This window comes from Vulpes lagopus, chromosome 8 (assembly GCF_018345385.1).
Source record: "Vulpes lagopus strain Blue_001 chromosome 8, ASM1834538v1, whole genome shotgun sequence".
In the NCBI taxonomy this organism is placed as follows: Eukaryota; Metazoa; Chordata; class Mammalia; order Carnivora; family Canidae; genus Vulpes; species Vulpes lagopus.
This window is the reverse complement of record NC_054831.1, coordinates 52,467,703-52,589,598: the sequence shown is the minus strand read 5'-3', so window position 1 is coordinate 52,589,598 and position 121,896 is coordinate 52,467,703. Positions and strand designations below refer to the sequence as shown.

General features: G+C 38.0%; 2 protein-coding genes across 2 annotated transcripts; one reads left to right on the top strand and one right to left on the bottom strand.

Annotated features, from left to right (window-relative positions):
- Window positions 1-2,722: 2,722 nt before the first annotated feature.
- KIF5B (kinesin family member 5B) lies at window positions 2,723-47,434 on the bottom strand. Its single transcript, XM_041766543.1, has 26 exons — window positions 46,859-47,434; window positions 40,021-40,108; window positions 31,289-31,362; window positions 30,273-30,377; window positions 29,738-29,786; window positions 29,125-29,180; window positions 28,936-29,023; window positions 28,651-28,775; window positions 27,435-27,539; window positions 26,882-27,027; window positions 25,891-26,039; window positions 25,266-25,459; window positions 24,139-24,207; window positions 22,251-22,457; window positions 19,733-19,876; window positions 15,324-15,512; window positions 14,632-14,749; window positions 14,050-14,111; window positions 13,845-13,954; window positions 13,043-13,144; window positions 11,532-11,592; window positions 11,348-11,419; window positions 11,065-11,169; window positions 9,941-10,157; window positions 9,258-9,408; window positions 2,723-5,563 (listed from the first exon to the last, which is right to left on the bottom strand). Exons 1-25 carry the CDS (start codon window positions 46,982-46,984, stop codon window positions 9,278-9,280), a joined length of 2,892 nt encoding a protein of 963 aa, XP_041622477.1. The 5' UTR covers window positions 46,985-47,434; the 3' UTR covers window positions 2,723-5,563; window positions 9,258-9,277.
- Window positions 47,435-47,442: 8 nt separating this feature from the next.
- On the top strand, window positions 47,443-84,177 carry LOC121497723 (phosphate carrier protein, mitochondrial-like). Its single transcript, XM_041767462.1, has 2 exons — window positions 47,443-47,672; window positions 83,327-84,177. The coding sequence occupies exons 1-2, from the start codon at window positions 47,443-47,445 to the stop codon at window positions 83,979-83,981; spliced, it is 885 nt and encodes a 294-aa protein (XP_041623396.1). The 3' UTR covers window positions 83,982-84,177.
- The last annotated feature ends 37,719 nt before the right edge of the window (window positions 84,178-121,896 follow it).

Sequence of the window (121,896 nt, the reverse complement as noted above, 5' to 3'; positions counted from 1 at the left end):
ACTCATAATGGATTAAGGACCTAAATGTGAGACATGAAACCATAAAAACTGTAGAAGAGAGCAGCCAGTTTTTCTTTTGACATTGGCAGCAACATCTTTCTAATTAAGTGTTTTAAGGCAAGGGAAATAAAAGAAAAAAATAAGCTTTTGGCAGTACATCAAAATAAAAAACTTCTGCACAGGAAACAGTTAACAAAACTAGAAGCACAATGAATGGGAGACAAGTGACATCTAATAAAGGGTTAGCATCCAAAATATAAAGAACTAAAAAAAAAAAAAAAAAGAACTGATATGGGGTACCTGGGTACCTCAGCTGAGTGCCTGACTCTTGATTTTAGCTCAGATGATGATCTCAGGACGTGGGAACACTGCATCAGACTCTGCACTCATTGGGGAATCTGCTTGAGATTCTTTCCCTCTGCCCCTCCCCTAACTTGCCCATTTTCTTTCTAAAAATAAGTCTTAAAAAAAAAGATACAACCCAACACTTAAAAAATAATCCAATTAAAAAATATGCAGAAGACAATTCTCCAAAGACATACAGATGGCCAACAGACACATAAAAAGATGCTCAACATCACTCATTGTCAGGGAAATAAAAATCAAAACCACAATGAAGGATCACCTCACACCTATCAGAATGGCTAAATTCAACACAAGAAAACAGGTATTGGTCAGGGTGTGGAGAAAAGGAACCCTCTTGAACTATAGGTAGGGATGCAAACTGGTGCAGTCACTATAGAAGGAAGTACGGAGGTTCCTCAAAAAATTAAAAATAGAACTATCCTATGACCCAGTAACTGTACTAACAAATGAGTAGTTACCCACAAAATACAAACACATTAATTCAAAGGGACACATGCACCCCTGTTTACTGCAGCACTATTTACAATGGCCAAACTATGAAAACATCCCACGTCCAATGATAGATGAATGGGTAAAGATGTAGTGTGTGTGTACATATGCATATATATAAAAAATAGAACATTACTTATCCATAGAAAAGAATGAAATGTTGCCATATGCAACATGGATGGAGCTAGGGAGTGTAAGTTAAGCAAAGTCAGAAAAAGACAAATACCATAGGATTTCACTTATCTGTGTTACTTAAGAAAATGAACCAAGGAAATATGAGTGAGACCAACCAAGAAATACTCAACTATATAGAACTGATGGTTACCAGAGGGGAGGTGGGTGAAAAGGGGTGATGGGGATTTAAGAGTACACTTATCATGATGAGCAATGTATAAAATAGTTTTTTAAAAATTGCATATGTTCTGCAGACTCATGAGTCATTTCCCTGCCCTGCATGTGTAACTAGAATTGACATACTTAGTGGCAGGACTCCATCCATGCTACTTTGGCCTGTGGGATACAGGCTATGCCAGTGGCCAAACAGAAGCCTCTGAAACTACTGTGCCCTCCCTTCGCACAACTTCCAGCCAAATCAATATATAATGTGTTCCTTTCAGATTCCAAGAGGACCAAGAACAGCGTACATTTACATGTAGCAGACAACATGCATGTACAACTTTGCTCCAGAGCCAGGTAAACTCTCTTACCCTTGGTCCTAAGTCTGAAGAGCTCTGAATGTCTGCTCACTCCACAGAACATCACATTGACTGTTAAGCTTACTGAGTTAGATGAGACAGAAGTGGCTAGCACACTGGAGGCCTGGATAAGAGAGACTGCACCAGGGTCCAGTGTGTCTGTTTCCACTTAAATCTCTCCAAAAAAGGCTGGTGGTGGGGGGAGCAGAAACGACTTGTCATGGAGCACACTTAAGGATAATAACCAAATAACATACAAAAACAAGGAAAAAATGCACAACTGGTCACCATTGGAAGAGGATAATGAAATGAAAATTTTGAAACTTGCAAGTAAAGGGGAAAAGAATCATTTATTCTGATTTTCCTACACAAACTATACCACTGGGTAACCAAATAGTAGATGAGGGCCAAGTTCTCTATCCCAACTAGCAAATGAAGGAATTATCAAATTAGAATATTGCTATTCTGTAACCCCTAATAAATTGATGGATAAAGGGACTGATCATCAATGGCAGCTAATAATCCAGTAAGAGACTCAACATTATGTGCCACCTGATGGAAGAATACCACCACCTATGAATTAATGCTGCCCCCTCCCAACAAAGCAAAAACCTGAATCTGATGAAGTATTTGGATTCAGAACAAATTGACAGGAAATACAAGAGACAGAGGAGTTAATATCAAAGGAATGCAATCAGCAAAAATTGGGATTCTACAGGTTGAATAACTTGTTTTCCTCATTTGAAAAAAATGAGAAAGAAATGGAGGGGACACTACTGTAATACATGGATTTTAACTGGATCTTTTTTTTTTTTTTATTTTAACTGGATCTTGATTCAGTTTATAAACGTTGAAATTTTTTTTTGTGTGATAATGGTATGTTTTTTTTTATGTTTTAAGGAGAATGTATTTTAATATATATGCTGAAATACTTATGAATAAAATGCAAATGGTATCTAGGATTGCTTCAAAATAATGGGGAAGGGGACACATAAGTGGGGTTATAGATCAAACAATATTAGCCACGAGCTGATTAATTGTTGAAATGGAGTGGTAGGTACTTGAATCTTCACTTATCACATACTTTTATATATGATTAAACATTTCTATAATTAAGAATTTAAGATTACCCTCCCGCCCTGCCCCAACAAAAAGCCAAATCACCACTAGAATTCATGAACAATCTTTCTTTAGTTTTCTCCAGCTAGGCCCGAATGACCATTCAGGACCACTGAGTAAGTACTGAAAAACAAACACTTCTTATAAAGGTGAATAACAATCAAGCTCAGGTGAACAGAATCGTGTAGCAGGGAGGCTACACTAAAATAATGTAGGTGAGACAGAGGATTCATTTCTGGCTCTTAATTTTCAGCCTACATATTTAATACCCACTGTCCAAAGAATAAGCAATACATCAGGAAACAAAATAACACATGAATATAACAACTTATTAAGTCACTATCTGCAAGACAAGAGGCCATTTAGTCATATAAAATCAACCTAATACTTCATCAAATAAGTTTTAAGAAAGTTATTACATTTCAAAAAATTTTTCCACTTTATTTAAACATGAAACACATTTACAGCATGCAGGTTAACTTAAAAATTATATGGCGTCTTCCCAAACCAATTAGCTTTGAGTGTATCTTCAAGCACTGGAAATAAACCAATATATTCCACAGGTATACTCAGATTCTTTTCTGTCACATCATGTCAAATGGAAAAGTTATGAACAGTAGCTTGCTTAAGTTAGGCAAATAATTTAATTGATCACCATGAATAAATATTACTTTTATTTCACTGAGTTTCTCTTCTGAACCATTTATCAATACCATTCAGAGGAACGTTAATAGTCAAAAAAAAAAAAAAAGACTGCAAATTGAAATAAGCATCAATGTTCTAGATGATCAGAAATTTTCATTTCTAAGAGTAAATGCTGTGTTTAATGACCTACCATAGCAAAAAGAGCAGTTCACTGAAAACTAATTTATGAAATTCTCTGTACACTTGTGAAAGTTTGAAATTATAAATAGAAAAGAACCATTTCGATATTTAAAAAACCCTAACAATGTGTATTCTGAACCACATGCTAATTACATTTGTTTGTTACACAGCACCAATACCCGTGATACATCTTACAACAATGAAACTACCATATTCAGATAAAAGAGAAAAAAAATTCTGCTTCATTTAAGAATACTGCCAAAGAAGCAAGCTTTCTTTTGAAAACAAAATATAAATGTCTATGTGAATTGCAGCCCAGTATTTCTCCATTTAGAAAACTATCCCCATAAATAGGCTATAGCACTTTTTTTATTTTTTTAAGTTAACTGTATTACTTCAATCTTGCTGCATACCAAGGTTTCATCTCAATTTCTGGAGTGTTTCTTTTTGACCAATCCTAAAAGCAACACAATCATTTTAAAGGTCGCAGACTGCAACAGCAAGGATTTTTGACTGTTAAAAAAATAAATAAATAAATTTATCTTTTAAATCAAAACTATTATAAAAGTGGAAATTACAATAGTTAAATAGAAAAATAAGCCAATTATGATCTGAGTCTTCTGACTATGGCTCCAAATTTAATACAAATATCTGTGTATAAAACTTTTTCAAAAAGTTAATTCTGCCAGCCAGATCCTAACACAGAACTTTCCAACTTTCTCTACTGAATCACCTTAAATCATCATTCTCTGCAAATTTCTGCTCATATAGGTGCAGTCACCCCACACACAGATAAAGCAAATATTGAAATCTATCTCCCTATTACGTTTAGAGCTTTCGAAAATAAACTTTTGACGTCATTTAATCAGCTGAGGAAGTAGTGGCAAAAACAGGTACACCTAGTACGAATTACAAAATTATGGGTATAGCCAACAAAATTTCTTTGAAGATAATTAATCAGTGACTTGCAATTTGCTATTTCTAGACTAAACAAGCATAAATTATAGTGTATGACTTAGTGTAGCAGGTTAAAAACACCTCAGGGATTTCAGACCAAAATTCACCCATAGATTCTTAAGTTCACTGTTAAGTTCTTCCACACTTTTCTCAATTTCCATAGGCTATCAATTTAAATCAACCAATACAGTACTAACAATATAAATGCTGTTTAATGCTGTAGTATCTTAATTCATTTCACCATATTAAGATGACAAATAAACATCTGTCCAACTCTTATATTAATTAACAGGCTCACCAGGATGAAGCAGAGTATTTTCATTCCATCACACCATTTTGATTATAGAATTGGGAAGAGAAATGGAAGTCCTTCTCCAAACCCTTTCTTAGACAGATTTGCTTGTGACATTATAAAATATTTCTATTCAAGATAATTCGGCAACAGGCATTTCATGAAGAAAATTAAGTAGCCGTGCTCAGTCTCAAACGCCTCGTTATGCAGTTTTAAGGTTTCAGTGCTCAAACAGTAGTTTTCAGAAGCAAACTTTAGACACAATACAAATAATTTTAACTCTGAAATCATTTCAAGGGATTTTTAAAGTACAGTACGGACCTGATATATTTGTGGGCATGTAGTGTTGTAAGTGGTGAAATTTAAGATTTAATCTAAATGTTCCATTTTCCCTAAAGTAAGGAAGACATTTTACTAAGAAAAGAAAAACATGCAGTAGCAGCTAGGTAACTTAAACTGAGATTAAAAAATAAACACAAACAGACAAAAAGTACAAAAAGCACAATCCTATATGGTACAGTTAGCTTGGCACAGTGAAGACTAAATTTAAGACACGAAAGACAAACTGTGTAATAAATAGGACCACAGTTGTAAACTGTCATTTTCCCCCCTCCTAAGACGCCAAAATTGCACTCTAGTTGTGTTTGGAAGCAGCAGAGTTTACAAGAAGAGTGGGTAGGAAACGGCTGTACAGGCCAGGTATAATTTATACATTTAAAAAAAGTTATAATTCTACAATTCTCAAGGGGGTAGAGGTTATAGTCACTGAATGACTCTGCTTGATATTACATCCTCTTCATACTTCAATTATTTTCAATGCCTGAAAATAGGTGAAACAGAGAAAATATTTTTATACAAAACTGGTTTGAAATAATCATGAGAATAAAACAAATATACCAATATATTTAGAGACACTTTAGCCAACAGCTTAAGCCACTTCTCTCAAATTAAAAAGATGACAATATTAAATGATTTGATCCCTTTTCCTTATACTTAGCTTCTGAGTATAGTTATGAACAGTACAATGCTTAAAACGTCAGTCCTTTGTTTTTATTCTCCCCAGGAGAGTTACGAGTGAGCCTATGTAGGAATTACATTTTTCTTTTCTTTTCTTTTTAAGATTTTATTCATTTATGAGACCCAGAGAGAGAGAGAGAGAGAGAGAGAGGCAGAGACACAGGCAGAGGGAGAAGCAGGCTCCCTGCAGGGAGCCCGACATGGGACTCGATCCCGAGTCTCCAGGATCACGGTGTGAGCCAAAGGCAGACGCTCAACTGCTCAGCCACCCAGGCATCCCTACATTTTGTTTAAAAAAAAAAAAAAAAAGACGGTTAATAAAATGAAAGTCAACAGTCAGTGACATTCTTAAGCCAAAGACCATGATCTAGCAATGTTATATTCCTGATAGCTGTAAAAAACAAAAGTCGGGGGTGGGGGAGGGGGAGAGGGATAGTATAAATAAGAGATACATGTAGTAAGAAAAGTAACAGTGAAATAAACAATTCCAGCTCTTGTTACCCAGGGGCAACCTTGTATTAAACTATTTACCTATGTGTGTTTAGGAAAACTCAACTTGTCAAGGTATTATGCAAGCCAGAAGACCAGCCATATAAAACTGGGTTCTAAAAGAATCAGTATTATTCATACATTTTCATCTTTCCCAGAAACAAACCCAGTGTTTTGAAATGTTTTGCTTGATAATTAAAAAATAATTTAAAAGTTTCTCTACATATTATTTAATTTTCCAACAACTTATAACTAATGAGGCTTATAAACTCCTCAATCATGGTTTAAGACTGACTGATGTAAGGCTTTAAAAACTAAAAACCACTATCCTTTGGATCAGCAATGAAACAAACCTGTAATTAATTATACTTTTATAGTTAATTACTTCAAGTCTTAAAAACCTAGTCTGGCTAGGTTAGCTATCTCCCTCATGTGCTGAACAGCTGTCACTACACTGGGATCAGTGAAATGCTACAACTTAAGTTATATTTAACAAAAGGCCCTGGTCTATCCTCTCTGCAAATGAGATAGGAGTTCAAAGTTTACACATGAATCCCCCCCCCCCCTTTTTAGATTTTATTTGAGAGAGAGAGAGAGAAAGAGAGAGCGCACACACAAGTAAAGTGGAGGGAGCAGGAGAGGGAGAGAAAGAATTTCAATCTGACTCTGTACTGAGCATGAAGCCTAATGTGGGGCTTAATCTCATGACCCTGAGATCATGACAATGAGCTGAAATCAAGAATTGGATGCTTAGCCAAATGAGCCATCCAGGTGCCCCCACACATGAATTCTAATGTGAGGTGAGGACAATACCCCAAAAGAATAAACTTTTATCTGTACCTATATTTATGCTTTAAAAATCCCTTTGCTCACTTACACTTCCAGAAAAGACAGCTTGCCTCTACTGAACACCTGCTCTGTCCTAGGTAACAACATTTTAGCTTGTATAATTCTCAAGAGTAACTTTTATTTCACAAACAAAGGGGCTCAACAAGCCATTACTTCAAATGGGGAAAAAAAGAGGCCATCTCTAATTGGCAGGAAAACTATCTACTATATGTAACACAAGATTAAACACCTATTACTTTGATAGTCTTGTTAAAAATGATATGCTCCATCTAATAAATGCTTTCCTTATATGGGAAACAGAAGAACAAGGCTACCACACAACACACATCCAGAGGAAGCACATGCTCAAGATAACTGGCCTAGTCTCTTCAGTAAGTCAATGTCATTAAAAAGGGGAATTTTTCTAAGTTAAAAGAGACCTAGGAGATCTAACAGAATGTAAACAGTGGTTGCGGATTATACGCTGGTTTTAGGTAAACCAGCTGTTAAGGACTGGGAGGGAAAAATTAGAGAAATCTGAGTATGTATTGTTAAGATAATACTAATTATCTAATTAGATAAAATATTATTACAATATCAGGTACAATACTGTTATTGTGGTTATGGAAAAAAAGTTGTTTTATAGAAATTATTAGTTTTAGACCATAAATAGATAATTTGTTTTCATGCTTAATTTAAAAGGAGTCAAAACAAGAAAGAAATTAAATACTAAAAAAGTAACTTGCTGGAGGTAGAAAAGTTAGGATTCAAACTTAGATGGAACTCCAGTGTCTGTATTCTTTTCACAATGTCACTCTCTTTTAAAATCCTATGCTGTGTGGACAAAAAATTTCAGGAGATTGTTGGGAAATGTGATTCCTTCAGAATATTGCTTAATTCTCTACTCAAACTTAGAGCCAATATGTCAAAGTAAAAAAAAGTCAGTTTATTTGCATCTTGCTTTAGTATTTGTCTGAAACAGTTAACCATCATAATTATTTTAGTATTTTTAGTATCCAAAGAACAGTATCTGGGACTTTTCTAAACCACAAAAACCAGAGTTTCTGCTCTATGATGAAATACTAGGCAGCTTATTAATTAACTAGTTGTCCTGCTTAAGAAAATGTTCAGAACATACAAGCAGGCTAGGGATGTCTGGGTGGCTTAGTGGTTGAGTGTCTGCCTTTTTGGTTTAAAGACTGATCCTGGGATCTGAGATCGAGTTCTGCATTGGGCTCCTTGTGAGGAGCCTGCTTCTCCCTCTGCCTATGTCTCTGCCTCTTTCTCTGTGTCTCTCATGAATAAATAAATCTTTAAGAAAATACATAAAAATTAAAAAGCAGGCTACAAAGAAACATATGTACTAAAATAGTATATTATTAGAGTATTCAATAATTTAAGATTAATTTAAAAATCATAATATGCAAAGAAAGCACCTGAAAGATACACATAATATATTGGGTGGTATTTCTGGATGATATATATCTCATACTTTGTGGTAAGTTTTTTGAAAAAAAAAAATTCAAGTTCTTATTAATAAATCAAAGAGATACTTATTTTGGACCATTAAAACAGAAGCTTAAGAACTAACAATCAATATTAATTGCTGGCAATGATACAATAAAAATGGACAGTATCCTTGTCTAAGAGGCAATCTGTCCTAGTCTTTCTGGAAAGCAGTGTATTAACATGTATCAAGAGCCTTAGAAATGTTCATGCTTTCTTGTAATTTCACTTCTGGGAATCTAAAAATAACATAAAAGGTAAGGGGACACAAAGATATTTCACACTTGAAATTTTCCAAACTGAAATTTCCATATATGAAATTTGAAATGTGAGACATTTTATATTAAGTAGAGAAAAAATTGACATAAATTAACCCTATGTCTAATAAAAGGGAATAATTATCCATGGTGTATATCTATTAGATTAACTATAAGAGCTCTGAAAAATAATCCAGTAGATTAGTTTACAAATGTTAACATAAATTTGAAAATAGAATATGATCTGAACTATGAAAAAAGACCAAAAGAAATCATGCCAAGTTATTTTTATAATCACATACATTAAAAAAGAACCCAATTAATATGAGAATCCAAAAAAAAAGTAGTATTTAACAACCAATGGCTGAACATTTCCATGTAGAACTATGATTCAAAAGCCAGATATAAACTACGAACCTGTGGGTAACGTGTAAAGATTATACTTGTTTGCCTCCTCCACCTCGAACTGCTACTGGCTGGCTATTCTGGACAAATGCGCCTCCTCCACGAATTGCACTTGGATGAGTTGGAGAAGCTGCTGGATGTTGCCCGGGACGAATAGGTTTAGCTAACATGAAGAACAAAAAGTGACTTTAGGATAAATCTTAACACATGATTGTAGTGATGTTTTAGGACACGTCTCTTCTCTTGATTCACAAGAATTCCCAAATGTGGTTTTTCTTTGCTTTCCTGTTACTAAGTCTTCTCTTTTCTGTTGTATCTTTTTCTCCAGGACCTATATAATCCCTATTCTCTTAAAACATTATTCCTGTATGAATGATTTATTCTGAAGCATGTCATATTACTGCTGGCAACTTATTTTCTTGCAAGTCAGTCTTTAAGAATACTCTCTCTATAGTTTCACCTCTTCTGATCACTCTTGCATGCTTGTCTAGTTCTTACTTATCTTCTTGTCCTGTAAATGTGGCTATTCCTCATTTTGCTCTTTATTCGCAACAATGCCACTCTTTGGTAAGTTAGAAATAAAGACAGACAAATACCACCTTGACAACACATAATCAACCAATTAGATTGTTTTCAAGTAAGTAAAAACATTCAAACCAAGCAAAGTTTAAATGGTTTTAAGGTATTCTACTAACCAATTTGTGCAGAATGTCCTCTTCTGGCCATATTCTTTGACCTGACTGCTTCCTTTATACGATCTACTTCTTGCTGATAGCGTTTGCGATCACGAGATGCATTTTCTTTGGCTTCCTTCAGTGCTGACTCCAAAGCTTTCACTCTTTCAGCTGTAGCTCTAAGTCGCTTTTCCAACTTAGGAAGTTCACAGCGAAGATCTGCATTATCACGTACCAACTAAAGGTACATTAAGACAATAAGGATTTTAGCTTTAACAGGATGATTTGAAAAAATATGAACATTTCATAATTTCTCTTTAGTAAAAAAGTAAAACTACATTTAATATTAACATTTACCATTTAGTGAATTTAACTTAGGCAGCAACATGCAAAGAGTACATACATCCATATATGTTTCTCACAAAGATATAATTTCACTCAATTTTTGGGGGGTCTAGGGGAAGATTATTTGGTCTCTCCATTAGGCAATGACAATAAGCTATAACACAGTGTTAGATCTCTTCAATAAGGTACTAATCTGATAAGTATCATTTTAAGTGTTAAAATAAGTCTAGAAAGCAAAAAGGCCTAAAATTCCCTTTATTCTTTACTCTAGTGCAAACATCGTATTTACAATTACAAAAGATGTACAACTGAATATGCTGAGAAACATTAAAAATAATCAAATCATATATCAAGCCACAAAAAAGCAAAACAACAAAAACAAAGATCCACACAGTAAGCACAATTTTTTTAAAAAACAAACTGCCTCATTATTTTATACATTTCATACAAATACACATTCCGGGGCAATGAATGACAAAAGAAAAAAGATTGTACTTTAACTGCAAAGTCCTATCTACTGAAGATTTAAAAATCGCCATGAATAAAAAATGAGAAAAACTGACAAACTGGAAATCCTAGGAAATAAATAATAACACCCATTTTCATTGACTTCTTGATAAAAGGATTGTTAAAATATTAACTGTCCTAAAAGCTGCTAGTGATTTATTTTATATTTATTTATATTAATAGAACGGCTCAGGGTATGAAAAAACCTTAGACCTCTGAAATCTTCAAACACTTCCTATTCCTCAATTTTTTGTCTTAATGTTGCAGCTACCATAAAATAGACTCTTTATTACCTGTTTGTGCACTTTAGTGAGTTGTTCAAGGTTATTTTCAAGAAAAGAGATCTTCTGCTTTTGAGCAGCACTGCCTCCAGTGTCATCAGAATCAATCTCGGCACTCTAAGAAAAGTAAGTCAATAAATACTAAGAAAACATTTAAAGATTAAAAAAAAAAAATCTAACCTTAACTACACAAAAATCATTGTGACAATGTAAAATTACTTCTACTACAGATATAAGCAATTAAACATAGTAAGCACCATTTATGTAAGTAACCTCTTCAGTATTATTTTATTACCTTCTTAACTCTGGTGGCCAGGTCCTGAACAAAGAGCTTCCGCAGGTTGTGTAAAGTTTGAAGTTCTTTGGCCTTAAATAAGAACAGCAATGTTTTTGAAACGTAGTCTTTAAAGTATTTAATGTAACCAAGGGGAAACCCATTCAACATCCCACTATCTTATTTATTTTCAAGTTTTTCTTACCACCGTCTCTTCCAAACCCTTCAAGTCTTGTCTTGCTTGTTCTCGTCTATCTTGCATGACCCTAAACAGAATATACATCTATTTTGAATTCTAATAATCTTATTCTAGATCTATAGTTTATTAGGGAAAAAAAAACTCCTATTATAGCAGTGGATGAGATGGAATAAAATGTAGCAAAATTCAAAGAACAAGAAATAGTTCTTAGAATATGCCATACAGCAGAACACATTACTATTTATCCAAAATAATTCTGATTAACTGAGAATTATAAATTATTGAAGACTAAAACACTTTATTTTAATTAAAATTATTCTAAATAGAACTTTGGTATTTAGCAGATTCAGCAGAGTTTGTATAAAATCAACTATAAGCTGATCCTGACATGTGACCATCCTAATAGTAGCAGTTTAATTTATAAATCCTATCTCATGGGACGCCCTGGGTGGCTCAGTGTTTGAGCATCTGTCTTCTGGTCAGGGCATGATCCCATGGTCCTAGGACTGAGTCCTGCCTCAGGTTCCCCATGGGGAGCCTGCTTCTCCCTCTGCCTGTGTCTCTCATGAATAAATTAAAAATCTTAAAAATTTTTTTAAAATCATAACTCATAAATTCACGATGTGAAAAGTTATAATCATGAGTTTTCTACCTGCTCAGATTCTAGAAAACTGAGTACTGACTAAACTGTCAGTATGTTAGGAAAAGTAAATGGTTGAAAGTTTCTGTTCAAAAGACAAGGCTGGAACAATAATGTTCTTTTATCCAAGATCAAAGGTGACAAAAAAGTCAGTCTGTACGGCAGATCCCAAAACCTTCTAAATAACTTAGTGTCATGTAAAGTATATTTTTATAGTGAATCTTGAAATATTATGGTGGCAGAGAAATAGCAAGCAGGTTAATACTCAGAAATCCGAATCTCAACCATCAGTAAAAAATACAGGATCCTGCTTTTGCTAAAGTACAATATACTGCAAATTTTAAGGTATATATTAAATCAACTCAGAAGGCTTAAGAAAAATACACTTCAGCCTATACAAACTTAAAAATACGTCTACTGAATACAAACAAGAGCAATGCCTACAATCCTCTAGTTTTTATTTTAATTTATTTATTCATATGAGAGAGAGAGAGAGAGAGAGAGAGGCAGAGACACAGGCAGAGGGAGAAGCAGGCTCCATGCGCGGAGCCAGACGTGGGATTCGATCCCAGGTCTCTAGGATCATGCCCTGAGCCAAAGGCAGACGCTAAACCGCTGAGCCACCCAGGTGTCCCAGTTTTTACTTTTATTTTAGATTTTATTTGAGAGAGACAGTATGCACACATGCACGCACAAGCAGCAGCACGAGACAGAGAGAGGGAGAAGCAGGCTCCCTGCTGAGTAAGAAGCCTAATGTGGGGCTCAATCTCAGGACCCTGGAATCATGACCTCAGCTGAAGGCAGATATTCAACTGACTGAAGCCACCCAGGCACCTTTAATTTTTATTTTTAAACTTGAATTAAAACATTTACTCACGTAAGTTCATGTAGTTTTCTGCTCTTTTCCTGATCTGTAGCTTTCAACTTCTCATGCTCTACTCTCAGACGTTCCTGCTCTAACATCATTTTCTGGTTTTGGCTGACAAAAGAAAAAAACATAATATCAATGTCATTTTCTGAATGGCACCATTAAAATTTTTTCAGATCCTTAAATTCTGTAATTTCACTACTGAAATACTGAGGATGACTTGTTATCCTGTCTCCATAAGGGGATAAAAGAAAGGAAGAAGATCTGGCTACTTCTGGTCATACATAGTGTTTTTCATACTTTGGTTTGAAACCATGAATCTCATTCTGTATCATTAAGGTATTAAGACCCATATACCACAATTTGTCATCATTTTTTGTTACTCTCCTCTGGTTCCTACTCAAATCATGATTAGTTATAGACCTCCAATTTCTATAAATTCTAGGCTATGTATGCATATGGCTATGGAAATTGCGAAAGTCTTTCAGAAAAACTAAGACAAATATTAAAAAAATAAAAAATCTCGAATTAAAAAAAATCTCAACCTTTTAAACTCCATAATTTCTAGTAATGTTTTTCTCTGTTAAGAAATTTCTAAAAAGGAAATTAACTTTAAAAATTTCATCTGGAACTTAGAGGTTTTGCTAATAAATGAAAATATTCTTTACATTCAAGTCAAAATAGTAATTTCAATGAAAAATGCATGTTTCTAGTAAGAATATATTATCCGTCAGTAATCTATTATTTCTTCTTATTAAATCTTTCTGAATTAGCTTCTAATAACTTAAGAGTGAAGAAAAAGTATACTTACTCTTGAAGATCAGTGATAAGTTTTTCTTTTGCCTCAACTTCATCTCTCAAACTACTTATTTGTTTTTGATGTGTTTCTCTGTGGCTTTGGATCTGCTGTTCAACCGCTTGCTAAAGTTATTGGGGGGAAAAGGATTTAAGTCAAGTAACCAAGATTAAGAATAATGGGCTTAAGTCATTAGTAGCCAATGTTACATGAAACTTGCCTTAACTTCATTTGCAGTCTGAACCTTATTTAAGTGCTCCTTTTCCATTTCATGCACTTTCTCTGTTTGGGTAGAGAGAAAAAAACAGAAGAAATAAGCCTTAACGTTCTTCCAATAAACCAAGGAGCAAATAGGTTTTATGAGGGATCTGTCTCTTAATAGTACTTGACTTTAAATTATCTAAATGCTACATAGTAAATCTTGCTCTCAGCTCATGTTGACTAATAATATAGCTATATCCTTTGTATTGCTATTATGGTTGCCTTTATTTTCTTTGCCTAATCCTGGAACAGATGGGTTAGGGCATGGTAGGGACTGAAATAGCTTTCTACATCCCCTATGTTAAGATTTATACACACATGCACACACCCCCTGATAACTTTGTGGGAAATTTCTAGATTGGCCACTTCCATATTCAAACACAATTTCAAAAGTGGGTTTCAAATCCAACGTTAAAATGTATTATTTGTTTACATTCTAATTTATCCATATTCTTATTCTCTATCAGTGTGAATATAAGGTTACTACAATTATACTAAAAAAATTAATATAGGTAGAACTCAAAAATTCAAAAGCTAATACCTTGTGCTCGAAGCTGGACTAGCTCTTCACTGAGGGAATCGACAGATTCCTCTAGCTGTCTTTTCTTTTGTTCCACATTTTGAAGGTATTCAGTCAATGATTTGATTTTGGCTTCATGCTTTTGGGAAAAACACATTAATATGAAGTACAAAAAAAAACTCATGCACAAATTTTATTGTTAAGGATAACTTGAAAGTAAGCAAGTTTTCTCTATATATTTAAATATATAATATTACAATGATAAAGTATTTGATTAATGAAACAATCCACTGGATAGCCTATAACACTTGCAAAACTAAGGCAATGAAGGCTGAAGTATGATGTATTCTTACTATTCTAATGTTTCTTTCTTTCGCTACTACAACTCCTACCTTGGTGAATGGCCTCATCCATTCAGTTGGCAAAGCCAGAAAACTGGTCCTGCAGTTGTCTACCCTAGAATTCATCTAGATTTTTAATAGCCAAATCAGTCATCTTTCTAAGTAAATTTCTACATGTAACATTTTAAGTAAATATAACCCAGTTAAATTCATTTGTCTCATAGCACAAAGTAGGAAAATTAACTTTTTTAGATCAACTAACCTTTTAATTGTTACCCAAAATAACATATAGAAAAGTCATTTCTCTTAAAATTTTTACAATTTACACATGGCTATTCAAACAACAAAGGAATTTTGTTCTGTAACACATACTTGAGAGATACGAAGCTGGCATGCTGCTAACTCCTTTTCATTTTCTTCCATTTTTTTGTTGCTCTCAGTTTGTGTGCTTTCTAACTGTTTGCAGCGTTTTACCATTGTTTTTACTTCTGACTTCATTTTGCTAATGTAGAGCCTTGCAACAGTGAACTCTTCGTCTATCATGCCAGTTCCCTCAGGTTGCTATAAGAAAAAAGTAAAATAAAAAGTTAAAAATGCCCAGTTTGTGGTTACTGGTATCTTTTAAACAAATAAATATTACTTGATATTCATAAAAAGTACGGAGTTTTCTTTCATTAAACATTATTTTTAATAAAACTTAATTTTTGCTTTTCTTATTTTCTAAAACTTGAATACATGCTTACAAGGGAAACAAATGCAGCTTAAACAAAAGCAAAACTGATGGCATCTGCCTCTTTCAATTTCTGGATTTTCTCTTCATATGCAAGCTAATCATATGCAAGCTCAGTTTAAACTTAACATATAATGTTTAGGGAGAGGGAAAGGACAACTTTCAAGCTTGACAAGGAAAAATATCATGGTGACTGTACATTCCTTAAGTTTCATGGATTTCATTACAAAATTCCAGTACAATATTCAGTGTCAAAATTAAGGGGAGCTTGAGAAGAAATAAGACTGTCTTTGTTTGCAGAAGATACGATTGTTTAAGAAAACAAACTCCTAGAATAAGCCATCAAAGTTAACACTGCAGAATTTAAGATTAACATAAAAAAGTAACAGTCCTATATCCCAGCAACAAACAAGGGAAAGTGAAATTTAAAACCCAATGGCACAGACATTAGAATGAAAAGAAAAAAGAAATACTTAGGCATAAATGTAATAAAAATAGGTATAAAATCAATATGACAAACCAATGAAGAACTAAATAAATGGGAGATATTCTACATGCATGAAGAAAGACTCCATATTAAGGTCTCAGTTCTTCCCAACGTGATCTACAAATTTAAATATAATCTTAATTAAAATCCCTGCAAATTTATTTTATGGATATCAACAAAACTGACTCTAAAGTTTAAATGGAGAGGCAAAAGACTTTCAATAGCCAAACACTACTAAGCAATAACAAAGTCAGAGACTTCAAGACTTTCTCTAAAGCTACAGTAATCAAGATGGTGTGATACTGGCAAAAGAACAGACAGGTAACTGGAACAGAACAGAGAGCCCAGGTACTGACACATACACAGACAACTGACCTCTGACAAGAGGGCAAAGGCAATTCAATGGATAAAGATAGTTTTTTCAATAAGCTGTAATAGAAAAACTATCCATCCACAAGTAAAATAATGAAGCTTGACAGACCTTCTACCTTGCAGAAAAATTAACTTCAAATGAATCATAGACCTAAATGTAAATATAAAACCAACAACCTCCAAAATAAAGGAGAAAATCTAGGTGACCTTGTGTTTGATCATGAGTTTTTAGATACAATGCCAAAAACGCAATCCTGAGAGAAAAAATCTGTAAGTTGAACTTCATTAAAATTTAAAGACCTCTGCTCTGTACAAGTACAATGTTGAGAATGATAAGATAGGCCACAAATTGGGAGGAATATTTGTAAAACATGTATCTGATAAAGGATGCTACCTAAAACAGACAAAGACTTCTTTAAAACTCTAGATAAGAAAAATCCACTGCAAATTAAAATGAGACAATGCTATACAACGCACCCCCCCCCCCCAAAAAAAAAACCACAAACAACTGATGACATTAAATACTTGTGAGGATGTGGAGTAACAAGGGTTCTTGAACTCATCGTTAGATTGCTGGAATACAAAGTGCTATTGCCACCTCGGGGGGTTTCTTACAAAGCTAACTCTTAACATATGATCTAGCAATCATGCTCCTAAGTATTTTTTCCACTAACTGAATTGAAAAGTTATGTCCACAAGAAAATTCGCCCATGAATGTTTACAGTGGTTTTATGTATAATTGCCAAAGATTGTAAGGAACCAAAATGGTCCTTGATAGATGAACAGATAAACAAACTGGTACATCTATACAGTAGAGTATTTGGTGGGGAAAAAAAAAAGAGCAATCAAGTCACAAAATGACTTAAATGTTGCTAAGAAAAAGAAGCCAGTTTGAAAAGGACATACACTATATGATTCCAACTATATGATATTTTGGAAAAGGCAAAACTATACAAATATTCAAAAGACCACGGCTGCTGTTCAGGGGAGAGGGATGAACAGAACAAAAAGCAAGAAGGATTTTTTAGGGATTCTGGGTGGCTCATCAGTTTGGTGCCTTCCTTCGGCCCAGGGCATGATCCTGGAGTCCCAGTATCGAGTCCTGCATCGGGCTCCCTTTGCCTGTGTTTCTGCCTCTCTCTCTCTCTCTCTCTCTCTGTCTCTCATGAATAAATAAAATCTTATTTTATTTACTTAAACAAAGGTGAAACTATTTTAGATATGTAACTATACTGTAAGGGTGGATCTATATAAATGCATTTGTCAAAATGCATGAAATCATACAATATAGAATGAACCATAATGTAAAAAAAAAAAAGTTAATAAAACTCAAGCAGTGCTTAATGATGATGTTAAGAGGAAAGAATTACATACAAATGACAAAATATCGAGAATCCAGTTTTGGTGTTTTGTTTTTTTGTTTTTTTTTTTAAACCTATTTGTAAGGCCGATTTGTTCTCAAAACGCTCTAATGGTAAAGTGAAAAAACCAATAATAAGAGTCAAGGAACCTGCATTCTATCACTGGTTCTTGCCACTGAACATAAGCATAAGCCATTTCTACTCTTTTCTCTATCTTTACCACTTTTCCCTTAAATTAAGGCTAGTTGAACATAAAATGGAAAAGATTTTTCTAAAAAGAAAGTGCAAATCTACAAAGTAAATTTTGAACACCTCTTTAGTGTTTAATGCTATGAAGTAAATTTACTTTTCCATCCCCCAAAGAAAACCCCACACATATCTATCACATTAGTTTACTCTCAACAGAATAGGGCAGAATGTACAGATGGAACATTCTGAAGAGAGAAGAGACTGAAGAGAGAACAGGTCGAGTCACCCAGTATTTAACATTTTTCCTTTGTCTCAATGGCATGAGCCAACATTAAGAAATGACGTATGAGGAAAATGAATCCTTGCTGCCATCAACACACAGCAGCTTTGAATAAGTGACAGAAGGAATGCATGCTCTGTATTGAAAATTTGATTTCATATCTTGTTAAACTGGGCTTCTCATTCTTTGTAGACTGTCAACTATAAACCCTAGTATAGGGGCAACCTGGGTGGCTCAGTGGTTGAGCATTTGCTTTTGGCTCAGGTCGTAATCCCGGGGTCCTGGGATCAAGTCCCCCATCAGGGTTCCTGCATGGAGCCTGCTTCTCCCTCTGCCTATGTCTCTGCCTCTGTGTATGTATGTGTGTCTCTGATGAATAAATAAAATCTTAAAAAAAAAAAAAAAGCCTAGTATAAGTTTGTTCTCATTATTACCTAACTAAGCTTTAATAAAGAAGATAGATAGGGCAGCCCCGGTGGCCCAGCGGTTTAGGGTCGCCTACAGCCCGGGTGTGATCTTGGAGACCTGGGATTGAGTCCCATGTCAGGCTCCTTGCTTAGAGGCTACTTCTCCCTCTGCCTGTGTCTCTGCCTCTCTCTCTCTCTCTGTGTCATGAATAAATAAATAAAATCTTAAAAAAAAAAAGAAAAAAAAAGAAGATAAAGTCCACACAAACACCTACTCTGACATACAATCTTTCATGTTACGTACATATGCTTGCAATTGAGAGTCTTAGTTTGCTTTTTTTGGTCTAAGTTTTCATTTAATTTACCAGGTCACTATCTTTTCTTTTTATCACATGCCCAATGTTAAAATAACCAATGTTAGTATTCTAAAAAAGATTGAGAAGAAAAACAGGCACAGTTAAAACAGGTATAGCAAAATATTGACTACTAACTCTTTCATGCTATTATTCTACTGTTTTGTGTCTGAAATTTTTCATAATAAAACTTTAAAAAAAATTAACAAGCAGTGCTCATCTTTCATCTTTTCAAACATTTAAAGGCAACCAGACCCGTTCATTCATGATTTTACTCCCTGAGCTAATCTCTGCTGTTGTCCCAGTTATACACTTTCATGTACAGTAATTTATTAACATAACCTCTAAATGTAAAATCTTTACATGTTGGAGAAAAGAACCAAACATGGGATCCAGATAAATGATATTTATTGATTATGCCTTTTGAGTGCCTCTTTTGTTCTTTCCTCCCTGATTTAAAATGAAGTTAAATACCATTTACAACACATTGCTGTTGTGAATGAGATAATGGATGTGAAAAGAACTTTGTAAAAAGTAAGCAGTAAACAGAAGTATGAGTTGTCTACTGATAATTATACATAGCATCTGGCTATTTTATTTACCTTTACATCATTATTTCCTACGGCAATTCCTATTTCTGCAAGGTCTTTTAGTAAAGATGCCATCATCTCAGCTGCTCGTTTTTTCTGGTGGTTGGTCATTTCCTTAAGTTTCTGAAGTTCAGCATCTATACTTGCTAAAGTTGCCTAATAGAATCCAAAACAAAAGATACAGTTAAACCTATTAAATGAAAGATTACTTTGAATATTGACAGGTATTTCAGTTCACCTAGGACTCAAAAAAATGCATTATTTTCTACTTTCAGTTTCTGAACTATCTCATCTACAGAGTTCCGGGATAGCTCTAGCTCAAACTTAGAAAATATTTTAGATCTAAGAGAGTCTGTAAAGTAGCTGTATTATGCTCTATGAAGAGCATGTCGTTTGTACCATTTCCCTAATATTTGAGACTGGGTAATGTTTCCTGCCTAGAAGGGAGAAACTTCTAAGGTAATTAGCCTGAATTTTCTTTCATTACCATAGTATGGTTTATCTTTTGAAACGGAGTCCAAACAAAATAATGTTAGAATAGTAATGAACTTTCTAGATGGTTTGTATGTTTTATCTCCTTTCTATATACATAGTCATTAAAAATAGTCTACCTGATAATTAGTACTACTTTGATACTATGATATAAAAGCAATTATTTAGGAGATAGTGATGAAGTAGTGTTATTGAGTGTAACTACTCTAAGTTTATAATAATAGCTAATTGACCAGCAACAAAGTCACCACAATTTTGAGAAGTCCAACCCAATTTGGCCACATTAAAACTTACCATTAGGGCAGCCTGGGTGGCTCAGCAGTTTGGCACCTGCCTTCAGCCCAGGGCATGATCCTGCAGACCCAGGATCAAGTCCCATGTTGGGCTCCCTGCATGGAGCCTGCTTCTCCCTCTGCCCGAGTCTCTGCCTCTCTCTCTCTCTCTCTGTGTGTGTGTGTGTGTGTGTGTGTGTGTGTGTCTCATAAATAAATAAATAAAATAAAATTTAAAAAAAAACTTAAAAAAATAAGTAAATAAAATAAAACTTACCATTATAACACAGTCAGATACTAAAAGTCAGGAAGTTGTATTAAGAATACAGTAGTTTTTTGTAAAGATATCATTTCAGTTTATTGTTTCTTCTGGTCATTTCCCTAAGTTTCTGAATATTAGTTGTATGCTTACCCAGTTTAATCTAAAATACCAGATATCTTTCAAGTCCCTGAAGATAGCATGCTTTAAAGTCTAAATCATTATGTGTTTTCTCTAACAAGTGAGTAACAATATTGTACACATATAAAAAGATGCAGAATGCTGTAAGGTTTTCCCAACGTCTATTACCAATGTAGTGTTGACAGACTCAGCTTCATAACTGGGACACACCCACAACCGTCTTAAAGACTAAAATCGGTGACATCTTAAAGACTGAAATCGGTGACTGAAGACCAACTTACAGCTTGTGGAGTTTTAAAAAACTCCTATTGTTCTCCAAATAGCAATTAGGTTTGCTAATACAACTCAATAATTCTTAATAGTAAGAATTATAAAGGCACATTGATCTCCATGCTATTAAACTGTACCTTTGGAGATTAAAAGAGGAAAATGAATTTCGCATCAGGGGCATGAAACCTTTAAAAATAGTTCTTGACTGCTTTCCTTTAGATAGGTGAACATGGATAGGGAAATAGTAGTGAACACGGATCCTGAGTCCAACTCTAGATGCAATTTCTGGACAAGAAGTTGGTACTGACAATAATAAAACATTAATAATAAGACAGCTCATCTGTGGTGATGCTGCAAGTATAGCAATCACAACCCCACAGTTAGATACTACCTTTGGCATCATTCTAGAAAGGTGGCAAATCCTGCTTTATAGCAATAACAAATAAAGATCCTTATCTATGGCAGAATTACAAGAAGAGCCTTCTATATTGTGCTAGGTAGGCTTTGCTCCAGGAGCTAGGAATGTAACAGAGAACAAAAACCAAATTATAGGGCAGCCTGGGTGGCTCAACGGTTTAACACCACCTTCAGCTCAGGCCATGATTCTGGAGACCCAGGATCGAGTCCCACATCGGGCTCCCTGCATGGAGCCTGCTTCTCCCTCTGCCTGTGTCTCTGCCTCTCTCTCTCTTTTTGTGTCTCTCATGAATAAATAAAGTATTTTAAAAAATTATATGAGCTTATATATCCTCTTATTTTTATGTGCACATTTCTTAATTTACCGTTTGAACAATCATCTAATAATTTTATTGAGTAACTAGGAGCTAACTTATTTTCTCTTTAACTTTAGAATATTAAGAATAGCCAACAAGTCTTCAAATGGCATTTTAATTACCTTTTAACAGACCGTCAGGACCTAGAAGGATAACCTTCTTCCTTCACCTCTAAGGATTTATATAAAGGAGAAACTGAATTTGAGGCTTGGAAATGCTTAAGAATGGATACTATCAGCATTGAGCTTAGATAAAAAGAAATTACTTAATTTCAATGAAGAATATTTGTACTAAAGTATTAAGAAAACAGAATTCTATCCTACCGATTTCTGATTTAGTTCATCACTAAGCAATTCATACTCCTTAGTTTTATCTTCCACTTCCTGAGACTTCTGATCATAATTGACAGCAAGTTCCTCTAAGGCTTGTAAAACTTCTTTTACTTCTTCTTTAGAGGCATCGTTTTCTGCTTGCAGGCGATTCAGTTCAGCTTGCATATTATCTTGATCCCTTCTGGTAGAGGCCAAAAGCTACATACAAGAATAGAAGTATACAGAGGTTTTAAAAAGGTATACAGGCTTAAAAAATCTATTTGCTTCACCATGTGCTAAACAAAAAGGGAATAAAATGTGGATGCTATTAACTGTGTGAACGTTTATTCATTCAATAGACTATCTACTATGTGCGGGCACCATGGAAGACAGCAAAAAAATAAAAAATAAAAAAAATAAAGACTTTGCTTTGAGGACTCTAGTAGAAGAAACAAAGACACATAAGTAAATGTAATCCAGGATGGAATGTTAACTAAGAGCCAAAAAGGAGGGACAGGACATGACAAACTGCTTGGTAATATTTAAAACAAGAGAGTTTTTCATGAAGAAGGCTAGAATTGGTAGATTTTTAGTTATGTGCAAATTCATGTATTAGAAAACAAAATGCATACTAGGTTCATGAACAGTGAGTACAGAACAAAAAAATTAGTAGCTGTCTAGAAGACATGCTTAAAAGTTCAGATCTTCTTTGGTCAACAAAGGATGGCACCTGACCTATGCCTCAGGAAAACTCAGTATCAACATATATAATTTGACTGCAGAGAAGCCAACAGACTAGTTAGGAGAAGAGGGTCAGTGGCTGTCAAGTAGGGGCATCTGGAAATTTGTAGGAATATTTCTAATGGGGCAGAATGCTAATGACACCTAGAAGCAGGGGCCATGGATGCTAAAGGTCCTGTATGTAACACACAGCACAGAATAATATAATGAAGGATTGTGTAAATGTTACTAGTGCTCCCTTTGAGAAAACATGCTATAATTGAAGTACAAAGGTGATGTGACCAGGATCATGTTGACTGATGGTGGCTATCTCTTCCTTATTGAAGCTGTGTAACCTTTGCCTCCATATCCAAACCAAACCTTAAATGAAGTATCATTTTTAAATTATCCCTCTGTTCTGCCAGGTAAGAAAAATTGAGGGTCCTAAACCAGGTGACAAACTAGAGAACTTGAAAGAACTAAGATGAAAGTAAAGAAGGCAAAAATCAGCTGGTTCGATGAGGGCAGACATGGTAAAAGAGGAGTAAAAAAGATTTCATTCACTGACATCCTCATTCCCACAGTAGGTCATACCTCAAATTATATAATTATTAAAGATAGGTCAAAGCAATTCAGTTATTTTTTCTTCAATCATCCCTTGAAACCTGTTTCTGTGTGTTTAAGTGAACAAGTAACAATAAAACACTGTTTTTTACATTTCTTCATTTCCATGTGGAAATACTCTTCATAAAGGAACTGACAGTTTAAAAGTAAAGTCCATCTCAAGGATTAGTAAGACATGTTTTGGGGAGAATAAGGAGATAAAACAGCACTATATATAAGGCAAGGAGAGTAGAAGACAATTAAAAAGTGCACTAGAACTGTATTAAAGAATAGTACTGAAAAGTTATCCTCTCCTCTCCAGTTAAATAGAACTCAAACTTAAAAAAAGAAAAACCTTAAGAGGAAGTCAATCTTTGCTTCACTCATATGATGCATCATATCCACAGTGAAGCATGGGCATATTAAAAGGTACTCCCATATTGCAAATGTACTCCAGGATATTCTGAGCTCTCTGTTGGTTCATCTTTTATGTTTATTTTTTCCCATCTCTTATGTTTAAACAGTCATGACAAACTGTAAGCTTTTCTGACAGCAAAATGTAAAATATTCACCTTACCTCTTCTTGATCCAACATTTGTGTCTTCAGTTTCTCTACCAATTGGCTCTGTTGATTGATTTCTTCATCCTAGAATTTTAAAGTAACAAGTCATTGTAAGATTACTATTTCCCTGACCAAAATATTTCAAAACTGTTTCTCCAAATTAAACATAGCTTATTTCAATCTCCTAAAAAAATGCTGAAGGCTAGTCATTTGTTTAAATGCTAAGAAATAATAAACATGTTTATTTTTTTTTAAACATGTTTAAATTTATTATTGAAAATAATGGCGATGCAGTTACTTCAAACCTGCCATATTTGCTTAAAATACACATAAAACACCACCTAAAATAAAAACAAAACAAGAACTATTTACTTCTAGTCTCTTTACTGCTCTCGTTTTTCCCTTTCCTGATTCATAATTTGTTATTTTTCATAATAAAGCTGATATAATTAAAGCAGGAAAACATTATTTCCACTTTATTTTGTTCCTTAATCTCCTGCATCACCTTTATTATTGAGTCTAAGATCCCTGATTCTTAGAGAAATCATTTCATTAAGATTCTCCAATGACCCAATGTCTAATTCTCTTTCGAAAATTCTTTTAAAGAAGAGAAGAAAACACAATTATGTCTCATACACAGTTCCTGCACAGAAACAGAAACTGTGATTTTGTATTTTTTATTAATACCATGACCCTTTTAAAAATGTGAGAGTTAGGGGTGCTAACCGCCCCCACCATGGAGTTGAAGATCCACATATATATAACCTCTGACTTCCCAAAAACTTAACTGTTGCTAGCCTGCTGCTGAATGGAAGGCTTACCAATAAAGATAATTAACACATATTAGCACACATTTTTACGTTACTGTGTTACATAAGGCATTTTTACAAGTACAGTAAGCTAGAGAAAAAATGTTATTAAAATCCTAAGGAAAGTATGTTTATATTATTGTACTATATTTGTTTTAAAAATTTACCCATGCAGTTCAAACCAGTGTATCTGAGGGTCAACCTAACAATCACTTTCAAAAGAAACTAAGGTAGATATATATAGGTTCCCTGGATCCATAACATTAAAATTAAAAATAAAAATACCTATGTCATAACATTCCAAAACAAAACAAAACATGAACAACAAGCTACCTTGTCATCAAGTTGTTTGTACAATTTCGCAATTTCTTCTTCACACTTTCTTCTTTCAGCATCAGTAAAGTTTCCAGTAACTCCAATTGTGGCTGCTGGTTTATCATTGGTAATAGTAACATCCTTATCTACTGCAAAAGCTTCCAAGTTGGCTTTCTCTTTGTCAAACTGTTCATCAACAGGCACTGTCTCTCCTAAAATAAGGCAATAACGTAGTTAATAAACATCTACCTGTCTAAAACAAATTATAATTTTATTCAATTTCAGGAGCTCTCGTCAACTTTATCTGCTAAGTCTGAGATTTGAGAAGCTACAATTACTTTTGACGCATCCCTATCTTCTAAATCCAGTCACCAAATCTTGTAAATTTTATTGCTTTCACCCCACTGTGGAACCTTTCCATCTTGATTTTTATAGCTTCTAAGATGGCCTCTGTGCCTCTATTTATTATGTCAGGTAAAATCAGAATTTAAAAGATTTTCATCATTTTTAATTGATGATCCTTAATGCTTAAAAAGTAAAAACGGATATAGTTTATTTATATTCATAACAGAGTCTCAAATTTGTAAAATAGCTTTATATTCATACTCAACAAACTCAAAATGACACATTCATAAATTATTACCATTACGCCATCGGTTGAGTTCATTTTCAAGCCACTGAATGGTGTTCCGCAGGGTCTTATTTTTTTCCTTTTCTCTTTCATATTTCTTTTTCCACTGTTCTGCAGTTAATTCTACATTTACACAAACTGTGTTCTTAATTGTTTTAGCCCTAAGAGAAGTAATTGCAGAAAAAAATTTTTACTAAAATGAATTATTTTCAATTGATACCTACAGATCTCTGTTATATATACACACATATGGCATTTTCGGCTAAGTAATTTAACTTGACTATTCTTGTTAAATTATCTCTATGACTAAATACAAAGAACCATAATTACTATAGTGCTTATTCACAAGCTTAATAAATTTGGGTCAGTCACAAATTGGTGAATATCTTAAAATTTAAAAATCAACCTGATAAGGATAAAGAACAAGGGCCCATATTTCCCCAATTCATTTGGAAGGCTAAATTAATATAAAAAAAATTACTGTTGAAGGTCAAAAATAAAATCATCTTTGACTCTCCTAGGTTAACCAATTCATATATGGTTATCTCATTATATGAACCTGTTACATATGTCAACAGACTAATACAGAATTATATTTGTCAAGTTTTTATTATCTGATGCAAATGCTTATTTTCTTTAATGCTAAATTAAAGCTTCTCAAATAAATTTGACTAAAGTTAACATTTGACTTTCATAATTCAAATCTAAGCACCTTTAAAAATGGACCTTGTTTGTATTATCTCTCAATTAAAAAGTTGTGTCTGGCATACTAACAATCTGCACTGATTTGAATATCTACCTACTTTTCCTAGACTTAATAAACAAAAGACCTATCTATCATTTAAACTTTTTTTTTTTTTTAAAGATTTTATTTGAGAAAGACAGAAGCACAGAGACAGAAGGAAACTCCCCGCTGAGCAGGAAGCCTGACTCAATCTCAGGATCCAGAGATCATGACCTGAGCCACCCTGGCGCCCCTAGACTTTGTATTCTCTTAACAAACCTTTGACCAAACAGGAGTGTAGATTTTGTTTCAGATTCATTGTATGATGATGGAGAACAGCAAATTACAATAGTGGTTCTACAGTTTCCACCTAATGAGTCTTGAAGGATTCTCGTCATCTTACTATCTCGATATGGAACATATGTCTATGAAAAAAAAAAAAAGACCAATGGGTTTCTATGCAATAAAATTTGTTATATATGGGTGACGGGCACTGAGGGGTGCACTTTGATGGGATGAGCACTGGGTGTTATCCTATATGTTGGCAAACTGAACACCAATAAAAAAATAAATTTATATATAAAAATTTGTTATATAAATATGTTGGACTTTAAGTTACAAAGGAATTTTGGTTATTTTAACTGATTAATATTAAAATGGGAACTAAAATCTACATACAAATACTATAAATTCCCAAAAGACAACTAATTCACATATACTGATTGAAACACACCAAATCTTTCACTCAAACATCCATGCATACACATATGTTGATATTTAAATAATCCCCCATAAGATAACAATAGGGAAAGAGAAGACATGTAATACTTACACTTCCCTCAGCCAAAGCAGAAATGACATTGCCAAGAGCAGAAAGTGACTTGTTGATGTTCTTAGCTTCATCTAGTACAGCACCTTCAGCTCCAGTTTTACTAACCTACATACACATTAAGATTCCAAAAGAATGAAACAGAATTTTAAGTTTAAATGATTTTCTAAAAAAAGTTCAGAGGTCACCAATAACCAGCAAACAATAAAATGAAAAGCTTCATGATTTTATTCGCCAATTATTTACTCTATCACTATTTCCTAAGTATTAATTGTCTGAGAACTTGGTCAAGTAACTAGGTGCATGAGAGAATGTGATTAAGGAGATACCAAATTTTATTTTTAGTTTATGTTCCTGAAAATAATAAGTTTACGTATACATTTACAATATACTATTTGTTAACCTCCTCTGCTTCATTAAGAGAGGAACCTTTTAAAATTTGCTAAAGCTTAATCTTGATATTTTAACTGTTATTGATTTTAAAATACATAAGCAAATTCACTTCTTTTAAAAATGTGAAATATATGTATTAAAAATAGGATAAAGTAATATGTTAGCAATGTTGACTGAAGAAACAGCCTCTCAGAATTCACAAAATTAAAGACAGGCTTTGAAGGATATGTTTAAGACTTAAGTAAAAGGGAATGGATATGTTACTTCAATCGGAAGAAACAAAATTAGCAAAACAGCAAAAATAGTTACAGAGATCAACATTAAAACATTTGAACTTATTTTGATTTTCACATAAACTAGAATCAGATTAGTTTACTGTATAGTCTATGATAATTAAATAATCATTGAAAGGAAAAGAAGTAGGTACAACCAAACCAGAAGACTAATGGATAGTTACCAGTTTTCAAAGGGAGCCCCACTGTCAGTATGGTAAAATAGATATCAAAAATTAGGAAGACGGTACCTAATACAATTTATAACTACATATACTGAACAAAAGTCTCAATAAAAACACACTTGAAGTCAAAGGTAACACCTATTGGGGTTGAACTGGATTATGGCACAAATAACAGTAATTTGGAACCAGTTTTTCAGTTTAAGTAAGCCAGTTTTCAGTTTGATGCACTGGCATCAAAGCTTTTCTTTTTTATTAATCTCTCAAATCTGATTTAATAGTTTTTAACATGTTAACAACAATGCTGAAGTCCAAATTCAAACTAAAGTTTATAAAAATGCTTAAGTATCTACTAGAATATAAAGATTTTACCTTTTCACTACCAGCTAAATCAACCAGATAAAGTTTTCCACTCAGCTTTTGTTCCGTTTGCGTGTTCTCTTGTTTTACATTAATAAGAAATATACTGTGGCTCCTAGAGCTATGTTCATTCATATCTGCAATGAAATTACACAAACAACTATAAACAAACACGGCCTTCCCTTACTTAATTTCTAAAGCGTTATTTACATAAAAATCCAATATAATTAATCAAGTTGATAAAGGTATTTTAAGGCAGTTTTGTGCCTAACTAGTGTTAATAGACATTTTACTTACTTGTAACTGCTACATGTCTGTTGGATTTTCCTTCGTCAATGGTATCCATAACTTCATCTGGACTACATACAAAACGCTCTGTGCACCCCTATAAAATAATTTTTTAAAGTATGTCAACAGCCATATTGACAATTGCCAATTTATTACACGGCTTTTTTAAACAAGCATTCTGTATTATTTTATAAGTACCTTTACATAGGGAACTCGATTTTTATCTTCATGAACTGAAAGGTTGGTCTTTGAAACTGAAAAAAAAAAAAAAGTATCAGTAACATTCTCCTAAACTCTAAAACTAGTTATGAAAGAGCTAATTGTTGATTGTTTCCCTTCCCAAGTGGCCTAATAACAATAGGTAAAATTTTAAAATGACACATCACTATTAAAGAAAAGACTCTGTAGAAACAGTAGGAGATTTAAACAGAAATTAATGCAGCAATATAAAATTTGAGGTCCAGGGTAACCTATATTACCTACATTTTGAAAATAACATTATACCAGAGTAGTTTAATAGTTTCCCAGGGCAATGAATCTAACTGACAGCTGCTGAGAGAAGACGAGGACTCAGGACTTCTAATTATAATCCAATTCTCTACTTACTACTTAAACACAAACAACCATAAATATGTGCTTTTTAAAGAAGTTATTCAGCATGTCAAAGGCATTCAACTAACTTTAAAAGGACTTTAAAATACACCTGTTTCTTATAATTTAAGTCCATTTCATTTGGTTACTTAAAAATGGCCTTATATCTGTTTTTAAAAAAGTAATATGCTTTTTAAAATGATAAAAGAATTTAACTTACCATCTAACAGGTCCCTTATCTTATCCAAATAAATTTCAAAATATGAAACCTGAAGGGCAAAGAAATAAAGGGAAAAAGAATCAATTAAAATTTTAAATTCATTCATTTGTTCATTAAATTTATTGGGGTCTGAGGGCTAAACACGATCTAGACAAGAAGGCAGAGTTATCAACAACTCAGTCACAGCTTATGTTCTAATGGCATGATCTGAATTATCTAAACTGCTCATGTAACTAAAAGCAATTTCCATTACGTATCCTCATCTAAAATGAATTAGACTCATGAGAAGATTAAGAACCTTTGAGTTCAGTAATAAACTCCTTCATTTTATAGAGAAGGAGGCTAAGACAAAAGAGAGTTTGTGATCTTGTTTAAGGTCATCTAAGGGCAGAAGAACCCCAGTTTACTAATTCTAATGATTTTTCTACTATAATTTCCATAAAATAATTTTTAAAAAGGAAGAGCATTTATTATTTCTTGGAATAAAATTATTCTAGGTATAAAACAAAATGCAATCTTTCCCCAAGGATTCTACCTTAATATGAAATTCCAAATTTTCATCCATGGAGTAAATGTAATTAAAAATATCTTGCACTATTCTTGGAATAATCCCCATGCCTTCTGGATCATGAAGCTTACCCTAAACAGAAAACAAAATGAGACTTTAAGAAGTATGAATTAAAAGTAAAAACTTCCAACCTATAATTTGTAGTCAATAGAGAATAGTAATTGTAATTGTTGCCATTTTTTGGTGAAAACAACTCTACAAGGTATCTAAAAAAATCCAATTCAACTATTATGTATTAGTAAGTTACACATAAACACTGCAGGTCAACAAGGGTTATCAACTGATCTTAGCCTTTTATTTAATCACTAGATTTAGATTATCCATGCTTGTGCAATGAACATATTTTTGAAAGGTTTGTTTCTTCTCATGTAAGTCTTTATTGTTCCTTCAAGTCAAATCCACGTAAATACAAGAAATGTTTTTGTTCTCTGTAACTTTATGGAAATGAGTAATATGAATTTATTACACTAAAATAAGCATAGAATGCTCAGATAAATGATAAAGATGTTTTGTAGCAACAGCATAAGATAATAAATATGCTGTTTTCTAGATGCAAAGTTTGGACAGGTTCACATCTTATTAATAGCAGCACTGATAACTGTGGAGACATTCATATTAAAGAAGAGTAGTAGGTATTTGAAGAGAATTAATTGCTCTGAATAGAAATGAAAACATTAAAACATTCAAAATTTCAAATTCCTCATTATTATAAGGTAGTAGAAAATTCCCTGCTAATTCTAAAATGCTATATATTGTGGTTATGTTGATAAAACAAAGCTAAATATGATTTCAAGTATATAACTTCATTATTCAAACTCCAGAACTGATTAAATTCCAATAGTGATGTTACCTGTATATTATTTGTACTGGAGAAAGTAATAAAGAGTAAATAAAGATGTTTAAGCATGGTAAAATCATTTACCAAATAATGACTGAATATACTATTTTGCAAACCACATGCAAGTATAGTTATGAAATGTTACCTCCATTGTGTGTGTCTTCCCAGAGGATGTTTGTCCATATGCAAATATTGTTCCATTGTATCCCTCAAGTACATCTATGACAGAATAAGAAATTTTATACCTCAGGGGATTTCTTTTCCTTAAGCGAGATATATAAGAAATTACTTAAGAATGTTAGAAAACATTCTGAAAAAATTAATATAGATATTAACCCTGTTCCTCATCCAGACATAATCAAATCTGCAAAACAAAATATTTGTGGGAAGAATGGTGAGGAAGATGGACTTTTTTTACACTAATATGAAAGATTCCATCAAAGTCGAAGTTCAATTCATGAAAGATTTATTATAAAGATACTGAAGAAAAAAAATAAGAATACATCAGTATTAATTTTCTTAGTGATGATCCACCTGAGCAATTATTTTCTCTCCAGCCCAGATTACTTTCTGTGGTCATTAAAACACAAATTTTACATTCCATTGTTTATAACCTCTTATGGAAGTGTAGATCTCAAATGCCTTTACACCTGTATTCCAAACCTTTATGTGACCTGAAAGAAAAAATTTTCTGCAAATTTACATACAGATATGAATTCACTTTTATAAACAGGACTAGTGATTAGTGGTTAAGTGGTGGTTAAAGCTTACAAATCCAAAGAACAGTCCTCAGTATAACAAGCCCAGTTGTACCTCAAAAATAAATTCTCAAATTCTCTGTGAAATTAAAAATAAATCTTTTTTCTAGCTTTGTGTATACTGCAAGATTTATCTTTTTTCTACTATTTATTCTAAAAGGAAGCCAAAGTAAAAAGAGAAGCCAAAGTAAAAAGAGAAGCCAAAAAAAAGAGAAATAGTAGAAGCTAAGTAAATGAAAAAGCAGGACAATCCTGGTTCTTTTTCTTAAATTGATTTTTAAAAAAGAATAAGAACAATCCCAACACTGGGTACTAGATATTAACAGATTTCCTACAGAAGCATTTATTAATGGGAAAAAGAAGGTACTTAAGTTTTAAGAGCTCTCAAATCACATTTAAAACAGATGGCACTGGAGGCACCTGGGTGGCTCTTGATTCAACATCTTGATTTAGGCTCAGGATCATGATCTTGGGTGGTGAGATCAAGCCCCACATTGGCTTTAGATTCTATCTTTCCCGCTGTCCCCTTCACCACCTTCAAAAATACAGATGGCATTGCAGTATTTCTGAACAAGAAATCATCTTGAGAAAAAAGTACTGGATCTTTTCCAATTCACTTCTTTTACATATAATTGTTCTGAGTATACCTATATCATACCTTCTGCTTAAGATCTTTTAATCAGTCAAGTAAAACCTAGGGATAAAATCCAAGGTTTGCTATAGCTATAAATATTGGTAAGTGAATTAACACATGACTTTCTCAAGATCACATTAAGTAGCATATGTCTATAGGGAATTACAGAATATTTGTGGTTATGTGAAACTGTATTATAACATGAGGGGACTCAGGATAATAAACATATGCAATACATTTGTTTTGGAGACTTCAAGTGTAACTTTAAAAATTTCGTATGAAAAAAAAAATTTCGTATGATTACAGAGATTACAGAATATACAACATTCAAATATTTACTGAGCACCTGCTATGATCTATCCTCTGCACCTGGTGCAAGGGATAGTAACAATAACTGATTAGGTGTTTTCTAGACATGCCACATTATCACTGAAGTAGTTTAATAAACGTTTTTAGCAATTAGGAAAGTAATTTTGCCTACTTTCAAATCCAGCCCTGCCTCTGCTTTCTATAGTGACTTATCCCCAACAAATCTAAATATACAAATAAAGATAATACATTTTATAATGAACACCCTATAACCATCACCACGATTCTATCTTAACATTTTGTAATTTTAATGTTTAATCATGTATATATCCATACATCTGTTTTAATGCATTGCAAAGTAGACTGCAGACTTCAACACACTTTCACCTAAATACTTCACCATATATGTGTCGTTAATTAGGATTCATTTTTTAGTTTTATTCCTGAGTTAAAATTTATATACAATGAAATGTCTTTATCGTAAGCATGGATATTTAAAAAAACAAAAGCAGGGGCAGCCCGAGTGGCTCAGTGGTTTAGTGCAGCCTTTGGCCCGGGGCGTAATCCTGGAGAGCAGGGATTGAGTCCCACATTGGGCTCCGTGCATGGAGGAGCCTGCTTCTCCCTCTGCCTGTGTCTCTCCCTCTCTCTCTCTCTTCTCTGCGTGTGCCTCTCATGAATAAATAAATAAATAAAATCTTTAAAATAAAATAAAAAACAAAAGCAACACTCATCTATTTGAAAATCCTAGAAAGCATACACCTGTAATGAGAAAAAATCTGGCATTTTTCGACCTGGCTCTTGTTTGCTTTCTCAGCTCTACCTTCCACCACCCTTCCTCTCATACTGCTGTTCTGTGTCAATCAAAATGATCAAATCTGACAATTTCAGATGGTTCAATTTCAGTCACACCATAATGTATGTTGTTCCCCACATTGTGACACTCTTCTCATGTGGGTATGTCTTGGCACATGTACCATCTCTGCCTGGAAGGGATCCCTCCTCCTTCCTACTCTTTGTGCATCCTTTAAGACTAGCTTAGGCTTTACTTTTTTTTCTCAAACCCAACTATACATATATATATATATGTATAAATTTGGAGGAGTCTCATCCTATGTGTTCTTGTAACATCTACATTTAAACATTATACATATCACTGCATATTACAACTGCCAATAGATTTATATGCCGTCTTTAGCAACTTTTAAACTCCTTGAGGCCAGGACTGTGCTCAACTCCTTACAGTGCCTGGCACTCACTTAGTAAGAACTCAAATGCTTACTGAATGATTATTACCATTACTAACACACAGCATTTTTCTAAAGCCTCCCTCCTTCTATAAAACATACATTTGCTGTTCTTGTGAGAAACAGAGAACAACTATGGACAAGTATCACTTCTCTCATACTCTGTAAAAAAGAAAAACATTATTTAGTATGTCTAAAAGTCACTTATCTCTTTGAACTTCAGTTCCTCACTGGCAAAGGGGAAGGCTTAGAAGAAGGCTACAAGAATTGAAAGTCCTCATATGGAATTATTATTGCTAACATATGAGAGTATACAATGTGCCAGGCTATAATAATTTTTCATATACTAATATATAATCCTCACAAAAACCCTGTGAAAGGTACTTTTAGTCCCACTACACTGAAACTAAGAACAAAGAGATTAATTTGCCTCTACTTCCACAGCTGGCAAGATGGAGCTGGGATGCAAACCCAGACAGTCTTGGTTCTAAAGACATACTCTTAACCACTGCACTGTATTATATGAAACACAGAAATTAAAATAAATACATGGCAAGCCACATCTGCAAAAATTGTAAGTTAATATAGTGGCAGACAGTTCAGGTCAGGAAGCTATGGTAGGAAATCTATGAATGCCTGGTATGATGCATAGCATATAGCAAGTATTGAATAAATGCCAACTACTTCATACAGGGAAGTGAAAAGACATCACTCAGATTTGGAATTCACTAGAGAATACAAGTGGGTAAGCCTCGTTCAAAATAAAGAAAACCTAAAAAAATAAAAAATAAAAAAATAAAGAAAACCTATCTAATGATCTACAGAAAGGGGAAATAGCTTTGTACAAAATCAAGTTTTTATATATATATATATATATTTTATATATATATAGTTTTATATATAGTTTATATAAAACTATATATAGTTTTATATATATATATATATATAAACTCGTATAGAAATTTATGAAACAGGGATGCCTGCCTGGGTGGCTCAGCAGTTGAGCATCTGCCTTTGGCTCAGGGCGTGGTCCCGGAGTCCCAGGATTGAGTCCTACATTGGGCTCCCTGCAGGGAATCTGCTTCTCCCTCTGCCTATGTCTTTGCCTCTTTCTGTGTCTCTCATGAATGAATGAAACAGTACTTTAGCCAACTGTCAGGAGGAGCCCAGAGAATACTAGCTGCTTCAGGTCATCCTTGGCAGCCTGCTCTTCAAATCTGTTTCAGAAGAAATACCAACTCACCCATCATTTTGCTAATTGTTGCCTACCAGAAGTTTCTAACTATGGCCTTCCACTGGATGTGTTTGCCAGTGACTGTCCCAAGTATACCCTGTGATGTATTTAATTGGTTTTCTGTCCTATCTCACCAAGCACCCACGACCTATCCCCACCTCATCTCTTTCCTTAAATCTATGTATTTAATGGTAACTCCTCCACATTCATAATCTTCTCCAGGACAACTCTCATTACCTACTATATCTAGTCTCCTCCAAAGGGGTAGAGAGCATTTGGGTAAAGATAAAAGGAGTAAGTCATAGCCAGGTGATACTTTTCTTACATAAATTATAAATCTAGCAAAGAAGCTGGAAAGACACATTGATAGAACTTCCCATTGTAATAGTTGCTTGAAGCCTAATTTTGTAGTGAAAATACTATAGGCTATGAATTATCCCAAGCACAACATGGTTGATTAAATCAAGAGAAAAATTAATTTTCTTAGAAGAGAGGAAACAAACAGCAATTGATAACTGTTGTGTGCTTGCTTCTCTATACCAGGCCCTGGGTGAAAGTTCTTTTTCATGAATCACCTTTTAAAATCTTCATAGCACCTTTATCTTACAAAACAAGAAACAGATGTAGAAAGGTTAGGTAATTTGCCAAAAGTCACACAGCTAAAAGTGGCAGGGTCTAAGTTTCAATCTAGGTTTGTCTGACTCAAAGCCCACGTTCTTATCCACACTGAAGATAAAAGAACTGCTATTCAGAATTCAGTTCCAAACAGTAAAGCAGGAATTTGCTGCGAAATCTAAGGGACCTAAGTTTTGAGAAGAGAAGGGAAATTTCACTAAAAGAATGATGTCATCTTAAAACTGTAAACAGTAATGAAACAGAACAGAAGGTAATAGAAACATGACCTTAACACTTCAGGACAATAGATTTCAAAGAGTTCTGAGAAAGACAGGTGTGAGATTATTATTAAGAGCCTATGGGGGGATCCCTGGGTGGCGCAGCGGTTTGGCGCCTGCCTTTGGCCCAGGGCGCAATCCTGGAGACCCGGGATCAAATCCCACGTCGGGCTCCCAGTGCATGGAGCCTGCTTCTCCCTCTGCCTGTGTCTCTGCCTCTCTCTCTCTCTCTCTCTCTCTCTCTCTGTGACTATCATAAATAAATAAAAATTAAAAAAAAAAAAAAAAAAAAGAGCCTATGGGGCGCCTGGGAAGTTCAGTGAATTAAGCAACCAACTCCAGTTTTTGGCTCAGGATGATTTCATGGTTGTGGGATCAGGTCCCACATCAGGCTCTATACTCAGCACACACAGTCTGCTTCAGATTCTCTCCCTCCCTCCCTCCCACTTATGCATATTCTCTCTTTCTCTCTCTCTCTCTCATAAATAAATAAACAAACAAACAAACAAATAAATAAATAAAATCTTTAAAAAAAGAAAAAGAAAAAGAAAACCCACTATATGGCCAAGGATGTGTGAGATAAAAATCCCTAGAATAGTATGAGAAAAACGAAAGCCCAGATTAAGTAAGTCTAACCAAAACAAAACAAAAACTAAGCCCCTAAAAAGAGCTTTTAAAATATTCAGAAAAAGACTAATGTCTGACTAGACTTGCACTGCCCAGAAAATAAAATGTTAATAAATAATATAAGACAAAGCTATTATCATTTTATTACCACCTTCTATGATATTATCCTCAAAATGGAACATAATACCCTTATCAAGAGAGACTTTAAGATTGAGGTGGGTAAGAGCAAAAGAACAATTTTAAATGAGCTCAAGTTTGTAGTCACAAGAGAATCACATTCCATGGATAAAAATTTCACAGCTGGGATCCCTGGGTGGCGCAGCGGTTTAGTGCCTGCCTTTGGCCCAGGGCACGATCCTGGAGACCCCGGATCGAATCCCACGTTGGGCTCCCGGTGCATGGAGCCTGCTTCTCCCTCTGCCTGTGTCTCTGCCTCTCTCTTTCTCTGTGTGACTATCATAAATAAATAAAAATTAAAAAAAAAAAATTTCACAGCTACCACAGCTGATTTTTAAAAGCCATGGAGAACAAAAACAATAGAAAAATGACTAACTTGGTAAATGTTATACTCACTTTCAAAAAGGAAAAATGATAAGGTAATTTTCGGTCACCAAAATTTCACTAAAAAAAAAAAAGCTATGGTTGAACTAACCTCATTTCTTGCTTGGATAGGGTCACCCAACTAATACTTAGGGGAAACACCAGCCTGGTGTATCATGACTTCATAAAAAGATCCAAGTTTTCCATCATATCCTTGTTCATATGTTGACAAACTAAAAACTAGGTAACTGCATAAGAGAATATGAAGTCAGCTGAATACCTCGTGTGACTTAATTAACAGCCAAAAACCTTATTCAGTTTTTAGAAGACCAGGCTAAGGACCACCCCATTAAGCATTTTATAAATGATGTGAAGTAATAGTTTTCAAATAACAACGTCTATAAATAAAGAGTTTAACAGAATTTCAAAGTCCTTGACACCATATTAGGTGTAATCAAATACACTGATAGCCAACATACATATCTAAAAAGATAACTGTAAAAACAAAACTCAAAATATAATCAAGAGCTAAAATGAGTAAGATGGAACCCACACTTAAAAGCTTATAGTCAAATTAAAAAACTCCAATATTTAAGTGTGGAATGGGGTTTAATGCTGGCTACAGCAGATGAGAAAAATACCTACCTGTACACTTAAATTGCCGATGAGTTCATGAATCAATACCTTAATATTATTTAAAAAACTAATGTAAAATCTTAGGTTGAACTGATGAAAAAAGTATGCCAAAATCAAAGAATATAATTACGTTCTAGAACAGATCCACTTGGAAAACTATTTGATGCCTACAAACAAAGGTGACATTCCCTGTTCCTCTTTGTTACAATCATTTATAGAATCAAGTTAATTTTCCATCACCTTCCATGACTATTTCAGTATCCAGTCCACGGTCTCTCACTAATACCACTCATTTTGTAATTCTTGGTGGTTGCAAAGTCCATGTAGTAGACAATCCTACTAAAATACCCTGGTCTCTCAGTTCCTGGACCCAGCTATCTCCATGATCTTGTCCTTTACTCTTTCAGATGCCAACTCCATAATCATACTCTAGACCTTTTCATTACTACTGACACTGCCTCCCTAATGTCAATTATGTACTACCTCCTATTATTCCTTCTAGTACCCAGAATCCAACAAACCTTTGATCCCACTCAGACTGTAACACACTAATCTTACTTCTTTTTACTGTCCCTCAAACCCACTCCCCCCACCTATATTCTCTCCTTCCCCTCATTCACCTTAGATTCTATGGTTCACTTGTACCATCATTCTCTTGACACCATCCTCAATTGTCTTGCCCTTCTCTCCCTCTTTTGTAACCGCCTAGCAAAACCCCAAGTAGGTAAATTTGACTCTTCTGGCAGCTAACCTCAAAATGGATCCTTGGCAATGTTGCCAGGCAATACTGCCACATTTCCCTAATTCACTCACTTCTACTGTCAGACAACTTCATTCTTTTTCCTAGAACCCCCTATCCCATCCTCATGCTGGAGTAACTTTGCACCCTGTATCATAGATAAAACAAAATTAGTATGAAGAGAACATCTACATTTTCTTCCATCACACTTAGAGATTTAGTGCATTCAAAATCTCTACCTTTTCTCCACTTACTGGATGAACCGTTTATGCTCCTACTTAACCCTAACCTGTCCACCTTTATACTGAATCCCATCCCCTCTACCCTAGTGAATGCTGTAAGAAGACAGGCTTTAGGGATCCCTGGGTGGCGCAGCGGTTTGGCGCCTGCCTTTGGCCCAGGGCGCGATCCTGGAGACCCGGGATCGAATCCCACATCAGGCTCCCGGTGCATGGAGCCTGCTTCTCCCTCTGCCTATGTCTCTGCCTCTCTCTCTTTCTCTCTGTATGACTATCATAAAAAAAAAAAAAAAAAAAAAAAAGAAGACAGGCTTTAGCCTCAATCTAAGAAGTACTTTTTAACAATTAGAGCTGACCAGAGGTAGAGTAAATTATATCACAAAGTAATTGCTATTTAACTGTAAGATCCTTTTGACAAAAGGGATTTCTGTAGTAACTCGAAGTCCAGAAAATCACTCATACCCTCTCAGCTCTAGGGTTCTACGGTTTTGGAAAATATAAACCCAGAAAAATGTTAATATAAATTAATAGTATTAACTGGAATGTACACACTTTTCTCACCCTTGGTAACCTCTAGTAAATTCCTCAAGTGTTTTACTGTTGAACACAAGAGGAGTCTTTGGAGAAGAACAATGGAAATGGAAGAATGATAGACTGCTACTATTTTCTACTATTTAGAAACCCGCCTAACCGTTTTGTATTCATTCTCATGCTGGTGTATTTCCAGAACTGCTAATCTCCTGGGAATATCTAATAAAACTGCATCTTCCAAGAACAAATATGTAACACTAACATTCTTATAATAGCCTTCACTAGGTACTGTATATAAATTAGATCATGGAATCTGAGCAATAATGTATTTACTAATTAGATTTGATCTTTGTATTACTTAAACTGTCTTCTACAATTAACTAAAAAGAGGGGGCATTAAAATGAAAAAAAAAAAAAAAAGTGCAAATGGCAAAGATCCCAAACAAAACTTCACTTATTGTTGAGACTACAACAGGTTAAGTATCCTTACCTTTAACAATCTTCTTTGCACAGTCATTATACACTTGTTCTTGAGAGGTGTTTGACTGGAACACTCGGTCAAATGCGTAAGGCTTGGACTGAAAAACAGAAATAAAGGGTTTCAACTACAGAAATTAAAGGTGAATGGACACTTCTTGAAAGTTCCTTTAAAGATGTCATCATATATTTAACTTTCTAAATAGGGTACCTTCTATGCATTACTTCATGTCATAGAATCTTGTGGAAAGGACCGTAGGGATCACCAAATATAAATCCACTAGAATAAACTCCACAAAATCAAAAATGTCTGTTTTAGTCTTTGTTATATTTCCAGGGCCTAGGACTATTACAACAGGCACTCAAATATTGCTGAATGAATTTTTATTTAATGAGTGTCTACTCTGGCAAGTACTTAAGACTCTAATTTCAATAATATCATCTTGCAGATAAGAAAACTAGAATCCTGAAAGGTACAAAAGGTGTTAATGACAAAATTAAAATTTAAATTCAAATCTCCTGTCAGTTCAGAGCTCCTTCGACTATTCTCATTAAGCTTTCCATCTTACACCAAATTTTTCAATCATTTCATTCATTTAACAAATATTTATGGAATGTATGATATACTAGATATACATCTTGCTAGAATGATGACCAAGACAGACATACTCCCTGCTTTAGTGGAAGGTAATAGTGGGGCAAACATCAAATAATTAAACGACTAGAATTCTGACTCATGCGACAGAGTGCCATGGGAGCATATAAGAGAAGAACCTGCATCTGGGAGAAGGCAGAAGAATGCCAGGGAACCACTCTGGAGAAGGGATGTTTAAGAAGTGAAAAAGAGTAGCACCTAGGGATCCCTGGGTGGCGCAGTGGTTTAGCGCCTGACTTTGGCCCAGGGCGCGATCCTGGAGACCTGGGATCGAATCCCACGTCGGCTCTTGGTGCACAGAGCTTGCTTCTCCCTCTCTGCCTGTGTCTCTGCCTCTCTCTCTCTCTCTGTGACTATCATAAATAAATAAAATTAAAAAAAAAAAAAAAAAAAAGAGTAGCACCTAACTCGCTGCCTGTCTCTTCAATACCAGTCATGGAAGGGTGAGTGCAGGAAGTAGCTTAGGTATTGGACACCTAAAGATTCTAAGACAGAAAGGAACCTGCAGGATGCAAGAAAGCAACATAAGTTGAAAGTAAAAGGAGCAAAGATTCAACGCAAATGATAACACAGTGAAAAGATAAACAATATCTTAGTGTTATTTTGAAAAGTTTTGACCTTGTGAGTCCCCTTTTCAGAGGGATCTTGAGGACTCATTTAGAAAAATAACATAGTCTGAAGAATGAACCAGAGGAATGGAATGAAAAAAAAAAAATCAGTGTACAGTGTCCATGCAAGTGAAGGAAAAATTATCAAGGAGGGAGTGATTGTGTCACATTGAGCTGTGAGGTCAAGGCAAAACTGAAAGACATCCAATGACAAAGTAGAGCAGAAATGTGGCTGTGGGTCTAAAGAGGTTTTTTTTGTTGTTTATTTATTTAAACCACTATTGTCTACCCTCTGCAGCTGAAAGGATTCCTAAAGAATATACTATAACTTTACTTTAGCATCAATTAAAAGGAGGCATCTTTTTTTTTTTTTTAAGATTTTATTTATTTACTCATGAGAGACCCACACAGAGAGAGAGAGGCAGAGACACAGGCAGAGGGAGAAGCATGCTCCATGCAAGGAGCCAGACGTGGGACTCAGTCTTGGGTCTCCAGGATCATACACTGGGCCGAAGGCAGCACTAAACCACTGGGCCACCGGGGCTGCCCAAAAGGAGGCTTCTTAATGTCTGATTATTCTTTGACTATGGGATACATAAAAGTGTCCTTTTGCTAAGATTCTACAAAGACATTAACATTCAATTTTACAGGTACAACTAAAAAAGAGACAATCTTTTACTGATTGTACAAGATGTATTTGTGACAACTTTGAAAACACAAGTACAATCAAATAACAATCACCAGCCAAAGATAAACCACACTATTTTTTCTACATGCAAAGTAAATTTTCCTCTTCATGTATCCAGCAAACATGTATTATCTGTAAGGTACCAGGTATTATAAATGAGTAAAAGAATTTTAAAAATGAAAAAAAAAAAAGAATTTTAAAAATGTTATTTAATTTATACCAACTGTAGGGTTCAAAGAACAGAGAATAAGGCTGGGTAGAATCTTGAAACAAAACTAAGAAACTGTATGCTAGGATCTAATATAAATGGTCAAGTAATATTCACTGAATTGAAATGGAGACAATCTCTAGCATTAAGGAACTCCTAAGTTGGTAAAAGAGTCAAGAACAGACTGAAAGTAGCTAAAATATACATTTAATAAAAAATGTATAAAAGTACTATGAAAGCAAAAATTAAATAATGATTAATGCAAATTTTGCTTGCATGAAACAAAGTAACCAATAGAAGATAGGTAATATTATGAAGACCACTGCATCCCTCCAAAAGAATAAAATTTTGTTAAAATAAACATTTAAAAATATAAAGAACAATACTGAGCTTTATAGAAGTCACTGCCATTTTTAAGTCATCAATAAAAAGTTTGTTATAAACCATTTAGATAATAGATATACCAAAAACAGTGGATGATAGTAAAACCTGCCTAAAAAGTACTTTTATGCAGCTGTTTACTATAGCATTCCTTATGGCAAATATGCAAACTAAAAAATAAGCTGGATTCAGAGATTTTTTTTTAGATGTTACATCATTGCTAAATCAAAAATTAACTTAAGCATCAAGTTGACAAAAATCTTACTTTAATTCCAAAACTAAATAATTCTGTTAAGTAAGGTAAATGTTTTAATTAGAGATCTAACCAAGAAGTTACTAACTGATCATGACTCCCTGGAATGAAAAACAAGACCCGTGAAACGTAACTACTACTTCTAATGGTCTACAATGAAGGGCCATCTCTTAACTTAAAAATCTTCCAAATAAAATAAGCAAAGGAAAATTCATGATCTGGATGTCCTTATCTTAAAAACCTGGTTCTTGGCCTTGAAATGTACATTATATAGTCTTATTTCTATGAGACTTCAAAGATACTCCAAGTCATAAGATGCATTCACATCTGACTCAGGCTTCAAGGAGACAAAACCAAATCCAAATAAGCTTATATTTGAACTGTAACTATAACTTAAATTTTTCTTTAAGATTTTATTTTTAATAATCTCTGTACCCAATGTAGGGCTGGAATTCACAACCCTAAGTTCACGAGTCCCAGGATCCATTCCATTGACTGAGCCAGCCAGGCAATTCATCCATTAGATTTCTTAAGTGAAATGGTTCCTGTTTATATCTGCAGAGACTGGACCAAACACCAAATCTGGTTATAAAGGACACTCTCTTAGCAGGAATATATCTTTCTCTGGAATACTGAATACAATGATCATTAGATCACATCAGATTTTCCTTAGTTTGACTATGATTGTTAGCTAACATTCCACAATTGTACAGATAGGAGAGCTGCTGCTTCTCTCTTTTTAAAATATTTGAGAGAGAGAGAGAGAGAGAGAGAGCGAGCACCCACGTGCTTGTGTGCAAGGTGCTCACCTGGGCGGGCAAGGGTCATAGGGAGAGAATCTTCAAGCAGACTTCCCACTGAGCCTGAGGCAGGGCTCACTCTCCGGACCCATGAGATCATGACCTGAACCAAAAACAACCACCCAGGCACCCTCGCTTCTTCTTTTAATTTTCACTCTTAAGGTAATCAGGATCAAACACTGTATCATAATTCATTTGAAAAGAGAAATTGTATTGAGCTGTAGGCAAGGAACTGGACAAGATGATTTAATTAGATTTTACTTTCCTCCAATTTCAATTAACTACAACAGCCTGTTCTGACAACTTCTACAGTATACCATATAAGGAAGGATGATTAGTTAAGACACTTAGCAATACAAAAAGGCATGTTTCACTTTTATGATGCAAAAAAGTAATTTTTTTCTATTGATTTTTTTTCTGGAGTTTTCAGCAGGCTTATTTCAACTACATAAGGTGTTTCTCTTGTCCTCCTGTGGATAAATTATTTTATTTAAAGCAAATTCTATCTTTATCAAGTCAAGGTTTTCCTTTAGTAATCCATTTATTTCATTCAATATATGATATTTATACCTCTTCAACAAGCACTTTATTACCCAAAAAATCTTTATAAAAGGCTGTACACACAGAGAAACACTATAGGATTACAAGATTTGCCGGCCATGGGATCATATTATATTAAAACCACTGACATAACAGGAAAAAAAAGCTTGGACAAAATACTGGAAACTGAACTTAGATGAAAATAAGAATCCTTAAAAATTATTTTCTATAGGAGCACAGATTATATCTCTTATTCAGTAACATTATAAGCTAAAATAGCTGTCCTTTAATTTAACCAGAAGATCGTGTACAAGTGTTTTAAAAACATGTTTAAAATAATTTAGTTTTAAATGCCGCATTGCAGCAATTCCTTCTTAAAACTGTTGATTTTGAATCAGGATTTAGTAAAATGAACAAAACAAACCAAGACATGACTTTATCTAAAAATTTTCAAATTTCATTCTCCCAGCTATCCCTTATAAATTTTCAAACAGCCTTTAAAAAATTCATTAAAAAAATTGACTTCAGAGTAATCAATGACTTTGTATATCAAAAGACCAGTTCTTGAAAATATGAACTAAACATGGCCCCTTTAGGGCCATGTGACTTCGTTGTATTTCTGCTTAAACTTAAAAAAGAAAAAAAAGACTAAAAATGCTTACCAGTTTACCTAAAGGCCAAGTGTGTATTACTGATTCACAATTCAATCACCTATCCTTTATTTCTATTATCATTTACATTTATTTACATTGTTAAGAAACTTAAATAAGGAACTTTTAAGAACTTTATCCAAAGGAAATAACCTAGTATACAAGTGTGCTTCCTGTGGTAATTAATTTTTTTCTTTTAACTCCTCATATGTCGCATTTGGGCAGAAAGTTGCTTTCTCAACATAGTTTGTGAATCCTAAATCTTATCATTCCAACAAATGAATCTTGAATAATACTTATAGATTTGTTTGAACACCCACGCAAATCTGCAAAAAATAATACATTCTTAATACAAGTCTTAAAGGAAAATTGTTTTGTGTCAATTACTGCCATAGCTCAATAATCACAAAAATTCTATGAGAAACTAGTATCCAGTTTGTCAACTAACCCAGCCCTTGCAAGCTTCCTGATTCCACGTCAGAGAGCATTCTAAAGCAAAAGGTGACTACTTCTGTGCTTCTGAGTGTTAACATGTCATTTATAGTTTCTCCCAAGAACTTGTTAACAAAAAACCAGCCCCACAGTCTTCACACAGTAGCTGGCAGTTGTTCGTATGCAATTTAATGACTTGTTGCCAAAAGCCTACCCAGCAACAAAGAGCTATAACATTCATTTTTCTAAAGCTGAACTTTGCAAACTGTCACATAAAAACTTTTAAAGAACTTCAGTCTTGTCTTATAGATCAATGCTTTTAATTATCAAAGTCCCTTCTCCTGTGACCTTCTTTGTCCTATTTCCAAACTAAACTGTGCAAACAATATGCTAAATATGGAATGCCATGGGAGAAAAAAAAAAATTAACATTTAGATTTTGTACCAGAATAGCCATGTGGAAAAAAGCTCTGCCACAATGGCATTACCAAGAAATATACATTTAATTTTTAGTCACAATTCAGTATTCTGTAGGCAGTGTCCTACAACCCATTTTATCTTGAACTAGGAATGCAAAATATTTTCAGAGACCTTTCAATACCAGATATCAAACCTCAAAAAAAAAAAAAAAAACCAATAAAAATAAAAAATAAACCATACATCTGGGTTTCCCTGACAACAATCAGCCAGCTCTGGTTATGTTTTATACTCCAAAGGACACTGTTTCTCCATCCTCGAGATTATCAAAATCAATTTCTCTTCAGGATAGAACTAGGGATCGAATACTAAACAAGAAATCCAGTTTACTGATTAAATTTTATTTTTTTAAAAGCCTGGTTTATGGTACTTTGATACACACACAATAAGTTAACCGTCTTCGCTATACTGTTACCCCGTAAGAGCCACTAAGAGATTATAATTCTGGGCACTTACTTGACCCAATCTGAGTTGGCTAGATCTGCTAGGAACCTGAACAAAACTGCTCACTCCCATTTCACAAGAAAACTCAGGTCTTTTAACAGTCCTCGATTCGCCGCTTGTAGTACTTCATAGAACGTTCATTCATCGCTCAAAGGGCAGGTGGGTGAACTCAGGATATACATGCATATTTGTATTTGTTTGATAATTTTCCTCCTCCCGAGAGGCAAATACAGTCCATAAGCAGCTGATCTTTCATTTCCATACAACTAAGTATCTTTACACACAGAGATTTACACAGAGAGATTTTTGCCGATCATCAAAGCTCAGCATTCCTAGCTGAACTCCCATCTTGCACGTGTTACAAATAGTAAACTTGGAGGTAGTCCAAAGCAACAGCAACAGTAACCGCGCACACACGCAAACACAGGCAAACGTGCACTCCACTCACTCCCCGGACGGTTCCTGCAGCGCCCCAGGTGGGGGAGTGTCCAGACGGGGACCGGGAGCCTCCCTTCCCCCGGCACTTGGGGCCGGGGTGGGGGCGATCCAGGAGCACCTCCCTCCCCACCGCCCTCTGAGCCGGCAAATGCTGCCGGGGGGCGGGCTGCGGATACCCCCGTCCGCTCTCCATGTTACACCCCGCCACCCACTCTTCGCACCCCGCGTCCTGCCAGGCCCAGAGGAGCTGGACGGAGGGGCGGGCCGGGGGCACTCACCGCGATCATGACCGTGTCTTCGCCCTGAAACTTGGCGATGTACTTATCGCCGCGGTTGACCTCAGACTCGTTGAGCGGTCTGAAGCGACACATCACTTTGATGTTGCACTCGGCCGGGTCCGCCATCTTCCTCACTGCCGGGGCGGGAGGCCGGGAGCCACTCCCCGCCGCTCAGTCTGGAAGGGAGCGGGCCCGCGCTGACGGGAAGGGTCGCGGAGGCCGAGAGAGACCGGGGTCTCCGCGTCGTGCTTCGCCCGGCGGCAGCTGCCGGGGAGCCCGGACTGGGAGCGCCGGCGCCGGTAGCCGTCGCCCGGAGGCTCACTTCCGATCCATCATGGCAGCTATGGCGGCGGCGGCGGCGGCGGCGGCGCGGCGGGGAGAGTCGGCGGCTCCTCGGCTTCTCCCTCTCGGCTTGGGCCCGCTGCTGTGGCTCGAAGGGAGTCTAGAGCACGGGGAAATCGCTCCCTCCTTCCTCGGAGAAGGCAGGCCGGGCACGCCGTTCGCCCGCCCGGCAGTGCACTCGCCGGCTCGCCGGCAGCCGCCCGACCACTCCTGAGGCCGTAGACCGGCGACCGGGCGGCGGGATGGGCGGTGCGCGAGGAGCAGGGCGCACGCGCGACGGTCGGGGCCGGTGCCGACCAATCCGCGCCCGTCTGCCGCGCAGCCGCCTTGCCGCCGCTCTCCGCCCGGAGCCGCCGACCCGAGTTTTACCCGCGGCTCCTTACGGACGTGACTTAGGCTCCACCGGCTGCGCGGTGTCTCGGAGCCGGAGCACACGCGCTTGGCTTTCCTTTCTACAGGGCGCACGGGATTTGTGAGAACTACCTTATGTTGTAGTCAACCTAAATGCAGTGCTGTATTCCTAATAAGGAAGTGTTTGGTCTGCAGATAAAATTGGTCCCTAGTTTTTAGGGCGCTTTGCCAGAGAAGGGAAGATTTGAACCCAGGGCGAGGCATGGCTCTGCGGTCGAAGCTGTCATTCCAAGTGCGTGGGAAGGGGATCAAGAAAGATAAAGGAACTTTCTGTTAAGGAATGAAGAAGATTGAGCGCATGGGTGGCTCAGTGCTTGAGTGTCTGCGTTTGTTTTGTATATATATATATATTTTTTATTGGAGTTCAATTTGCCAACACATAGTATAACACCCAGTGCGCATCCCGCCAAGTGCCCCCCTCAGTGCTGGTCGCCCCCCCACCTCCCCTTCCACCACCCCTTGTTTGTTTCCCAGAGTTAGGAGTCTCATGTTTTGTCATCCTCTCAAATTTTTCCCATTTTCTCTCGTTTCCCCTTTAATCCCTTTCACTGTATTTTATATTCCCCATATTAGTGAAACCATAAAATGATTGTCCTCCAATTGACTTACTTCGCTCAGCATAATACCCTCCAGTTCCATCCACGTTGAAGCAAATGGTGGGTATTCGTCGTTTCTAATGGCTGAGCAATATTCCATTGTGTGGAGATATATATATATATCTCCAGACCAAGAAGACATTCTCAAATAGAAAGCCGTAATTTGGTTCCACCACATCCTGACTACTACAGTATAGTTTTCTCTATTCTTTCATTTTCCCCTTCCCCATTCCTTTATTGTACATAAAGTAACTGTGTATGTGCACAAGCATATTGCATTTTTTTTTTTTAACTAAATGGCCAATGGTATGTTTTGATCGACATCAAATGGAGATGGGATGGGGGAAAATACTGCTTCTGTGAAAATACCCCCTCTCTCCATTAGTGGCATGCTCAGTCAGCTCTTATCTTTATATTCCAGTAAGTTATTTTGCTCTCACTGTTTAACAAAAAAAAAAAAGAACAACATAAAAATCCTTGCATACCTTGTTCGATTGGAGAATTTTAATGTTTTTCATTTATCATTGTAAAACCAAGGACAATTTTATAACTTGCATATATCATATATATCACAGCTTCTTTATCCATTCATTTTTCGGTGGACACCAAGGCTCCTTCCACAGTTTGGCTATTGTGGACATTGCTGCTACAAACATCGGGGTGCAGGTGTCCTGCCATTTCACTACATCTGTATCTTTGGGGTAAATCCCCAGCAGTGCAATTGCTGGGTCGTAGGGCAGGTCTATTTTTAACTCTTTGAGGAACCTCCACACAGTTTTCCAGAGTGGCTGCACCAGTTCACATTCCCACCAACAGTGTAAGAGGGTTCCCCTTTCTCCACATCCTCTCCAACATTTGTGGTTTCCTGCCTTGTTAATGTTCCCCATTCTCACTGGTGGGAGGTGGTATCTCGTTGTGGTTTTGATTTGTATTTCCCTGATGGCAAGTGATGCAGAGCATTTTCTCATGTGCATGTTGGCCATGTCTATGTCTTCCTCTGTGAGATTTCTGTTCGTGTCTTTTGCCCATTTCATGATTGGATTGTTTGTTTCTTTGGTGTTGAGTTTAATAAGTTCTTTATAGATCTTGGAAACTAGCCCTTTATCTGATACGTCATTTGCAAATATCTTCTCCCATTCTGTAGGTTGTCTTTTAGTTTTGCTGACTGTATCCTTTGCTGTACAAAAGCTTCTTATCTTGATGAAGTCCCAATAGTTCATTTTTGCTTTTGTTTCTTTTGCCTTCGTGGATGTATCTTACAAGAAGTTACTGTGGCTGAGTTCAAAAAGGGTGTTGCCTGTGTTCTCCTCTAGGATTTTGATGGAATCTTGTCTCACATTCAGATCTTTCATCCATTTTGAGTTTATCTTGGTGTATGGTGCAAGAGAGTAGTCTAGTTTCATTCTTTTGCATGTGGCTGTCCAATTTGCCCAGGACCATTTATTGAAGAGACTGTCTTTCTTCCAGTGGATAGTCTTTCCTCTTTTGTTGAATATTAGTTGACCATAAAGTTCAGGGTCCACTTCTGGGTTCTCTATTCTGTTCCATTGATCTATGTGTCTATTTTTGTGCCAGTACCACACTGTCCTGATGACCACAGCTTTGTAGTACAACCTGAAATCTGGCATTGTGATGCCCCCAGATTTGGTTTTCTTTTTTAAAATTCCCCTGGATACTCGGGGTCATTTCTGATTCCACACAAATCTTAAAATAATTTGTTCTAACTCTCTGAAGAAAGTCCATGGTATTTTGATAGGGATTGCATTAAACGTGTAAATTGCCCTGGGTAACATTGACATTTTCACAATATTAATTCTGCCAATCCATGAGCATGGAATATTTTTCCATCTCTTCGTGTCTTCCTCAATTTCTTTCAGAAGTGTTCTATAGTTTTTGGGGTATAGATCCTTTACCTCTTTGGTTAGGTTTATTCCTAGGTATCTTATACTTTTGGGTGCAATTGTAAATGGGATTGGCTCCTTAATTTCTCTTTCTTCAGTCTCATTGTTAGTGTACAGAAATGCCCCTGACTTCTGGGCATTGATTTTGTATCCTGCCACACTGCCAAATTGCTGTATGAGTTCTAGCAATCTTGGGGTGGAGGCTTTTGGGTTTTCTATGTAGAGTATCATGTCATCGGTGAAGAGGGAGAGTTTGACTTCTTTGCCAATTTGAATGCCTTTAATGTCTTTTTGTTGTCTGATTGCTGAGGCGAGGACTTCCAGAACTATGTTGAAGAGCAGTGGTGAGAGTGGACATCCCTGTCTTGTTCCTGATCGTAGGGGAAAGGCTCCCAGTGCTTCCCCATTGAGAATGATATTTGCTGTGGGCTTTTCATAGATGGCTTTAAGATGTTGAGGAATGTTCCCTCTATCCCTACACTCTGAAGGGTTTTGATCAGGAATGGATGCTGATTTTGTCCAATGCTTTCTCTGCATCTATTGAGAGGATCATATGATTCTTGGTTTTTCTCTTGCTGATATGATGAATCACATTGATTGTTTTACTGGTGTTGAAACAGCCTTGTGTCCTGGGAATAAATCCTACTTGGTCATGGTCAATAATTTTCTTAATGTACTCTTGGATCCTATTGGCTAATATCTTGTTGAGAATTTTTGCATCCATGTTCATCAGGGATATTGGTCTGTAATTCTCCTTTTTGGTGGGGTCTTTGTCTGGTTTTGGAATTAAGGTGATGCTGGCCTCATAGGACGAATTTGGAAGTACTCCATCTCTGTCTATCTTTCCAAACAGCTCTAGCAGAATAGGTATGGTTTCTTCTTTAAACATTTGATAGAATTCCCCTGGGAAGCCATCTGGCCCTGGACTTTTGTGTCTTGGGGGGTTTGTGATGACTGCTTCATCACAAACAGTGATGGTTATTGGCCTGTTCAGGTTTTCTATTTCTTCCTGTTCCAGTTTTGGTAGTTTGTGGCTTTCCAGAAATGCATCCATTTCTTCTAGATTGCCTAATTTATTGGCGTATAGCTGTTCATAATATGTTTTTAAAATCGTTTGTATTTCCTTGGTGTTGGTAGTGATCTCTCCTTTCTCATTCATGATTTTATTAATTTGAGTCTTCTCTCTCTTCTTTTGAATAAGGCTGGCTAATGGTTTATCTATCTTATTAATTCTTTCAAAGAACCAACTCCCGGTTTTGTTGATCTGTTCCGCAGTTCTTCTGGTCTAGATTTCGTTGAATTCTGCTCAAATCTTTATTAACTCTCTTCTTCTGCTGCTGTTTTTTCTCTAGCTCCTTTAGGTGTAAGGTTAGCTTTTGCATTTGAGTTCTTTTCAGTTTTTAGATGGCTGCTAGTATTGCGATGTATTTCGAATTGGGGTAATGTTTTAATGAAGTTGTGCTTCAATAGGCTCCAAAGAAAGCAGATCTTTGACATCAGGTCTAGATTACAAGTGGACCTAAGGTCCTGTTTCCTTGGGAACTACAAAGTTAAGATAGATGTGGAATGGTGTCTTCAGAAACCCGTGTCCCAAAGCTCTGCACCTGGCTTGGAAGTCAATCAAGGCTGCTTCTCTATGTCTTAGATCTGCCAGGCAAGAGTAGGATGTTTTATTTCTACTTATATAGTTTCAAACAGTGATTCTTACAGTCTATAATTTTAGAGAACAAAGTTTTCAGTGAACAATAGAATAACTGTCACTCAAAGAAGGAGGTTGAGGCAGGTGGGCCATCCGGTCCGCAGCCCTCCAGTCTTAGCCCTCTGCTGATTACCAGTATCAGCATTCTTCCATACTCCCAGATTTAAAAAGTCCCAATCACCTATAACTCCACTATTTATCCTCTATATATGAAGAAGAAAAATATGGTAGTCTCTATCTGGCATTCCTCAACTTCCACTCCACTGTTCCCATGTGTTTTTCCTCAGAAGATCTGGGGAATGATTGGTCTGGAGCAGTGATTTTCAAATTCTTCTCCATGGAGTAGACATTCCAAAAAGGTGACTCAGGAGATTTCATGGGTATGGTGACGGAAAGGAGGTTGATGGAAGGGCCAAGGAATTAAGTTCTGGAAACATCTGCTATTCAAGGCACTTCAGTTGCAACTCTTGCCTCTTCCTTCCTTCTGCACAGCAGATTCTGGAAACTCAGACTTTATGAAAACAAAATCCAGAAAAGGAAGTGTCTGCAAGAACCTTCTGCTTTCAGATCTGACATATATACTTTTTTTCTGGGCAAGGGAAGGTAAAGGCCTGCACAGGACCAGGAAGGAGAAAAATGCTATGTGAAAAACAAAGTATTTCTAAAAATTCTCCTGTCACATTAGGAATAGTGATATCAAGCAGGCTTTAAGAATTATTTTAAAAAAAAGAATTATTTTCATAGTGAAACAAAAGATTGATTACCAAAAAAATGGTTAATCCCAGTTTTTCTTCCAAATATAGGAAAGATTGCCATTATTCAACATTAGCAATGAAGAAGGTTTCCTTGAGTGTATAGTTTGAGACTCATTAGTCCAACTTCTTTTTTATGAAAATGTCAGTGGTACTTGTACTGATACAGATTATTTATTGAGATTTAATTTTTTTGTTTACTAATGCTTAAGTTTTAAAAAAAGAAAAACCCCAATGTTGGCACAATGGAGACAGAGACATTCTTTTTTAAAAAATCATATTAAATGTACTCTTTAATCCTCATCCCCTAATTCCCTATTCCCCCACCCTCGATCCCCTCCTCTGATAGCCATCAGTTTGTTCTCTATAATTAAGAGTCTTTTTCTTGGTTTGTCTCTCTCATTTTTTTCTCCCTTTGCTCTTTTGTTTCTTAAATTCCACATATGAGTGAAATCATATGGTACTTGTCTTTGTCTGACTTATTTCACTTAGCATAATAGTCTCTAACTCTGTCCATGTTGTTAAAAATAGCAAGATTTTATTCTTTTTTATGGCTGAATAATATTCCATATATATCTCACATCTTCCTTATCCAGTCATCTATCTGTGGACACTGGGCTTCCATAGTTTGGCTATAGTAAATAATGCTGGAGTAAACATAGGGGATATCCCTTTGAATTAGTGTTTTTGGGGCACCTGGGTGGCATCCACCTCTTAGTTTCAGCTCAGATCATGATCTCAGGATCATGAGATCACCCTAGGTCAGGCTCCAAGCTCAGGGTGGAGTCTGCTTAAGACTCTCTCTCTTCTCCTTCTGCCCTCCCATGATCCCCCCACTACTGATGTGGACATGAGCATGCGTGCCCTTACACTCTTTCTCTAAAATAAATGAATGAATAAATCTTTTTTTCAAAAAAAGGATTAGTGTTTCCATATTTTGGAGGTAAATACTCAGTAGTACAATTACTGGGTCACAGGATACTTCTACTTTTAACTTTTTGACAAACCTCCTGTTTTCTTTTTCTTTTTTTTTTTTTTTTTTAAACCTCCTGTTTTCCACAGTGGCTATACCAGTTTGCATTCCCACCAACAGAGCATGAGGGTTCCTTTTTCTCCAGATCCTCCCCAACACTTGTTATTTCTTACATATTTGTTTTAGCCATCCTGACAGGTATGAGGTGACATCTCATTGTAGTTTTGATTGGCATTTCCCTGATGATGAGTGATGTTGAACATCTTTTCATGTGTCTGTTGGCCATCTATATGTCTTCTTTGAAGAAATGTCTGTTCTTGTTTTTTGCCCATTTTTAATTTTTTTAAAAAAATTATTTATTTATTCATGAGAGACACATAGAGGCAGAGACACAAGCAGAAGGGGGAGCAGGTTCCCTGCGGGGAACCCAAGGCAGGGCTCGATCCCAGGACCCTGGGATCACAACCTGAGCCAAAGGCAGATGCTCAACCACTCAGCCACCTCAGCGTCCCTTGACCCATTTTTTAATTCGATTGTTTGCTTTTTGGGTGTTGAGTTGTATAAGTTCTTTAAATATTTTGGATACTGGGGACCTGGGTGGCTCAGTCGGTTAAGCATCTACATTCACCTCAGGTCATGATTTCAGGGTCCTGAGATGGAGCCCCACATTGGGCTCTCTGCTCATCAGGGAGTCTACTTCTCCCTCTCCCTGCTCATGCTTGCTCTCTCTCTTTCTCTCTCTCTCCATCAAATAAATAAAATCTTTAAAAAAAATATTTTGGGGCAGCCCAGGTGGCTCAGTGGTTTGGCGCCGCCTTCAGCCCAGGGTGTGACCCTGGAGACCGGGATCGAGTCCCATATCAGGCTCCCTTCATGGAGCCTGCTTCTCCCTCTGCCTGTGTCTCTGCCTCTCTCTCTCTCTCTCTCTCTCTCTCTCTCTCTCTCTCTCTCTCTTTCTATATCTCTAATGAATAAATAAATAAAATCTAAAAAATATTTTGGATACTAACCCTATATCAGCTATGCCATTTACGAATATCTTCTTCAATTCAGTAAGTTCCCTTTTAGTTTTGTTTATTGATTCCTTCACTGTGCAGAAACTTTTTATTTTGATGTAATGCCAACAAGATTTTTTTTGAAGATTTTATTTTCAAGTAATCTCTACACCCAGCATGGGGCTTTAACAACCCCAAGACCAAGAGTCACATGCTCTTCCAACTGACCAGGCAGGTGCCCAGGAATGCAACAGATTTCTTCTGTACATTGGTTTTGTATCCCGTGACTTTACTGAATTCATTTATCAGTTCTAGTAGTTTTTTGGTAGAGTCTTCCAGGTTTTTTATATAGTATTATGTCATCTGCCAATATTGAGAGCTTGATTCTTCCTTACCAATTTTAGATGCCTTTTATTTCTTTTTGGTGTGTGATTGTTGTGGCTAGGACTTCCAGTACTATGTTGAATAAAAGTAGTGAGAGCAGTGCCTTAGTGGCTCGGTTGGCTGAGCTTCCAACTCTTGATTTCAGCTTAGGACATCACCTCAGGGTCATGGGACGAAGCCTGATGTCGGGCTCCATGCTCATCAGGGAATCTGCTTGAGATTCTCTCCCACTTCCTTTCCTTCTGTCCCTACCCAACCCCACATGTGTCACATGTTCTCTCTCTCTCTCTCTCTCTCTCTCTCTTTCTAAAGTGAACAAATACATTTTTTTAAAAAAGTGGTTAGAGTGGGTATCCTTTCTTGTTCCTGGCTTTAGGGGAAATTCTCAGTTTGATGTTTGAGTTTGGTGTTTGCTATGGATTTTTCATTTAAAGCCTTTATTATGCTGAAGTATGTTCCCTCTAGACCTACTTTGCAGAGGGTTTTTATCAAGATGGATGTTGAACTTTGTTAAATGATTTTTCTGCATCCATTGAAGTGATCATATGGCTTTTATCCTCTCTTGTATTGATGTGGTGTATCACATTGATTGTTTTGGGAATATTGAACCATCTTGCATCCCGGGAATAAATCCCACTTGATCGTGGTGTATGATTTTTTAATGTATTGTTGGATTCAATTTGCTAGTATTTTATTGAGGATTTTTCCATCTATATTCATGAGAGATATTGGCCTGTAGTTCTTTTCTTGTGGTGTCTTTACTGGTGTCTTTATCATCAGGGTGATACTGGGTTCATAGAATGAATTTGGAAGTTTTCCTTCCTCTTGTGTTTTTTGGAATAGTTAGAGAAGACTAGGAATTAAGTAAGCACAGATTTAGAAGACTTAATCTCCATTGTGGAAGATAACCACAAAACAGGTCCTCCAGTAAACCATGCATAACTGGATTTAGGCCTCTCTTCTTGATAGCTGGCCCTTTGATTTACTTATAACCATATAATGTGACAGAACTGTAGACACACTGCATGCTATCTGAGACTAGGTAAGAAGAAGTCATGTAACTTCCACTTATATCTCTTTCAGAGAGGTCTGAACCACCACATAAAAAAAGACCAACTATCCTGAGAACACCATGTTAGACAGGCCATATTTATGTAGGCACTCTAACCAATAGTCCTAGCTGATCCCACTCTTCCAACCAGACTTGTAAGGGAGGCCACCTTGAACTGTCCTGACCAGCACATCCAGCAGATAAATATCAGTGACTAATCTCAATTGACATCCTTGGAACATAAGAATCATCCAGCCTGCCCATATTCCTCCCATAAAATCATGAGATGTCATAAAAATAATTACTGAATTTTGAAAATTTTGTTACATAGAAAATAGACAACTGGCATAATAATTCACAACTTGGAACTTAAAATTTATCTTCTGAAAAAGATTCTATAAAATATTACTTTTGCATAATATATATATATATATACTTAGATTAGACTATATTTTAGATTAATTATAGTTGGAGGGGGCCTAAGAATATAACCATTGTTTATAGCACTATTACTATAGGAAAACTTGTTTTTTATTTAATGTGAATGACTTTTTAAATGGACATTTAGAATGGGAAATTATAGTATTTCTTTGTATTTCTTTTCTTTTTTTTTTTTAAACCTACAGTTATTTTATTTTATTTTTTATTTTATTTTTTTTTTAACTTTTATTGGTGTTTACCAACACCAGAAAATTTACCAACATACAGAAAAACACCCAGTGCTCATCCCGTCAAGTGTCCACCTCAGTGCCCGTCACCCATTCCCCTCCAACACCCGCCCTCCTCCCCTTCCACCACCCCTAGTTCGTTTCCCCGAGTTAGGAGTCTTTATGTTCTGTCTCCCTTCCTGATATTTCCCAACATTTCTTTTCCCTTCCTTTATATTCCCTTTCACTATTATTCATATTCCCCAAATGAATGAGAACATACACTGTTTGTCCTTCTCCGATTGACTTATTTCACTCAGCATAATACCCTCCAGTTCCATCCACGTTGAAGCAAATGGTGGGTATTTGTCGTTTCTAATTGCTGAGTAATATTCCATTGTATACATAAACCACATCTTCTTTATCCATTCATCTTTTGATGGACACCGAGGCTCCTTCCACAGTTTGGCTATTGTGGCCATTGCTGATAGAAACATCGGGGTGCAGGTGTCCCGACGTTTCATTGCATCTGAATCTTTGGGGTAAATCCCCAACAGTGCAATTGCTGGGTCGTAGGGCAGGTCTATTTTTAACTCTTTGAGGAACCTCCACACAGTTTTCCAGAGTGGCTGCACCAGTTCACATTCCCACCAGCAGTGTAAGAGGGTTCCCTTTTCTCCGCATCCTCTCCAACATTTGTTGTTTCCTGCCTTGTTAATTTTCCCCATTCTCACTGGTGTGAGGTGGTATCTCATTGTGGTTTTGATTTGTATTTCCCTGATGGCAAGTGATGCAGAGCATTTTCTCATGTGCATGTTGGCCATGTCCATGTCTTCCTCTGTGAGATTTCTCTTCATGTCTTTTGCCCATTTCATGATTGGATTGTTTGTTTCTTTGGTGTTGAGTTTAATAAGTTCTTTATAGATTTTGGAAACTAGCCCTTTATCTGATATGTCATTTGCAAATATCTTCTCCCATTCTGTAGGTTGTCTTTTAGTTTTGTTGACTGTATCCTTTGCTGTGCAAAAGCTTCTTATCTTGATGAAGTCCCAATAGTTCATTTTTGCTTTTGTTTCTTTTGCCTTCGTGGATGTATCTTGCAAGAAGTTACTGTGGCCAAGTTCAAAAAGGGTGTTGCCTGTGTTCTCCTCTAGGATTTTGATGGAATCTTGTCTCACATTTAGATCTCTCATCCATTTTGAGTTTATCTTTGTGTATGGTGAAAGAGAGTGGTCCAGTTTCATTCTTCTGCATGTGGATGTCCAATTTTCCCAGCACCATTTATTGAAGAGACTGTCTTTCTTCCAATGGGTAGTCTTTCCTCCTTTATCGAATATTAGATGGCCGTACATTTCAGGGTCCACTTCTGGGTTCTCTATTCTGTTCCATTGATCTATGTGTCTGTTTTTGTGCCAGTACCACACTGTCTTGATGACCACAGCTTTGTAATACAACCTGAAATCTGGCATTGTGATGCCCCCAGCTAAGGTTTTCTTTTTTAAAATTCCCCTGGCTATTCGGGGTCTTTTCTGATTCCACACAAATCTTAAAATAATTTGTTCTAACTCTCTGAAGAAAGTCCATGGTATTTTGATAGGGATTGCATTAAACGTATAAATTGCCCTGGGTAACATTGACATTTTTACAATATTAATTCTGCCAATCCATGAGCATGGAATATTTTTCCATCTCTTTGTGTCTTCCTCAATTTCTTTCAGAAGTGTTCTATAGTTTTTAGGGTATAGATCTTTTACCTCTTTGGTTAGGTTTATTCCTAGGTATCTTATGCTTTTGGGTGCAATTGTAAATGGGATTGACTCCTTAATTTCTCTTTCTTCAGTCTCATTGTTAGTGTATAGAAATGCCATTGATTTCTGGGCATTGATTTTGTATCCTGCCACGCTACCAAATTGCTGTATGAGTTCTAGCAATCTTGGGGTGGAGGCTTTTGGGTTTTCTATGTAGAGTATCATGTCATCGGCGAAGAGGGAGAGTTTGACTTCTTCTTTGCCAATTTGAATGCCTTTAATGTCTTTTTGTTGTCTGATTGCTGAGGCGAGGACTTCCAGAACTATGTTGAACAGCAGTGGTGAGAGTGGACATCCCTGTCTTGTTCCTGATCTTAGGGGAAAGGCTCCCAGTGCTTCCCCATTGAGAATGATATTTGCTGTGGGCTTTTCGTAGATGGCTTTTAAGATGTCGAGGAAAGTTCCCTCTATCCCAACACTCTGAAGGGTTTTGATCAGGAATGGATGCTGTATTTTGTCAAATGCTTTCTCTGCATCTAATGAGAGTATCATATGGTTCTTGGTTTTTCTCTTGCTGATATGATGAATCACATTGATGGTTTTACGAGTGTTGAACCAGCCTTGTGTCCCAGGGATAAATCCTACTTGGTCATGGTGAATAATTTTCTTAATGTGTTGTTGGATCCTATTGGCTAGTATCTTGTTGAGAATTTTTGCATCCATGTTCATCAGGGATATTGGTCTGTAATTCTCCTTTTTGGTGGGGTCTTTGTCTGGTTTCGGAATTAAGGTGATGCTGGCCTCATAGAACGAATTTGGAAGTACTCCATCTCTTTCTATCTTTCCAAACAGCTTTAGTAGAATAGGTATGATTTCTTCTTTAAACGTTTGATAGAATTCCCCTGGGAAGCCATCTGGCCCTGGACTCTTGTGTCTTGGGAGGTTTTTGATGACTGCTTCAATTTCCTCCCTGGTTATTGGCCTGTTCAGGTTTTCTATTTCTTCCTGCTCCAGTTTGTATTTCTTTTTTTTTTTTTAATGTGCACAACAGGGGGCGGGGGGGGCAGGGGGCACCTGGGTGGTTCAGTCAGTTAAGTGTCTGACTCTTGATTTCCACTCAGGTCATGATTTCAGGGTGGTGACATTGAGCCCCCCCATCAGCCTATGCTGGGTGAGAAGCCTGCTTGAGATTCTCTCTCTCTCTCTCCCTCTGCCCCTGCCTCTCTCTCTAGCTCGTGTGTGCATGCTCACACACGCATGCACACTCTCTCTCTGAAAAAAGGGGGAAAATGTGCACAAGAGACACTTGTTCCTTTCCATTTCTATTATGTTTTTTTACTCTCAGGCTTTACTCCTGCATGCCTGGATGACCGTGACAGTGCCCAGCTCTTTCCCATTGGATCATTCAGTAACTATGGATTGAACTTGTACTTTGAGGTAGACACTGAGATACATGCCAAGGATACAATGGTAAAAGAGACTAGACAATTTCTTCCCATGTCCACTATTTCACATACAATAATTTTCACATTAAATTTCCTAAAACCTTGCTTTTATTACATCATTTCATTATTTAAGAACCTATAGCAACTTTCTTTTTTCTTACTTAATCAAGTTCAAATTATTCTGCTTAGAAGTGTCCAAAGCCTTCTATCATCTGACTTCACTTATTTAAATAGGATTTTCACACTGTTCAATATCTTACTTTTTTGACTCCTGGCAACTGGCCTTTTCACTGCCTCTTATATTTTGCTAATTTCAAAGTCCTGCAATTTCACTCTGAATTTCTCTACCTTATGCCTACCCAAATCCTATTCATCCTTCTCCAAGTGCCACCTTCTGCAATTAGCAATAATCGCACCTCAGATAAACCTCATTGGCTACAATACTGCCACTGTGCAAAGCTAAGTGCCACCTTCTACAATTGTTTTTTCAGAATAAATTTTTTTCAAAAATCAGACAGAAAAATCCTGCATTCTATTTGATGCCATATCTTAATTCTTTAGAACATATTTTAAAAATGTTTTGATCAAAACAACACATGCCCATAGTTTATTTTATGTTTTTTAAGATTTTATTTATTTATTCATGAAAGACAGAGAGAGAGAGAGGCAGAGACACAAGCAGAGGGAGAAGCAGGCTGCATGCAGGGAGTCTGATGTGGGACTCGATCTCTGGTCTCCAGGATCACACCCTGGGCCAGAGGCGGCACTAAACCGCTGAGCCACCTGGGCTGCCCCACATGCCCATAGTTTAAAAGTAAAATTACAACAATAAAAAACAGAAGTTTCTTGCTCCACCCACTCCAATCCTCATTTCTGTTCTTCAGAGTGATCAGTTTAACTCTCATAGCAGTTTTTCTGGTATTTACCTCCATGTCCTAAATAGCATTCTTTTATTACTGCTTTTTGATTTATTATTCTTATTAAATGAAATTTTAACTCTTTTTACTGCCCCTTATCTGAATCAATACACATAATTTCTTCCCTTACCTTCCCAATATATTTCCATCACCAGTTTTAGTTAATTAGCATACAGTTACATTCTTTTACTTTTTAGAAGATTTAATTTATTTATTTTGAGAGAGAGAGAGAGAGAGAGAGAGAAGGGGCAGAGGGAGAGAATATGAAGCAGACTCCACACTAAGCATGGAGCGCAACCTGGGTCTCCATCCCATGACCCCAAGATCATGAACTGAGCTGAAATCAAGAGTCAGTCACTTAACTGACTACCAGATACCCCCACTGTTTACATTCTAAGTAATTTTTATTCATAGCTTAGCTAAATTGTGCATTATAATTACATTGTTTATCTTGTACAGCTTTTTTTTTTAAACTGTCTTCTTACTTTTGTTGTTGTTGAGAAGTCTGCTTCCTTCTGGTCCTGATCTTCTGTATGTAATCTGCATTTTTCTTCCAAGCAGCTTTTAGTTTCCTTTTATCTATACTTCTCTTGTCTTTCTTATTTGCCATCTCTGGTTTTTGTTCTTTTTGGAAGATTCTCTCACGTTTATTTTTAACTCTTTTTTTTAACTCTTAGGTTTGTATGTGTGTGTGTGTGTGTGTGTTTGTACACATATATGTGATTAAATTTCTTTGATATCCTAATGTTTTTGGTATATTGATCCCAAACTGAAATGTGTATATGTATTTATACATATATACACATACATATACACACATATACATATATACACATATACATTTTCTAAATTTGTATTTTCTAAACAAATGTTTTTATTTAAATTTATCCTTGCTTCATAGAGCAATATTTTCTTACATTCTGAGGAACTATTTTGTTTTTGCTTTAGTCTTTTTCCATTTTCTAAATTTTCTGTTTTTTTTTTCTCTCACTCATGTTAGAGCATTTTCTCAAATGTGTGTGACCCTTGGTGTTCTAACATCTTTGAGTGGGAATCTAAAACACTTACTGGAAGCTCTGTGTATGCAGATTGTGTTTGTAGATCAATGGGTCTCACCACCCTGTGATTGGGCAGGGTCTAGCAACTTCATCAGGGAAATGATGAATGCCATTTTACATAGACATGTATGCCCTTTTGAACTGGTTAGTTTCTCCACAGAGGAATTCTCCAATTTCTTGCAAGGTGAACATAAGTCTGGTGGCCAGTTTTATTTGAAATGAATAGAATTGGGTGATTGCAACCTTCAGTTTGTACACTTTCATCTCCCTGTTTTCAGCAAGACAGCTCACTTACCACATGAGCTGTGTCTGGTGTCTCTGAGTCCATGGCCTCTCTGGCTCAATTTCTTCTGAAAGTGAGTTTTCTTCCTTCTGTTGTGCTGGGCATTTTAACAGTAGTTGCATTTTAACACTCCCTATATAATCTTTCAACTAAATCTTCCTATTTTTCAGCTCTATGCTGCACCCCTGCCTCCTGGCGTCTATAATTCCTGAGGCTTTCTGTATTCTGTGTGCAGAATTGACTTACTTTTTGGCTTTCTGCCCTGCATTCTCCAGCCTATTTAGGAAGTTTTATACTTCTTTTTTTTTTTTTTTTTAGATTTTATTTATTTATTTGAGTGAGAGAAAGATAACATGAGCAGGGGTTGGGGAGGTATGGGGGCACAGGGAGAGGAAGATGCAAACTTCCAGCTGAGTAGGGAGCCCGAAGACATGGGACTCAATCTGAGGACCCTGGGATCATGACCTGAGACGAAGGCAGAAGCTTAACGGACTGAGCCACCCAGGCTATTACAGATTTTCAACATTTTGTTGAAATCCTGTTTACTGATGATTTTCTTTCAAGTTTTCTTATTCACTTGTGGTGTTGAGACTTTTATATTTCTTTACTGTTATTTTAGTGGAGCATCAGGGGATCAAAGATAAAAGTGAATATTCAACTTGCCATACTTTATTGGCCACTCTAGATGTTTAAGTATATTTAACCTCAAAAATATAATAAATTCCTTGAGAGCAGTAAGTGTGACTCATTTTCTCTAACAATGTTTAGCTCAGTGCTCAGAATCTCATAAGTGCTAATAAATCCTATACTGATTAAAACTGGAATTCAGTGAGTGACTATTAATTATGGTCTTCTGCTCAAGAGGTGGTGGGATACAAATGTGAGTAATTTCTCACTGAGGAAGTCCTAGTCTAGTGAAGGAGTTAAAATTAAATACAAATCATAGGTATAGATTCTGTAAAAGCAGTGCCATGAGAACACAAAGAATGGATGTCTTGGGGAAATTTCCCAACATTTTGAAAATGAAATCAGATGACAGTGAAGATCTTGTCCAAAATCTGCCTCTCATCTACACAACGTTAGGGTGGATGTACTGTGGGGTTTTAAAAATGTTTATTTATTCATGAGACACAGAAAGAGAGGGAGACAAAGAGAGGCAGGGACACAGGCAGAGGGAGAAGCAGGCTCCATGCAGGGAGCCTGATGCCGAACTTGATCCTAGGACTCCAGGATCATGCCCTGGGCCAAAAGCAGACGCTAAACCGCTGAGCCACCCAGGGATCCCGGATGTATTGTGGTTTGACCAGGTATATCCTGGTCATGTCTTCAATGCCCTAGGTTTCATTCTTATTCAGCTAATATTAACAATTATATGTGATAATATATATTTAACATGTGAAGTATTGAATATATATTAACATATATTAAATATATAAAATTAATATGTTAGTATTAAATATCTATTATAACATGTAATTATAACAACTGTAAGGAGAATGCACATAATTGAAGGGTCTCATATATTCATGTATTTACAGTGATTTGACAAGCTTGTTAATTCTTTTTTTAAAAAGGGCTTGTATATATTCTGCAATTTTTAAAAAAGATTTTATTTATTTATTCATTATAGACAGAGAGAGAGAGAGAGGGGCAGAGAGACACAGACAGTGGGAAAAGCAGGCTCCATGTCGGGAGCCCGACATGGGACTCATCCCGGGACTCCAGGATCGTGCCCTAGGCCAAAGGCAGGCGCTAAACCGCTGAGCCACCCAGGAATCCCATGTTCTGTAATTTTTTAATTTTTTCAGATTCCTTCTTAAATAAACATATATGCAACCAGGTCTACATCCCTAGGAATAAGCAGCCTGGGCCACAGGAAAACCAACAAGAATTTTACGGCAGCCAGTCCATCTGCTCAAACCAAATTAATAGAGCAATAATCTACAATGGCATAAAAATAGTTCTTTCTAAATCTGCCAAAAATTTTTGCCGTATGTCTTAGGTTGGGTTTGATGGGGAAAAGTCTTTAAGGCAGAAATTTGCTTCCAGGAGGTTAATTGGAGTGTACTCTCGGGAAAGCCACCTGCAAGAGAAGGAGCAAAGTGCATTAAGCAGAGAAGTTTTTTTTTTTTTTTAATTTTTTTTACGATAGTCACAGAGAGAGAGAGAGAGAGAGAGAGAGAGAGAGAGAGGCAGAGACATAGGCAGAGGGAGAAGCAGGCTCCATGCACCGGGAGCCCAACGGGGGATTCGATCCCGGGCCTCCAGGATCGCGCCCTGGGCCAAAGGCAGGCGCTAAACCGCTGCACCACCCAGGGATCCCAAGTAGAGAAGTTGAATCATGATGCAGTTGCAACGAAAACCTCAAATGATTTTTATGGGAAAGCTGTGGAGGAGGGATGGCCCATCAGAGTTCTTCTAATTGAGACAAAAGTCTAGTCATTGAATGTTGGTTACCCTTGATGAAGAGTCATGATCCTAGGTGAGGCAGCTCTCTTTTGTGGAGGGCAGTTCCCAGGAAGGCTGGGAGTCACCACCAGACTTCATCATAAATGGGGAATTTGAAGCTTTGGGTGGCACATCGCAAGATCCACTACACCGATGTTGCAGGGCATTTAAGAAGTCTTTATATTGTGTGTCTCTGCAAAGACTTGATTTTTTTTTTAAGATTTATTTGACAGAGAGGGAGAGCGAGAACAAATAGGGGAAGCAGCAGGCAGTGGGAGAGGGAGAAGCAGGCTCCCCACTGAGCAGGGAAGCCAATGTGGGGCTCTATCCCAGGACCTCCAGGTCATGACCTGAGCCAAAAGGTAGATGCTTAACTAATTGAGCCACCCAGACCCCTCAAAGACTTGATTTTTAATATAGTAGGAACTGTCACTCTAGGTCCTTCCATCCACTGCTGTTTTCTTTACCAAAAACAAAATGAAAATCAAATGTCTAAATAGCTGAATTGAAAAGCAGACAACTTAAAATTCATTTTCAGTGAATACTTTCCCAGGGTTCAGGTATTTCCAGCTTTTCTAACTGATAGGCATAAAAGATTCCTTCTAAATGTGTTTCTCAATATTAAAGAAACATTGAAAGCTTGAACCTTGATGTGTGTCATTACTGCCCACCTGCCTTTCAGCTCTTTTCATTACTACCACTCCATGAGATCTGAAGTCAGGGCAAATCTTATTGAGAAATGTCATGAAAGGGACTCCTGGGTGGCTCAGCAGTTGAGTGTTTGCCTTTGGCTCAGGTCCTGGGATTGAGTCCTGCATCAGACTCCCCCACAGGGAGTCTCTGCCTCTCTCTGTGCCTCTCATGAATAAACAAATAAAATCTTTTTTTAAAAAGTGTCATGAAAAATTCTCTCTTACTTTGGAGTACCTGGAATATTGTTGATAATATAATTGTTAGTGATATAATCTGATATTTTATCATACACATCTCAGTTAAGGACAGGATTAAAGTGGAAGACTCAGTCAAGGTGAGTTTCTGTCATCCTAATCCCAATCATGTCATAACACGTCTCTTCCAGGGAAGCCTGCAGGAGCATGCTACTTTAATCAAGACAATGGCATCATCACCTTTAGGTTTCAGCTGTACAAATACACAACATAATTGAGTTATGGCAAAGCTGTGTAAATGCAATCTTTATAAGAGTTGTGGCCTTTTTTTTTCAAGACCCTGGAACTCTAAATATATCATTTATGGGTAGTAATTAAATAGCGCTGGCAGTAAAATAATGTTACAATAGCTTTTCTGCTAGATGAACCTATTAGGCACCAAACCGCATTCACAACACTAGAATGGATATGTTTGTTTGATGTTTCTAAAAGTGATTTGTACTCGGCACATTTGCCTTTGGTAGTTCTAAGGCTTATGAAAATAAAGAGCTTTCTATTGATAGGTGAGGAAATCACTAGAAAGAAAATGTGTTGTTATGTTGGGGAAAAACTGAAGTTCTTTAGAGTACTTTTATTTGGGTTATTTCTTTGATTTTTAAGATTTAGTAGACTTTTAAAAATGTCAGACTGTATTGAAATGTAAATACTAATGTTTTTGATAAAATGGAATAAAATACACTTTGATTGATTTAGCAAGTCAAGCGGAAACTCTAAGTATTTATCTATAATTCACATGCAGCTTTTCCATTTTATCACTGCTGTGCTGACAGTGAGCACATGATTTACCAGCATCAGAGTACAATGCATATCCTGACTACAAAAATCTTCAAATCAATATAAGAAAGTAGTTTAAAGTATCTTTTGCCAAATTTGACTCACTGTAAAATAACTTGCTCTCCTTTTTGGGACTATAAAGAAAATATAAGATCTGGCTAAGTTCATAATAGAATTTTTTTTTTTAGAATACTATCTCTCCACACACACATACACGCTTACACACACAATGCAGCATATGTCTGTACATCTGTAATACATAAATCTGTAATACATATTTTATGTATACGTAATCTGTAATTTTCATATTACATCATTTATGTCTACATTATTATTATTTCATCCTCACTCCCCTCAACCCAAATCCTACTCCCCTATCTCACTTATCTATAGCCTTAAGGAGAAGTAAATAGTGACAAATTATTTTCTTCCAAGTCTTTTATATATATATATTTTATTGGAGTTCGATTTGCCAACATATAGTATAACATCCAGTGCTCATCCCACCAAGTGCCCCACTCAGTACCTGTCACGCAGTCACCCCACCCTCCGCCCACCTCCCCTTCCACTACTCCTGGTTCGTTTTCCAGAGTTAGGAGTCTCTCATGTTCTGTCACCCTCACTGATATTTGCCACTCATTTTCTCTCCTTTTCCCTTTAATCCCTTTCAACATTTTTTATATTCCCCATATTAGTGAAACCATATAATGATTGTCCTTCTCCAATTGACTTACTTCACTGAGCATAATACCCTCCAGTTCCAACCACATTGAAGCAAATGGTGGGTATTCGTAGTTTCTAATGGCTGAGTAATATTCCATTGTATACATAAACCACATCTTCTTTATCCACTCATCTTTGGATGGACACCGAGGCTCTTTCCACAGTTTGGCTATTATGGACATCACTGCTTAAACATCGGGGTGCAGGCGTCCTACCATTTCACTGCAACTGTATCTTTGGGGTAAATCCCCAGCAGTGCAATTGCTGGGTCGTAGGGCAGGTCTATTTTTAACTTCTTGAGGAACCTCCACACGGTTTTCCAGAGTGGCTGCACCAGTTCGCATTCCCACCAACAGTGCAAAGGGTTCCCCTTTCTCCACATCCTCTCTAAAATTTGTTTCCCGTCTTGTTAATTATCACTATTCTCACTGATGTGAGGTGGTGTCTCACTGTGGTTTTATTTCTATTTCCCTGATGGCAAGTGATGCAGAACATTTTCTCATGTGCTTGTTGGACATGTCTATGTCTTCCTCTGTGAAATTTCTGTTCATGTCTTTTGCCCATTTCATGATTGGATTGTTTATTTCTTGGGTGTTGAGTTTGATAAGTTCTTTATAGATCTTGGATACTAGCCGTAATCTGATATATCATTTGCAAATAATTTCTCCCATTCTGTAGATTTTTTTAGTTTTGTTGACTGTTTCTTTTGCTGTGCAGAAGCTTTTTATCTTGATTAAGTCCCTATAGTTCATTTTTGCTTTTGATTCTCTTGCCTTCACAGATGTATCTTGCAAGAAGTTGCTGTGGCCAAGTTCAAAAAGGGTGTTGCCTGTGTTCTCCTCTAGGATTTTGATGGATTCTTGTCTCACATTTAGATCTTTCATCCATTTTGAGTGTATCCATGTATATGGTGTAAGAGAATGGTCTAGTCTCTTTCTTCTGCACATCCAATTTTCCCAGCAGCATTTAATAAAGAGACTGTCCTTTTTTGCAGTGGATATTCTTTCCTGCTTTGTCAAATATTAGTTGACCACAGAGTTGAGGGCCCATTTCTGGGTTCTGTATTCTGTTCCATTGATCTATGTGTCTGTTTTTGTACCAGTACCACCCTGTCTTGATGATCACAGATTTATAGTACAACCTGAAATCCGGCTTTGTAATGCCCCCGACTCTGGTTTTCTTTTTCAATATTCCCCTGGGATTCAGGGTCTTTTCTGATTCCACACAAATCTTAACATGATTTATTCCAACTCTTTGAAGAAAGTCCATGGTGTTTTGATAGGGATTGCATTGGACATGTAATATGCCCTGGGTAGCACTGACATTTTACAATATAAAATTTTCCAATCCATGAGCATGGAATATTTTTCCATCTCTTCATGTCTTCCTCAATTTCTTTCAGAAGTGTTCTGTAATTTTTAGGGTATAGATCCTTTACCTCTTTGGTTAGGTTTATTCCCAAGTATCTTATGCTTTTGGGTGCAATTATAAATGGTATTGATTCCTTAATTCCTCTTTCTTCAGTCTCATTGTTAGTGTATAGAAATGCCACTGATTTCTGGGCATTTATTTTGTATCCTGCCACATTCCCAAATTGCTCTGTGAGTTCTACCAATCTTGGGGTGGAGGCTTTTGGGTTTCCTATGTAGAGTATCATGTCATCGGCGAAGAGGGAGAGTTTGACTTCTTCTTTGCCAATTTGAATGCCTTTAATGTCTTTTTGTTGTCTGCTTGCTGAGGCTAGGACTTCTAGTGCTATGTTGAATAGCAGTGGTGAGAGTGGACATCCCTGTCTTGTTCCTGATCTTAGGGGAAAGCTCTGAGTGTTTCCCCATTGAGAATTATATATGCTGTGGGCTTTTCATAGATGGCTTTTAAGATGCTGAGGCATGTTCCCTCTATCCCTACACCCTGAAGAGTTTTGATCAGGAATGGATGCTGATTTTGTCCAATGCTTTCTCTGCATCTATTTAGAGGATCATATGGTTCTTGTTTCTTTCTCTTGTTCATATGATCTATCACGTTGATTGTTTTATGAGTGTCGAACCAGCCTTGCATCCCAGGGATAAATACCACCTGGTCACGGTGAATAATCTACTTAATGTACTATTGGATCCTATTGGCCAGTATCTTGTTAAGGACTTTTCCATCTGCGTACATCAGGGATATTGGTCTATAATTCTCCTTTTTGGTGGGGTCTTTGTCTGGTTTTGGAATGAAGGTGATGCTGGCCTCATAGAATGAGTTTGGAGGTATTCCATCCCTTTCTATCTTTTGGAACAGCTTTAGTTGAATAGTGTTGTTTCTTCTTTAAATGTTTGATAAAATTCCCCTGGGAAGTCATCTGACCCTGGACATTTGTGTCTTGGGAGGTTTTTGATGATGCTTCAATTTCCTCGCTGGTTGTTGACCTGTTAAGGTTTTCTTTTTCTTCCTGTTCCACTTTTGGTAGTTTGTGGCTTTCCAGAAATGCATCCATTTCTTCTAGCTTGCCTAATTTATTGGCGTATAGCTACTCATAATATGTTTTTAATATCATGTGTGTTACCTTTGTATTGGTTGTGATCCTCCTGTTTCATTCATGATTTTATTAATTTAAGTCTTTTCTCTTGTCTTTTTAATAAGGCTGGCTAATGGTTTATCTTTCTTATTAATTCTTTCAAAGAACCAACTCCTGGTTTTGTTGATCTGTTCTACAGTTCTTCTGGTTTCTATTTTATTGAGTTCTGCTCAAATCTTTATTAGCTCTCTTCTTCTGCTTGGTGCAGGTTTTATTTGCTGTTCTGTCTCCAGTTCCTTTAGGTGCGAGGTTAGCTTGTGTATTTGAGGTTTTTCCAATTTTTCTAGGGATGCTTGTATTGCAATATATTTCCCTCTCAGGACTGCTTTTGCTGTATTCCAAAGATTTCTTTTTTTATCCCAAAGATTTTGAATGGTTGTACTTCGTTTTCACTAGTTTCCATGAATCTTTTTAATTCACCTGTAATTTCCTGGTTCACCCATTCATCTTTTAGTAGGATGTTCTCTAACCTCCACGTGTTTGAGTTTCTTCCAAATTTCTTCTTGTGATTAACTTCTAGTTTCAAAGCATTGTGGTTTAAAAATATGCAGGGGACAACCCTAATCTTTTGGTATCATCTGAGATCTGATTTGTCCATGGGCACTTGAGAAGAATGTGGATTCAGTTGCGTTCAGATGCAAAGTTCTGTATATATCTGCGAAATCCATCTGGTCCAGTGTGTAATTTAAAGCCCTTGTTTCTTTGGTGATGTTGTGTTAGTATATCTGTCATTTGCAGAAAGTGCCATGTTGAAGTCTCCTACTATTAGTGTATTATTATCTAAGTATGTCTTTACTTTGGTTATAATTGATATACTTGACAGCTCCCTCATTAAGGACATAAATATTCATGATTGTTAGGTCCTCTTATTGGATAGACCCTTTAATTATGATATAGTGTCCCTCTTCATCTCTTACTACAGTCTTTGGGATAAACTTTAACTTATCTGGTATGAGGATTGCCACCCCAACTTTCTTTTGAGGACCATTTGAATGGTAAATGGTTCTCTGCCCTTTCATTTTCAGGCTGGAGGTGTCTTTAGGTCTAAAATGACTCTCTTGTAGACAGAAAATAGATGAGTCTTGCTTTTTTATCCAGTCTGATACCCTCTGTCTTTTGATGGGATCATTTAGCCCATTCACATTCAGAGTAACTATTGAAAGATATGAATTTAGTGTCATTGTAATACCTATTCAGTCCTTGTTTTTGTGGATTGTTTTGTTGGGCTTCCTCTTTCTTTTATAGGGTCCCCCTTAATATTTCTTGCAGAGTTGGTTTGTTGGCCACATATTTTTCCAGTTTCTGGCTATCTTGGAAGCTCTTTATCTCTCCTTCTATTCTGAATGAGAGCCTTGCTGGATAAAGTATTCTTGGGTGCATGTTCTTCTCATTGAGGACCCTGACTATATCCTGCCAGCCCTTTCTGGCCTGCAGGTCTCTGTGGAGAGGTGTGCTGTTAATCTAATATTTCTCCCCATATAAGTTAGGGATCTCTTGTCTCTCACTGCTTTAAGGATTTTCTTTTTATCTTTGAAATTTGTAAGTTCCAGTATTAAATGTCGAGGTGTTGAATGGTTTTTATTGATTTGAGGGGGGGACCTCTCTATCTCCTGGATCTGAATGCCTGTTTCTCCCCACAAATTAGGAAAGTTCTCAGCTATGATTTGTTCAAATATACTTTCTGACCCTCTCTCCCTCTTGGCATATTCTGGAACCCCAATTATACATAAATTTTTCCTTCTGAGACTACCATTCATTTCCAGTAACCTTTCCTCGTGGTCTCTTCATTGTTTTTGTCTTTTTTCCTTCCTTTCCATCAACTTGTCTTCTATGTTGCTCAGTCTTTCTTACACCTCCTTAACCCTAGTCGTTAGGACCTCCAGTTTGGATTGCATCTCATTTAATTGATTTTTAATTTCAGCCTGATTATACCCAAATTCTACAGTAAGAAACCTCTATAATCCTTTATGCTTTTTTTTCAGAGCCACCAGTAGCTTTATAATTGTGGTTCTGAATTGGCTTTGTGTCATAAAATTGTAATCCATATTGTGTAACTCTGTGGCAGAGAGTACTGTTTCTGCTTCTTTCTTTTGTGGTGAATTCTTCCTTCTTGTCATTTTTCTCAGGGCAGAGTGGCTGCATGAGCAGGCTGAGTCAAGGATATCAACAACAACCTAAGTAAATTTCACCCTAGAAGATTCTTGCTAGAAGTGAAAACCCTTCTCTCTGTAGCTTTCCTGGCTGTTTTCTCTTTAAATATCAGGTTGAATTTGTAGGTGTTCAGGATGTTTTGAAAGTTATCTTGGTAAGTTGGTGGGGCCAGGTGAGTTGAGAAGCCCTACTCCTCCGCCATCTTCTAGTACCCTGTTCTTGCAAGTCTTGCAGGGAGCTCTATCAGCCACTGAAGAAGTCTAGGACAACCTCAGAACTCATCCTTGAACTTGCTTTTTTGCAATCAGGAGTCAGTATGATAGTGTTTTAGCCCAGCTTATGACAAATAGGCCTCAAGACTCAGCTCCCTGGTTCCTGGTACCAACCCCAGGCTCAGCACAGCTTACAGGAATCCCACAACCTGCAGTATATCTTCCAGGTCTGAGGTCTTCATTCCTATATTATGCATGCAACAAATATTTGTTGACCACCCTGTAAGAACCAGGCCCTGGGGTTACAATAGAGAGAAAAAGCAGAACTAGATTAGTTCACTAGAAAGAACTAGACTATAGAATTTACTGAGGTAGGAATCAAATTTTTTTTTTTTTATGGACAACTTCTTTTCCCAGCACTATGTATTAAATGATCAATTATTCCCCCTGCTGTATATTACTACTGTCATTCCTGTACATTCACAGGTATGTTTCTGGGCTTTCTATGGTTAAGGATCCTATTGACCTATTTGTGTATTCCTTCACCTTTAGTTTTTAAATTTACAGAGAGTTTTAAAAAATACAAATAAAATTTTAAACTTAGAGCAAAGTCAAAATTTCGTAGCAAACACCTGTGTAACTATCATCTAGATTTTACATTCACTAACATTTCACTATACTTTTTTTGTCATGTATCCACCATATCCATTACTCTATCTCTCCATTGTTCCATCTTCTTTTTGGTATGTTTCCAATTAAATTGCAGGTATCAGTACAAACCTAAGTACAACACTATGCTTTATTTTATTTTTTTAAAGATTTTATTTATTTATTCTTGAGAGACACACACACACACAGAGAGAGAGAGAGAGAGAGAGAGAGAGAGAGAGAGAGGCAGAGACACAGGCAGAGGGAGAAGCAGGCTCCATGCAGGGAGCCTGACATGGGACTCAATACCAGGTCTCCAGGATCAGGCCCTGGGCTGAAGCCACCCGGGCTGCCCTACAACACTATGTTTTAAAAACAGTTTCACTGTTATTGCAACTGAATTTCTCAATTGTATATCCCAAGAATTTTGATATTTAAAGTAATTTCCTATTAAAACTATTAAAAATGAAAAAGAACCTCAAAGACTTGCTTAGCCAGGTGTAAATGAAGCTTATGCCCCTCTCAAACCTAAGGTCTTAATTCTAGACCAATCCAAGGAGGGGAGCTCAGATAACTTCACCCTAATTATCTGGGCCCTGGGTCTTTAAAACTGTGGAATACTTATAATTTCAAAGATTTAGCTTCATGTTGTCAGAGGAGAAAATTTAAACATCTCTGAGAGCAGACAATTCCCTTGTTCTCCTACTTTTAGAAAAATAGGTTGATGGAATTTTATTAAAGATGCTATTTTGTAATAAAAAAGATCAAAGAAAAAAATAAAAATTAAAAAAAAAATCAAAGAAAATGAGGAGCAATCCTGTTCTCACTAATATTTCCAACACTTGTCTTCACTGTGGGAGTTATGACCCTGAAAATTATTATTTCATTAGAATAATGTCTCTTTCCTAAATATGGATTTGCTTCTTCTGTCCTTGAAAATTATTGATTATTTATGCAGATGTATATAAACAAGATGTGTTCTTGTTTAAAATCAAAGTACCTGGCATATAATAATGTACTCAATAAAAGTTAATTATTATTAATAAAAATACTGGCCTTCCATACAGGATGGAAGCTCAGACTCTTCATATTTTGATATAAAAAGAAGTGAGCTCTTGCAAGCCTGAAACATTAGACCTATCTTAGTTACAGATTACTACAGAGCATTATTGCCCTGGGTAATGTTTATGGTTATTTAATTTTCCAAAATAGTGAACGCTAACTAGCAGGATATCATTGGTTAGGGATTCCTACTTGAGGTTAAGCAAATGGACAAAGGAAAGCTTTGAGAGGTGGATAGAGGATTATGGGAAAAATATGGAAAACCCCTGATTTCCCACTCTTCCAGCTCCCAATATCTCCTCTGCTTTCCTTACTTAGATGCTCTAGCTTTCCATCTCAAAATCTCTCCTTAGGAGAGCTTTTAAACTTAGTCACAATGAGGTACAAACTACTTTAGACAGTTGGAAGTATTAGCCTTTGCCAGGGATATTAGCATTTTAACTGGGCTTCAGTTTTAATTTAACCTCTCTAGGGATGTTTGCAAGGGACTAGGTTGGTAACATAAATGAACAAAACAGCCAGATCTTGGACCGTAGGGTCTGGTGGAGACTGTGTAAAAATTCAACTTTTAAAAAATTATTTGCTAAATAAAACATGTTGGAGGATCAGATTCAGTTGGTAGCCTGCTGGTTTATAACTCATTAGTTAAAAGAAATTCTGTAAAATTATAATTATTATCTGGTGGGAGGCTGAAAATAGTATGTATGTGGGGCTTCTTTCTTTCTTTCTTTCTTTCTTTCTTTCTTTCTTTCTTTCTTTTTGTGTGTGTGTGTGTGTGGGGGGAAGTGATGAAAGGGAAAGGGTAGCAAAAGCAAAGGGCTTAATGGTTTTTCCAGGTACACACGTGGTTCTTTGTGGTTCCCTACTCTTAATCACTGGGAAAAGCCCACGTTTGCAAGACCGTGTACCTCTGGTTTCAAATTCCTATGGGGTGTAGCCACTTCCTTGCTGCAGAATCTTGAGCAAGTAAGTCACTGAAGCTCTGCAATTTACTCCTCTGTCTAATGAGACTGATTCTTACCCTTTGGGCTATTGAGAGGGTTCAATGAGATAACATGTAAAATGCCTGCCTCATTAGATAGTACCAAGCACGTTTAATCAATGGTTGTTTGTTGATTCCTAAACTTGTCAGTAACCATAGTAAATAGCACATACATTTCACCTTCTAATGTGGGATGCAGGCTTTAAAACAAATACTTAGATAAGGAAGCATCCCATATAATAAGTGGTCACCTCAATCGTGTGTGTGCACTGACACATTTTATTTGTCAACACATGTGAATGAGAATAAACTCCACTTCCCTTGAGATGTTTCATTCTTACAGTGGCATCTATTAAAAAAAAATAACTTCAGAGTGCCTGGGAGGCTTTGTCGGTGGGGCTTCCACCTCTTGGTTTCTGTTGAGGTCATAATCTCACGGGTCATGAGATTGAGCCCCGTGCTGGGCTCTGTGCTCAGCAGGAGGTTTGCTTGAAGATTCTCTCCCTCTACTCCTATGTTCTCTCTCTCTCTCTCTCTCTCTCTCTCTCTCATGAATAAATAAATCTTTAAAAACAAAATAACTTCTATGGTTATTATGAAAACCAATTGGAATGAATTCTAACAGGAAGAGAAGGGTACCCACCAGTAGCTCATTTGTGACATCTCTCCAGGTTCCTATGGTTTCTTTCTTTCTTTCTTTTTTTCTTTCTTTCTTTCTTTCTTTCTTTCTTTCTTTCTTTCTTTCTTGATTGTACTTATTTAAGAGAGAGTGAGAGAGTGCATGAGGCAGGGCGCAGGGTTAAAGGGGAGGGAGGGTAGAGGTAGAGGGAGAAGCAGGGTCCCCACTAAGCAAGAACCTGATGTGGGATTCAGTCCCAGGACCCTGAGATCATAACCTGAGCCGAAGGCAGATGCTTAACCGACAGAACCACCCAGGCACCCCTCCTAGAGTTTTCTTAACTTGTCCAACTCAATTCTTCTCTGTAAGCAAGGATAATATCCTCTCCTTCTCAGAGATTGGAGGAATTAAAAGAGATGATGGGTGTGAGCACTAGCTATTTAAATTGTCATTGTCTTTCTCCAGTGTAGTTTGAAATAACCCCTGTCAATCCACTAGCTCTTTGTTCAAACTCTGGCCTGTTCTTGCCTGGACTTCTGCAATTGTCTCTGTGCTGATCTCATCTCCAAACCATTCTCTACCCTGCTGCTAAAATGATTTTCCAAAACCACTTACACAACAACTTAAGAGACTTTCAACATCTTCCCATTACCTTCTTCTCTTTTATGAAGGTATCATTTACATACAATGACATTCACACTTTTAAAATGTTTGATGAATTTTGGTCATTGTGGGCAATCCTATAACCTCCACCACAAGGGTTTCTTTTTCCCCCGCCAACTGCTCCTTTGCAGGTGATTTGCTCTCTCCATCCCCACCTCTAGGTAACCATGGAGATTTCTGTCATTATAGTATCTTAGAATTTTATATATTTCTTCCCATTATTTTTCAAAAATTAAACTTCTAAATTTTAGGTTTACAGAAAAATTGTGAAGCTAATACAAAGTATTTTTGTGTATCCTGCTCCCATCCCCCATTTTCCCCTATTACTAATGTCTATCATTACTATAGTATATTGGTTATAATTAACAAACCAATATTGATACATTATTACTAACTAAATTCCACACTTTATTCAGATCTTCTTAGTTTCTTTCTTTCTTTTTTTTTTTTTTTTTAGATCTTCTTAGTTTCTACCTAATATCTTTTTTCTTTCTAGGATCTCGTCTAAATACTACCTTACAGCTAATTATTATATTCCTTAGGCTTCCATTGGCTGTGACAATTCCTCTCAGACTTTCCTTTTTGGGAGGGGGCCTTGACAGCTCTTCCCTTAAAAAAAAAGTTTCAGGTACATCTTAATTTTAATTAGGGTCTACCAAGCCTCTAATAGCGCCATCCTACCTGTATTAGCTTGCTAGGGCTGTTGTAACAACATACCATAGACTGGGTGGGTTAAACAACAGAAATTTATTTTATCATGATCTGGAGATTAGAAGCTCTAGATTAATGTGTCAGCAGAACTGGTTTCTTCTAAGACCTCTCTCCTTGGCTTGCAGATGGCCACTTCCTCCATGTATCTTCACATGGTCTTTGCTCTGGTTGTGCACATGCCTGGTGTCTCTCTGTGGGTCCAAGTGTTCTCTTCTTATAAGGATACCAGTCAGATTGTATTAAGAGACCACTCTAATGGCCTCGCTTGAACTTAATCACCTCTTTAGAGACCCTATCTCCAATGCAGTCACATTCCAAGGTAGGAGGGTTGAGGCTTCCTGTGTGAATTTGAAGGAGCACATTTTAGCCTTTGGTGGTCTTATCTTTCACTCCTCTTCAAGCCACAGCCCACATTCTTCACTCCCCTTCCCAGCAGTCTCTCCAAATGTCCCATGTTTCAGCAGCTCTTCAATCATCTTAGAAACCAATAAAGATGACTGATGGGGAAAACATGTCACTTATGCCCTGTCTCAGCCACTAGTCAGTGGTGCGTTGTCACTCTTAGGACTGCTTAAGAAATGGCTTTATTTATCTCTTTGTAAGAAGAGGAACTTCCGTATATAGAATTACCATTCTTCTAGTTTGCCAAACCATGGAAATGTAACCAACTATTCCCTTGAAAGTGTTAACTTCTCAGTCTGCCTCCAGAACAGAGAAGAGTATGAAACTGTGTGGGAAGTAGGAGGAAGGGAAGATTTGGGGCACTTTCTAGGAGTGGGTGATGTCCACGGTGGGAGATCAGGGCAGTGACATAGACATGGTTGCACATTTTCATGGCCACACACACCCTGGCAACCCTGGGTAACATACCTTGATGAATGTCATTCAAAATTCCATGCTTTAGAGGAGGGACTGGGAAAGACAAATTCTCAGTTTTCCCTTTGACTCATTCCTGGCACCCCTTTCTGGTTTTACCCCAGGGCCACTGTCCCAGATGCCTCATGGGAATTCCATCCTGGCCAAGGATTGGCTGCTTTGACAGCACAAGGGTCATGCCCAGCGGGAAGCTTTTCTCTTTATTTTTTCTCAAGTTTTATTGAGAAATAATTGGTATATATCACTTTATAAGTTTAAGGCATACAGCATGATCCTTCAGCTTACATATACTGTGAAGTGATTACCATAATAGGTTCAGCTAGCATCCATCTTCTATAGATATAATAAAAAGAAAAGAAAGATAAAGAGAATAAAGGGGGAAAAATTTCTCCTTGTGATGGAATTCTTGGGATCACCTCTCTTAAGAACTTTCCTACATGTCACACAGCAGTATTAGCTATAGTATCATGGCATACACTCCGTCCCCAGTGCTTGTTTGTCTCATAACTTTCACCTTTTCTTACCTTTTGATCACCTTCCTCCAACCTTCAGCCTCAAGATTTACTCTTTAATTTACCCATCCTGAAGTCCAGAAGCACAATCCTTAATCAACTTCTCATAGCTTGGGGCGCCTGGGTGGCTCAGCAGTTGAGCATCTGCCTTTGGCTCAGGTCGTGATCCTGGAGTCCTGGGATCAAGTCCCGCATCGGGCTCCCTCCATGGAGCCTGTTTCTCCTCTGCCTATTTCTGTGCCTCTCTCTGTGTGTCTAATGAATAAATAAATAAAATCTTTAAAAAAAATAAGGTGGATATCCTCTATCATAAAAAAAAAAACTTCTCATAGCTTCATTCATTCATTTGTTTATCTGTATGCACATGTAAAAGATATGTACCTCTCACTAGTACAGTGGTGTCCTCAGTACAGCTGGTATATTAATGTTGGTCCGGTGAGCACCCATGGCTAGAAATGGAATTTGGGAAGTTGGGTTCCAGAGGAGGTGCAGCAGAAGACAGAAAATATATGGAGAAAAGAGCAGAAATTTGAAGGTTGCTACTTCCAAACTAGCTGATTAAGAAACTATCCTCCTGGTTGCCTGGGTGGCTCAGTAGGTTAGATGACTGACCCCTGGTTTCCACTGGGATCATGATCTCAGGGTCATGAGATTGAGCCCCACATGGGGCTCTGTACTGTGGGGAGTCAGCCTGAGATGCTCTCTCTCCCTCTCCCTCTGTCTCTCCCTCCTAGTCCCCCCCACACACACGTATGTGCTCTCTCGCTCTCTAAAAAAGAAAAAGAAAATATCTTCCTGGTTGCATCAGATTTGCGGTATTCAACATAAATGTTAAACTTTACTAGGGAAAAAGCAGTCGGAAATTTGGTATAATGCAGTAACTCTTACAATGGTGCGTGTGGTAAACATATTCAAGTGTGACTTTTCTGAGGGTCTATAAACAGTTGTGGTTTCTGTCAAACGTGGTTTGTGATGTATTTTGCTCTCAAGAAACATTTTTAAACAGTTGCTTCTTTGAATAAAAACTTAATAAATAACAGTTTGCAATTGATAGAATGAAGTAGTGTGTTTTAGTACTAGAGAAAACCGTTAATGGAATACAAGATTCTGTGATTTTTGTTACTTGATATTTTGACACTTTAAATGTATGGTGGGGTAAGGTGGGGGTGCCTGGGTGGCTCAGTTGATTAAACTCTGCCTTTGGCTCAAGTCATCATCCCAGAGTCCTCTGATAGAGCCTCACACATAGGGCTCCCTGCTCAGTGGGGAGTCGGCTTCTCTGTCTCCCTCTGCCTTTCCCTCTGCTGGTGCTCTCTCTCTGTCAAATAAATAAATAAAATCTTCAAAAAAATGTGTATAGCAAACAAACAAACAAAAAAACAGTACAACTGGGGCACTGGCTGGCTCAGTGGGTAGAACCTGCAACTCTCTATCTCAGGGTTGTGAGGCCAAGCCCCACACTGGGCATAGAGCCTGCTTAAAAAATAAATAAATATACAAAAATTTAAGAATAGTAAAACTAACATTTAGCACATGAGAAACATTAAAGATTAAAGTGTTTTATTTCTTTATGAAAATTTATCAAGAATAATTTGGATAGTGTTTGCCTTCTTGTCATGAACTTGCAAGCCTGGGTGAACTGCCACATCCCTAAGCTAGAATCAATATGCAACATTTTATGCTTTGTGCTTTTAATGTGGTGTAGCGCCTCCGTGAATTCCTTTACTGTGAATTTTTTGCTAGCCTCACTTCCTCTGGGACCTCTTTATCTTTTTCATCGCGACCTCTTTCCCCATTTAGTTGTCTTCACTGAAGTCCTCTGGCTGTATCTCTGGAGGCATCCGTGAGAACACAGTCACCATTCCTGCTGCTAGTTCTTCTTCTGTAACTCATGTGCTCGATCCAAGTTTCACTTTTAGCTTTATCACTTACTGCTTTTTTGTTACACGTTCGTCTTTGTTGGCCAATTCCTTCTAGTACTCATTTTTTTAAAGGATTTATTTATTTATTTGAGACACAGAGATAAAGAGTGCTAAGTGTGCTGGGAGGGAGAGGGCAGAGGGAGAGGGAGAGAATCTCAAGCAGACTCTCCTCTGAGGGTGGAGCCCCACACAGGCCTCAGTCTCATGACCCTGAGATCACCACCCTGAGGTGAAATCAAGAGTCGGTGGTCTTACTGACTGAGCCACCCGGGCACCCCTCTGTTGCCCATTTTTGTAAAATGACATATGAGTTTGATTGCTGGGAGACGAAAAGATTACACAACTCCATGCTTTGCTGTTTGTGCAAGAACTGAACAACAGATGTGCGAGGACCGATAACTGATAGACTCGGAACAAAGTGGTGTCATGACCAACAGTTGTATCACACATCTGCTACGTGCATAGAGATCTGTGGACTGAACACCTGGTAGTAGTCACTGCATGCAATTGCTCCACACTGTAAAGTACGGTAACTGCAATTTGAATTATGTTGCTGGAGAACTGGTGTTACTTTCCTAAACCATGGTAACTGAAATTCATGCACGTGGGAACCACAAAGTGGGGGCTGCTTGTAGAGACTACTATGGGGAAGCCTTCCTCTTAGACACAAGTTATATTTAGCCACTTTATAGAGTGCTTTGGAAACGTCACACTGAAACATTAAGCACCATGTCAGTGAGGATAAATAGAGGACATATAAGGAAAAGAAGCTATAAAATGGCAGTGTTTAGGCAGATCCTAGTATGTTGCTGGGTGCTCATGGAACAACTGAAACAAGACAGATCTACTCCGTGGAACTGCTACCAGTAATTATTGTTATTGATGCTACCTGTCTTTATTCGATTTATCTGAGAATCAAAGACCGTGACATATCCAGGAATATCTAGATATTAGATAGCCAGAAGAGTGGAAAGCGCTTAACATCACAACACTGTGTATTTAAGGAGCTCTGTTTGCTCTGTTAATGTAATGAATGAATGGCATAGCATCTCTAATGGAATGATGATAATTCTCCCTTCTCCAGGGGTGAGGTTTTAATTATTAATTAAAAAAAATACTGCAAGATCTCAGTGTTAATTGGAAAATTTCTTTTTTTATTATTTTTTTAAGATTTTATTTATTTATTCATGATAGTCACACAGAGAGAGACAGAGAGGCAGAGACACAGGCAGAGGGAGAAGCAGGCTCCATGCAGGGAGCCCGACGTGGGATTCGATCCCCGGTCTCCAGGATCGCACCCCGGGCCAAAGGCAGGCGCCAAACCGCTGTGCCACCCAGGGATCCCTAATTGGAAAATTTCTTTAGGAAATATAATTAACTTCAAAGCCACTAACTTCTCAAGGTCTTTGTCTAGGAAGATTTTGTGTATCACACAGGCAGGAAGAATCTATAAATAAAATCTAAATCCTTTTAAAAAAACTTAGGTCTATTTTGCCTTGAGAACTCCTTGACAGCTCTGTAGAAGCTTCCTTGCACTATATAGTGGTGTAAGATGCCTCGTTGAAACATTCTCTCTCTTCTTCGCTTAGGGTCAGATTTGTGTCTCTGGTCAGTGAGTGATCCCAAGATTTCCTCAGCCCCCTCCCCACTTTCCCGTACAACATCATTTTCCCTAATAAAAACCTCACACATTTCATCCCATCTTGGCATCTGCTGATCAGTGCATCTAGACTGACACATCTTCCTAATGGCATTTCTATTTCCATTTTCATTTCTATTCTCTTAATTTTCCATGAGCCTATGTCAGCCCATTACATTATAAAATTGGAAAGAATGTGAAGATTTTGGAGTTTCAACCATCTGGAAGAATTTTACTCTAATCATAAAGGGTTTGAAGCAAGCACTCCCATTAGAAAATACTACAAATATAAAAAGACAAATATTTTTAATAAGACAAATATAAAAAGACAGCTGTGTGCTTAGAGATTTGGGAAACATGGAGATGAGTGTTTTTTTGTTTTTTGTTTTTTTAGCAGTTCCCATACTATGTTGGTATCAAAACAACGTGCGTGTGTTTAATGCAGATAACTGGTTCCTCTCCTCCACTCCACAAGATCTATGGAAACAATCTCCAGAGATGGGGCCCAGGAATACTCACTTTTTACAGAACTTTTTTTAAAATAATAAATTTATTTTTTATTGGTGTTCAATTTGCCAACATACAGAACAACACCCAGTGCTCATCCCGTCAAGTGACCCCTCAGTGCCTGCCACCCAGTCACCCCCATCCCTCGCCCTCCTCCCCTTTCACCACCCCCAGTTCACTTCCCAGAGTTAGGAATCTTCATCAGAACTTCTTTCTTTTAAGATTTTATTTTTAAACAATCTTTATACCCAATATGGGACCCGAACCCACAACGTTGAGATCAAGAGTCACACCCTCTACTGACTGAGCCGGCCAAGTGCCCCTCACAGAGCTTCTTCATGATTCTAACTTACAGCGGTGTTTGAGAATCATTGAACACTGCTTCTCTGTTGCTCCAGAAGTTCTTTTCCTGGGAGTAATAATAATTCAAAAGCTGCTGACCAGTTTTCTCTCTTCCTTTTACTGTTGTGTCTCCTTATCCTTGTGTCACCTGATCCTTTGTAACCTGAGATTTTTAAGACAGCTGAAGTACAGAAAAACCAAGTTTTTCATTCTCATTTGTTCTCGAAAAGCTATATATTTATCTAATTGTCTTAAATGCAAAGGTAAACAAGGTTGAAGAATCACATCCTTATTTAACTATGTCTTCAGATTTCTACAAACAGATTTCTACATCAGATTTTCCTAAGGTGAAGCCCACATGCACGTATTTTCAAATAGTTTGTGCACACCACTGGTGCTTTACTTTGAACACATCATGCTCTACAGAAACGGTGACTCTGGGTTCTAGGAATGGATTCACCTTCATATCTCTTCACAGAGATTGCCACATTTAGGGTCTTGGTAGAAGCGGAAAAGGAGAGGCAAATTCTATCCAGTTTCTGTGTTGACTGTTGGATTTAGGTGGATGACTGGTAAGGCCTCGAGACCCCAGACTGTTCCTGGGTAGGAGGAATGGAAAGTCACCAGCTCAGTAGACAAGAGGCAACAGTTTTCCATCAACCTTTCCTTCTAACTCAAGAAAACTCATATGTTCAAGAAATATTCCTAAATTTAAAAGCTTTTAGTATAGTATACAGTTCCTTTTTTAAAAAAAGTGTGAGCTCTCACATTAACTTAGTCTTTCGATGAGAGGAACAGTTTTCAGTGTATTTGTAAGATTTTTTTTTGAAGTAATTTGCAATGGCTTGACCCCTTTTAGATAGTAAACATCCATGATAGTACTACCACCAGAGCAACCTGTCTTAGGGAAATCTCTGGTTATCACACTCCCTTGCTCAAAAACCTTCTGTGGTCTTTTGTTGCCTTAGGTCGAGCACAGATTCCTCACATGGAGAGGAGAATGCCTATCTCTGGCGCACATCACTATATTTGGCTGCCTCTGCCAGTGCTGAATTATTTGCTGACATTGCCCTGGCTCCTATGGAAGCTGCTAAGGTTAGAATTCAAACCCAACCAGGTTATGCCAACACCTTGAGGGATGCAGCTCCCAAAATGTATAAGGAAGAAGGCTTAAAAGCATTCTACAAGGGGGTTGCTCCTCTCTGGATGAGACAGATACCATACACCATGATGAAATTTGCCTGCTTTGAACGTACTGTTGAAGCATTATATAAGTTTGTGGTTCCCAAGCCCGGAAGTGAATGTTCAAAGGCAGAGCAACTGGTTGTAACATTTGTAGCAGGTTATATAGCCGGAGTCTTCTGTGCAATTGTTTCTCATCCTGCTGATTCTGTGGTATCCGTGTTGAATAAAGAGAAAGGTAGCAGTGCTTCTCAAGTCCTTCAGAGACTCGGATTTAAAGGTGTATGGAAGGGACTCTTTGCCCGTATCATCATGATTGGCACTCTGACTGCACTACGGTGGTTCACCTATGACTCTGTGAAGGTCTACTTCAGGCTCCCTCGCCCACCTCCACCTGAAATGCCAGAGTCTCTGAAGAAGAAGCTTGGGTTAACTCAGTAGATTGATCAAAGCAAATGTGGACTGAATCTGCTTGTTGATCAGTGTTGAGAAAAGTGCAAGAGGAACTTTTATATATTTGACAGTGTAGGAAATTGTCTATTCCTGGTATAATTACTGTAGTATTCTTGCCTAAGGCAAGAGTTTCAAACACACTGGTGAAATAAACCCAACTATTAATGAAAAAAAAAAAAAAAAAGCCCAGGCTGCTGTAGCTCTGTGGGAGGGAGGGGGCCTCTCCTGGGGGAGGAGAAGGGGTGGCTTGCACCGTCCTGAACCAACCAGTCCTCATTCCTCTCAAGCAGAAACCCTGGAGAGGGGGTCTATTTAGCCATGGCCCATTGCCTGCCTCCCTTGACCTGTGTAAATGCTACACCACTGAATAAAGTGGACTCTGGAAAAAAAAAAAAAAAAAAAAAAAAACAACCCTCAGACCCCAGACCCTCTGCAATATATTCCCAACCACTTTTGTAGGTTTTGCTCCCTCCACTCTTATATGTACCCCCATTAGGCCTGCTTTCTGCTTCCAAATGTTCGGTGGCTTCCCGTCTGCATGTCTGTGCCCTCCGTGTGGTGTGCTCTCCCCCAGCATCTCACTCCGCTGATTCTACAAGTACAGGTTATATGACTCCCATAGTTTCTGGATGGCACCCTGTGGTACTTTGCTGCAGTATGCTTTATAGTAGCATAAAGTGAGTATTTGTCATACTTGGTTATATTTGATTGAAAACTCTGAAATCTGCAATAATTTTTTATCCAACCTTTAGCTTGCAGGCACCAGCACACTGCATTACCCAGTTTGTTCAGTTAAGTTGAATACCTTCAAACAAAGCCTTCAACCCATTGTGATAGCATCAACAAATGCCTTGAGATTCTTTACTTAAGTGTCAGTTCTTGAAAAGTATCTGGTAATTGAGAATGATAACTCTAAACTTATTATTAGGGTAGTTGAGCACAAAAAAAAAAAAAAAAAAAGGAAGACCAATACTTTGAGTAACTACTGTATACCATACATTATTATGTCTTTTATATCATTCTTTTACTCATTCAAACAGATATTTACTGAGTACCCAGCACTCTGCTAGTAGATGGGAAACAAAGATAAAAAGTCATGATTTCTGTTCATAAGGACCTAACAGTCTAATTACAGCAAGTACATCAATGAATTGATGTACAGCAAGTACATCAGTGAATGATAAAAGACATGGTAAATGGTAAATGTCCATGGTAAATGGACATATGAAGTACTTTGGAAATGCAGAAACTAGGTAAATAAATTCAATGACGTTGGCAGCAATTCTTTCCAGAGGAAATACTCTCTTTTTTTAAGATTTTATTTATTTATTTGAGTGAGAGAGAGTGAGCAAGAGAAAGAGAGCACAAGCAGGGGGAACAGCAGAGGCAGAGGGAGAGGGAGAAGCAGGCTTCCCACTGAGCAGGGAGCCCCATGCAGGGCTCAATCCCAGGACCTCAGGATCATGGCCTGAGCCACAGGCAGACACTTACCTGACTAAGCCACCCAGGCACAGAGGAAATATTCTTCAGGTGAGTTTCAAAACATAGGAAGTCAGCTGGATAAAGAGTTGGTAAGGGCATTCCAGAGACAAGGAGTAGTATGTACAAACAGTATGCCAGGTGACATGCAGCAGCACGATGCATGGGGAGTGTTTGTAGTCTAGGGCAGGAAATGAGCCGCAGAACAAGGCAGGGGCCAGTCTATGAAGGTCTGCAAATGAGCTCAGGGTGTTCTGAAAGCTGGAGGAAATCTTTGAAGGCTTAATTTAAAAAAAAAAAGATTATTTATTTATTCATGAGAGACAGACAGAGAGAGGTAGAGACACAGGAAGAGGGAGAAGCAGGGTATCCGAAAGGAGCCTGATGTGGGACTTGATCCCGGTCCCCAGGATCACATCCTGAGCCAAAGGCAGATGCCCAACTGCTGAGCTACCCATGCGTCCCTCTTTGAAGCAGGAGAGTGATGTGAACAGATTTGCCTTCTAGAAAGATATTACTGGCAATGATTCGGAGGAACACAGGTAGGCTAGTTAGGATAGACTAGTTAAGATGCTTTTGCAGTCATCTTGGAGGGAAGAGAGGAGACACAAAACAGGACTGTGGGAATGCAGAACAGAAGAGCAATGAGAGAGAGGGAGAGTAGAATCTATGAAGTTTGAAAATTGTTTAGATGTGAGAGGTGGTTCAGAATGAGGGATCTAGGAATATTCCCAGGATTCCCCTTTGGATAATGATGCAAATTGTAGAAAGAGCAAATGCAACCAGTGCTGAGACCAGAGTGAGAAAGTGAGGCACTTGTCTCAGGCATAAATGGAGGGAGATTCACAAAAACTCAGTAATCAAATAAATAATAATACATTTTAGTGCACTATTTTAAAAATCAAAATTAATGCAAAGAAATCCATGCTAAACCAAATAGCAACAATTTAAAGAAATATGTATTTATTTTAAAGAGAGAGAAATAGAGAGAGCACAAGCCTGGGAGCAGGGTGGGGAGGGGCAGACTGAGAGGGAGAGAAAGAATCTTCAGGCACACTACCTGCTGAGCGCAGATGCGAGGCTTCATCCCATGACCCTGAGATCATGACCTAAGCCAAAATCAAGAGTTGTCCATTTAACCAAATGAGTCACCTAGGTGCCCTCTAAATATCAACTCTATAAAGTCTTATTTTTTTTAAGTAAAGAAAGACTCCGACTCTGTGCTTTCAGACATAAGCCCCACCAATGCCTTCTAGACAGAGCTTCCCTCTGAAGGCTGCTATAGAAGAACCCATTTTAAGTGGCTCTTAGTAACAAAACTCCTGGTGCTGACAATAGTCCACTCAGTGACCCAGGTGGACCACAATTTCGAGCCTATGAAATGATAGCTTTGGCCCATTTCAGAGGTATGGAATGTCACTAGATCTACATTTTTCATATTTTTCTTCTCTTGTAAAGTTAATCTATTATATTGCACTAATAGGTTATTGCTGTGAAGTAGCTGTATTTTTGTTTTCCATGATGGCTATTGCATCCCAAAATTAATATAAAAACAACTTATATCATCAGGGAAATGCGAGTCAAAACCACAATGAGATAGCACCTCACACCTGTCAGAATGGTCCGAATAAAAAACACAGGAAACAAGAAGTGTCAGCGAGGATGTGGACTGTGCACTATTGGTAGGAATGGAAGTGAGTGCATTCATTGTGGAAAACAGTATGAAGGATCCTCAGAAAATTAAAAATAGAGTTACCATAGGATCCAGCAATTCCACTACTGGGTATTTCCCCAAAGAAAGCAAAAGCACTAATTTGAAAAGATATAAGCAACTCTGTGCTTATTGTAGCATTGTTAACAATAGCTAAGGTATGAAGGCAATCCAGGTGTCCAACAATAGGTGTATAGAGTATTACTCAGCCATAAAAAAAGAATGAAATCTTGCCATTTACAACAACATGGATGGGTCTAGACAGTATAATGCTAAGTGAAATTAAGTCAGTCAGAGAAAGACAAATACTATAGTGGTATTTACAAAACAAAACAAATGCGTAAAGAAAAAGGGAGACAAACAAAGAACCAGACTCTTCACTATAGAGCACAAACTGGTGGTTGTCACAGGGGAGCAGGAGGGACAGGTGAAATAGACAACAGAAATTAAGAGTACATTTAGCATGATGTGAGCAATGGGTGATATGTAGAACTGTTGAATCACTATATTGTACACCTGAAACTAATAGAACACTGGACATTAACAATACTGGAATTTTAAAAGTTAAAAATGACTTATTGGTAACTTGCTTGTTTAATCCAGCAAATGAAACATTGTTAGCACAGCAAATGTTTTCCCACAGATACATATAGTTTTTGAAGCACAGAGAGTCTGCAGAGGACTGTGACTTAATTTCTGGAAATTATATTAAACAAACTCATGAAAATCTAAGATGTGTAATAGGTTAACGTATATGTAATGGTTAATGCCATTAGAACCAAATGATATAGCTAATTGCAGTGTAGTTATCCAACTTGGCCAGTTGTTAAAATGGCTTTTTTTTTTTTTTTTTTTTTGGCATCTGGTTGACACAGTTTCATTAGTTTCAGGTGTTCAACATAGTGACTTGACAAGTTTATACATTATGCTGGGTTCACCACAGGTGGAGCTACCATCTGTCACCATACATAGCTATTACAATATCTTAAAATAGCTTTGAACTTGTAAAATTCTGCCTTTGGAGTTAGGATTACAAGGTGTGAACATTTTTCAGTGTAATTTGAATCAGTCTAGTCATTCATTTTGGATTAAGACCATCTTTCTTATCAGGGAGAGTTTCTCTTCCTTCAAGTACAATTGCAAATTTGTTTTTTATGAAATATTTCAGCACAGAAGAATGTATGGAGTATAATGTTGTAAACACCTCTTCACCCATGAGCCCAGTTGAAGTAATAAATGTGGCACAAGGAAGACCTCCTGTCCTCTTCCCCATCCCATTGCCCACTGAGCATTGTCATCAGTCTAAGTGACTCCTGCCACATGTCCCTCTCATTATGTTTATATTCTTTAATGCCCAGGAGCTTTGGGACATGGAAGGAATACTCATAACTATTTAAACTTTAATGCTCAGATTGTTAAAAACTTATATATCTAATTAAGTATCACTGAAAACTAAAATTTTTGAGCAGTTAAAAATGGGGTGCCTGGGTGGCACAGTCAGGTAAATGTCCAGCTCTTGGTTTTGGCTCAGGTCGGGATCTCAGGGTTATGAGATGGAGCCCCGCATCAGGCTCCTTGCTCAGCATGGAGTGTGCTTGAGATTCTCTTTTCCTCTACCTTGGGCCTTCCCCTTGTTCATTCTCTCTCTCTCTCTCTCTCTCTCTCTCCCTCTTTCTAAAATAAATAAAGAAATCTGTTTAAAAAATCAGTTTAATTAATTCTTTTAAACATTTTAAACTATAATTATGGGTGTATGTATTACTAATGCTGATTTAAAAAAACATTTGAATCCTTCAAACAGTTGATGAAACATACACACAATTATAAAATATATTATCACACTGAAATTATTTCTGAGACATCAACAAATGGCCCTATCTTATTTCTTCATTTTTTTCCCTTTACTTGGTTTCATACTGTTTTCAGGTTATAGCTATTTTTTATTTCAATATCCTTCTAGGGTTTTTTATTTCGTTATTTGGACACTTTCCTAGGATTTTGCAGTGATCTTCGCAGACCCAAAGGAGTATTCCCCAGGCCAGACCATTTGTAAGATGGGGCTTGTCAATTAATTCTTGGTCTGAGCGTGGGACTTGATGTGAGTCACACCTGAGCCCTCGGGCAACAGGGCAGAGGTTCTTGCTGACAGTCTAGATCCATTTATCAGCTCCACTTGCTAGTAAAACTTTCCAAGATCATTTTTAGCATGTGTTTTATTTAGTTGTTTTGTTTTGTTTTGTTTTGTTTTACAACTCGGTATCTTTCTTCAAAATGGTTTACTTTTTTATTTATTTATTTTTTATTTTATTTTTTTTAATTAATTTTTATTGGTGTTCAATTTACCAACATACAGAAAAACACCCAGTGCTCATCCCGTCAAGTGCCCCCCTCAGTGCCCGTCACCCATTCACCCCCACCCCCCGCCCTCCTCCCCTTCCACCACCCCTAGTTCATTTCCCAGAGTTAGGAGTCTTCATGTTCTGTCTCCCTTCCTGATATTTCCCAACATTTCTTTTCCCATCCTTTATATTCCCTTTCACTATTATTCATATTCCCCAAATGAATGAGAACATACACTGTTTGTCCTTCTCCAATTGACTTATTTCACAGCATAATACCCTCCAGTTCCATCCACGTTGAAGCAAATGGTGGGTATCTGTCATTTCTAATGGCTGAGGAATATTCCATTGTATACATAAACCACATCTTCCTTATCCATTCATCTTTCGATGGACACCGAGGCTCCTTCCACAGTTTGGCTATTGTGGACATTGCTGATAGAAACATCGGGGTGCAAGTGTCCCGACGTTTCATTGCATCCGAATCTTTGAGGTAAATCCCCAACAGTGCAATTGCTGGGTTGTAGGGCAGGTCTATTTTTAACTCTTTGAGGAACCTCCACCCAGTTTTCCAGAGTGGCTGTACCAGTTCACATTCCCACCAACAGTGTAAGAGGGTTCCCTTTCTCCACATCCTCTCTCCAACATTTGTGGTTTCCTGCCTTGTTAATGTTCCCCATTCTCACTGGTGTGAGGTGGTATCTCATTGTGGTTTTGATTTGTATTTCCCTGATGGCAAGTGATGCAGAGCATTTTGTCATGTGCATGTTGGCCATGTCTATGTCTTCCTCTGTGAGATTTCTCTTCATGTCTTTTGTGGTACTGGCACAAAAACAGACACATAGATCAATGGAACAGAATAAAGAACCCAGAAGTGGACCCTGAAATGTACGGTCATCTAATATTCGATAAAGGAGGAAAGACTATCCACTGGAAGAAAGACAGTCTCTTCAATAAATGGTGCTGGGAAAATTGGACATCCACATGCAGAAGAATGAAACTGGACCACTCTCTTTCACCATACACAAAGATAAACTCAAAATGGTTTACTTTTAAAGTCCTGCTTGGGATCCTGGGGTGGCGCAGCGGTTTGGCGCCTGCCTTTGGCCCAGGGCGCGATCCTGGAAACCCGGGATCGAATCCCATCCCACGTCAGGCTCCCCGTGCATGGAGCCTGCCTCTTTCTCTCTCTCTGTGTGACTATGATAAAAAAATAAATAAATAAAGTCCTGCTTGGCTAGTATTAAGTAACATGTTTTTCTGTGATGATATATCCACTCGTCTGGTACTATTATTAAAACCATATTTATTCCTTTTTAGTATTTCATTATAACTAGTTAGGACCATCAAGAGGCTTAGATACCTAGAGGCATAGTTACCTTTCCTTTAGGACATTTGGCTCATTTATCACTAAAAAAAGTTGAACTTTTTTTCCATCTTATGTATGACTACCTGTAATGATTCGACGTTAAACCGCTTTCTTCCCCGTTTTTACTGTGACTGCTATAAATGAGTAATCCTTCCTGTCCTTTGTACAGGCTCCACAATTTCTGGGACTTTTCACAGTTGCTTGTATTCACTGAGGTTTTTTTTTTTTTTTTTTTTTTTTTTTGCTGTTTGATTTTCGTTTTTTGAATATTTTATTTATTTATTCATGAGAGACACAGAGAGGCAGAGACACAGGCAGAGGCACAAGCAGTCTCCCTGCGGGAAGTCAAATGTGGGACTTGATCCCAGGACTCCAGGATGATGACCTAAGCCAAAGGCAGACACTCAACCGCTGAGCCACCCAGGCGTCCCTGTTTTCACTCACATAGAAGCAAGTATATATCCATACTTTATAAATATTCATAAGTTTAATGAAATGAAACACACGCTTTCATTTATTAAAATCGATACAAATAAACCATATCCTCTTCTACCTGTTTATGTACTACGATTATCTTTTGTATGATTTATGTCAATATTTCTTTTGGGGTATTGTAAATTCATGACCTTTCATAGATCCAACTTGTCCTAATTATATTCCCAATAACATTTCTTGTTCACTGAAGCTCTATTTTACAGCAGGAGACCATTCAAGCACATTGCCGTGCCCTTTCCCCTCTGTTTCTGGAATCCTTAGAAGCATTCTTGCTTTTTGGCAAGATGTGATGTTCTAAAATCATCCCAATTTTTCTTGTCTCAAGATGTGGAAGTAGGCACCCTGCACGAGTCCTTTGTCCTATGGGTAGAGAATAGTAATAAGGGACCAAAAGTTGTGATGAGTAAATGTGCTGCTGTTGCTGTTGCAGTGGAAGCAGAGTTAATAGTGTCAGTGCTAGAAAATGTGTCTTTTTTAAACCCTAAATTCATGCTGATTCTTCCATTTTAGCATAGTATGTTACTATACTCTCCTTTTCTGATAGTAGGAACTTGCATCATCGTCTGGCTGAGAAAAGACACTTCTTACAGCCAGAAGGAAAATCTCATTCTAATTACTAAAAACTCTGTTCACTAAATACACCCCTAGGAAACAGTAGCCCCTCCAAAGTGACACATTTTGACTTAATATTCTATTTAATTAAACCAGTGCATAACTGAAGCGTTCTGAGCTCTCTGAAGCTGAAGATCATCTCCAAAATCATGAGTGCTGCCAAAGTTGCAATAACTGTGCTTTAATTATTTTCATTCTGTTTTCTTGGGGCCCTGGGAGCACAAGCAACAAAGATTTTAACTTGCTCAGAGGATTCTGCTTCATTTAAAGGCTAGTGTTTCTTAACAATTTTGGGTTTCTTAATCATCCTAAAACTGAAGGCTCTGAGTCATTCAATTGTTTCTTTCATAACATTAAAAATCGAACACTTCCATTTTTAGAGCAAGCAATTTACTTTTATTGAAATTTCTTGAGTAGCCTTCAAATACCCAGGCAAAGCAACCTATCTGAGGGATCACACATTCAGCACTTGTGCTCTCCATTTGTGTGACCTGACCAGAGTGGGAGTTCTACTCCGTTTGACAATGCCCATTAATTGAGTTTTTGCCATACACCCCACCCAAAGACATATAAAAAATAGAAGTTTAGAATGAAAGTCATTTGCTTCTTTCCTTTAAGCCACTTCCAAAAACTAGTCTAATGTTTCAGAGCCAAGGACTTAGTTCCATGCTATCTTTGTAAGAGTTTCCAATTCAACTCCTGTGTTCCGTGGGAACGGGGACAGTCCTGGAGATGACTCATGGTTTGAATCCGGGCTAAGAGACATCAGCAGTGGCCATGATTGTGTGTTTGCTATATGCTAGGGGAAGAAGAGTGCAGAGATGGAGAGTAAAGAGGAAAATCAGGAAGTAATAGTACCACAGACTTCCAGATCTGGCTCTACGATGACTCCTTTGACAACTCTGAAACAGACTCAGAACCCCAAGGCAGGAGCTTTGTTCCCATCCAGGGAAGGCTGGTGTGCATAGGCTGTTTTGTTGCTCATCTCACTTCATTCTAGTCCAGACCAGCCCAGGCAGCTGCTCGCAGTAGGACTTGTCTTTCCTGGGATCAAGTACTACATCCATCTAGGACACATTTCCATGTGTTGAAAGTCTTTAGATGGCAACTAGGAAAACAATTATTTCTGTTGTCAAAGAAATCACGTTTGGCGATCATAAACAAGTTTCAGCATTTAATCCTTTGACATTTCCAGATCATGAGCTTCTCTTCCCTTCTTTCATTCCTGATTTAGTAATTAATTCATTCATTTAGCAAAATATTTATCAAGACCTTCCTCTATACATAACAGTAATTAAGAAGCTGAGAGATTTTTTTTTTGAAATTTTTTTTGAATTTTTTATTTATTTATGATAGTCACAGAGAGAGAGAGAGAGAGAGGCAGAGACACAGGCGGAGGGAGAAGCAGGCTCCATGCACCGAGAGCCTGATGTGGGATTCGATCCCGGGTCTCCAGGATCGCGCCCTGGGCCAAAGGCAGGCGCCAAACCGCTGTGCCACCCAGGGATCCCCAAGCTGAGAGATTTTTAAGCACAAAATGTACTCTGGGCATAGGCCGTTGCAGGTATTATATAGTCTGACGGACTGACAATTTAGGACTAGTTTTGAAAATGACACTTTCTGAATTTGAAGTTAATTGGAACAAAACATAAAGTGCAGAAAATTAGCCATTCACAGAAGATACTCAACCTGGATGATATGAGTGTATCAGTGTCTCCTGGCAGAGCAGCTCTCACTGTAACTGTATTTTATGTCTTGGGAAAACATGATATAAAGTTATGTTGTAATGCTGTCATAAAAGAAGCATTAGTATCTGGGAAAAAAAGATTGGAAAATAAAGTATTTGCCAATGTGTCTTGAGTACTATCCAGGGAATAGGAAATAACAACCAATATTCCTTATCTAGAAGAGAAGGCATTATTCAGAGAGAAGGCAAATAACATTTGCATAGCACTTTGGTTTACAAAGTGCCTCTCTGGATATTATCTCTCTCTCTCTCTCTCTCTCTTTTCTTTTTTTCTTTTCTTTTCTTTTCTTTTTTCTTTTTCCCTGTTATCTCTTTCAACATTCACAAATTGCCCCTTAAACTCAGTGTCATTGTCATGGAGAAGGAAATAGTCTAGAAGGCTAAGTGACTTTCCAAGGTCACACTGCCAGTGAGGGGCAAGAGAGAATGCTCTGACTTGAAGGTGAGCGTACTTCCCTTAGCTGTCACACACACACACACCAGACCAGTAGGAAACCTGCTGTGCTGAGTTCCTGAGACACAAAGACCTTCTCAGCAACAGCTGCTTTCCTTCATCTGACTCGAGGTTCATCAAGTCATTTTTTTTAAATTATGAAATGTAATTGACGTAGATTATATTAGTTTCAGGTGTACAGCATGTTGATTTGACAATTCTATGGATTCCTCAGTGCTCACCATGATAAGTGTAGTCCCCGTCCATCACCATACAATATTATTACTATATTATTGACTGTTTTCCCTCTGGTATACTTTTCAACTCTGTGACTTATTTATTTTATTAACTGGAGGTATGTACCTCTTAATCTCCTGCACCTATTTTGCCCATCCCTCCGACCTCCTCCCCTTTGGCAATGAACGGTTCTCTGTATTTATGAGCTGTTTGTGTTTTGTTGTTGTTGTTGTTTTCACTTGCTTTGCTTTTTAGATTCTACATATAACTGAAAGCATATAACATTTGCCTTTCTCTCTGTCTCAAAAAGGAATTAGATCTTGCCATTTGTGACAACATGGATGGACCTAGAGGGTATCATCAAGTCATCTTTTGATCAGTAATTTGGCCTCTTGGAAGAGATACATCTCCAGAACATAATCATTGCACTCAGGACTGGCTTCATGGATGTGTAATCTGTGTAGTTCAACAGGGCCCTCAGTGCAAGGGTTCTCTTTTGGTTTAAAATTTTATTGTCACCGTCTTGAAATTTTAAATAAATTTTGAACAAATGGCCCAGTATTTTAATTTTTCACTAAGCCCTGCAGATTTCATAGCTGGTCCTGACTGCACAGATGATGGCTACCAGCTCGGCATGGGTCACTGGGTAATCAAACGATGCCTTGGGAGTTTGAAGGACATGTGGGATTTGGAAATGAGGACAGAAGAGGATATGGAAGACAGTCTTTCTGGAGGAGAAACTTTGGGAAATGAAGAGTGGTGGAGGCTACAAGGCATGCTCTCAGAAGTAACACTATCTTTCAAGCTTGCTTCCTTTGGTTCATACCAAAACCACTGATGAAAGAGTTATTACAGCAGGTCTATATGCTTATTCATTCCATGTCTCCAAAGGAGACGTAATTGATCCTTGGCCAACACCTAGAAATGTGGTCCCTGGAATCTTTTTTATATTAATGATTGATAATTCTGTAATATACATTTGAAGCTATGGACCATGCTATAGTGGTTTATCAGGTTGTTTCTCCCAAATCTCAAGAGTGATGATGTGCATCTGTGTTTGTTGTCAGAGTTTTGAGTTTGGTTGCCATGGCTGGTTGTGTAGTAGATTTTACCTATGGGACTGGCCCCTGTAGAGGCCTTGGATTCTGACACTCAAATGGACTTCCCTAGACAGAGACATTCCACCTATAAATCTGCCAGAGAAAATGCTCCTGTATGCTCTTAGATGGTTAAGGACATCAGAAGCCTGTATTGAACCTCTCAGGACTCCACTGATGCACATCCATTTCTTTCTGCTTTTGCTCAGTATACTTTGCTGTCATAAATTTTAGCCCTAAGTATAACCTGCCATTGAGTTTTGTGAATTATTTTAGCAAATCAGCAAACAAAACATAGTCTTGCACAAACTTCAAAAATAGCCCAAAATGTGCTATTTTCTGCTTTTTAGTAACAGAATTATGTGTCTTTATGGGATATCCTCATTTAACAATACTAAAAACAAATAATGATAATATTTTAATGATAAACTCTGGTCCCGGTAGAGCCTTTTCCTTAAAGCCCTTCCTAAATTTTGAAAATTATTCCTTTTACTAAATATTTTGGAGAATCTTGTTAGACTTGAAATGATTTTAAAAGACAAAAGAAAAAAAAAGAAAGAGAAAGAAAGAAAAATAAAGAAAAACAAACAACAACAACAACAACAAAAACCACTTATATGATCCAGATGCCATTTGACCATTTGGAGAGTATCTTTCGTTTTGGAAACATGTGCACTTGCTAAAATAGACTTGGAACAGCTCATAGAGCACATGCCTTTGTGTCCTCTTGGATTGATTACTGCCATTCTTTCTCCTCCAACATTCCAGGGGTACTGACTCATAGATTACAAGTGTTTCAAAACTCTATCACATGCATCTCTGCCAACATAACTCAGTTTTTATATCTTTGCAAAAACGTGGCCTATAATGAGGTCTTAGGTTTATTTTATAATGCATTTAGCTAAAAATAACTAGAGTTAAATTTCCTTTATATAGCATTTGTCTGTATATGAATTTAACTCTTACAAAAATGTTTAAGACTTATACAATGAAAAAATTTAAATGCGTATCTAGAAAATTTTATTTTCTATATCTTTAAATTTAATTTCTTTCATTCTATGTCTCTTGGTCATCAAGGATGATCTTGTTTATATTATTCACATGGTTATTTTATCATTTAAAAACTTTTAATTAAAATCTTTGATTGAGTATTAAAATATAGTTATATACTTAGTTACAGTCTTGCTTTGCAGAATATCTGTTTTCTAATCATTGACTATAATGACAAATTTCTACAAACTAAATATAATCTTTATACATTTATAATCACAAGCTAGGTTTGTATAAAACATTCATTATTTTACTCGATCTTTCAACCAATCTAGGAAGCAGTTATTATGAGAGATAAAGGAAATTGTCACTGTCATGTAGTCATTCACTGGAAATACTGAAGTTCATCCTGTCACCTCAAAGCTCAAAAATCTTTAAAGGTTATCGATTTTTAACTGAATCGAGTTTAAACTTTGCTATGCTTTTTTTTTTTTTTTTTAATGCTTTTCAATATATTTTGTAGTTTGGCCCCATCTAACTACTTGACCTCATTACTTATTGTTCCCTGACATGGGCATTTAGCTTCTCAATGGTGAATACATAATAAGTGTTTAATAAATTGCTTATTGATGGATTTTTAAAGATTACAAACAGTATGTTCCCACAAACTTTCATCAATAAGATGAAACCTTGGGGCTGTTATAAAAAACATTTATAAGAATAATTGCAAAAAACTGAACCTTGACAGAATATTTTATTTTAAGAGATTATTACTGTTACTATTTTACACATTAGGTGTGTAATGATATTGTATTGTATGTATGTATGTATGTATGTATGTATGTATTTTAAATATTTTATTTATTTGAGAGAGAGAGAGAGTAGGAGCAGGGGGAGGAGCAGAGGGAGAGGGAGAAGCAGTCTCCCCGCTGAGCAGGGAGACCAACTTGGGGCTCAATCTCAGACCCCTGGGGTCATAACCTGAGCCAAAGGCAGATGCTTAACTGACTGAGCCACCTAGGCACTCCAATGGTAGTATTTATGTTATTTTTTAAAAGATTTTATTTATTTCTTCATGAGAGACACACAGAGAGAGGCAGAGATGTAGGCAGAGGGAGAAGCAGGCTCCCTGTGGGAAGCCCAATGTGAGACTGGATCCCAGGACCCTGGGATCATGATCTGAGCCAAAGGCAGATGCTCAATCCCTGAGCCACCCAGGCATCCCATACGTTATTTTTTTAAGATTTTTTTTTTTTTTTTGAGAGAGAGAGCACGAACAGGAGGGGTGGGGGGAGAGGGAGAGAATCTCAAGCTGACTCAGATCAGAGCCGAGAGCCCATCACAAGGCTCTATCTCATGACCATGAGATCATGACTGGAGTTAAAACCAAGAGTTGGAGGCTCAATGGACTGTGCCAGTCAGGTGCCCCAGGAATTTTATTTGTGTTAAAAGAAATCTCTGTGTTTGGATTGAATTATGCCCCCCGCCACCACCAAATCCAAATGTTGAACTCCTAATTTCTGTGGGACCGTATCTGGAGATGGAGCATTTAAAGAGGTAATTAAGGTGAAATGAGACACAGGGTGGGGTCCTAACCCAATAGGACTGGTGTCTATATAAGAAGAGGAAGAGACATAGCAGCATACCAGAGAAAAATTCATGTGAGTACACAGTGAGGAGCCAGCTATTGGCCAGTCAGGAAGAAAGGTCTCACTGGAAAACCAGCCTGCCAGCATCTTAATCTTGGGCTTTCAGCCTCCAGAATGAGGAGAAAATAATTTCTGTTGTTTAAATGACCCACTCCATGGCATCCTGTATGGCAGCCTGGGGAGACTAACTACCTTTGTTTTTGAGATCTATTATTTATCTATCAGTCAATCTATTTATTTATCATCCATCTGCCATCTATCTAATGATGTGATGTCTGGAATTTGTTTCAAAGTAATTTTTAGAGCAGATGGTGGTCTAGATGAAATACTGACGATTCTTGGACCTGAGTACTTGGCAGTTAATTACACTGTTCTTTCTACTTCTGTTTATCTTTAGAAGTTTTCATTTGAAATGTTTTTAAAAATGAAAAACTAAACACAAAGCCTTTTGGCTGAGGAGAGGCTGCCATTGCTGCCAGGCCAGTGACATATGGTGGAGGGTGGGGGGTTGGGCTGGAAAGACTTTGGGGCTTTTTGTCTTTGGGAATGTTTAGAACTCACCTGACTAGGAGTTCCTTCTCTTGGTAATTCTCCAGCATATCTGTTTATGGGCCTTTCTTCTCATTCTATCCAGCCAGTTACAAGACAGAATGGAATTGGCCCTGGCATATCAGTAAAATAGTTCGATAACTTCAGAAGTAGGTCAGAAAAGTCATTTTACAAAAAAATATATATATTCTTTGCTTGAAGTCCTCTGAACTCCAGCAATGGACACCAATTAATGTGCTGCCCTCAGTAAAAATCACACACACTTATACAAGCACCATCACACATACCATAATTGTTTCTCCCTTTTGGGGCACAAATATGATCTTGTCACATTTGTATAGTTGATTGCTTTAACCCCAATATGCTCCACTTCTGGGCAGACTAGTAACGGTTTCTTGAGGGTTCTTTCTATCTCCAAGTGTTCAGATTTCCCAGCTTACTAGGAACCAAGCATCCCCCTTACACATACACTCACACACATGCATACATGCACAGCTGTTTCCACACCCACCAGAAGAGATGGAACAGTCCCTCTCGCCACCCTGTCCTCTTCCACACTGCTTCTTCCAGCCTTGCCATGTCGCAGCGGAAGGCTTGCCTACCACATCATCCCATCTAAAGGATGGGTTTACAAGTGATTTTTATTTTGCTTGTCTGTACTTTCTAATATTTTCTTTAATGAGCATATATTTATCATGAAATAAAAAGTCAGTATAAAACAAATTTGAGGGATGCCTGAGTGGCTCAGTGGTTGAGCACCTGCCTTTGGCTCAGGTCGTGGTCCCGGGATCCTGGGATTGAGTCCTACATCAGGCTCCAAGCTGTGAGCCCGCTTCTCCCTCTGCCTATGTCTCTGCCTCTCTCTTTCTGTCTCTCATGAATAAATAAATAAAATCTTTAAAAAAAAAAACAAATTTGAAGCACATAAATAAACATAAAAGTCATAGTCTCTGATCACCTTGAGCAGGTCCAAGGAAGTACCAAGGTTGGGGGGTTTCTTGGCAGAATTGGACAACCAGAGAAAAATGTTTATAAAATATGTTAGGAAGATAACAAAGGCAAATATTATCTATGTTGATATTGTTGGACCAGGTATAGACAAATGACTTCACTACTATTTATAGACGGTAAAATGTTAATAAAGATAACCCCATGTCAATAAAGACAACTCGTGACTTTTTATGTCTTTTAAACTACAATTCCCTTAGAAATAGTTAAGATGATTTTGATGTGAAATGATCACTTCAATAGAAAGTTCTTTTTCTTGTTTTGTGTCCTCGGTGGTCTTTTTCACCACTAAGCTTAGAGTCTTTCCCATCCATGGATGTAGATTTCTTAATTAAGTAGGTCTTAAAAAGAAAACAAGAGGTTTCCAGAAATACAGGGTGAAGTACTCTCGAGCTATGCTTGGTAAGCAAAGGTCTCTATAAAATTTCTCTTTATAAATAAGTTATAACTACATAGAAAACAAAATTGCTTGTTGATGAAAGAGAACACAAAGTCCAAATAATGATGGTGTCAAAATTCACATTCCGGACTGCTTCTTCGCAAAGCTTTTTGAAACAAAGGACAAAAATTTGATAAACTTCCTCAGGCAACTTTACACATGGAATCTCTTTCAAATCAAGTTTTCACGTTTCAGTTTTTTAAAAATAGAATCTTACTTTGTCTTTTTTCAATGCATTCTTTTCTTTTTAAATTTAGTGTTTTGGCTTTTAAATTCAGTCCCATGGACCATGAAAGAGAGTGGAGGCCCAGAATTTGTTATCAAGTGGATCAGGAAACTGCTCCTTTTTGTTCTTTTCTAAATAGCTGAGCACTGTGATTCAACCAATCTGGAAAAAAAAACAACACTCCACCAAATTAAAACATGAAGGTTCCTTCACATCAGGTTTGTTTATATTCTGCTTGTGTACTACCTTCAGAGCGCCCTCAGATTGAAAGTACTGTCTTAAGGGATAAAATGCAATCTAACTTGAGTTGTTAGGCATAAAACAACACAGAATGCTGAAGGCATTTGTTGTCAGGAGCAAAGAGGTAAATTTTGTTCCCACCACGGAGGCTTCACCTTCACAGAGGCAAGGCATTCAGTGCCATGGACTCCCGCAGTACCCAAGCACAGGCCTCCTTGCATACCGAGTGGGGGGAAGGGAGCCCTTGCTGTACAATGGCGTTGGGTGGGGAACGACTGGTCTCTGCTTGCAGTACAGTCTTCAGTACAGGGAACAATAGTGATTGCAGCTTGAAGCAGAACGTAGCACGCCCAGAGAGCCCTTGAGCAGGACTCAGAAGGAGAGAGACTATAGGACTGTCTTTGTTCATTAATCTTTTAAGTTTATGGGGGCCAGGTCTGATCCTGTTGGGAAGCTGTTCTCTGGGTAGGAGCATGTGGAAAGTTGCAGAGAGAGAGAGATGAGGACAGAACACAGAAGTTTGTAGCAACTCAAAAGCACAGATAATAAGGGGATTTTGAAGGCAAAGGCTGGAGGTCCATTGTCTCACTTTATTGTTTCTTACTAAAAACCCACTGACAGAAAAAAAAAAAAAAAGACTCTTGAAGTCTGACAAAGAGGGAGGTGGCTCTTGATCAAGCTGGGATCAAACTGTGGAGTCATCAAGCTGGGGACCGGTATGGAACTGTGAAGGGCACAACTTGATGCTTAGATATATAACATGGAGAACCTTGAGAAGAAGGCAAAACACTTCTGCGTCTACTCAATGTCATTTTATTTCTTTTTCCATCTAGAAATATGGATTTTCATGTCATTATGATGAGGGGTAGAAAAATGTTCACCTTCAGCCCAGCAGGCTGACTTAGAGCCTGCATAGTTTTCATAAGGATCAAATAGGAGCTGGTTGCTACATTCTTAGAGGGTCTCATGACTGTCTGTATACCTCACTGATTATTGAACTGAAAGATACACACCAGAGAAATCTTGCAAAAGTAGTTTTATGAGTAGAAATGTGAAGAAGACATTTATGATCTAATGCTTCCTGCATGTCTCCTCCCCCATGAGCACTAGGCATATAACCACCAGTTTCAAGCAGCAAAGGGGCAGCCCTTTCTGCCCACAGATCCTGTCCCTGTGCTACTTAAATAAACTTACTAAGGTGCATCACAAGACATCTCAAAAATTTCCTTCCTTCCTTTCCTTCCTTTTATTTATTTATTTATTTTTAGTAATACCTATACTCAATGTGGAGCTTGAATTTAGAATCATGAGATCAAGAGTCATGTGTTCTAGCCACTAAGCCAGCCAGGCACCTCTCAAAGATTCTTTCTTGACCATCACACTCAACGATCTGGAAACAGTCATAGCTCCCTCTTTGTTTGATTTAAAATAATGATGTGGTCGAAAACTCTTTGTCCAACCCCTAAATTTGTCAATGTCATGGTAATTTGTGTGGGAGGTTTGGCAGTCCACTTTGTGAGGAATTGAACTTCTGGGTCAGATGTTCTAGTTTGACTTAACCTGGTACATATTTTTAAAGCCCCTAGTAGGTGCCAAGGCTGGCAGTGGAGAGAAATCTGAAAGATTCATGTTGTGATTAAGGTGGGATTCAGGGACTGGGTAAGGGAAGGAAGGACCCAGATATGCACTGGGGCAAGATGGTCTTGCTGCCTTTCATAGGCTGGATCTCTCCTTCCTGAGTCCCAGCATCATTTCTCTTTTTGAACTCAGTAAGATACCCTACTGTCCTTGAATAACCTTTTTGCTTTAGCTAGTGTAAGTTGGGGACCCATCACTCCAACCAAAAGAATCCCGACTAAACCAGTACCATTGTTTACTCTCATTAATAATCTCACTGGGGCATCTGAGTGGCTCAGTCAGTTAAGTGTCTGCCTTGGGCTCAGGTCATGATCTCAGGGTCCTGGGATGGAGCCCAAGTTCAGCTCCCTGCTCAGCGGGGAGTCTGCTTCCCCCTCTCCTTCTGCCCCTCCCCCCACTTGTGTTTTCTCTCTTGCTCTGCTCTCTAAAATAAATAAGTAAAAAAATCTTAATTAAAAAAAAAGAATTATTCTATCTTCTAAACTACTTTACTCTCCTTCCCCCTTCTACTCCTCTCCATTCCCCAGGGATTCTCGACAAAGGCTGTGACTCAAAGACACTTGAGACAAAGATTTATTCATCAATTTAGTGGAAAAGGCAGCAAGGCATTTGCACAAGTAAAGAAAATAATTGTGTGATTTTTTTAACATTTCAAATCTGTGCTGGTAGTAGACACAATCTCAGTGATGTCCCTTAGTTCTCAAACTTGAAGAATTTAAGAATGTGCTTTTATATCCTCACCTCTCAGCTATTTTATATTTCAACATCTGTCACATTCAACTTGATCCCATTAATTTATAGCAGCGAATTAAAAAAAATTTAAGTGATCGTAGTTTTATCTCTTTCTTTATTCTTTATGGTTTTATTATGTATCAAGGCCACATGCTGGCTTCTTATTCCTCACCTCCTATATTTCCCAAGGCCTTGACTATTTGCTTTTATTTGCTGCTGGAGAGGAGAATATGCTACCCCATGATATACCATTTGGGCATATCGATTATTTTGAGTTAAAGCTGCTTAAGAAGCAACTGGTACAAGAAGGACACTCTGACCCCCATTTGTCCCCCCCAAAAGCAGGAAATAAATCTTCCATGTGAAAGGCCCCATCCCTGTTCTAGGAGGATAGAAGGCATCCTTGTCATCAGAGATAGGGAATTCAGGACCAAGAAGGCTGTGTAAACAAATCTTGTTTGTTTTTCACTAATTCACTTCCCCAAGCACAAACATCGTTGTCTGGTTGATTCCTCACAAATGTGTCACTTCTTTGTTTAAGTGTGTAAAAGCTGCCTGCTTTGGTCACGTCTGAGTCTTGAAATTTTGTGGGTTTCCCATACATATGACATTAAATTTGTTTTTCTCCTATTAATCTGTCTTATGTCGATTTAATTATTACATGTTTTTGTAAATATACTTTATTAAGAATGCAACTCACATTGTGAAGATTCGACTTCAAGGATGCTATCCATAGGGTCAGCCCCACCTTACCAGACTGATGGTCAAAGTAGGATCATAACTTAAACATGACCAAAACATTACCCAGCCCTTTCCCTGAAAAGCAATTAATAAAATAAAAGGAACATGCAACTTCAAACCACCCAGAAGTGTTTGGCTGAGATCCTGATGCCCAGCTCTGCCTGTTTCCAATCCAATCACCAGCTCCTGGACCCCTGCCTTAGTTGTGATCCATATAGGTACATCTCTATCTCTTCTAAGCAGATGTTCTGCTGTGAGTCCAGGTATCACTGGAGAGCCAGTGCTAACCTGTCCATACCCGGTAGGTGCACAGTATAAGCTTCATTGAGGGTTTTGTTTCAGATTTCTCTCACCTCGTGTGCCCAGACTGCTTTTGCCTAAATGAGCTCTCCTTGCAAACTGGATTCTCAGCTTCTCTGATTCTCCTATGACATTCAATATATTGGCCTGGTTTTCTGCAGTTGCTTTGTAGTCGTCAGCCTGACATCATGAACCCCCACTGAAATTTCTTTTTTCCTTCACCTTCTTGTGGTCAACCACCCTAGCTTTTCTACATGATTGGTGAGTGGTTTTCGATCACTTATGTTCTTTATAGGCTCATTTATTCACATAGGAAGGTTGTCTCCCCAGATAACATTCTAAATTGCCTGCAGAAAGGAGGGGTCTATGTGTTCTTTGTATCTTTCTATGACATCTTGCATGGGGCTGAGTACATTTGAGGACCAACTAAGAGGACACACCAACTGGAAGAAGTTATGGGATAGACAAAGGAATACAGAGTAACTTTCTAATTGTTAAAAAAACATAGTTAGAGAGGGAAAATAGAGGAGGGGGAAACGATGGCAGTAAGAGAAAAGAGAAAAATACTCCTCTGTACCTTGACCCACTGGAATTCTTTCTCATCTGAGAGTTAATCTTGAATCTATTAAGTGCTGTGTCATACTAAACCAGATGTCTAAGGTTTGTATGTTTTCTAGTCCATTGTTGAAGGCATTTAATGAAACCCACTTTAATTTCTATGTGAGTGTTGATTGAAAAGGGCCCCCTTACACTATTCACTATGGCAAGAAGCTCCATTTGTTCCTTGAACAAGAACTGAATCATTCTATTCAGCATATGTTCTTCTCCATACACACATTTTGGTAGCAGGGTATGGGGGCTTATATTAGTCTCTCAATATATCTCACCCCTGTAATACTTTTTTAAAATGCAGCGTGGCTATACAAAATACTTTCTACTCTTATGAAATAAAAGGTAAGCATTACATCCTTAATTGTCATTAAATTCAATTTGATATCTAAGACAATAAGAGTTTCTCATAAGTATAGCTGTATGTATTATGTAACTACAATATACACAATATACAGCTAGAGCTAATATAATCACTCTTTACCTTGTATCCATGTGTTGCCTATGGTTTCAAATATTGACATGCTAAAAATGCCAAGTGTCAGAAAAAATGCCAGGTGTCATTTCTCAAATCAGTACTGCAATTTGGAGACGATTGAAATTGATCTCTTACATCTAATATCAAAAGCAGGTAAGGGTGCCTGAGGGCCTCAGTCAGTTGAGCATCTGACTCTTGGTTTTGGCTCTGGTCAAGATCTCAGGGTCATGAGGTTGAGCCCCATGTGGGGTTCCCCACTCAGCAGAGAATCTGCATAAGACTCTCTCTCTCCCTCTACCTCCCCCTGCCCTGCTTTTGTACTCACAGTGTCTTTTTCTCTCTCTCGAATAAATAAATCTTTTTTAAAAAAGCAGGTAAGAACATTAACACACTTCGCACAAAGATGTAGTGATAAATGGGCTGGCTTCCTCTTCATATCAATGTGAAAGCACAGGGCCCTGGCATCTATTCAGAATCCAGCTCAGTGCTCTGGATCAGAGTCAGTTATTTGTCACTGATATGGGTTTAAGGCTCATCACTATTTACCCAGGATGTTTGACATGTCCATCTCATCCAAGGAAGCATTTGCAGAAATCAAAGACTTAACTTCCTTATCAAACATTCTAAGTTCTTGTCTTAATATTTTTCAATATAGTCAGATGAAGATCTTTTTACCTATTTAAGTTCATTCAACTTTCCATTTTTTATGTTTAGATAATGTTTATTTCAAGGATGTATTCAGACATCAAGGGCTCACACTGAAAACATGGAAGGAAAACATTGAAGAGGTGAAAATGATCAAGCTGAGGACATCATTGAATTCATCGTTAATGAAATACCTTCTTTTCCAACAGATGGGTAATAAACAGATCTGGCTCAAGATCCGGAGGTAAGAGAAGGAAGTTGGTCAGACAGTTCTATCAGGAAGTTCATCTGCAAATAAAAAAGGTTATTTTACTATCATTCACATGTACCAGAGTATATGCTTTGGCTGTATTTGCTGAGTGTGTAGATGGATTGGGTGGAACTCTACACCTCTTATACTCAATCCCCATTGTCATCTAAGGTATAATATGTAGTCCTTAACAGAGTTTTGTGTATGACTCTAACAAGGATCCAACTCACGACTTTGAGCTTCTGGGCAGAAGGGTCTGGAGCTGTGCTGTCCCATACTGTAATCATGAACCACCTGCGGTTGTTTACACTTCAATAAAATAAAAACTTCAGTTTTCAACAGCCACATTTCACCTGTTCCATAGTCATATGTGGCTAGTGGCTAGTGACTACTGTTTTGGACAATGCACACACTGAAGATTTCCATCATCACAGGAGGTTCTATGGGACTGGATCCTCGATACTCAGAATTTGTGAACTAGCTGCTGTGGCCTCAGCCAAGGACCTGTTAGAAATGTGGACTGTCAGTTACTTCCAAATCCATTGAGTCATAATCTGCATTGGACTAAGACCCCCAGGTCATTTATGTACCAGGTCATTATGTCACGTTTGAAGCGCACTGGTCTAGACTAGGAAGGAAACATGCCCCCAGGTTTAGAAGGAGAGAACTGCATCCATCAAAAGGTGCAGAGTGACATCCTACCAGCGTATGTCTTTGCTATGGCTCATTAAAACTAAACAACTAAGGTTGCTTCCAGACATAATGTAACAGTCGGTGTCTGCACTAGTTTCATGCATGCTGTCCTCTTGGCACCCTCATTAAAATAGCCAAATATTTATTAAGCTTGAACTCTGAACCATGCATTGTTCTAGATGCTTCATGTTTTTCTTCATGAAACTTTACAAACAACCTTCTAGGTGACTTCTATTACTCATCTTATTTTACAAATGAGGATTCTGAGATGCAAAGAATGGAAGTAAGCTACTGCCTCCACAGCTGAGCTGAAATTCAACCCAGCAGTGTCCAAGCAAGGGGATCTCTTCCCACAGTTCCTGGAAAGCTACAACTTTGGGGGGTGCTCCCCCAGGGCCCGGAGCTCCAAAGGCAGTAAGTAGTGTAGGAAGGATCCCTTGTTGTGTGCTCCTCCCCCTCCTCCTCACCTCCCCAGGAGGCACCACAGCTCAGGTTGCTGGGACCCACGTTGAGGGGAGGGCCTGGAAGAACACCATGTTTCCTTCCTATTTGTTTAGTTCATCCTATGGCTCAATACTTTCCCCAAATCCCTAGGAAGAATCGAAGAAAGATAAAGAGCTGCAGTGAAACTCCTGCCAAAATCCTAATGCAACCTGTCCACCCGGGGAATGCAGGCCTCCTCTAGAACAGCAACAACAGAATCAGCCGTTTCCTGCCCAACCTAAGTGGCTCTGAGTGAGTCATCACTTTCCCTGCCCCAGCCAGGGTATGACTCCCCTAGTCCCTTACAAAGTGCTCAGGCCGCCTGTTAACGCTGGAGAGCCAACTATTTCAGGGTCTCCTTTGAATCTCATGAATAAAAAATGCCTGCACTTAAAATTCCAGAGTGCCCACAAACAGACCTGAAATTCACTCTGTTGGCCTCCAGCAGACACCAAACTACCCTCATGCATTAAGCCCAACAAGAGGATTTGGTGCTTGCCAGGGGCTAGCCTGTCAGCTGGCTAAAGGGGCATATGAGTGAAGCCAGGCTGCGTCAGCACCGGTCTTGCTTGGTTATTCAAAATGTCCATTTTTGTGACACAGTGCTCAGAACCAAACAACACACCACCAAGGACACCTTTTTGTTCCTCCTCTCTAGTACTCTTCCTTGCTCCTTTCAAGTAGTAAATGCTAAATTCTGGAAAGACAGAGATTGTGTATCTGTACCACCATGAGTGTCCAGCAAAGAACTCTGTATGCAGTAAGTTCTCAATAGATGTTTATTAAGGGAAGAAACGCACATGGATAAGGATTCCAACAATCACTATTACTAGGCAACAGCCGATAAGAACAGCATGATACTTTGTCATTCTCTAGGACCTTTTTCCAATGAACTTATTTTGTAAAATTTCAGATAATAAATGCATAATAGTGGGACGCCTGGGTGGCTCAGGGGTTGAGCGTCCGCCTTTGGCTCAGGTCATGATCCCGTGGTCCTTGGTTTGACTCTTGCATCAGGCTCCCTGCAGGGAGCCTGCTTCTTCCTCTGCTTATGTCTCTGCCTCTCTGTGTCTCTCATGAATAAATAAATGAAGTCTTTAAAAAATGAATGAATCCATACTAGTCTTATTTGATAACTGGAACTGTTCGTGTTGAGTAAGGATGTAATTTGGCTACCACCAAACTAGGCAGAATAAAATCCAATCTTTCTTATTCTCACCTTGAAGCTCTATTGACTGGGAAGACCTAGGATCTAAGAGGAAAAAAGTATCATAACTAGTCAATGGGGCCAATGATTTACATCCATCTGAGGGAGATCTGAGAGAAGAAAACTGGATTCTCCCTGTGTCTGCAGAATTTCTTAGGGGGCAGATGCAAGGTCACAGAGGGGGGCCTCTGGCATCTGTGTGGATGGCTGTGCTTTCCTTACGGACCCTAGAAAGGAAGAAGGGCTGGGAAATGGCCTTGGAAAAAACAAATGAAAAGCAGAAGTGCCCTTGGAGGGGCACATGCCAGGGCTAGGCTCCATAGCATTCATCCCTGTGTGGTTACAGCTCTTGGGCACCAGTGAGTGGGTCTAGACAAGAGCACTTTCTTAAATATTTGCCAACAACTTCATACTCACAGGGAACCGAGAGGAAATATTTTAGGGAGGAGACCATTGCATCATGCTGACTTTTGCCGCCCTTCCAGCTCTGAGTGCTGAGCCCTTTATTGTTGCCCAGCATTCTGCAAACACCCACGGTTGGCTTTTTCCTTCAGGCCAGTGATGCGGAATCAATGGATTCCTTTATGTCCACATAGGACTCTGATCCTCCAACAGCCTCATTAAAGAATCAGTGTGTTTTTTTTTTTTTTTAAAAAAGAATCAGTGTTTTTGAGAGTCATTGTGTTTAGTGGGTTATTATGTAAAGACAGACTTTCCTAAAACCCTGTGGAGAAAGCCATTTGCACCATTGTCTGGAGCATGGGTGTCATCTGCACAGAGCTGAAGGAGCTGACCTCGAATCAGGTCTGTGACAGAGATAGCAGAGGACTTTCTGCCTCCAAAGGAAGGCAGGGCTTTGCATGATGACCTATAGGTGACTTGGAACTTATATTTTGTCTATGTATTAAAAGGAGTAAGGATGTAAATGGTGAATGATAACAGCAGGAGCCATCATACATAGCACTCGACTTTTTCCAAGTCCTGAGGATTATAGCATTCACTTCCATCTTTAACCCAGGAAGAATCAGTCTCCTTCTCTGAGTCCCTATAGAACTTATCTCTACCTAAGATGAAGGAGAAAACACTGAATTTAAATCAAAAGTCCTGAGTTTGAATCCTGATATATCACTTACTAGCTCTGGGACCTTGAGCAAAATATTTATTCTCTGAGCCTTATTTTACTTATCTATAAAATAAAGCTAATCATAAATCTCTCTCAAAGATCATTATATGAGATCTCAAGCAAGAAGTTAGGCTTTCAACAAATACTTGATGAGAGAATTAATATCACTGTGTCATAATTCATTGGTCATAATTCCTCAACTGGAATGTAACCTTCCTGCCATAATGGAATGGGTCTTACTCATCTCTGTATCCCTGACACCTAGCAAGTGCCCAGCCCATAATAGGTGCTGAATAAATGAATGAATGAATGAATGAACCATGTAACCCATGCCACTACTGAGGCATTGTCCTATATTGTCTCATGTTGTCAGGTGCTCTGCTGAGCTGGAGAAAGCTGGACTACCAGGTGTTGGAGAAACCAATTAAGACAACAAGTCAACAAGCAAGTAGTCAAGCCTTTAATCACTGCCTAGTATGAACAAGAAGCTAGAATGGAGAATGTGCTGATTCCTCATGTTGATTTTCCCTGTGGAACAGAACCAAGTGAGGGTCTGATGTATCAGCGCAGATGTGGAAATTGTCTCACTCCTGAGGGAGCCCTGAGCAAAAGGTTCCTGGAGTTTTATTGAGCCTGGGCTGGGCTGGGGGCTAGGGAACAGAGGGAGGAAGACTGCCATGGAAAAGTAGTAGTGAATACTAAGTCAGCATAGAGAAAAAGTGTTTTCAAGTGTCCTCCTCTCTTCCTCTATACGGAGGTCTTGGCTGTGTCTCCCGAGGGTGGGCTCTGTCATTGTATCTTCCTGGTAAAGAGACCTCCAGAAGGAGGTGCCTGGGCTGGCAATGCAGACGTGTGTAAGAGCAAGGCTGGGGGGGGCGGGGGGAGCCCTGGGTCCTTGACTGTAACTCCTGTCAGTGTGTGGGGAGGTCAGCTTCCCCCTTGAGGACTGGCAGGTGAAGCCTCTGTGATCACCGGTGCTCAGACCTGAAAATCACACATAGGTGTTTGGCCGAGAGCTAGACTCTTCATCCAGTACATTACAACTGACAGGCAAAGTAGCCACAGACACAAAAGCTTTAAATGACTTGTCTAAGCTCACTTGCTATGGTAGATGCAGAGCTGGGATCAGAACAGAGTTCTTCCGATCCTCTCCTGATTATTTCACAGCACCAGAAATGGGTAGGTGCTCTTCTGCTTCCAGAAGTTGGCAGCCTTTGTCAGAATGTGTTAATGTGTTGTCAACGTCTAAGGCCTGCAGTACGAGGCAGAATTTTGACCCTGTGACCCTTGTCCCTTGGTGTTATGCCTGTGAATATACATTATATAACAAATTGGACTTTGTGGGTATAATTAAGGTTATTAATCAGTTGACCTTACCATAAGGAGATAATCCTGGGTTATCTAGTGGGTCAAATGTAATCCTAGAAGCTTTTAGTACAAGAGGAAATCAGAGAGAGAAATGCAGCAGAAGAGGAAGTCAGAGAGATTGGGAGCATGAGAAAGATTTGATGCACTGGCGTTGCCTTTGAAGATGGAGAGCTGTGGGCCAATGAAAGGAGCAATATCTGGAATCTGGGAATCACCCCCACTCCAGCAGACAGCCAGAAAAGACAGGGATGTCAGTCCCACAACCGCATGAGGAGGAACTAAATTCTGCCAACAGCATGGACGAGCCTGGAAGCAAATTCTTCCTGGGAGCCTCCAGAAGAGCCCAGACAGGCTAACCCCCTCACTGCAGCCTCGTGAGACCCTAAGCAGAGTATCTGGTTAAGCCCACCGGACACGTGGCCTACAGAAACTGTGAGACAATAAATGGGTGTTGTTTGAAGCCAGTAGGTTTGTCATCTGTGCCAGCAGTACCAGAACACTAACAAGAATACACAGGTTTGAAAGCACAGAGGACCTATCCTTCCACCTCTTTCTCATCATCCCATTGCTGCTACTCCAGACCTGGTCACCACTCCCCTCAGTCAGTAGGTCCTTTGGTACTCTGCAGAAAATGCTGTTGCTAGGCCCAGATCAGACATTCCGGAGTGCAGCTCCAAGTTCATTTTAAGCTTGTGGGTTAGGAAGGCATTGGGACTATTTCTCTGATGCTCGGTGATGGTATCTTTGTCTCTTCTGACTGTGACATACTCAGTGAAAGGCTTTCAAGTCAGGAGACTAGGGTTGCCAGCTAAAACACAGTTAATACCCTGTTAAATTGGAATTTCAGATTAAAAAACCCAAATAACTTTTTAGTCCATCCCAAATATGACACTGGACATATTTATACTAAAAAATTACAAAGCATACATCTAGGTAGATATATACTTTAAAGTGTGGCAGCCCTACCAGGGGCAGACATTAAAAATTAGAGTTTTTGAAAGTAAGCAGAACTGACCAGGAGAGCAGTAAGTTGTGACCTAAATTGGATCTGGCTTGCCTTTTCTGGGACCAGTGCCCTTTTGTTCCTGCCACAACCAAATCTGTTATCAAGAAAGGATTTTGTGTCGGATGCTTACACATCAGGGGAATTTTTGTCAGCAGGAGGTGTCTGCATCTCCAAACCTATATCCTGATGTGGAATGAAAGATTTTGTCTCCTGCGAAAATTAAGGTTGGGTTTCACTGAAAAGATGGGGTGATAAACCTCAGTCTAGGTTCCTTCCTGAGACAAGAGGAAGGAGGCAAGACAGATCTGTCCTTAGATTCTGGCTTTGCTGTTCTCTGCTTTGTGATTTGGAGTAAATGAATATTTCTCAGCATATTTGCCCTCAGCTATAGTACATTTAACTTTAGGATGATTATGAAGGTTAACATAGCCTATACACATAAAGTATTTAGCACATAATGGATGCTCAGTATGTATTATCTTCCCTTCCTGAGCTCTGACCCAGTAACCATATGTTTATTTTATATAAAGGCAAAGATGACCATGTCAATCTAAAGCCACCTATAGGCATCTAAATACTAGCATGTAGGGCTGAAGAAATGTAGACTAATAATACATCCATACAGAGCATTTATTGGACACTTAGTTGAATAGACCCATAGAGGACATATTATGTGTTGATGATGGTTTTGGATGATTTATACATATTAATTCACTGAACACTCACAACAGCCTTATGAGGAGACATTATTTTTATCATTTTCACCCCATTTCGGGTGAGGAAATGGAGGCACTCACTGAAAGGTCAAATAATTTGTTCCAGTTCACCTGACTAGTAAGTGGTAGTAACAGATTTTTGACGCAGGTAATTGGGTCCAGAGTCCTTGCTGTTAAATACCTCACTCTACTCCTCTCTGTGTGCCTGGTCTCTAATCTACATTCCTATCTCATTTAATCCTCATAACAAACCCATAGAGTAGGGATTTCTTTGTTTTTGTTTTTGTTTTGTTTTTAAAGATTTTATTTAAATTCAAGTTAGTTAACATACATTATTAGTTTCAGGGGTAGAATTTAGTGATTCTTGCCTATAACACTCAACGCACATTACATCAAGTACTCTCCTTAATGCCCATCACCCGGTTACCCCATTTCCTCATCAACCTCCCCTCCAGCAGCCCTTAGTTTGTTTCCTAGAGTTAAGAATCTCTTAAAGTTTGCCTTCAAGTAGTGATTTCTATAATTTTTCCCATTTTACAGTTTGACCAGCACCTAGTAAGTGGGGGAGCCCATCTCTGAGAACCAACGGTAAGACAGTACTTAAGTATTCAAAACATTTGAATCTTAATATTGGTATACTTGAGATAATTAAATTGTGGATGTTTCATCCCAGAGAGGGAGAATCTCACAAGACTGACACAATTTGGCACTCTTATGCGTCAGGACAAGAATAGTTCCCTGCTCAAGAATGGTCCCCTGGGCTCCAACAAGCCCCTCGGGAGGAACTGCCTTCCTGGTCTTTCTCTGAAGCCCTCTTCTCAGCATGCAGAGTTATCACCCCTGAAATAGAATCCCAGTGGAGAGGCTTTGTCTACCTCCTCTGATGTAGCACTTTCTGTGGTTTTTTTTTTTGGTGACAAGTGAATCAAGTTTCCATTTCAAACACTGATGCCAAAAGGGAGGGGAAAAAAAGCTCTAGCATCACTTTGGAGGATGATTCTTTGTCTTCATTCTGGAGCCCAGAATGGAAAGTTGGCAGCTCAGCCTGAAAGATGAGAATGCATCAGGCAGCTGCATTGCTAGGAGATAAAAACCACAAAACGGGGAGCAACTCGTTTCATCTGAACTGTGGATGGGTGGGTGGTTGGGTGGGGGACGGCAAGAGGCAAGCACCATGCTCCAATGCAGGTCTCGGCCTTTCAGGGTGGGAATCAGATTGCCTAAACATGACGTCATGCAAGCCATTCCCACACTGTTGGCCTACTTTTGAAATCACTTAGCAATGGCTGCTGAAGCCAAATTTGAAATAAATTACTCTATGACTCAGCCTGTTAATCTCTGTTTTGATAACCCACATCAAGTCATTGGAACTTTATATTTTGTATGAAAATATCATAATGTATTGTGAAGGGCTCTTTAATTCACGCCCTGCCTCAAGAATATGCCAGTTGTGCCCAGGTGAAAAAAGCAGATTCACTTGTTTTTGGGGAAGATGGTGAGAATTCCTCTTTATCAGAAGGCTTTGGAGAAGTTAAGAATGTAGCCTCTAGAGTCAGACTCATGGGTGAATACTGGCTGTACACCCTAGTGTCCTCCTCTGTAGGTGGCTAATACTAACTTGTTACAGTGATCCACTGAGATAAAAAGTTCTAGCATGGTGCTCTGTAGGTGCACAACGTGCACAATTGTAGACAATTGTTATTTATGTTTATATTTGTAAACACATAGCTCAGAGCAAAAAAAATGAAAATGAAGAAAAAGTCACTGATCCTGCTGGTTGTTATTTCCTCTAGATGTGGTGCTTTATAGCTCACTGTTCATAATGAGGCCCTGCACACCTGGGAGGTTTGAGGAAGTCTGTAGAACTCTTCTATCAAGACATGTAACTGGAATGATGCTGGTTTAAAAAAAACACACACTCAACCTCCTCGCGGAGGACTATGGGATCTACAGTCCAGGAGCATTTTCTTTTCAGGGCACAAGTACCCATGTGATGCAAGTATTAAACTTGAGCTAACATCAGTGTTTCTTTCAACAGCAAAAGGCTTGCACTCCACCACATCATCCCATTCAGTGTCTTCCTTTCACTGTTATTTTTCAGCCTATATTCCCCCAATTCCTGAGCTGACTTTCTCAGTCAGCTTTGTGTTATCTGGAAATTGGTCCATGAAATGAAAACAGTTTCCTATGATTTTCACCTTGTTTTTCTTCTAACTAGAAATTATTAGAAATCATTCATGTTTATCATCTGTCTTCAGCTTGTTAGAGGATTCTGAATGCCAAAGGTACTTCGAATTTTCACAGAAGTTTTTCAAAGCTTCAAGAAGCTCTTTTGGCTCTTAGCTCAACACACCTCTGAAAACTGTTACCAGTTCACGTGCTGGGCCTGGAGTAGCTTTGGCCAAGAGCTGTGATTTGTCAGCCCTGATATTTATCATCCTCACTCTTCTAGGTAATGTTTTATGTCTGTTTGGGGTCTTCCTCTCCTTTAAAATCCTATCATTCTCTCACTTCAAGAATTCCTGCAGGACAGTTGGATGCTCTGAAGTGGACATGGATATAACTAGGTGACTATCAAATCATCATAAATACCCCAGAAATTGACCTGAAGACTGCCAGAATAAACTCCACAACTAAAGATAGAGAAGAGGCCATATCAAAGAAGGTAGGAAATGAGAAGATGTGGATTGGGAGAAAGTGGCCCATGGCAGCTGTGGTGGGGAGGGAGCCACAGTCATGGAGAAGGGCAAGAGACAGTCTAGCACAAGGGGAACCCACACCCGAAAGAGGAATGCCCATAGCTATTGGCTTGAAAGCAAGAGGGTCTGAATCCTGGGAGTTCTTGCAACCAGCAGGGCTTAAAGCCTGAAGTGTTAAAGGTCAGAGTGCTTGACTCTGGGAGAACTTGGAGAACATAGGGGCTGCTCTAGGAGAGAAGGCAGGCAAACTGCTTGTGGATATACAGTGTGGAAACAGCAATCTAAAGAGCACACAGTGGTCTGAGGCACACAGTGGGGAGGTTATTTATTCATGTCAGGACATCCCAGAGAAACAACATTCATGGAGAGACCCTCTGGGAACGAAGGAACTGGCCAGTGCCATTTCCCTCTGCCGCCCCTCAGCATAAGCACAGGGTCACCTGTGGAAACCAGCACAGCACTGATGCTCAGCGCCTAACTTGCTTACCACTAAGCCCTGTCCCCCGCCCCAACTCCCATGGAACCACCCTTCCCAGTCACACCTGTCTCAGTCCCAGCATGGCAGATCCCCTACTCCAAAAGACTGACCCTAACCCCTGCCAACACCACATCTTCTGATCCAGGAATTTTGCAAGGTCTCAGTTCTGGTGGCAGCAGTAACAGGTCTCATTTCACAAGCACATCAGAGCACACCTAGTTAAAATGTACAGAATTCAGGCCAGAGATCAACCACTGCCCACAATAAGCAAGGAGAGTCTCTGCAGATGACTGACCTGAAGCACAAAGTGACCAGGACACAATAGTAGAGTGCATGCAACACACAATGGGAACATTCCTAGAGTCACCAGACCCTGGAAGAACAGGGGATACTATTATAGCAGGGCACTACAGAAAGTCTTCTTCCTTTAAAAAAAAAAAAAGATTTATTTCACTATTCTAGCGATAACGAGAGAGAGAGAGAGAGAGAGAGAGAGAGAGAGAGAGAGAGCACATGTGTGAGTGGAGGGCGGGGGAGAAGAAGAGGAACCAGCAGATTCCCTGCTGAGCATGGTGCCCAACATGGGGCTGGATCCCATGATCCCAAGACCACAACCTGAGCTGAAACTAAGAGTCAAATGTTTAACCAACTGTGCCAGGGTCTCTTCTTCATAAAGTCACTACCCTCAAAAACAGGAGACATAACTGACTTTTCTAACACAGAGAAACAGGTACAGAGACTTAGCCAAGATGAAAAGACAAAGGAATTTGTTCCAAATTAGAGAATAGGACAAAGCCATGTCTGGAGAACTAAGCAAAATGGATATAAGTGACATGCCTGATGGAGAATTGAAAGCAATGATCATAAGGATACCCACTGGACTTGAGAAAAGAAAGGAATATGGAGTAAACCCCTTACCACAGAGATAAGGGGCTCTAAATGAAATGAGAAATACACTTGATGCAATGAATAGCAAGATGCAAGGAGCAGAGGAATGAATGAATGACTTACAAGACACAGTAATGGAAAGGAATCAAGCTGAACAAAAGAGAGAAAAAATAATTATGCAAAACAAGAATAGACTTAGGGAACTCAATGACTCCATCAAATGTAGTAACACTGTTTTTCTTTTATAGGTAAAGTGTTATCTCTTTCCTTGCTTTCAATTTTTCCCCCTTGTCTTGGATTACAGAAATTTGTGATGTGTCTTGGTGTGGATTTCTTTGTTTTTGTTTGTCTGTTTGGGATCCCTCAGATTATTGAGTCTGTCAGTTTATATCTTTGGCCAAATATCAGTCATTATTTCTTCATACTTTTCCAGCCTCATTCTTTTTCTCTTCTTCTGGGACATTGATGACACAAATCTTTTGGTATCTTCCCCCAGGTCTCTGAGGCTCTGTTCACCTTTGTTTTTTGGTATATTTTTTTTTATTGGAGTTCAATTTGCTAACATACAGTATAACACCCAGTCCTCATCCCGTCAAGTGCCACCCTCAGTGCTCGTCACCCAGTCACCCAGTCCCTCTGCCCACCTCCCCTTCCACTACCCGTTGCTCATTTCCCAGAGTTAGGAGTCTCTCATGTTCTGTCACCCTCTCTAATTTTTCTCACTCATTTTCTCTCCTTTCCCCTTTAAACCCTTTCACTATTTTATATATTCCCCAAATGAATGAGACCATATAATGCTTGTCCTTCTCCGATTGACTTACTTCACTCAGCATAATACCCTCCAGTTCCATCCACGTCGAAGCAAATGGTGGGTATTTGTCGTTGCTAATGGCTGAGTAATATTCCATTGTATACATAGACCACATCTTCTTTATCCATTCATCTTTCGAGGGACACCGAGGCTCCTTCCACAGTTTGGCTATTGTGGACATTGCTGCTAGAAACATCGGGGTGCAGGTGTCCCGGCGTTTCATTGCATCTGTATCTTTGGGGTAAATCCCCAGCAGTGCAATTGCTGGGTCGTAGGGCAGATCTATTTTTAACTCTTTGAGGAACCTCCACACAGTTTTCCAGAGTGGCTGCACCAGTTCACATTCCCACCAACAGTGCAATCTCTCTCCACATCCTCTCCAACATTTGTTGTTTCCCGTCTTGTTAATTATCACTATTCTCACTGATGTGAGGTGGTGTCTCACTGTGGTTTTATTTCTATTTCCCTGATGGCAAGTGATGCAGAACATTTTCTCATGTGCTTGTTGGACATGTCTATGTCTTCCTCTGTGAAATTTCTGTTCATGTCTTTTGCCCATTTCATGATTGGATTGTTTATTTCTTGGGTGTTGAGTTTGATAAGTTCTTTATAGATCTTGGATACTAGCCCTTAATCTGATATGTCATCTGATAATATCTTCTCCCATTCTGTAGGTTGTCTTGTAGTTTTGTTGACTGTTTCTTTTGCTGTGCAGAAGCTTTTTATCTTGATGAAGTCCCTATAGTTCATTTTTGCTTTTGATTCCCTTGCCTTCACAGATGTATCTTGCAAGAAGTTGCTGTGGCCAAGTTCAAAAAGGGTGTTGCCTGTGTTCTCCTCTAGGATTTTGATGGGTTCTTGTCTCACATTTAGATCTTTCATCCATTTTGAGTTTATCTATGTGTATGGTGTAAAAGAATGGTCTAGTCTCATTCTTCTGTCCAATTTTCGCAGCACCATATACTGAAGAGACTTTTCTTTTCTCCCGTGGATAGTCTTTCCTGCTTTGTCAAATATTAGTTGACCATAGAGTTCAGGGCCCATTTCTGGGTTCTGTATTCTGTTCCATTGATCTATGTGTCTGTTTTTGTGCCAGTACCACCCTGTCTTGATGATCACAGCTCTGTAGTACAACTTGAAATCCGGCATTGTAATGCCCCCGGCTCTGGTTTTCTTTTTCAATATTCCCCTGGCTATTCGGGGTCTTTTCTGATTCCACACAAATCTTAAGATGATTCGTTCCAACACTGAAGAAAGTCCATGGTATTTTGCTAGGGATTGCATTAAATGTATAAATTGCCCTGAGTAGCATAGACATTTTCACAATATTAATTCTTCCAATTCATGAGCATGGAATTTCCATCTCTTTGTGTCTTCACTTCCTCCATTTCTTTCAGAAGTATTCTATAGTTTTTAGGGTATAGATCCTTTACCTCTTTGGTTAGGTTTATTCCCAAGTATCTTATGCTTTTGGGTGCAATTGTAAATGGTATTGACTCCTTAATTTCTCTTTCTTCAGTCTCATTGTTAGTGTATAGAAATGCCACTGATTTCCAGACATTGATTTTGTATCCTGCCATATTCCCAGATTGCTGTGTGAGTTCTAGCAATCTTGGGGTGGAGTCTTTGGGTTTTCTACGTACAGTATCATGTCATCTGTGAAGAGGGAGTGTGTGACTTCTTCTTTGCCAGTTTGAATGTCTTTTATTTCTTTTTGTTGTCTGCTGAGGCTAGGACTTCTAGTACTATGTCAAATAGCAGTGGTGAGAGTGGACATCCCTGTCATGTTCCTTATCTTAGAGGAAAGGCTCCCAGTGTTTCCCCATTGAGAATGATATTTGCTGTGGGCTTTTCGTAGATGGCTTTTAAGATGCTGAGGCATGTTCTCTCTATCCCTACACTCTGAAGAGTTTTGATCAGGAATGGATGCTGTATTTTGTCCAATGCTTTCTCTGCATCTATTGAGAGGATCATATAGTTCTTGGTTTTTCTGTTGTTGATGTGATCTATCATGTTTATTGTTTTACGAGTGTTGAACCAGCCTTACATCCCGGGGATAAATCCCACTTGGTCATGGTGAATAATCTTCTTAATGTACTGTTGGATCCTATTTGCTAGTATCTTGTTGAGAATTTTTGCATCTGTGTACATCAGGGATATTGGTCTATAATTCTCCTTTTTGGGGGGAGTCTTTGTCTGGTTTTGGAATTAAGGTGATGCTGGCCTCATAAAACAAGTTTGGAAGTATTCCATCCCTTTCTATCTTTCAGAACAGCTTTAGTAGAATGGTGTTGTTTCTTCTTTAAATGTTTGATAGAATTCCCCTGGGAAGCCATCTGGCCCTGGACATTTGTGTCTTGGGAGGTTGTTGATGACTGCCTCAATTTCCTTCTGGGTTATTGGCCTGTTCAGGTTTTCTATTTCTTCCTGTTCTAGTTTTGGTGATTTGTGGTTTTCCAGAAATGCATCCATTTCTTCTAGATTGTCTAATTTATCGGCATATAGCTGCTCATAATACGTTTTTAAAATCGTTGGTATTACCTTGGTATTGGTTGTGATCTTTCCTTTTTCATTCATGATTTTTTTTAGTTGGGTCTTTTGTCTTTTTTAATAAGGCTGGCTAATGGTTTATCTTTCTTATTAATTCTTTCAAAGAACGAACTCCTGGTTTTGTTGATCTGTTCTACAGTTCTTCTGGTTTCTATTTTATTGAGTTCTGCTCAAATCTTTATTATCTCTCTTCTTCTGCTTGGTGTAGGTTTTATTTGCTGTTCTGTCTCTAGTTCCTTTATGTGTGAGGTTAGCTTGTGTATTTGAGTTTTTTCCAATTTTTTGAGGGATGCTTGTATTGCGATGTATTCCCCTTTTAGGACTGCTTTTGCTGTATCCTAAAGATTTTGAATGGTTGTATATTCGTTTTCACTAGTTTCCATGAATCTTTTTAGTTCTCCTGTAATTTTCTGGTTGACCCATTCATCTCTTTAACCTCCAGATGTTTGAGTTTCTTCCAAATTTCATCTTGTGATTAAGTTCTAGTTTCAAAGCATTGTGTTCAGAAAATTCAGAAAATTCAAAATTCAGGAGACAACCTGAATCTTTTGGTTTGTCTGAGACCTGATTTGTGAAATAGTATGTGGTCTATTCTAGAGAAAGTTCCATGTGCACTTTAGAAGAATGTGGATTTAGTTGCATTCAGATGCAAAGTTCTGTATATGTCTGTGAAATCTAGTCCAGTGTATCATTTAAAGCCTTGTTTCTTTGGTGATGTTGTGTTAGAAAATCTGTCACTGGTAGAAAGTGCTGTGTTGATGTCTCCCAGTATTAGTGTATTATTATCTGAGTATGTCTTTACTTTGGTTATTAATTGATTGATAGACTTGGCAGCTCCCACATTAGGGGCATATTGATGATTGTTAGGTCCTCTTGTTGGATAGACCCTTTAGGTATGATATAGTGTCCCTCTTCATCTCTTATTACAGTCTTTGGAATAAACTTTAATTTATTTGATATGAGGATTGCTACCCCAGCTTTCTTTTGAGGACCATTTGAATGGTAAATGGTTCTCCATCCTTTCATTTTCAGGCTGGAGGTGTCCTTATGTCTAAAATGAGTCTCTTGTAGACAGCAAAATAGTCTTGCTTTTTTATCCAGTCTGATACCCTGCGTCTTTTGATAGGATCATTAAACCCATTCACGTTCAGAGTTACTATTGAAAGATATGAATTTAGTGTCATCATAATACCTATTCAGTCCTTGTTTTTGTGGATTATTTCTTTGGGCTTCCTCTTTCTTTTACAGGGCCCCTCTTCATATTTCTTGCAGAGCTAGTTTGGTGGTCACATATTTTTCCAGTTTCTGGCTATCTTGGAAGCTCTTTATCTCTCCTTCTATTCTGAATGAGAGCCTTGCCGGATAAAGTGTTCTTGACTGCATGTTCATCTCATTTAGGACCCTGACTATATCCTGCCAGCCCTTTCTGGTCTGCCACGTCTCTGTGGAGAGTTGTGCTGTTAATCTAATATTTCTCCCCATATAAGTTAGGGATCTCTTGTCTCTTGCTGCTTTAAGGGTTTTCTCCTTATCTTTGGAATTTGCAAGTTTCAGTACTAAATGCCGAGGTGTTGAACAGTTTTTATTGATTTGAGGGGGGGGAACCTCTCTATCTCCTGGATCTGAATGCCTGTTTCTCTCCCCAAATTAGGGAAGTTCTCAGCTAAGATTTGTTCAAATATGCTTTCTGGCCCTCTGGCCCTCTCAGCATTCTCTGGATCCCCAACTATACATAGATTTTTCCTTCTGAGGCTGTCATTTATTTCTCTTAACCTTTCCTCATGGTCTTTTCATTGTTTTTGTCTTTTTTCCTCAGCTTCCTTCCTTGCCATCAACTTGTCTTCTATGTTGCTCCCTCTTTCTTCTAC

Bases quoted from the DNA above. Each gene is read 5' to 3' on its own strand.
- KIF5B (XM_041766543.1), bottom strand. From the start codon at position 46,984: ATGGCGGACCCGGCCGAGTGCAACATCAAAGTGATGTGTCGCTTCAGA. The intron at 19,877-22,250 runs GTAGGATAGAAT...GGATTCTATTAG, and splicing joins ATGAACTAAATCAGAAATCG to GCAACTTTAGCAAGTATAGA. The intron at 15,513-19,732 runs GTAAATAAAATA...TTTTTCTTATAG, and splicing joins TAGGAAATAATGATGTAAAG to CAACCTGAGGGAACTGGCAT.
- LOC121497723 (XM_041767462.1), top strand. From the start codon at position 47,443: ATGGGCGGTGCGCGAGGAGCAGGGCGCACGCGCGACGGTCGGGGCCGG. The intron at 47,673-83,326 runs GTGAGAACTACC...TTGTTGCCTTAG, and splicing joins CTACAGGGCGCACGGGATTT to GTCGAGCACAGATTCCTCAC.